At 43.2% G+C, this 144,179-nt stretch overlaps 1 protein-coding gene across 1 annotated transcript; it reads left to right on the forward strand.

Moving 5' to 3' along the window:
- The first annotated feature begins 3,351 nt into the window (after positions 1 to 3,351).
- LOC142657377 (septin-2A) lies at positions 3,352 to 111,323 on the forward strand. The gene is made up of 13 exons (XM_075832404.1): positions 3,352 to 3,449; positions 38,919 to 38,970; positions 39,182 to 39,281; positions 42,222 to 42,308; positions 49,308 to 49,431; positions 59,857 to 59,991; positions 62,766 to 62,883; positions 71,457 to 71,558; positions 73,275 to 73,420; positions 85,204 to 85,287; positions 85,378 to 85,435; positions 96,912 to 96,997; positions 110,007 to 111,323. Exons 2-12 carry the CDS (start codon positions 38,944 to 38,946, stop codon positions 96,981 to 96,983), a joined length of 1,053 nt encoding a protein of 350 aa, XP_075688519.1. The 5' UTR covers positions 3,352 to 3,449; positions 38,919 to 38,943; the 3' UTR covers positions 96,984 to 96,997; positions 110,007 to 111,323.
- The last annotated feature ends 32,856 nt before the right edge of the window (positions 111,324 to 144,179 follow it).

Below are 144,179 nucleotides of genomic sequence, written 5' to 3' on the forward strand. Positions count from 1 at the left end.
TCCCTGCACTGTGTTCGGTCCGGTACTTGCGGCCGAAATACGTCCGTCAATTACGGACGTAATTAGTGTGTGTGCACATACCCATAAAGTGAAACATGTCAGATTTGCAAAAAATTGGCTGTGTCCTTAAAGAGGCTCTGTCACCATATTATAAGTTCCCCATCTTGTACATGATGTGATCGGCGCTGTAATGTAGATTACAGCAGTGTTTCTTATTTAGAAAAACGATCATTTTTGACGGAGTTATGACTTATTTTAGCTTTATGCTAATGACTTTCTTAATGCCCAACTGGGCGCGTTTTACTATATGACCAAGTGGGCGTTGTGGAGAGAAGCGTATGACGCTGACCAATCAGCGTCATACACTTCTCTCCATTCATTTACACAGCACCTAGCGATATAGCTATATCGTTATGTGCAGCCACATACACTAACGTTAGTGCAGTGTCCTGAGAGTTAATAGACATTACCTCCAGCCAGGACGTGATGTGTATTCAGAATCCTGACAGTTCGCTAACATTTGTGTGAGATTTACAGCACGGCAAGAGAGATTACGCTGTAAACTGTCATTTAAAACGAGATTACGTTTGCCTTGCTGTAAATCTAGACATCACGTCCTGGCTGGAGGTAATGTATATTCATTGTCATGACACATGAGTAGCGTTATAGTGTGTGTATGAGGCTGCACATAGTGATATAGCTATATCACTATCTGCAGTGTAAATGAATGGGGAGAAGTGTATGACGCTGATTGGTCAGCGTCATACACTCCTCTGTACAACGCAGACTTGGCCATATAGTAAAACACACCCAGTTGTCCATTAAGAGACTCATTAGCATAAAGCTAATATAGGTCATAACTCCGTCAAAAATGATCGTTTTTCTAAATAAACACTGCTGTAATCTACATTACAGCGCCGATCACATCATGTACAATATAGGCCACTAATAATGTGGTGACAGGGCCTCTTTAAAGGGAAGGTGTCCTGAATATTTTTTTATTATTATATTGCTTTTAATAAAATATAAACAAAAAATGTATTTATTAGTGTTGTGACTTTAAACTCTTTACTGTGTTCTTACTTCTCTATGGGGCTGACATTTTTTTTTTCATCTCTGTATGTGTCGATTAACGACACATACAGAGATGGAATACGGCACATACAATCCCATAGAGAATGCGAACGGGAGCCTTTCCATTCTCTGAAGCGTACGCCGTCTGTGTGGGAACGGCGCATGCACCGCTCCCACACAGACCAAAACGAAGCTCGTTCGCAGAGCGAAATCCGGCGCCATTTTCATGTGGACCGCTGCTGGACAGTAAGATGACGACTTCCAGCCATATGTTCAAGGAAGCGAAGGTCCAAGGAGCGTAGACCAGTGGAGGCGGCAGGTAATTTATGTTCGTGTATGTGATGTGTGTATTATGTTCGTGTGATACTGTCTGCTGAGCCCTGTATCTAATCCTCCTACACTGTGCAGTTGCTCAGAAAATGGCGGCACACAGCATAGGAGGTTTGAAGACCTTCAACCAACCTCCTTTTCCTGGCACTAGCCAGAAGAAGGGAGGGGGGATTGTGTGAGGACACTAGAGCGAGTGTGTCTACCCCAAATTTGCAGCATCAATGAGGTTGCTTTACCACAGTGACCATGCTGCAATTTTGGGAATTGCTCCCTCTAGTGACCAGCACATGGAAATGTTATAAATTAGAATCTAATTTATAATATTTCCTGACTTGTGAAAAAATTTAAAAAATTAAAACAATGTGTAATCACTCAAATACTAATTGTTTAACTGAAAAAGAAAAAAAATTCTAGCAACACATTCCCTTTAAGGCCAAAACAGGCTGTGACCAGAAGGGGTTAAAGAGGTTTTCCCACAACTACATGTATCCCCTATCCACAGAATGGGGCATACATGTGTGATCGCTGGGGGTCGGACTACTGGGACTCCATTAGAACGGAGCGCTGGTGCACTTGCTCGACCATTGCTTCATTAAATTTTATGGAGCTGCCGGAGACAACGGTCCCCTAAGTCCCTAGAAATGCATGGAGCGCAGGCCACTTTGGGGGACTTTCAGTCCCCAGATCTCATCGCTCCAGGTTCAGCGGAACCTGCAAAACAAACAAAATAAAGTTAGTGATATGAAGAATAAATAAACTTCTCATCTCCAGCGACTTCGGTTTTCTTCCCTGCGCTGCAATAGAAACTAGACGTCAATGAAAAATAATTCCCCTTCAAGTAACTCTGCTACCTGTCAGCTGAAATGTCATCCACCACAGGGAAAAATGTTTCCCCATCATGTCTGATTCCTAGGTGTTTTTTTTGTGGTACTCCACCATGGGGAAACACAACAGGAAAAAAAATTCCCCATCATGTAACTCTGCTACCTGTCAATTGAAAAGTCATCAACCACAGGGTCTCCCTCTTGACTTTCATTGTTCTCAGCCTTTTGGTTTGTCCTGCAGCTGCTGCTGCCGTGATGAGCGAATGTTATACCCAAGATAGGAAAAGTAACACAAAGATGATATAACCGGATACAAAAAAAACCTATGGATATCACAAATATTATGGAAGTCTAGAGATCCGCAGTGAGAATTTGCTCTAGTTATTTGAATTGTTTATTGGGGATATTGGGCGTGGTTAGGGGGCATGGCTTAAAATGTCCCTCTTTTCCGAATTTAAAAGTTGGGAGGTATGGTATTTCGGGATAGATGAAAATACTGTGGTGTGCATGGGGCCTAAGCTGGAGTATCCCCTGCGAAGGGCTCTCCCAATTGACATCTCTGTAGTAGACTTCACCACATGTATCTGTGACGTAATAGAATTTCCACTAAAAAAATTAAATACAAACTCCCACATCATAGTTCATTCTTGTGAAGTAATAACGTCCATTACCGTGATGAAGGCGGGAACCACAGGTATACAAACGAATACCGGGAAAAAATAGTGGAGCCGTAATCCTCAGCAACCAATCATAGGCCAGCTTTCTCTTCAACAGTACAGGATAGCATACGGAAGAAGTCGCCGGATTGGTTGCACCTACTATACTTTTTGCCTTCACTAGTTCGTAGGTGGTCAACTTAAATGGTAAAACACCTACTGACTAAAACCTAGAGGCAAAATTCTAGCTACTACCCTTGTCGCTGTACATTGCAATAAAACAAATCACAGACATGGTCGCCTAGTCAGACTAGTTCCCACGAAACGACAACTAACGTATCATACATTCCCACAACCTCCTATCCTCCCAGCTGATAAGACGCTCTGGTACACGCAGGCACATCTCTACAATGGCGATACATTGGGACACACCATCGAGTTGACTACCACCGCGGTGCATTGTGGGATTGTGGAGGTCTGCTGTTGGGAGGGATTCCAAAGTAGAGCGGCGCCGTGATACCAACGCCCGGTGTGTACAAGCGGAAGCTACAAGTATCTCAGTCAGGTGAGGCGGCTGGGGACCACTTTACAGGCAGGCGGTGGGGTGTTATGTGGCCCCTAAACCTTGCGCAAACGTTGTATAACGAATGCAGGGAAGTCGTTATTGTCTAACACATATGATGTTATTATCACGTTGCTACTTCTGTCCCCTGCACGTACCCGGTGCTTGTGCTGCGTGTGGAGTATGTAATATATACGTGGTGGATACGTCTTCTCTAGCTATGCGTATCACAATGAGTTTATCAAATATTGTCCTAGTTTATGTGCAGTGTTTTCTTATTAAGCCTCATACAGGGATGATTCTACCATTGAAGAACATTGCAAATAAAAGTGCTTGCTTTTTATTCTAAACAATACGATACGAACTTCTCAGCAATTTGATGCTGCCCTCTCTGAAGCAGCGACAGACACTCTGATTCAATGGTCTGTCACTTGTGTCTGTTATTTTTGTTAACTTCCATCGCGCTGTGTGAATGGTGTCCGGTGTATTCATGAGCTGCCGCTCCCTTCGGGCAGCCGCCGGTGATTGACAGCTTACCGCCTTTGCATAGTAATAGGGGTAAAGCTGTTAGTCAGCGGTGGGGGGAACGGCAGCTCATGAATACGCCAAATGGCGCAATGCGAGCGCTGCAACGTTCTACATGTAAGTTAAGAAAAATGACATAGCTATCAGACATTAGTGACAGATCACGGAAATCTGCGTGTCCCTTACTAGTTTATACTGCCCTCCGAGAGGTTCACTTTAATTCTCAAGCTTGACAACATCCGCACCAATGAGCGTTATATCCCAATAAACTCGCGCTCATTGATCTGTGTTCCAATCCTCAGTTCTATTGGCTGAATGATCTTTTTTTTATGGCCGTTACATTTTAAAAAGGGTTTTATATTGTTAGCTCGTGAAGTGCTCACCATTTGGAAAATTCTTTGTGGGTTTGTGTAAGTGCCCTTTTTACGTGGTCAGCAATGATCGTGGCTAGATGCGGACGAATGATCGTTAAATGGTAAATAAACGTTTATAAAAAACTTGACATGTCAGAAGTTTTGATTGACGGAGAAAAGCAATGAGACCCCAGCGATCGCTAAAATGAAGAGGCGAAATTGCTTAGGTTAGGGCTGAGCCGCTTCGTTTATGAACGGCTTTTCTCAGAAAGCCGAACTAGTGGTGTACGGGCTCATAGACTTTCTATTGAGCCCGTACTACACTTCATTTTAGCGATCGGTGGGGGTCTTAGTGCTTGGAACCCCCCACGATCTAAACTACTGACATGTCACTATGACATGTCAAAAGTTTTTAAAAAAGTTTAGTTACACTTTAAAGAGGCTCTGTCACCAGATTCTCAAATCCCTATCTCCTATTGCATGTGATCGGCGCTGCAATGTAGATAACAGTAAAGTTTTTTTTTGTTTTTTTTTAAAACGTTCATTTTTGGCCAAGTTATGAGCTATTTTATATATATATGCAAATGAGCTTTGAAATGGACAACTGGGCGTGTTTTTTTTCGTTATGTCCAACTGGGCGTGTATTGTGTTTTTAACTGGGCGTGTTTACGTGTATGATGCTGACCAATCAGTGACCAGTCAGCGTCATACACTCATCTCCATTCATTTACACAGCAGCGATGTGCAGCCACATACACAGAGATTAACGTTACTGCAGTGTCCTGATAATGAATACACATGATCATCCAGCCTGGACGTCATGTGTATTCAGAATCCTGACACGTCTGACTCTTTTCTGTGAGATTTCCAGCAAGTGAAACGAAATCTCGTTTACCTCGTAATCTCGCGAGATTTGGTTTCACTTGCTGGACTCTCACAGAAAAGAGTCAGAAGTGTCAGGATTCTGAATACACATGACGTCCAGGCTGGATTTCATGTGTATTCATTATCAGGACACTTGATTAACGTTAATCTCTGTGTATGCGGCTGCACATCGCTGCTGTGTAAATAAATGTAGATGAGTGTATGACGCTGACTGGTCACTGATTGGTCAGCGTCATACACGTAAACACGCCCAGTTGGACATAACGAAAAACAACCGCCCAGTTGTCCATTTCAAACCTCATTTGCATATATATAAAATAGCTCATAACTTGGCCAAAAATGAATGTTTTTAAAAAAACAAAAAAAAAAACGTTACTGTTATCAAAATTGCAGCGCCGATCACATGCAATAGGAGATAGGGATTTGAGAATCTGGTGACAGAGCCTCTTTAACGATCTTTCGCATGGTCACCGGCCTGTGTAAAAGGACTTTATAGAGCATTTGTAAAGGCTAAAGTCCCAGGGATGAATCTATTTACATTTCATTGCACCTTCGAAAAGCATCTAAAGGTGGTGAGCTCATCGAATAGCCAAAAGGAGGGTCTTGGGTGTGATTCTATGCAGAATGTACCCTATAGTATTTGTATTATAATGTATGTTATATCCATCTTAAAGCCTCTTGTGACATGTCAGAAGATATCATGGGTAGGAGTCTATACTGAAGATCACCCAATCAGAAGATGGAAGAGTGTCGTGGGCTCTTTGGTGTAGCAATAGTTTGGGTCACAGGGCACAGACCGCCACAGATGACATCTTGTGTGTAACATATCTCCGTTGCATGTCAGAAGATGGTTTAGGGTATGTTCACACTGGGTGGATTAGCTGCGGATTTTCCGCAACAAATTTCATTGCGTAAAATCCTCAGCGTTTTACAGTAGCAGCAAAGTGGATGAGATTTCAATGAATCTCATCCATATGCTGCGGAAAAAAGTCTGTTGAAAAAACATTCATAAATTCACCTGTGGTGTTTTTTTTTTTAACCTGCTTCAGGTCAATTTATTCTGCAGAATCCCTGCTCTTTTCTTCTGGTTTTCCCTTGTTGAATTCGATGAGGAGGTAAAACCTGCAACAAATAGCGGATGTTGCAATTTCTGCGGTGGAAAACCCCCTTTCTCCAGCACTGTTTTCTGCAGCGGCGATTCAGCCAAAATTCCCTGCAGCTTCTAGATTGGATACACCGCGTACTTTTACGCATCGTATACGCCCTATGTGAAAATACCCTTAACTCCTTAACGCCGAAGGACGGATATATCCGTCCTCAGCAGCTGCTAGTTCGCGCAGGAGGACGGATATATCCGTCCTGTGATGGCGCGGGTACTGACAGTGTACCCACGCGATCAGCGGCAGGAGCACGGCTGTTATACTCAGCCTGGCTCCTGCTGCAACTGCCGGAATCGAAGCGCGCGCCGATTCTGGCAGTTTAACCCATTAAATGCCGCTGTCAATAGTGACAGCGGCATTTAATGTGTTTGACAGAGGGGGGAGCTCCCTCTGTCACCCGATCGGCGCCCCCGCAAACAAATCGCGGGTCGCCGTCGGGTTTCCATGACAGCCGGGGGTCTAACAAAGACCCCCAGGTCTGCCTTCAGCATCTGCCTGTTAGGCGATGCCGGAGGCATGACCTAACAGGTTGCCTGTCAGTTTTACACTGACAGGCAATAATGCTTTGGTATACTAAGTATACCAAAGCATTATATATGCGATCGGCACATCGCATAGTGAAGTCCCCTGGCGGGACTAAAAAAAAAAATGTAAAACAGTTAAATAAAGTTTGTGAAAAAAATAAATAAATAATTACAGTCAAAGTCAAATAAAACTACTTTTTTGGCCCAAAAAGTGGTTTTATTTAGTAAAACGGTCAAAACAAATCACACATACACATATATGGTATCCCCGCGTTCGTAACAACTTGACCAATAAAATGAACATATTAATTAAACCGCCGGATGAACGGCGTCCAAAGAAAACGCAAAAAACTACGTCAAAATTCTCTCTTTTCTCCCATTCCCCCCATAAAAAATAAAATAAAAGTTAATCTATAAGTCCTATGTACCCCAAAATAGTACTAATAAAAACTACACATTGGCCCGCAAAAATCAAGCCCACGTACGGCCACATCGACGTGAAAATAAAAACGTTACGGCTCTTGGAACGCGGCGATGCAAAAACAAGTAATTTTTTTCTAAAAGGCTTTTTATTGTGCAAACGTAGAAAAAACATATAAAACCTTTACATATTTGGTATCCCCTTAATCGTGCCGACCCATAGAATAAAGTGAACATGTTATTTACGCTGCATAGTAAACGGCGTAAATTTATAACGTGAAAATTAATGCTGGAATAGCTGCTTATTTTCAATTCTCTCCTAAAATAAAGTTAATAAAAGTTAATCGATATATTATAAGCATCTAAAAATGGTACAATTACAAAATACAACTCGTCCCGCAAAAAACAAGCCCTTATACGGCTATGTCGACGGAATACAAAAAGAGTTACGACTCTTGGAATGCGACCGTGAAAAAACAAAAAATAATCCTTGGTCATTAACGTGCAAAATGGCCCGGTCATTAAGGGGTTAAAGTGAACTTTCTCTTGAAATATTTAATGCTTTCAGCCTATCAGATGTGTATGTTTTGGACTAAAAGGATTGTCCTACGCACACTACTGTGTTCATATATACGGGTCCTTCTCAGTGAATTAGAATATCATCAAAAAGTTAATTTATTTCAGTAATTCAATTCAAAAAGTGAATATCATATATTCTATAGATTCATTACACACAGAGTGATCTATTTCCAGCGTTTTTTTCTTTTAATGTTGAAGATTATGGCGAACAGTTAATGAAAACCCCAAATTTAGTGCCTCAGAAAATGAGAATATTGGGTAATAGTTGAAGATTGTAGACTCATGGTGTCACACTCTAATCAGCTAATCAACACAAAACACCTGCAAAGATTTCCTAAACCTTTAAATGGTCCAACAGTCTGGTTCAGTAGGCTGCACAATCATGGGGAAGACGGCTGATTTGACGGTCATTGACGCCCTCCACAAGGAGGGTAAGCACAAAAGGACATTGCTAAAGAAGCTGGCTGTTCACAGAATACTGTATCTAAGCATAATAATGGAAGGTTGAGAGGAAGGAAAAAGTCTGGTAGAAAAATGTGCACAAGCAACAAGGAATAACCGCAGCCTTGGAAGGATTGACAAGAAAAGGCCATTCAAGAATCTGGGGGAAATGCACAAGGACTGGACTGCAGCTGGAGTCAGTGCTTCAAGAGCCACCACACACAGACTTATCCAGGACATGGGCCACAACTGTCGCATTCCTTGACACAACGTCAGAAGCGTCTTACCTGGGCTAAGGAGAAAAAGGACTGGTCTGTTGCTCGGTGGTCCAAAGTCCTGTTTTCAGATGGAAGTAAATTTTGCATTTCATTTGGAAATCTCGGTCCCAGAATCTGGATGAAGAGTGGAGAGGCATCAATCCAAGTGTCTTGCGGTCCAGTGTGAAGTTTCCACAGTCAGTGATGGTTTGGGCGGCCATGTCAACTGCTGGTGTTGGACCACTGTCTTATATCAAGTCCAGAGTCAACGCAGCGTCTAGCAGGAAATTTTCGAGCACTTCATGCTTCCCTCTGCTGACAAGCTTTATGGAGATGCTGATTTCATTTTCCAGCAGGACTTGGCACCTGCCCACACTGCCAAAAGTACCAATACCTGGTTTAATAACCACAGTATCACTGTGCTTGATTGACCAGCAAACTTGCCTGACCGAAACCCCATAGAGAATCTATGGGGTATTGTCAAGAGGAAGAGGAGACCCCAGACCCAGCAATGCAGACGAGCTGAAGCTATCAAAGCAACCTGGGCTTCCATAACACCTCAGCAGTGCCACAGGCTGATCGCATCCATGCCACGCCGCATTGATGCAGTAATTCATGAAAAGGCCCCTCGACCAAGTATTGAGGGCATATACTGGACATACTTTTCAGTAGGCCTACATTTTGGTATTAAAAATCATGTTTGAAATTGGGGTTATATAATATTCTAATTTTCTGAGAGACTAAATTTGAGGTTTTCATTAACTGTTAGCCATAATCATCAGCATTAAAAGAAAAAAATGCTGGAAATAGATCACTCAGTGTAATGAATCTATATAATATAGGAGTTTCACTTTTTTAATTGAATTACTGAAATAAATTGAACTTTTTGATGATATTCTGATTCTTTAAGAAGGACCTGTAGTTTCGTTGCAACATGCAACTGCCAGGATACCATGGGGAGTATCTATGCAGCAGGCTGTATATATCAGGGTTGCCAACTTTTGGTTTTTTTTCTGGACAACTTACCCAATAATTATGGCCAGCCAAAATTGTTATAAACTAACTTGGATATCTGAAAATGAATGATAAAGATAAGTAATATCCGTCTATAGCGCAGAATACTAATATGAACACAGCAGCGATTAGTATGTACTATACAATTATGACCATTATAATAGCAATAACTTGCACAAGTGCTACAGCCTTCAAAACGAATCACAGATGCATCTATTGTGTCTGCTATATACTGCTGGGAGTTGTAGTTCTGTAACAGTTGGAGTCCACTGGAGTGCTGACAGGTTGCTCCTCCCACTCTCCAGATGCATGTTATGCTGAATTGATATTCTGTATTGTATACATACTGGTGCCCTTGTACTATGCAATGTATGTGGTCAGGACTGTATACAATAGGGTAGTGGGAGGAGCTACCTGTTCCTGTGATCCTTCTTCTGATCGGACGTCACATATCCGGATAGGAGGAAGATTGGCGCTATGCTGCGTCTTTTCTGTGTGTGCCCTCTTTCTGACCAGACATTATTTTGGTGATGCTAGAAGTAAGGTTTCTAGATATAAAGGGGCAAGGCTGAAATGCCACAATATAGAAAATCTCCAGTATCCTGGTATATTGGCCACACTTTTCTCATGCCCAACACTACACAACTGTTTGACAGGCTAGTCTTGTCATACAGACATCCCCCCAGTTTAAATTGCAGAATGTTTTTAAAAATGTTTGTGTTGTGGCAGATGCTTGTGTTTTTGGCAATATTTCAACAAAACCTAAAGTACTGTACGAATTATACTGTTATGTCACTTATCCCATAAGGAAAACACCTCTATGGACATCATAGAGTGAGGTACCCTACTCAGGACTCCCCCTATGAGAGAGCGCGGAGAGCTGCCATGTATTAAATGGGTTTACCGACTTTTTCAGAAAAGTGGTATGAGGGATGCATTAAAAAAAAGAGCCATTACTCACCCGTATAACCATGTGATTACTGCAACCAATCACTGGCCTCAGCGATCCTGTGCTGCAAACCCACTGAGACCAGTGATTGGCTTCAGCAATCATGTGGGTATACAAGCACGTCATCGCTGCAGCAATGTCAATAAACACCGATGGGGAGAACCAGAACAGCGGCGCTGGAAGGCCGGGGATCTGTGAGGTGAGTAATAGCTCCTTTTTTTTTTTTTCTTTTTTTTTAAATAATGCATTCCTCCAACCCCTGACACTTTTTTTGAATAAGTCAGAAAATCCCTTTTTAGGCTACATGCACTTATTGCATAATTTGATGCGGAAAATTCGCAACAAAACCGCAGATAAACACAGGTAATTCTGCTGGTAAAATCTGCACTTAATGGTGGAATTTTTAACCCCTTAAAGAGGCTCTGTCACCAGAATCTCAAATCCCTATCTCCTATTGCATGTGATCGGCGCTGCAATGTAGAGAACAGTAACATTTTTATTTTTTAAAAACGTTCATTTTTGACCAAGTTATGAGCAATTTTATATATATATGCAAATGAGCTTTGAAATGGACAACTGGGCGTGTTTTTTTTCGTATGTCCAACTGGGCGTGTATTGTGTTTTTAACTGGGCGTGTTTACTTGTTTTACTAACTGGGCGTTGTGAATAGAAGTGTATGATGCTGACCAATCAGCATCATGCACTCCTCTCCATTCATATACACAGCAGCATCACATTCTTACTAGAACGATGTGCAGCCACATACACAAGTGTCCTGATAATGAATAGACATTACCTCCAGCCTGGACGTCATGTGTACTCAGAATCCTGACACTTCTGAATCTTTTCTGTGAGATTCCAGCAAGCCACGCGTAATCTCGTTTCCCTTGCTGGAAATCTCACAGAAAAGATTCAGAAGTGTCAGGATTCTGAATACACATGACGTCCAGGCTGGATTTCATGTGTATTCATTATCAGGACACTTGTGTATGTGGCTGCACATCGTTCTAGTAAGAACGATGCTGCTGTGTAAATGAATGGAGAGGAGTGCATGATGCTGATTGGTCACTGATTCGTCAGCATCGTACACTTCTATTCACAACGCCCAGTTAAAAACACAATACACGCCCAGTTGGACATACGAAAAAAAACACGCCCAGTTTTCCATTTAAAACCTCATTTGCATAAATATAAAATAGCTCATAACTTGGCCAAAAATGAAAGATTTTTTAAAAAAAACACGTTATTGTTCTCTACATTGCAGCGCCGATCACATGCAATAGGAGATAGGGATTTGAGAATCTGGTGACAGAGCCTCTTTAATGACCACTGTATAGTCTTTTTATGTCGGCCGTTCAGGGTAGTTCTTCTGAAGTGCTGCCTTTTCACGTCCGCACTTCAGAAAAACTTTTCCCGCATCGGGCGGGGTGCTGCTGAAGCCTGGGCTGTTGCTAACCGCCTCGGGCTCCAGGGCAACCATCGGACACCACTAGCAGTGGTCTCCGATCATATTTAACCCCTCAGATGTGGCGCTCCATAGTGTGCGCCGCATCTGTGTGGTTTTAGAGGGAGGGGGCTCCCTCTGCCACCCCATTGGCACCCCGTGTGCAACCGGGGGACTAACAAAGGCCCCCAGGTTTGCCTCTAGTGATTGCCTGTCAAGCCATGTTACACATATCTTGTATTGCCACATCCGTAATGACCCCAACTATAAAATTATTGCGTTATTTAACCCGCATGGTGAACGCCGTAAAAAATGAAATAAAAAACATTGCCAGAATAGTTAATCAATAAATTTTAACCCCTTAATGACCAGCCTATTTTAGACCTTAATGACCAAGCTATTTTTTACGTTTTTCCATCGTCGCATTCCAAGAGCTATACACTTTTTTTTATTTTTGCGTCTACATAGCTGTATAAGGTCTTGTTTTTTGCGGGACAAGTTTTTTTTTTTTTAATTGCACCATTTTGAGGTACATATTATTTATTGATTAACTTTTATTACCCTTTATTAGGCCCCCGGCTGCCGTTGGAGACACAGACACTCGGCGATCTTATCGCTGGGTGTCAGTGGGATGAGAGGGAGCTCCCTCCCTCTCTCCAAAACCCACTCAGCTGCGGTGCACGCTATTGCGCACCGCATCGGAAGGGTTAAACGGGTGAGATCGATACTAATATCGATCTCACCCGGCAGAGCAGCCGGCCTCTGGCAGCTGAGAGCAGGGAGATTTGACGGCTCCCTGCTCTGTTTACTTTATTCTGATGCAGCGACGTAAAAAGTAATATGCATCAGAATAAAGCCCGTTAGTGACCGCCAATACGCCTTTTCACGGCGGCCACTAACGGGTTAAGTACCCCAAAATGGTGCTATTAAAAAATCCAACTTGGCCCGCCAAAAAAAAAGTCCTTATACACCTATGTAGACGGAAAAATAAAAAAGTTATAGCTCTTTGAATGACATGATGGAAAAACTTAAAAAATTGCTTGGTAATTAAGGTTTAAAATACCTTCGGTATTAAGGGGTTAATGTAGTTTAGGTGCGTTGTTTACGTTTTGATACGGAAATAGGAGCAGTTTTATGTTGCAGATTTTGTTGCGTTTTTTAAATAAACGATACAATTCTGAGGCGGAATCGAACCGCAGGTCAATTCTTCAACGTGTAGATCAGATTACTTGACATCTCGTTTACTTTGCTGGTACTGTATTATGCTGTGGATTTGCCTCAGGAAAAATACGCGCGACAAATCCACACGTAACGCATCGTGTGAATTTGGCCTTGAGGTGAAGTCAGATTTTTTTGCTGAAATTTCAGAGGGCTCAGCCGTCATCTGTTGTATTCCTGGCATGTACCCTCAGCAATGGGCGCCATGATGCCAGAAATACGACACATCACCTCTGAGACCTCTGATTGGTTGCACCAATCACATGCTGCCCGCATGTAAACAAACACCAGGAGGACTGCTGGAGCGTCAACACTAGATCTCTGGGGGAAAGAAATAGATGAGCACTGATTGTTTTCTGAATTTTTTTGATGGCCAGAATAGAGCAGCACTGTTCTAGCCAGCAGAAATACTAGTATCCTGTTGGACCCAAGTCGGTGTTCATTCAGAACTGTCAATAAAACCGATCTGTCACAATGGTCATGACTAGACTCTAAATGGAAGTCAGGATGCTAGTGTTGAGGTCATCTGTGCAGCTGATGGGAACAATTCTAATAATATTAAATATAAAATGTATTTACAAAATTGCCAAACATATTTGTGTTACCGTTGCATTCATTGTGATGAGAAGAGCCTTCATCGTCATACTGGGCATTCAGGAAATCTAATTCGAGCTTCTGCTGTTGAGTTTCTTGTGAGACCAGAGTATTTCATCGGCAGGGCCCCAAACGGCTTAATAGTTTGCTTCCTTTTGCACCCTGGTCTAATCAGCGCCACATCTGAGAAAGTCCTCCGATGCCCAGTTCCCATTATTGTACACACACTGCTCATATAGTGTGTCCCTGTGTATTGTGGAAGCCGGTTTACAATTTTACATGTTCCATATTATATCAGAATTCCTAAAGATACATTTAATGATCGTATAGAAATGGTACTTTTACCCATTGTCTACATTTAGTTTATGGAGGGAAGTAAAATGTGTTCCCATGAAGTGTAAGAAGGCAGGAAAAGGGTCTCTCTTTTCTCTGTTACATTCCACAAATGCTTGTTAAGCAGTAAAGTCAGCTCAGCTTATGAAAGCCATTCAATAGGGAGGGACAGCGGCAATTTTAGGGCCTGTTAAAAAAAATAATAAAAAAAAATTAGATTTTATATATATATATATATATATATATATATATATATAACGAAAGAAATCCCACAGTACTCCGATGGTTCCAAAAAGTGTGATTTATTCAGTCAACAGCTGCAACGTTTCCGTCCTGCTATAGGGCCTTTTTCAAGCATGCTTATCTCTACATATATAGATAGAAAAAAAATAGAAATGACAGGAGAGGTGACAGGTCCTCTTTAAGGAAATGAGTGAAAAAGGTTATGGTAATGCATTTCCAATAAAAGGGAGCCAGAGGGAACAGTTTGGCCCCACGCACACGACCGTAGTATTTGTCCGTAACTGCAGACCGTAATTATGGTCCGCAATTACGGACCAATTCACTTCTACTGACCACGGACACCTTCCGGTATATTTGTGGGAAGGTCTCCGGGCCGCAGAAAGCCTCCGCAGAAGATAGGACATGTCCTATCTTTTGCTTTTTATGGACCGTGCTCCCAAACTTTGTTTGGGAGCACGGGCCAAAAATACGGATGGCTGTCCGCTGCCGACCACGCCCGTAATCGCGGACAGTGATTACTGCTACAGCCCTGTGCAGGGTGCCTTAGGCTGGGGTCATACATTGCATGTTTGTTGCAAAATTTTGATTGCAAAATCCGCACAGAAATTTGACATCAATTTACAGTACAAACCACATTCACTTAGGGCAGGAACACACTAGGCGGATACGCTGCGTAAAACTACACAGCGTATCCACCCAGGTAACCGCAGGGAATTCCGTCCGAAAAACCACGCCAAATTGTGGTGCGGTATTTCAGGCGGCATGTCCACTGTGAAATTCCTGCAGCAATAAAAAAATAAAATATACGTTTCTACTTTCTCTTCTGAGAGTAGCCCGGCCTCCTGGGACGTTGCTGTAGTCCATGTGATCGATGCAGCCTTTGATTGGCTTCAGCGGTCACATGAGATAGTCATCCCAGGAGGCCGAGCTGTGCTCAGAAGAGAAGATCACATCGCTAGGACTACGGCAGGGGGTAAGTATGAGCTTTTTTTAAAAAAAATGTAAAATATTTTTTTTTTGCAGCAGCAGAATTGCAGTGTTTCCGCTGCAAAAGTCGCAACACATACCTCTTTGTTGCAGGTTTTACATCCCCATTGAATTCAATGGGAAAAACCCACAACAGAAGAGCAGCGATTCCGCAGCATATTTTCGACCAAAACCGCACTGCAGGTTATTTTCGGCTGTGTGTAGCTGAGATGTGTTCAAATCTCACCCACATTGCTGTTACTGTATTGCGCTGCGCATCTTCCACAATTCCATTGCGAAAAATCCGCAGTGTTTATCGTCTAGTGTGTTCCTACCCTCACAGTGTAAAAAAAAATGGCAGTGGATTCTAGGCTTGCAGATTTTCGAATTTACAGTATGCTCTGTTGCGGAAATTGACTATATAGCTAAATCCTGGCTCAAATGACCACAATGAATATTATTAACAATGAGTATTTTTCAGGCTGGAGCAGGCAAAAAGTCAGCTGAAATCCAAACACCTAGAAATAAAACAAAAGTAAATCAAGTTTTTTCACCACTCGAACAGCACTGAGAAACTCAGTCCAACCTGTAGTCTTATAGATGGTTCCGCTCAGTCCACAAGCAATAGACAATCCACATTCCAGGGCGAGTTTGTTTGACGTGCTGCTATTGATTTTATTTGAATGCTTTTATTCTTCTATTTTCTGTAAGTATGGAATAAATTTTGCGTATTGCAAAAAAAAAACAGAGGGTGTTGCACTATTTCTCCTTTTCTTTATTGTAGTCATAGGATTTATCCTGCCTGGAGCCTGAGCATCGGGACATGGTGTAGAGCTCCGTGGGACTACAAGGATCATAACAACTGCACACAACTCTGGATTGTGGACTGTCTATTGCTTGTGGACTGTGTAGAACTGTCTATAAGTCTACAGGTTGGACTGTGTTTCTTAGTGCTGTTCGAGCATGAAAAACTTGATTTACTGTTGCGGAAATTACTTAATTTCCTTATCGGATTTCATTCGTTACAATGCAATGAGTGAAATCTGTGGCTATACCCGCATCAAAATTATGTAACACATGCTGATTTGTAGGCCGGTTCAAAAGTGTAATAATTATTTGTGTGAACCCAGCCTTAAAACCTTGATGGGCTCATTCAGACGAGCATGTTCCCCGTCCGTGTGCTCTTCATTGAAATAACTCCCAGCACACGGGCCCATTCATTTCAATGTGGCTATTCAGACATGCGTGAGTTTTCACGCAGTGAGTGTCCGTTGCGTGAAACTCGCTGCATGCCCTACATTGGTGCGTTTTTGCACACCTAGTCGCCCATTGAAGTCTATGGGTGCGTGAAAACCTCGTTGCACAGACGTGAAAAACACATGCCACACAAAGTGCACGGATGCCAATATGCAACGCACACGGACATGAAATGTAGGAAAAACGCTGCGTCTTTCACACGCAAATCGGGCACCCTCGTCTAAATGTAGCCTTAGTTACATTTACTAAAAGCTATGACCGGATCTAAAGTGGAAAAGTTAGGTTTGGAGGAAGATGGATGTGGCACAAATCTAATTCAACTGTCGACCAGTATGATTTTATGACCCTTAGGCATCATTCACACGAGCGTAATATACACGCGTGCGATGCGCGTGCTTTTCACGTGTGTCGTACGCACCTATATTAGTCTATGGGGCAGTGCAGACAGTCCGTGAGTTTTGAGCAGCGTGAGTCCACTGCGTAAAACTCACGACATGTTCTATATTTCGCCGTTTTTCGCACATCACGCACCCATTGAAGTCAATGGGTGCGTGAAAACCACGCAGGTCGCACGGAAGCACTTCCGTGCGAACTGCGTGATTCGCGCAACAGCTGTCAAACTGAATGTATACAGAAAAGCACCACGTGCTTTTCTGTTTACAAACATCCAAATGGAGTGTCATAATGATGGCGGCTGCGTGATTTTCGCGCATCATACACTGATGACACACGCAGCTGTTAAGTGCATTTAGCGCACGCAAAACGCCGCGTTTTTTGCGTGCGTAAAATGCACACGCTCGTGTAAATCAGGCTTTAGGGCGGATTTACAAGAGCGTGTGCGTTTTGCGCACGCAAAAAACACAGCGTTTTGCGTGCGCAAAAGGCACTTAACAGCTCCGTGTGTCCTGTTCATATGGATGCGCGGCTGCGTGCTTTTCCAGCAGCCGCCATCATTATGACACTCCGTTTGGATGTTCATTTTTTTACTGCTGTTGCGCGAATAATGCGCGTCCCATGGAAGTGCTTCCGTGTGGTGCGCGTGATTTTCATGCACCCATTGACTTCAATGGGTGCGTGATGCGCGAAAAACGCCGAAATATAGGACATGTCGTGAGTTTTACGCAGCGGACTCACGCTGCGCAAAAATCAAGGACAGTCTGCATGGTCCCATAGACTTGCATAGGTCCGTGCGACCTGCGTGAAAATCACGCGGGTTGCACGGATGTAAATCACGTTCGTGTAAATCCGCCCCTAGGCTAGATTCACACGGGCGTTGCGCATCTCGGACGTGAAGAATGGCAGTTTTTCACGTCCGAGTTGCATCCGTGCTCTGCACTGCGGGATGCGATATCACGCATCCCCCATAAACTAGAGTCTATGGAGTGAAGCGTGAAAAAATAGGACATGTCCTATTTTCTCACGAACCCCTCACACGGTCCGTTGAAACAATGGCCACATTGAATTACATAGGCCGTAACACGGACGTTTAACACGTTAGTCTGAAAAAGGCCTTAATTGTAATAGTGGACTTACAGATATGATTGTTAATCTGTCTCTTCCATAAGGCTACAGACACACAAGCGTATCAGATTCGAATTGATGCGCAAATCGCGCACCGCACACGGATGTGCACTCTAATTGACTTTAATGGGCACGTAGGTGACTGAAAACACACCAATATAGGACATGCAGTGAGTTTCACGCAGCATACTCTCGCTGCATGAAAACTCACTGATGTGTGAACGGCCCCATTTAAATCATTCGTGTGAATGGGCCCTAAGGGCGTATTCAGACGAACGTGTTTTGCGTCCGTGCTGGCCGCGTGGTTTTCACGCGGCTCGCGCGGACCTATACAAGTCTATGGGGCAGTGCAGACAGTCCGTGAGTTTTGTGCAGCGTCAGGCCGCTGCGTAAAACTCGCAACATGTTCTATGTTTCGGCGTTTTTCGGGCATCACGCACCCATTGAAGTCAATGGGTGCATGAAAATCACGCGCACCACACGGAAGCACTTCCGTGGGACAAGCGTTATTCGTGCAATAACAGTAAAATAATGAATGTAAACAGAAAAGCACCACATGCTTTTCTGTTTATAAACATCCAAACGGAGTGTCATAAAGATGGCGGCTGCGCGAAAAGCACGCAGCCACGCATCCATATGAACAGGGCACACGGAGCTGTCAAGTGCCTTTTGTGCAGCAAAACGTCGCGGTTTTTGCGTGCACAAAACGCACACGCTCGTCTGAATCTGGCCTAAGGCTGAGAATCCATGGTGGAAAACTTGTATGCGATTATCTAGCTGCAATATTTGTAGTGGGGGGTATTCAATTGTTCTTATGTGATTATCGCAAGGAATCCCAAACTGTTGGATTTCTCTGCGATTGTGAACGCCTGACTACACATGCGATGTCATGCGACCTCATAGGACACTTTTGGCATCTGTCGTGTCTCTTCGAGTCTATGGACATGTGTGAATAGACCCTAATTTGTATTTTGGCCCATTGATGGACAATTTAGACCGCTACATGAGCCATTTAACGTTTCTTGTGGCTTATCAATAGGAACTCTCAAAAAAGCTCAAACAGCTCATTTATTGTATGTTCACATAGGGCACTTTTGCTGTGTAAAATTACAGTCTATCAGATCTGGACGCAATGGGAATTCCGGCCGAAAAACCGCTCCGAAATTGTGGTTCTGCTTTATGCCAGGATGGCCGTTATGGAAAACTGCACGTAAAAAAAAAAAAAAAAAGCCTATACTTGCCCAAAGCGATGGCGACACTTCACTCTGACGTCCGGCAGCCCGGCCTCCTGGGATGACGTTTCATCCTATGTGACCACTGCAGTCTGTGATTGGCTGCAGCAGTCACATGGGATAAAATGTCATCCCAGGAGGACGGGCTTGACGCAGGAGCATAGAGATCTGGCTAAGTATAGGCTTTTTTCTTTCCCTGAGTTGCGGAATCGCAACAAAAATTGCAACATCTGCCATTTGTCGCGTTTTTTACCTCCCCATTGAATTCAATGAGGAAAACCAGCAGCAGAAAACCAGCGATTCCGCAACACAAATTGACATGCTGCGGGTTCTAAAAAAACGCACGAGAGGTCGATTTATGAACTTTTTTTCGGCTGGTTATTTATGCAGTGTGCGGATGAGATTTGTTCATATCTCATCCATTTTGCAGCTACTGTATTACGCTGCAGAATTTCTGCAATGAAAACCGTTAGGGAAAATGCAAAAAACCAAGACGTGCAGTTGTGTTATTTCTATATGTGGAAATTGCGCCTAGAGCATGCGACAGCCAATATTTGGCTGGTGTGTTTCTGCCCGGTGAACAAAGCATGAACAAAACACTACAAAAACCTGACAACACTGTGAATGGCCATTAGTATGTTAATCCCTGTTTTGTGTGGAAGTAGAATCCCTGTTCCTGTCACTGGTCTAAACAGGTTGAGGGTTTTTGCATTTAAAGGAAGGGTGTCACGGGAAAAAAAAATTTACTATCAATTTGCTTTTAGTGTTTTATTAAAAATTGTTTTATTTATTTGTGTGTTTTGTGTTTTACTTTTTTTTTATTTTTTCACTTTTTCTTGTCTATGGGGGCTGCCATTTTTTTTTCATCTCTGTATGTGTCGATTAACGACACATACAGACATGGAATACGGCACATACAGCCCCATAGTGAATGCGAACGGGACCCGTTCCATCCACTATGCTGTACGCCGTCTGTGTGGGAACGGCGCATGCGCCGCTCCCACACTGTCCAAATGGAATGTCTTCGGCCGAGCGACGTCCGGCGCCATTTTCTTGTTGACCGGAAGCCGCGGCCGGACAGTAATATTACTACTTCCGGTCGCGGCATCCGGACTTGTGCACTTGGAGCGGAGGGTTCAGACTGAGCGGACGGACCGGAGGGAGCGGCGGCGGCAGGAGCAGGTAAGTTCGGTCTGTGTATGTACGTGTTTTACTGTGTGTTTACTACTGTATGTAAACCTACTACACTGTGTGTTAGCTCAAAAAATGGTGACACACAGTGTAGGAGGTTTTACCGTTCAATCCCCTCCTTTCTCCTGGCACTAGTCAGGATAAAGGAGGGGGGATTCTGTGAGCTCACTAGAGCGAGTGTGTATTCTCAAATTTTGCAGCATAAAGCAATGTGGTTGCTTTACCACATGCCAATGCTGCAATTTTGGGAATTGCTCCATCTAGTGACCAGCACTGGGAAATGTTATAAATTAGAGTCTAATTTATAATATTTCCTGACTCGTGAAAATATTAAAAAAATTAGAACAATGTTTAATCATTTATACACTAATTGTTTAAGGAAATTAATGAAAATGTAGAAGGATGTTAGATAATGGCCATTATCTTAATGGAATGAATGTGCTTTTTACATGATTTACGTATTGTTTATTGACAAGTGAGGGGTTTTATCGTATCTAGGCAAGCGAGGGGTTAAACAGCTTTGGCATCTAAAGAGATTACGTTGCCCCTCACCTTCTCATTTCTTGGCAGAACTTTCTGTACACTTTGCTTTGTTATGATAGGGTGGGGCTTGGGGTGCCAGCTGGTTAGCACTTCCCTTTATATTCTGTTTTGGTGCGGGGTTGGGGCTTATTACACTTGTTTTGCTATTCTTAGGGATAAATAATGTTTACATTTGGATGGGATATTTCGCAGTCTCTTACATCATATGAACACTTGGTTGATGCTGCAATACATACCGTGTTTCCCCGAAAGTAAGACAGTGTCTTACTTTCTTTTTATCCCCAAAAGCCCCACTATGTCTTACTTTCGGGGTATGTCTTATATTGGAAAAAAATTGTCGAATTTTTTGCACTTTACTTTATTATTTATTATTTTTTTATTACTATGGTCTGTCCCTCAAAGGTCAAAAAAGACCTTTGGGGAACTTTATATATATTTTTTTCTTTCTTTTACACCATCTTTTCCCCTGTAACTGGAGCTGCACAGCAGCCCCAGTTACAGGGGAAATCAGCCCTCTCATAGTGACGATTGTCACTAATAGGGCTGTGCTGGGTCTTGTTAGACCCAGCAGCAGTCTGTCACTAACGGGACCCGGCGATCATGTGACCTGTCACATGATCACCGGGAGGAATAGAGACAGCGCCGCTGCTGTCTCTATTCCTATACACAGCGTTCATTGAACGCTGTGTAAAAACACATCGGAGAAGACAGAAGCAGCTAAAGCTGCTCCTATCCTCTCCTCAGGGTCCCCGGCAGTCACTGACAGCCGGAGACCCGACATTCAGCTGCCCGATCGCGCGGGCAGCAAGTTAAAACCCGAGCCGTAAAAAGTCTATGGCTCGGGTTTTAAGGAGGAGGCGGCATTGACAAGTGCTGGGGACGGCGCGGTGACGTATGGAGAGGGGGGCGGCGCAGAAGTGGGCAGGAGGCGGCAATACCCCCGTGTTTCCCCGAAAGTAAGACATATGTCTTACTTTCGGGGTACGGCTTATATTAGCCGACCCCCCTGAAAGCCCCGATACGTCTTACAATCGGGGGTGTCTTACTATCGGGGAAACACGGTAATTTAAAGCGTACCTAACTTTTCAGGTGACTTTTGAGATTATGAATATACAAAACAACTGTAATGGCAGGGGGTAGGGAGACGGACAAGTGAGCCCTAATCTACCCGCCACTCTGTCCCTGCCTACTTGCAACGACCCGCCCTAGGCGACGGGGTACAACTGGGCGGCGGTCCCTGCGCTCAGTAAGTGCACGACAAACACGACAAACATACAAGGAACACAAGCAAGGAAAAGGGGCCGTTGCCCACGGCAACACCGTGAGCAACCAGAGTGGTGAACGAGCCGAGTCAAGCCAGGAGTGTGCGAGGTACAAAACGAAAAGCAGAAGAGTAGTCGGTAAGCCAGGGTCGGTATGGAGCAGGATCAAAAATAGCAGGAGCTGTAGCTGGGCCAGGAACCACAAGGAAAGAAACAAAAGCAATAACAAGCACCGAGGGACAGGAAGTGCAGGCTTAAATAGACCGAGGGCGGGAGCTAGCTGAGTCTGGCCAGGTTACGATAGGCTCTCCCACTCCTAAGCCTGCCAGCCTGAATGGTGGAAGCAGGAGTCAGTCTCAGGGATGTATTCTCAGGTGCTGACTGATTAGTTCTGGGAGTTAACCCCGCTGTGCCTGGCAGATCCTTTACAACAACTCATGCAGCACATGTGGGGCTAGATGCTTACGGTATAGCATACTACCCTAGTACTGAAAGGAGGCAACTCCTATATATACTGATATACACTAGAGACAAAAAATGGAGCATGAAAGCCAAAAGTAAAAAGGAAAAACTTTATTGAACATATAAGGACATACATAAGGAATAAAAAGGTACAGAGCTGGAAATGAGGACTCTAAATAATTTCACTGTAACACAGCTAAAACGACTCTCTCTATGATACGATAAAGCAGGGCAGTATAAGCTACGTAGAATCAGGTGGATGGACTAAGGATATCATGGGAAGAGTAAGTCTACAACAACAATATGAAGCAGCAAAATAGTGGCTATGCTCATAAAGGTAAATGTCATGAAAACAGGTAGTGCAGGACCTACTAACAACACAGGCACCTGGAAAAAATATACACAGACCATAAGTCATGTATAGAGATTAAGCCTAAGTAAGCCAAAAGTCCACCCACTCATAAGATAACTTACCCATAGTAAACGGTAACTGAGAGAGTCAGGCTGGTGTAAAACGAAACCCCAACGCGCGTTTCGCGATGTGCTTCCTCAAGGGGTGTAAAGTGTCTAAAGAAGTAAGGAGTATATATAGGACGAGCCCCAGGTGAATTAAGTGTTACGTCAGTCCAAAGAGATTGCGGCGCACGTCATCTGCCGAAACCGGAAGTGAGGCATGCCCCACTTCCAGCCCCCAGCGCCAGAGCGCATATCGAGGATCCCCGACGCGTACAGGGACCCAAGGCATGCGCAGTGCGCTACAGGGGGCAAAGGAAGGGGCCGGCCACAGACCAGCGTCACGCAGACGATGTGCGCACCTGATTGGATAGAAAACACAGGAGGTGGAAAGAGGTATGTATCGATGTCCCACTACTAAGAAGTGAGCCACATAGATATACCTCTAATGCGATCCGGAACTAGAATAAGCTAGAATAAGCAATGTCAAAGGGACAATATTACATGTACAATGCTAAAACCTCTATGGAAAAGAAAGGATTGATGTTTACAACAATAACGTGTTGTGTATGGTAAAAGTATACTACTGAAAAGTGAAAAAATAAAACAATGCATAAGATCCACGACATAATAAAATATGAGGAGGAAGGATATTCACCCGTAGAAGGTGATTACACTAACAAGTGGAATAAATACAAGAACCCTATGGTGACGGATTACAGACAGATAAAATCCATATAGTACAAAAATATAAATTTAAATATACTGCAAGAAGCAGGAATATCTATCCATAGAAAGTGGATACACAAACACGTTAAGTACATTCAAGAACCTTATAGTGACGGATTATACACAGATATAATCCATATAATACAAAAATACAAATATAAATATACTGCGAGAAGCAGGAAAATCAATAAATAAACAGATGCATGTAACATGCACTATACAGACAGAGACGATGTTACAGGGAAGAGACATGTAATAAAGAAAATGGATCCACAGCATAGGTGGGTCTACGGATAGCCAGAGGTTCTTCTCCCTCCGTGCTTCAGAGTGGATGCAAATCAAGGACGGGTTCTCATCACAAGGAGCTATCAGAACTGGGGTATAGCGAGTACCTATATGGTTAAAAAACAGACACAAACAGTTAAAATCCAAATTAAAAACTAGTGGTAGTAGGGGATTTTATAGGTAAGAGGCGAAATTAAGTTGTTCATTAAGGCCGACGGGTGTCATGGATCCCAATTTGACGATCCACATACACTCCTTTTGGGCTAGAACCTTCCTCAGATTCCCCCCTCTGATGCCACAATGTACACGTTCAATGCCACGGATCATCAAAGAGACAGGATTGCAGTTGTGGTATTGTTTAAAGTGTCTAGGCAGCGTTTTGAGCTGTCCAAGATCACTTATTGTTTTCGCACCAGAGATATCACGAACGTGTTCCCTGGTACGAATCCTCAGCTGCCTAGAGGTCAAACCAACATAAATCTTGGGACATGCACATAGTGCATAGTACACTACGTATGTAGAGCTACAGGAGATGTAATCCCTGATTTTAAAAATTCGTGATCCATCGGCTGTTGAAAAGTCTTTGGCTCTACTGATATTAGGGCAGGCCACGCATCCACCACATGGGTAGCATCCAATAATGGGTTCACGTGGACCAAAGGGATTAGCATATTTTGGCGCATAGTGACTCTTTGTAAGGAGATCCTTAAGATTTCTACTTCTTTTGGCCGTAATCTTTTGAGATTAGCACTATTTCTGTCCTTTATATGACTTGTATTCTGCATTATTTTAGCAGCTCCTCTGCGGGCTCTATTTCGAATTGTCGGTTGTCTCTGAGCTAGTGCACAGAGGCTAACTGCTATTGTGTCTTCTATACACTGCACACATAGAAAAGGAGAATCCTGTTCTCCTACCTATATCTATCACATATATAGAAGCTGTAGCAGCATGGAAGAGATTATACAGCAGTAATGAGCAGTGTAGTTGAGAATCCAGCACTGGGGTGAGAAAATACACCTACCAGGAAGCTGCAGTGTCTGTGTCTTTTTTTACTTTTGCTCCTCCTCCTCCTCCTCTTCCCCTTTCCATAGACTTGTATGGGAAACGTGTCTGTGTCTCTTTCTCTCTCTGCTCCCTACTCCATAGACTTCTATAGGCAGGCAGTGAAGAGACCCCCCCCCCCATTTTCTGCGGTTCGCCGGTAGCCGGTTCCCTTATGATTGTCCTGGGGTGTAACTCATGGGCTCTGGAGCAAAAGTCTAGCTTGGTCCCACCATCCACTCCCACCCCTCCAAAAAAAAACTTCTCTTCATGGCCGCGTCCTGCCCATAACTTTCATTTGCATCGCTGGTTTGCTTAGGGCCCTTTGCACATCATGTTTGGCCTTCCGACAGAGGTAAGTAGACTCCCGACGTATACCTCTAAAGGAAGGTTTCAAAGTATAACAACGTATCCCATTTTTTTTCTTATGTTGTGGCCAGATATCTTCTCTAGCATAGATTACCTTAATTCCTCCTTCTGTTGAGGCCAGATAAGTTCCTTGGATCCCTAAGGCCCTATCTACACGAAGCAGATTTTTCGTCCAGATTTGCACCCGGAAAATCAACAGCAAAAGACTGTTGCAAGCAAGTGGATGAGATTAGAAAACATCTCATTCACATGCTGCTGACCATTTTCGGCTTGGAAATTGGAGCATGATGCAGATTTTCAGAGCTAGCAAAATGTTCATTCTGTTCTGGATGTTCGCTGCAGATTCCACACTTTTCAATGTAGAAGGGGTGAAATCAGTAAAATTTGAATGTGACACGTGCAGATATTGTAGTGTAAAATCCACAACAAATTCGCTGTGTGTGGGTGCCCCATATGTTCCTTCTGTCATCCCTCTGATACATCTCAGGTCTTTTACTTCTTGATCTCAATTGAAACCTGTTGTGTCGTCTGCTTTTGGGTTCTCGTGGAGCCTGAAAAATAAAGTTGTTTTATTTATTTATTTTATTTTTGTCACTTTTACAAAATAACAACCATTTGTTTAAAAAAAGATACTTGTTATGAGTCTCCATTTTCTTCTGTCGATGGAGCTGGACAATGGCTTGTCTTTTTGCGGGGCAAGCTGTATTTTTCAATGCTTCCATTTTAGTGTGAATACAACTTTTTGATCCCCTTTTGTTCAAATTTCTTTCCATTCCACAACACAAATGATTTTCAATACATTATATGGTTCAAAAAATGCCATTAAAAACGTACACTCGTCCCGGAAAAAACAAGCCCTCTTATGGCTATATAGACGGGAAAATAAAAAAGGTATGGCTCTTGGCTGCGGTGGGAGTGAGTGGTCTCATCAGAGACAACTCATTTCAAAATGTGGCCCTTGGGGCGTTCAGCTGATAGCCCTTGTACTGCTCCTGGCACCCTTCGTGAACAGCTAACTTTGCTAGGGGAAGCCGCGGCCAGTCAGGCATTTCCTCTACAATGGCTGCTGCAGGGGAAATGTAGTGTTACACGGCAAACATTCAGATGATTGATTTCCATACATGATAATTCTACAAAAAAACATATGTATATAAAATTTATTAATAATAATAATTGAAAAAAATAAATTTTAACCATATACACATATACAATATACACACAAAATGGCAAGACTGGAGGCTCCTGTAGGTTTTTTTCCCTTACTTAAAATTTTAGGTTTCTATTGGTAGGCAGTCCAGGTATCCGATCACTTATTTTTTAATTATTTGTCACCTATCTGTGCAGTGAAATTTTATCAACTGTTGTCATTTTAGGCTTTGTACCTTATGATTTGTGTAAGCTGTTAGAGCAACCCTACCTTAATGTATTTGATGTTAAGAACTCTTAAAATTTTCCATGTAGTTATCTGCTGCCCATACCAGGAAAATCGTACTCAGGCTTTGATGAGAAAGTTTACTTCTAGTTTCCTGGAACGAGTGCAGGAAATGAGACTAAAATCCTTTTAATTTTTTTCCCTCTGCCCTCGTTCTTTCCTGCATGTGCGTAGATGTGACTTGTGTGGTTTGTACTGTACGTAAAATGAGATCATTGTTTGCGGCTGATCCTATCACTGCTGTGGAGGCGCTAGTTAGTACCAGTAGTTTTTAAGTACAGTATGTATTGGACAATACTTGTCCACGCAAGAATCAAAGAAAGCGTGCCGATTATCTCGTTGTTGTAAAAATTTTGAGGTGGCAACACCCATCAGAATGACTTTCTCCTCATCCATCAGAATGACCCCTTCTCACTTTGGCCACTTTTGACCTTCCTGACAGAGCCTAATTTCTAAAAGTTTCACTTTATGTGGTAATAACTTCGGAATGTTTTTACCTATCCAAGCGATTCAGAGATTGTTTTCTCGTGACACATTGGACTTTATGTTACTGTTAAAATGTGCCCGGTACATTTAGTATTTAATTGTGAAAAATTTGCATTTTTCTAAATTGAAATGTGTCTGCTTGTAAGACAGGCAGTTATACCACACAAAATTGTTGCTTATTAACATCCTTTTATTTTTCTAGGACATCACAAGGCTTAGAACTTTAGCAGCAATTTCTCATATTTTCTAGAAAATTTCAAAAGGCTATTTTTACAGTGGCCAGTTCAGCCGTGAAGTGGCTTTGATGGCCTTCTATTTTAGAAACCCCCAATAAGTCACCCGATTTTAAAAACGTCACCCCTCAAAGTATACAAAACAGCATTTATAAAGTTTATTAACCCTTTAGACGTTTCACAGGAATTAAAGCAAAGTACAGGTGAAATTTACAAATATAATTTTTTTTTTTTTTGCAGAAATTCATTTTTAATCCATTTTTTTTGTAATACAGAAAGTTTTACCAGAGAAATGCAACTCAATATTTATTACCCAGGTTCTGCAGTTTTTAGAAATATCCCACATGTGGCCCTAGTGTGCTTATGGACTGACGCACAGGTCTCAGAAGCAAAGGAGCACCCAGTGCATTTTAGGCCTCCTTTTTATTTGAAAATATTTTAGGCACCAAGTCAGGTTTGGGGGCTCTTGCGGTGCCAAAACAATGGAAATCCCCCAAAAGTGACCCCCATTTGGGAAACCACACCCTTCAAGGAAATTATCTAGGTGTATAGTGAGCATTTTGACCCTGCAGGTTTATTGCAGAAATTATTGGAAGTAGGTTGTGAAAATGAAATTGTACATTCTTTCAAAGAAAATGTAGGTTTAGCTAATTTTTTTTTCATTTCCTCAAGGACTAAAGGAGAAAAAGCACTGCAACATTTGTAACGCAATTTCTCCAGAGTAAAACAATACCCCACATGTGGTAATAAACGGCTGTTTGGACACACGGCAGGGCTTAGAAGGGAAAAAGCACCATTTGGCTTTTGGAGCTCAAATTTAGCAGGAATGGTTTGCAGAGGCCATGTTACATTTGCAAAGCCCCGGAGGGGACAAAACAGTGGAAACCCCCCCACAAGTGGCCCGATTTTGGAAACTGCACCCCTTGAGGAAATTAGTGTGCACTCGATGTTGCAGAGGGAAAATTGTTTTTTTTTCATAGATATGCCAATATGTGATGCCCAGCTTGTGCCACCATAACAAGACAGCACTCTAAATTATTATTCTGTGTTTCCCGGTTTTATAAACACCCTACATGTGGCACTAATCTTTTGCCTGGACATTCGACAGGGCTCAGGAGTGAAAGAGTACCATGCAAAATTGAGGCCTAATTTGACGACTTACAAAGTATTGGTTCACAATTGCAGAGGCTCTGGTGTGAAATAATAAAAGAAACCAATGAGAAGTGACCCCATTTTGGAAACTACACCCCTCAAGGCAAATTTTTCCCCAAATATGCCATTTCAGTGGCAAATATGTCATGCCCAGCTAATGCCACTGGAGACACACACCCCAAAAATTGTTAAAAGGGTTCTCCCGGGTATGGCGATGCCATATATGTAGAAGTAAACTGCTATTTGGGCACACTGTAGGGCTCAGAAGGGAGGTAGCACCATTTGGCTTTTGTAGCGTAGATTTTCCGTGGTAGTAGTCTTGTTTGGAGTTTTACTGGTATTTCAGTTTATAATGCGGGTGCATATGTAAGCTGGGCAGAGTACATCAGGGCCATAGTCAGGTGGTATAATAATGGTTTAAAAAAAAACAAACAAAATAATCCATGGGTGTGTGTTACGCTGTGAAGCAATCCTTTCTGCAGAGGCCAGTGTCGCACTGATAAATGGTGTTGTTTCTTATTCCCCTTTTGGTCCACACTCCGCACCTTTGCAGTTTGGGGAATTTTGCTAGGAAGTGTTGTCCTGGTATAATGCGGGCACCCTCGCTTCCAGCAGATATGTTTGGGCCCTCCCCTTCCTGGTTCCCTAATTTTAAGACCTTGATAAATCGCCTGTTGAAACAGAAGAAATGTTCCACTCGGGCCTGCACAGCTGCATATTTTTATTTCCTGACTTATTGGAGCCTTAACTAATTTTATTTTTTCATAGACGTAGTGGTATGAGGGCTGTTTTTTTCCGAGACAAGCTGTAGTTATTATTGGCACCATTTTGGGGTACATGTGACTTTTTGATCACTTTTCATCCTATTTTTTTGCGAGGCAAGGTGAGCAAAAAAACATAATTCTGGCATAGTTTTTTTTTAGTTTTTCTTTTTTTCATACAGCGTTCACCATGCGTTATAATTTACATGTTAAAGAGGCTCTGTCACCACATTATAAGTGCCCTATATTGTACATGATGTGATCGGCGCTCTAATGTAAATTAAAGCAGTGTTTTTTATTTAGAAAAACGATCATTTTTGATGGCGTTATGACCTATATTAGCTTTATGCTAATGACTTTCTCAATTGCCAAGTGGGCGTTGTGGAGAGATGTCTATGACGCTGACCAATCAGTGACCAATCCGCGTCATACACTTCTCTCCATTCATTTACACTGCACATAGCGATATAGCTATATCGCTATGTGCAGCCTCATACACACACATTAACATTACTGCAGTATCCTGACAATGAATATACATTACCTCCAGCCAGGACGTGATGTGTATTCAGAATCCTGACCACTTCTCTGCACGTCTCTGTTAAGTATGTGGCATCATGCACAGGGAGGCTGGTGTGGCATCTACAGGGAGGCTGGTGTGGCATCTACAGGGAGGCTGGTGTGGCATCTACAGGGAGGCTGGTGTGGCATCTACAGGGAGGCTGGTGTGGCATCTACAGGGAGGCTGGTGTGGCACGATCTTCAGGGACGCTGGAGTGGCACGATCTTTAGGGAGGCTGGTGTGGCACGATCTACAGGGAGGCTGGTGTGGCACGATCTACAGGGAGGCTGGTGTGGCACGATCTACAGGGAGGCTGGTGTGGCACGATCTACAGGGAGGCTGGTGTGGCACGATCTACAGGGAGGCTGGTGTGGCACGATCTACAGGGAGGCTGGTGTGGCACGATCTACAGGGAGGCTGGTGTGGCACGATCTACAGGGAGGCGTGTGGCGTCATATACAGGGAGGCGTGCGGCATCATATACAGGGAGGCGTGCGGCATCATATACAGGGAGGCGTGCGGCATCATATACAGGGAGGCGTGCGGCATCATATACAGGGAGGCGTGCGGCATCATATACAGGAGGTGTGTGGCATCATATACAGGGAGGCTGTAAATAGTGTCTAGGTGAACATGTGACCTTCCTTTGGGTGTTTTCAGGGGGCTGGGACAAAAAAAAGCCTGACCAATGAAATTCATCAGTTTTTTTAATGGCCATGAAAAACTGATTCAAAATGGATGTCAAACGGCCATTAAAAACTGACAGATGGACTGGAAATGGATGAAAATTTAGAGACACACTGAAGCAAAATGGCCATGAAAAACTGACAGTTGATCAGTTTTTAATGGACATTTTCTTTCACTGTCGTGTGAATAAGGCCTAGCGCCTCATTCACACGACAGGGTCCAAGTGTCGGCCGTTTTTCCCGGCCGGTTTGCATCCGGTTTGCATCCGTTCCGGGCTGTGTTGCCGTTTTTAACGGCCGATTTTGACCCGTTTTGCATCCGTTTTTTTCCCCTGTTCGTTTTAAAATTGGATGAATTTCATTTAAATTTGTTGCCACACACAGCCCTTTGGAGATAATGCCACCCAGCCCCCTGTAGGTAATGCCACCCAGCCCCCTGTAGGTAATGCCACGCAGCCCCCTGCAGGTAATGCCACGCAGCCCCCTGCAGGTAATGCCACGCAGCCCCCTGCAGGTAATGCCACCCAGCCCCCTGCAGGTAATGCCACCCAGCCCCCTGCAGGTAATGCCACCCAGCCCCCTGCAGGTAATGCCACCCAGCCCCCTGCAGGTAATGCCACCCAGCCCCCTGCAGGTAATGCCACCCAGCCCCCTGCAGGTAATGCCACCCAGCCCCCTGCAGGTAATGCCACCCTGCCCCTTGTTGGTAATGCCACCCTGCCCCTTGTTGGTAATGCCACCCTGCCCCTTGTTGGTAATGCCACCCTGCCCCTTGTTGGTAATGCCACCCTGCCCCTTGTTGGTAATGCCACCCTGCCCCTTGTAGGTAATGCCACCCTGCCCCTTGTAGGTAATGCCACCCTGCCCCTTATAGGTAATGCCACCCTGCCCCTTGTAGGTAATGCCACCCAGCTCCCTGTTGGTAATGCCACCCAGCCCCATATAGGTAATGCCACCCTGCCCCCTGTAGGTAATGCCACCCTGCCCCCTGTAGGTAATGCCACCCAGCTCCCTGTTGGTAATGCCACCCTGCCCCTTGTAGGTAATGCCACCCTGCCCCTTGTAGGTAATGCCACCCTGCCCCTTGTAGGTAATGCCACCCAGCTCCCTGTTGGTAATGCCACCCAGCTCCCTGCAGGTGATGCCACCCAGCCCCCTCCCCTGTAGGTGATGCCACCCAGCCCCCTCCCCTGTAGGCGATGCCACCCAGCCCCCTGTAGGCGATGCCACCCAGCCCCCTGTAGGTGATGCCACTTAGCCCCCTGTAGGTGATGCCACCCAGCCCCCTGTAGGTGATGCCACCCAGCCCCCTGTAGGTGATGCCACCCAGTCCCCTGTGGGTGATGCCACACAGCCCCCTGTAGGTGATGCCACCCAGCCCCCTGTAGGTGATGCCACCCAGCCCCCTGTAGGTGATGCCACACAGCCCCCTGTAGGTTGCACCCACCCCCCCCCCACACATTTCAGGAGAAGTCACTGACTTCAATGTCCATATATGGACAGTGTAGTCACTGACTTCTCCTGGAGAAGAATTCCCTTCCACAGGTCGGGAATTCCGCTTCAGAAGTGAGTGACGTCACTGTGTCCATATATGGACAGTGTAGTCACTCACTTCTCCTGTAGCGGAATCCCCGGCCATAGAGTCGGGGATTCCGCTTCAGAAGTGAGTGACATTGCTGTGTCCATATATGAACAGTGTAGTCACTCACTTCTCCTGTAGCGGAATCCCCGGCCATAGAGTCGGGGATTCCGCTGCAGAAGTAAGTGACATCTCTGTGTCACTCACTTCTCCTGTAGCGGAATCCCCGGCCATAGAGTCGGGGATTTCGCTGCAGAAGTGAGTGACATTGCTGTGTCCATATATGGACAGTGTAGTCACTCACTTCTCCTGTAGCGGAATCCCCGGCCATAGAGTCGGGGATTCCGCTTCAGAAGTGAGTGACATTGCTGTGTCCATATATGAACAGTGTAGTCACTCACTTCTCCTGTAGCGGAATCCCCAGCCATAGAGTCGGGGATTCCGCTGCAGAAGTGAGTGACATCTCTGTGTCCATATATGGACAGTGTAGTCACTCACTTCTCCTGTAGCGAAATCCCCGGCCATAGAGTCGGGGATTTCGCTGCAGAAGTGAGTGACTTCGCTGTGTCCATATATGGACAGTGTAGTCACGCACTTCTCCTGTAGCGGAATCCCCAATCCCTGGCCAGGGATTGGGGAATCTGACTCCTACAGGGAGCAAAAAAAGACCCTCCTCCTCCTCACATGCACTCTGCAGTGTGAGGAGGCGGAGGAGAGAGAGCGCGAGCGACGGAAGACACGACTGTCACTCGGGACACATTCCGGTGATGGCCGTGTATTACCCGACCCCATAGACTTCTATGAGAGCCGGGTAAACGGCTGAAAATAGGGCATGTCCCATTTTTTGACGGCCAGGTTTCCCGGGCTGTCAAAAAAATCGGTCGTGTGAATAGCCCCATTAGGGGTCTATTGTTCCTACTGCAGCCATGTGACGACCGATTTTTGAACGGCCGTCACGCGGCCGGGAAACCCTGTCGCGTGAATGAGGGCTTAAAAACGAAAACACGGCCCGGAATGGATTCAAAACAGATTCAAAACGGCCGAGAAAACTTGATCGAAACGGCTGTTTTTATCAGCCGACACTCGGACCCTGTCATGTGAATAGAGCCTTACATAGGACTGCAGGTAACAATTACATTATCTGCACTCAGAGGGTTATCACTGTGTGTTATCTGTGGTGTTACATAGGACTGCAGGTAACATCTACTACATTATAACTTTACCCTGGGTGAATAATCTATTATTCAGCAAACGCTTCTGCATTTTTCGTAGGTTTCAAATTTTGGTAATTAAGTATTTGTAAAAAATATAACTATTTTAAAACCTATCATCATTCCTTTTGCTAGCAAACCCGTGTAACGGGTTTTCTATACTAGTATTATATATGGAAGGGAGGAAGGGGGGAAGGGATATAGAGTAGATAATCTCTATACCATTTGGATGTCACAGTCCAGAGAGCATCTGATACAAAAATATACAGGAGAGACCAGTCTCAACATAACCATGCAGCGAAATGTGGACCAGATTTAAAAGAGGACTATGAAAGCCAGAAGCGGGACACTATCTGAGTGGTCATGATCATCAGTCATCAGAGATTCCATTCTATGAAGAAGGTCCATCTCAACCACCCATTCTCTAATCCTGGGAGGCTCAGTGGACTTCCAGTTTCTAGGAATGACAGTATGGGCAGCTGTCAGGAAATGTCTAAGAAGTCTCTTTTTTTTAATGCCTGGTAGAGAACCAGGGATCAAGGACAAAAGTGCAATCTGAAGAATGGGTACCATAATAGATTCCACAACCTGGCTAAGATGTCAAAAATAGCCTGCCAGAGAGTTTGCAAAACCGGACAGGACCACCAGATGTGAAGCATCGTACCAACCTCCATATCATAACACCAACACATTTCAGACACCTCAGGGTAGAATTTGTGTAAAATCTGAGGCAGCGATACCATCTAGTTAAAATCTTAGTTATTTTCCTGAGCGTGACTTGCTGTATGCATTTTATGGGTTAAGAGAAAAATTCTATTCCACTCAGTTTCCAATAGACGGACATTAAGCTCATGCTCCCATGCGTTTACGGTTTACGTATGCAAGAGGTTGATCAGTCAAAGCATCCAAGAGGAGGATATAGAGCGTAGAGATTACTCGACTAGGTATGGACGATTTAAAAGTAGTAGTTGTGGTCATTTGTAGCCCACTAGCGAAGCAGAACGGAGGAAGGTCGATAATTGAGCATATTCTAACCAGGAAAGAGTTCCCAGGACAGGTCCCCTGAAGCACTGAAAATTGAGGAAGTCTGCAACCATCTGTCATCACCTGACATAGCCGAGTGTCAGTAGAGGAAGACCAGGCCAAAAAAACAATCTTGTTGGGAACTCCGGGTTGTCAAAGAGGGGGCTGAGAAGCCCAAGTCTGCGCGACAAACCGCTTCTAATTGTCCCAAAGAATGAGGAAGTGTTGAGTCAGTACAGAGCGAGTAGAAAGAGTAGGTTTATGGTCTGGTAGGATCTAAATACCCCTTTAATGATGATTTTCAAGAGATTTCCAAAAGATTTTCAAGTTGCTATTCAGAAGAAGAAAGTAGCGACTACTTTTTAAAATCACTCAGAAATCCATAGCAACTTACTTGACTCAAGCAATTTTTAAAAGATTTTCATAGCTACTCAATTCATTTTTATGGACCGTGATTTCAGAGCGAGTTTTTATTTTTGTAGCCCTAGCCTTCGGATAAGGAAGCTTTGGGATGGAGGTGCCCAGATTGATTGAAACTGTTACCGATCTTGATATTTTCAGATCTGACATTGTCAGATCAGGCAACAGTCTTAGGCTTCATGTACATAATGCATGGAGGCATACTGAATTACTGTTCCATTTTTTTTAGATCTGTATTGCAGTCCATGTGCCGCAGTTTGGTCTTTCAGTGCAAGTCCATAAGGCACAGTATCTCCCCTAGTATCAATGTGCGTACGGAAGAATTACTCAGGAAAACATCATGAGCATTCCACAATCTAATTTTCTCTGAGTTCTCATAAAAATCCATGAGAAAAGACCTTCACACAGTCACACACACGAGCAGTAGAGGCAATAGAAGTCTATGGGCAACGTATTCTGGATCGGAGTTATGATTTTGCACTCACTTTTTAAGAACTTTTTATAGATTGTATATTATGGACATTCAGTAGACTAATGTGAAAATTCCATAGCACAAAAATTATGAGTATTTAAAAAAAATGATGTGTTTTATATACCCCACAGGAACATGATATTATTATAATCCATCGCTGAACTAGATGTGTATATCTTTTAGATCTTTTGTGGGGATTTGGAACGTATTGAGGCTCTGAAACTCATTAGAGGGTTATACATGAAATTCATCATAAATGTTTTACGTACATTAATGTTGGACCTGTGTGGCCATGTTTTTTTATTAAAGAAACAGTTCCCCGAAATGTGCCTATAATACATTTATTGAAAATCGGGTTTGTGTATTTACCTATTTTTTTGTTACGTTTGTCCCATTGAAATGTTAGCATTGTGAGTGATAGGGTGGTTGTGCACAATTTAACAATTTGCAACTAGTTTGATAGTCAACTACGATCATCTCAACGTATAAAGACTCTTGACGACCACTAAAAACATTTAAAATCGCAAGTGCTAAAAAATGTTAATAGCAATGTTGCAAATCGCTGTGTATAAAATCCAATTGCTCCATGGCAATTAAAAAGGGTTTGGCATTCAAAACCGTCCAGAAACATTCACCATTTTAACTTTTCTCCACCCTTCTCCATGTGACAAATTCAACATCTACGCAATATCGAATGATCACACGTAAGGACTCGTCATATGCTTTCTTTACCATCAGGAACTATAGTCGAACAAGCAGTCGAATCGCTGAATTGTACAGAATATTGAAGTATCTAAATCCACCCATAAATTTTGCTGTAGTTAAAGAGGCTCTGTCACCAGATTTTGCAACCCCTATCTCCTATTGCAGCAGATCGGCGCTGCAATGTAGATAAGAGTAACTTTTTTATTTTTTTTAAAACGAGCATTTTTGGCCAAGTTATGACCATTTTTATATATATATATGCAAATGAGGCTTTCTAAAGTCCAACTGGGCGTGTTTAAAGTTAAAGTACAAGTGGGCGTGTATTGTGTATGTACATCTGGGCGTTTTTACTTCTTTTACTAGCTGGGCGTTGTGAATAGAAGTGTATGATGCTGACGAATCGGCATCATCCACTTCTCTTCACAACGCCCAGCTTCTGGCAGTGCACAGACACACATCGTGTTCTCGAGAGATCACGCTGTGACGTCACTTCCTGCCCCAGGTCCTGCATCGTGTCGGACGAGCGAGGACACATCGGCACCAGAGGCTACATTTGATTCTGCAGCAGCATCAGCGTTTGCAGGTAAGTAGCTACATCGACTTACCTGCAAACGCCGATGCTGCTGCAGAATCAACTGTAGCCTCTGGTGCCGATGTGTCCTCGCTCGTCCGACACGATGCAGGACCTGGGGAAGTGACGTCACAGCGTGATCTCTCGAGAACACGATGTGTGTCTGTGCACTGCCAGAAGCTGGGCGTTGTGAAGAGAAGTGGATGATGCCGATTCGTCAGCATCATACACGTCTATTCACAACGCCCAGCTAGTAAAAGAAGTAAAAACGCCCAGATGTACATACACAATACACGCCCAGTTGTACTTTAGAAAGCCTAATTTGCATAAATATAAAAATGGTCATAACTTGGCCAAAAATGCTCGTTTTTTAAAAAAAACAAACGTTACTGTAATCTACATTGCAGCGCCGATCTGCTGCAATAGCAGATAGGGGTTGCAAAATCTGGTGACAGAGCCTCTTTAAAAGAACAAAAAAACAAAAGAAAAACGAAGATCAACATGGCCTATTCATTTGCAGCTTTATGTAAATTAAGTTTTAAGATCCAATTCACTACAATGCAAGATGTTCACTCTTTTTGCTCTGCTTTGGCCATATAGTAGGGGGAAAAGATAATATCGGGTACATGCCAAAATTCAGGAGTACAAGGTCAGACAGAGGGCAATTGGCAGACAGTAGATTAGACTGCAGAAGTTGGGGCAAAGGTCAAAGCACGCTTACAGTAAATATAAAACTAGTCAGTCTATTGTAGTAGTGTAGGGGGAAGACAAGACATAGAAATCTGAAATAAACAGCTTCTCCGTACGTAATCTAAGACTATAAAAGACATACAGCAGGAGGTCACATTGACGACATCCAGGCAATGGACTGGATTAACAGGCATTCTTAAGAAGCCCAAGAGTTTATATGTTAAATGAGGTTCTTTAATGTTAAAGAGGCTCTGTCACCACATTATAAGTGCCCTATCTCCTACATAATGTGATCGGCGCTGTAATGTAGATTACAGTGGTTTTTATTTTGAAAAACAATCATTTTTGAGCAAGTTATGAGCAATTTTAGATTTATGCTAATTAGTTTCTTAATAGAGAACTGGCCGTGTTTTTTTTACTTTTTACCAACTGGGCGTTGTACAGAGAAGTGTATGACGCTGACCAATCAGTGACCAATCAGTGTCATACACTTCTCATTGCTCCAGCCCAGCTTCTTTCACTGCACAATGATGCTGATTGGTCACTGATTGGTCAGCGTCATACATTCCTCTGTACAACGCCAAGTTGGTCATTAAGAAACAAATTAGCATAAATCTAAAATTGCTCATAACTTGCTCAAAAACGATAGTTTTTCAAAATAAAAACCACTGTTATCTACAGTACAGCGCCGATCACATTATGTAGGAGATAGGGCACTTATAATCTGGTGACAGAGACTCTTTAAACTGGGTTCACACCTGCGTTGGTGTGTTCCGTTTTTCATCTCCGTCAGAGGAGCAGAACAAGGGAATGACTGAACCAACGGATCTGTTGCACAACGGATACTGCTGGTTGCCGACGGAACCTATTGACTTTAATGGGTTCCGGCGGCTTCCGGTTGGGGTGTCCGTGATTTCACCGGACACAATAGCGCAGCATGCAGCGCTATCGTCTCCGGTAAACTGCCGGATCTGCGACGGAGGCCCCTAACGGAGACTCTGACGCAGATGTGAACATAGCCTTACTTGCATATTTCTCAGTCTGCATATGAACACCACTTTCCCACTCTGTAATGCAGACTACATATCCTTGTCATGATGATATTGTGGCATGAATACTTTATTCTTTTGCAGCTATGCTGTTATTTATTCCTCTTTAGTGTTTTTAAACTTCCATAAACCTCTTATATATTGAGGTGATGATCATACTCTCAATTTATATTCTGTTGTTTGTTTCTAGGTCCCCTACGTCAAAGCAATACAGCATGTCTCAAACTGGAGAAAAAGTCAAGGTATGTGCTATAATATTAATAGACCAAGAAGTGTAATCATTCCAATAACCACAGCTTCTTCCATAGACTCATATGGCCTTTACGTTAACTTGTGTCTTGTCCTTTTCGTCTTTTGTTTACAGTCGAGCAACTGTACGAGAGAGGCGCTCAATGGGTTGCGCGGGGAGATATGTAAATAATGCTGTTATTATTATTTTCCGTTTTTTTCTAGTTTTCTGACTCTGCTGGCTATGTGGGATTTGCTAACTTGCCCAACCAGGTTCACAGGAAGTCTGTAAAGAAAGGTTTTGAATTCACTCTTATGGTGGTTGGTAAGTATTTGGGACATTTCTTTTATTATAATTTTTTTTCCTTGTGACCTTCCCCCTTGCTGAAATTCTGACAATCATTGACCTTTCAGGCTGTTATGTACACACCCTGGCCCTATTTAGCAGCATTCACATATAAATATAGCTACAATAGTAGTTGAAACTTGTAAACTTTTCCTTTGAGTTAGATTTTGCCTTCTCCCTTTATTGAAGCTGAACTCCAGGATTCCCTTATGGACTCAGTATGTGAGTTAGGCTACATTCACACGAGCGTGACCGATTTATGCGCATAAAATCTATCCATGTATCTGTGCTTTGCGTGTGGCATGTGTTTTTCACGCACTCGCAAGCACTTTTTTTTTTTTGTGCATGTGCAGCCGTGTGCTGTCCATTGTTTTCACGCACCCATTGACTTCAATGACCGCGTAGGTGTATGAAAACGCACCAATGTAGGACATGCAGTGAGTTTCACACAACGGACACTCGCTGTGTGAAAACTCCCGCATGTGTGAATAGCCCCATTGAATCAATGGGGCCGTATGCTGTGCGTTGTTTCATCACACACCACACGGACGAGATTCACGCTTTTGTGAATGAGCCCTTAAAGAGGATCTGTCACTAGTTTAGTAATGCCCCATCTCCTAGCTTATCTAATCGGCACTGTCACACTGATAATAGTGAAAAATTGTGTCCCAAAACATTTATTATTTTAAAAGTTATGAGCTTTTTTTCTAAATATACAAATGAGCCTATACTTGACAAATGAGTGTTAAAGGAATAGTGTCGCCAGAAAAACATGTTTTTTTTTTTTTAATTAAACATTTAGTGTGTAGGTGATTAAACATTGTTCAAATTTTTTTTTATTTTTTTCACGAGTCAGGAAATATTATAAATTGGATTCAAATTTATAGTATTTACCATTTCTGGTCACTAGATGGAGCCATTCCCAAAATTGCAGCATTGCATGTGGTAAAGCAACCACATAGCTTTTCTGCTGCAAAATTGGGTAAAAAGCCCTCGCTCTAGTGAGCTCTCAGCATCCCCCCCTCCTTTATCCTGGCTAGTGCCGGGATAAACGAGCGGTTTGAACGGTCTAACCTCCTACACTGTGTGTCGCCATTTTTTGAGCTAACACACAGTGTAGTAGGTTTACATACAGTAGTAAACGTACACAAACATGAACATACATTGAAATCTCTTACCTGCTCCTGCCGCCGCGGCTCCCTCCGGCCCGTCCGCTCCGTCTGCTGCCGTTGGTCCAAGTGCACAAGTCCGGAAGCCGCGACCGGAAGTAGTAATCTTACTGTCCGGCCGCGACTTCCGGTCCACAGGAAAATGGCGCCGGACGGCGCCAATTTCAAATTGGACTGTGTGGGAACGGCGCATGCGCAGTTCCCACACAGACGGCGTACACAGAAGTGGATGGGACGGGAGCCGTTCTTAGTCCCTATGGGACTGTGGCTGCCGTATTCCATGTCTGTATGTGTCGTTAATCGACACACACAGAAATGGAACAAAAAATGGCAGCCCCCATAGGGAAGAAAAAGTGTAAAAATAAGAAAAAGTAAAACACAAACACACAAATAAATATAAACGTTTTTAATAAAGCACTAACATCTTGAACATATGAAAAAAAAATTTGTGATGACACTGTTCCTTTAACAGCTGCAATTTTCCTGAGGTGGAGCTAAGTCATAGCCTCTGACGCTGTCCTATCAGCATGAAGCTGCTTCACACAGTATGAGCGACTCAGGCTGGAACGAAGGATCACTTAAAACAGCCATATCCTGGGCTGTGGACCTCCTAGAACAGTGGTGGCATATGAAAGAGGAGATTCTAATCTTTCATATGACACCAGGATCACAGTTCTGGCTGTGACACAACCGGAGATATCGCCAGTTGAATACACAGTCGGGAATGGTAGCTGTATGCTATAAGATCACGCTGTGTTGCTGGGCAGGGAAGGGGGAGAAGCTGTATGCTGATTGGACAGCGTCATAGAGAAAACATTACACCGCCCAGAGTGAAAAGAAAGAGTCACCTCCTATTTGGCTATTAGGGCCACATTAGCATATTTAGAAAAATGCTCATAACTGCACATAATAAAAGTTTTTGAAAAAAAATAACATTGTAGTTATCAGCAGCAAAGCACCTATTAGATTAGTTAGGAGATAGGGAATTAATAAACTAGTGGCAAATCCTCTTTAAACCCATTGACTTTAACCCCTTCACTGCAGTTATTTTTCATTTTCACTTTTTGCTCCACACTTACCAAAAACCATAACTTTTTTTTTTTTTTCCCTTCGATACAGCCATGTGAAGAAGATTTGTAGTTTTTCACAGCACCATTTATTGTACCATATAGTGTACTGGGAAACTGGGAAAAAATTCTTTGTGGGGTGGAATAGAAAAAAGAACATTAATTCCTCCAATGTTTTTGGGGATTTGTTTTCATAGAATTCACCGTGCTGTAAAAACGACACGTTAACTTTATTCTGTGGGTCAATAGGATGTTGCGGTATATAGTGATTTTTACAGGCTCCTATTAAGCCCTTAGATGATAAACCTGGGGGCTTTTATTAGGCCCCCAGGCTGCAATGACAACCATCAGCACACCGCGATCGCATTGCTGAAGGCCAACAGGCCGTCGGTGGGGACTCCCCCTCTTTCTAAGGGCTTAGATGATGCGGTCACTATTGACCGAGACATCGAAGGGGCTAAAAGAGCAGGATCCCGAGCGTTGCAATGAAGTGTCGGCTGTCACATATAGTCAACATGCTCAACTTGTGGTGCAGGCTCAGACCGTGAGTCCGCTTCATACTTTACTAACGGACCATCCGATTCAGATGTGAACTGGACCATAGATTATTGACTTACTTCAGTGTTTCATGTTGTAGTATGTGATGCATGTTGTTTCTTAAAAAAACAATTCTTTACTTGCAGGAGAGTCAGGTTTGGGGAAATCTACCCTGATCAACAGTTTGTTCCTGACTGACCTGTATCCTGAACGGTATATACCTGGAGCTGCAGGTACTCACTGAATCTTGTTTTATCCCTTACTCTATATGTACTTGTCCTTCCCTGACTTGGCATCCTTTAGAACTTTACAGTTGTACTTTTTGCCAGTTTCACATCTTTTCTTTTTTTTTTTTTGATACATTGTTGTCCACACATATAAAGAATGAACAATGGTGACATTCTCTGGACAGCGCTGTGAAATATGTTGGTGGCATACACCCATCAGCCATCAGCCATACTATTAAAACCACTGACAGGTGAAGTGAATAACATTGATTATCTCATTACAATGGCACATTTTAAGAGGTTGGATATATTGGGCAGCAAGTTAATAGTCCGTTCTTCAAGTTGATATGTTGGAAGCAGGAAAAATTGGCAAACGTCAGGATCCAAACAAATTTGATTAGGGACAAATTGTCAGAGCATCTCCAAAATAGCATGTCTTTCTAGAGTGTTCCCAGTATGCAGTGGTTGGTAACTAAGGAAGGACAATGGTGAACCAGTAGCAGGGTCACGTGTCCCTAAGGTTTATTGATATGTGTAGGGAGTAAGGGCTAGTTCGTCTGGTCTGATTCCGCAAAATAGCTACTAAAGCACATATTGTTGAAAAAGTTACTGCTGGCTATGATAGAAAGGTGGCAGAATACCAAGTGCATCATACTTTGCTGCGTTTGGGGCTGCATACTAGTCAGAGTACCCATGCTGACTTATGTCCACCGCTGAAAGCGCATACAATAACCACTTGAGCATCAGAATTTGACCATAGAGCAATGGAAGAAGGTGGCATGGTGCATGTGTGTTGCTTACCTTAGGAAAAGATGGCATGAGGATACACTATCGGATGGAGGCAAGCCGGTGAAGGCATAGTGATGCTTTGGGCAATTTTCTGCTGGTAAACCTTGGTTGCTGGCATTGATGTGGATGTCACTTTAACACGTACCACCTACCTAAACATTGTTGCAGACCAAAGAGTTCAAGGTGTTGACTTGGCCTCCAAATTCACCATATCTAAATCCGAACGAGCATCTGATGGATGTGCTGGAAAAACAAGTCCAATCCGTAGATGCCCCACCTTGCAACTTACAGGACTTATATCATCTTCTGCTAACGTCTTGGTGTGTCCCAAAAAGTTTATTATTTTAAAAGTTATGAGCTTTTTTCTAATTATGAGGCCATGCTAGACAAGTGGGTGTCAACACCAGCGACTCCTGAGGTGGAGCCACTTCACAGCCTCTGACACTGCCTATCAGCATGAAGCTGCTTCACACAGTGTGAGAGACTGAGGCTGGAGGGAAAGGATATCATTTCAAATAGCCAAATCTCCAGCTGTGGACTACCTAGAACAGTGTTTCTGGTGGTATATGAAAGATGAGATTCTAATCTTTTTTTATGGCACGCAGTTCTAGTTGTGAAACAAGCTGGGAAGAGGAGAACTGTATGACACTGATTCTACAGCATCATTCAAAAAACATTACAACGCCCAGAGTGAAAAGAACGAGTAACCTCCCATTTGGCAAGTATAGCCAAATTAGCATATTAAGAAAAATGCTCATAACTTTGCAAATAATAAATGTTTTTGAAAAAAAATTACACTTTAGTTATCAGCATCATAGCACCTATTAGAAAAGTTAGGAGATATGTCATTAATAAACTAGTGACAGATCCTCTTTAAATTAAAGTTGTTCTTTGTTTTGCTCTTTCTTTCATACTCTTTGGCTATTCCATTTTGAAGCAGCTTTGAAAACTGTTTGGCCCTGTTCACACACAGTTTTTTTGCAGGCAGAAAATTCTGTCTCAAAATTCCGTCTGTTTTCACCCGCGGCCATTGAAGGCCGCGAAATACGCTTTCTCTGCCTCACATTGATGTCAATGGGAGGTCAGAGACGTAAACGCCCGAAGATAGGGCATGTCGCTTCTTTTTCCCGCGAGACGGTTTTTACGCTCGCGGGAAAAAATGCCTCCGCCTCCCATTGAAATCAATGGGAGGCATTTTCGGACATTTTTTGGGGCGTTTTCCGACACGGTTTCCACGTAAAAAAAAGTGTCAAAAAACATGCCCTTTCACTGCACGTTTCAAGAACTATTTATTTCCCATAAGTAATATTTGTGTTAAGCTGTTTATTTTCTTTTTTTTAATTCGGTTTATTTATAATATTTAGTTACAAATACCGAGGCAAAACCGCCTAACAATCAACAGAAACAGTCAACTCAGTATACATCTTACAATTCAGATACATTAGCATAGCAATTATACATGTGAAATTCACAATACAAGTATAACAGTCACGTTACAACCACTCAGTCACCTAGTTAGTAGTGTCAGAGACAGCGCACCAGGGAGCCCATATCTTATCGAGTTTGGTAGGACATTTACGATGGTGATATAGAACTTTTTCATACGGAAGTAAGCCTTTACTAGAGATTTCCACTGGGCCAAGTCAGCTACCGCAGGTGCCATCCACCGGATCGCAATGGCCTTACGGGCCATAAATAGGGTTTCATGAAGAAAACATTTTTGGTGGCGTGAGTAGGAGTCATCCCCAGTCAGGACAAAAAGGCAAAGCAGTGAGTCTTGTGAAAGTGGGGCCCCCATAATCCCAAAAACATAAGACAGAACCTCACCCAATAGGATGAAATATAAGGGCACGTCCAAATCATATGCCAAAAATCAGCAGCTTCCTGGTGGCATCTCCGACACTCGGTGGACGGAATCAACCCCATTCTATGTAAACGTGTCAGTGTTAAGTAGGCACGATGGTTGATATAGAGTTGTGTGAGCCTATTGTTAGCAGCCGGTGAGACCAGCAGATGGGAAGACAGCATATTTCCCCAATCATCATCGAACAAGAGAGGTAAAACTTCTAGCCAACCCGCTTTAGCAGGTGGGACCCGTCTGGTGCAGGAAACCTGCTCTAGAGAGGAGTAAATACAGGACATGCGTCCAGGCCTACTGTTGGTAGAAAATAAACTGATAATCTGTAGCTCTTTCAAAGCATGATGAGGATACCCTGGAAATTGTACAGTAAGGGCGTGTCGGAGCTGCAAATACCTGTAGAAGGACCGAGGGGAAATCTCATAATTATGTTGCAACTGCTCAAAGGTCAACCATAAGTCCCCTTCTATTAAATGTTTCAGGTGGGTAACACCGAGATCCCCCCAAAATTCAGCACCGTCAAGCTGATACAGCTCGCGAAGCATAGGGTTACGCCATAAGGGCCAGGATACAAGGGGCCCAGTAATATTAAATAGTTTCTTAAGCGCTGTCCACACCTGTTTGGCCACGCGATGCCGTGGTGTGGCTAGAAATCTTGGCAAGGTGCCTCCCTCAAGGTATACGAGCAAGTCCGACACTCCCCCCAGAAAACATTCGTCCCCAGCAGAGAACCCCACCGACATCCAGGGGCCCAGATATCTCCGCTGAGAGGCCACATAGTACAGAAAAAAAATTTGGAAGAGTCAAACCCCCCAGGTCTTTAGGGCGCTTCAACACCTCTAAACTAAGTTTCACTCTGGATCTCGTCCAAAGAAAGGCTGTCAATATGCTATCAAGCGTGGCAAAGAAGGACCTTGGAATGGGAGTCCAGGCGTGCTGAAAAGTATATAAAAGTTTAGGCAAAATCAGCATCTTAACTAGATGAGCACGCCCAGCAAGTGACAAAGGGAGCCTGCGCCACGCCGCAGTTTTATCGCGAACCCAGCCATTAAGAGGGGTGATGTTCAATCGTATAAAATAAACTGGGGTAGGAGCAATGACAATACCCAAATATTTGAAAGTAGGTACCACCTGCAAAGGGAGGCCTCGAGCCGCTACATCCGGGTGCGTCCCATCCAATGGGTATAGCACCGATTTGCCCCAGTTAATACGAAGGCCTGAGTGGCGACTGAACTCATCAATAATAGACATAGCAGTCGTCAAAGAGTGTTGAGTATCTTGCAAAAAGAGGATTAGGTCATCGGCATACAGTGCAAGCTTCGAAGCAGTCCCCCCGCAGGCGAGCCCAAGGACCTCCCCAGAGGATCTAAGACTAATAGCCAGCATCTCAATAGCTAGCGCAAATAGTGCCGGAGACAGGGAGCAGCCCTGTCGAGTACCCCTAAACAGAGAAAAAGTGCCCGACAAACCCCCATTAGTAGTACGTTGGCGGAAGGTGAAGCATAGAGAAGTCGTACCCACTTACAAAACACATTTCCAAAACCAAATTTCCCCATGCATGCCCCCAGGAACTCCCATTCCAAGGAGTCAAAGGCCTTCGCCGAATCAAGAGAAACCATGACTCTATCCCCAACCAAATCATGCACCACTGAGTTATGTATATGTACCCTCCTAAGATTTATAGAAGTAGACTTGGTAGGCATAAATTTGGTCATCATGTATTATGTCAAGGATAACTTTGTTTAATCTGAGGGCCAGGACCTTAGCCAGTATCTTGCAACTTGTATTAATAAGAGATATCGGCCTATATTATCCACACTCTCCACTATCGACGACTATGGTAGCATCATACATCGAGGGAGGGAGACATCCCCGCAATAAACCTGCATTGTATGTGGCCAGTAGCTGAGGGGCCAATATCTCCCGGTAGCGGATATAAATCTGCGGGGGAAGGCCATCAGGGCCTGGCACCTTCCCTGAAGGAAGGAGAGAGAGCGCCTCCGTAATCTCGTCCACAGTTAGGGAAGCATCATGGGCTTCAATCTGCGTAGACGTAAAAGATGGACATGGAAGGGGTTGTAAATAGGCCTTAATGGCAGCAGGAGATACCGTAAGGGTCGAGGAATATAGGTGCGAATAAAACTGCCGAAACACATCAGAAACGCCAGAAACTGAGGTGACCGCATTCCCTCTAGCATCCTTAATGGACAGTATGGGGGGGCGGAACCGTGAAGGTACTAGCCATATATGCAAGCAGCTTGCTAGACTGATTGCCTAACTCAAAAAATCGTTGCTTACAGAAAAACTGACGGCGCTCAGCCTTCACATGCAAGAGGAGATTATAAGCTTTCTGCAGATTCCTCCACGTACCAAAATGAGCCAGGGTAGGGTCTGCAATATAACTTATAACTTCGCTCCGCCTCAGACAGTTTATCCGCCGCACTCTCCTCCGATTCTCTCATCTGCCTCTTAACAAATTAAATAGAAGACCTAAGGCATCCCCTCAAATAGGCCTTAGCGGCATCCCAAGTTAAGGGGTTATCAGCAGGAGGCGGATTAGTAACAAATAGTGTTGTGAGCTGGTCAGGAATTCTATCAGGCTCCGGAAACTGGGATAGCCAGAGAAATGAAATTGCCAATTACGAGCCATAGGAGGCAATCCAACATCTAGAGAGAGCAGCATGGGTGAATGGTCAGATATACCCCTCTGTAGGTACTGAGCATCAGCAACGCTAAGCATGGTACGAGGAGTACAGAAAATATTATCAATACGGGAGAGAGATCTATGGGTGGGCGAGTAGCAGGAGTACAGCAATTCCTGAGGATGGAGATGTCGCCACAAATCACCCCAACCGACTGTATCCAGCCACCCTCCCAGTACCGATCTCCCCCCAGGCCGTCCCGCCTCCCGCGCCCGAACAAACCGATCCTTCAATGTGTCATGAACCATATTAAAATCGCCCGCACATATCACCTGGTGATCTGGATAGGTCAATGAAAAGGCCAGAGCCCGATTCAGAACAGACAGATCAGCAGGGGGTGGAATGTATACAAATAACAGGACTAAACGAAAGTTGCCTACAGTGCAGGCTATGAACACGTAGCGTCCCTCAGGGTCAGACTGGACAGACGTTATGTCAAATTGAAGGGTATTACGCACAAGCACCACCACCCCACCATGAATAGGAAGAATGACAAGAGCTATGCAGCCAGCCCACCCATCTTTTCCTCAAGGAGGGGATGTTCTGCGGCATGAGATGGGTTTCTAATAGGCACACGATGTCAGGAGAGTGAGGTTGCATAAAGGAGAACACAAGATTTATTTTAAGCGGGTTATTCATGCCCCTGACATTCCAGACCATCAATTTAAGCAGCGGACTAGCCATAGCAGAGCAGCATACAGTAAATCATGACATAGTTACACATCACACCCCGAAAGCCTGTAGCAGGTTGGTCAAGATATACAATCATATACATGCAATGCAGTATCGGAGCAGATAAAACAGTCCCATAGCTCACAGTGTAGTATAGCACATGTCCGAGTAAGATGCACATTGTAAGATACAAAAACAGTCCAAGATCAGTTACAATATTGTCATCAGATTAGAGATTTACCAATAGAATATTTGCAAAGTAAACAAATCGCTGCTCCTATTATACACATTTCACTGAGAGTTACCCACATGGGTTATAGGCAATATTTCTCAAATACTTGATCATAATCTTTCTCTATGCATACAGAAATAAAAGCAAGAACGAATATCAAACCAAACAAAAATGTCAAACAATCTCCCTCTCATTTTATCAGGAGATCCCACCTGAAACATTCAGGGCCTACAGGTCCCTCTATTTGTCGTGACTCCCAGGACCCCTCGGCATCAGCTTGACATGTAAAGCCTCCACCACCACTCCACAGACATTGTTAAGCTCCCCAGCATAACTTTTCCCCTTCAACTAAACTAGCCGTTCTAAATGTCTTGTGGTCAAATTATACGTGTTTGTACTCGTCATGCATTGCGGTATTAAGCAATTGGTGGATCTCCTGCCACAAGTCGCTCCTGATACCATATAGTTTGTTCAGTACAGACCTTAATCATCTGTTGAGTGTTAGCTGGCAGTATGGCAATAAAACTTTCCCAACTCTCAAAAATACTTTTGTACATGAGTTTCTTTCCTATTTGATGCCTCCACCCAATCCATCTTCATCAAGAAAGAAAGCTTGTCTAGATACATTTGAAACGGAGGAGAGGTGGGACGATTCCATGCATGTAAAATTGTGTTAAGCTGTTTAATGTAAAGCAATATAGTTAGTTGCTCCTATATCACAATAACACTTAACTCCCTATTTTATTTGCTAGAGAAAATTGAACGGACTGTTCAGATTGAAGCATCTACTGTGGAGATTGAGGAGCGCGGTGTGAAACTGCGATTAACTGTTGTAGATACTCCAGGCTATGGGGATGCCATTAACAGCCAAGACTGGTAAGTTGAGTCAAACATTGATGCAAAGGGTTAACAGTTGCTTTTTTATATGTTGTTCTTAAATAATCACTAACATTTCAACAAACTTGGCATAAATCAATAGTACAAGTGATTAGAAGAAACTTTGTGATATATCTTATGCCTCTTTCTCCACTTATTAGGCTTCTTTCCTCCCCCCCTCCCTCCTAACTGTTCACTCGCTCTGAATTTACTGCTAAATCCGTCTCCTCAAGACTAGATGGACTATCAGCTCACTGAAGGATTAGGTTACAGCTGCCCATAGAACTCTATGGAGAGAGGAAGGGGGAGGAGGGAGCAGGAGCAGAGTGAGAGAGAGGCACATGCTGCTGCAGTATCCTGGTAAGTGTTTTATCTCACCCCAGTGCTAGATTCACAGCTACACTGCTCATTACTGCTGTATGATGTCCTCCATGTTGCTGCTGCTTCTATATATGTGATAGATTGAGATAGGAGAACAGGATTCTCCTCTTCTATGTGTACAGTATATAGGAGACATGATGGCAGTTAGGCTCCACCCACTAGCTCAGAGAAACCTGAGAATTAGAGAGAGAGCTCGCAGAGGAATAGAAGTCATATAGAGACCAGAAATTATGTTATTCCTCATGTACCCACATATGACAGCTTATTCTGAAAATTACCTGAAGGGTTAAGTACGCTTTTAAGGGATTGTCCTGTCAGGACAACTGCTGTTCAAATGCCCTGTTAGAGCATATAATAGTCATAGTGGGTGGTCCTCCTTTAGGCTATGGGCATTGTATTTGGGTTCTATCCAATGAATGGGGCTGAGCTGCAGTACTACACTGTTTCTAGAAAAAAACAACCCCGTTAAAGTTTGTTAGTGTATGGGAAGCAGCTGCTGGACTAGGTTGTTAAAAATAAACACCCCATTTTAATGATGGCCCAACCTAGGTATAGCAACTGGCTGTGGCTGTATTTAACGTGTATCTCTACTTTTTTATTTACTATTTCACTACGTAGTCAGGACACTCTGGGGGGGGGGGGGAATTTATTACACAGGTTTTCTGACCGTCCTCACTTAATAAAAAAAAAAAGTTGACGGGCGTAGGCATATTTTATTACAGCGCTCTTTATATCAGGATTGGCGTATGAATTGCCAGTATTAATAAACCCCCTCTGTCTTTATAATGTATATTTATTATCCGTTGTGCTATTTTATCTTATTTTTTAGTACATTTTTAATTAGACCAAATTAATATCTATTGCAACCTGGAAATCATTAACAAACTGCCGTTGACAGATATATTATCTTTGTGTACATAAAAAGAGCAGATTTTTTTTCTACAATGCATATAGTGGAAAACTGAAAAATAAGTAAAAAATAAAAGGCAAAACAGTTAATGAAGATATGACACAAATTATAGATTTGACATTTACATGATCAAATTAATGATCAACAAAAGGTGGAACCTCTTACTAATGATGATCAGATCTGTGTATTCGCAACTGATTCTGCGGCCTGCATGTACCATACTATTTGAAAAATTATATGAATAGAATGAGAACATCATTATTTAGGACATGTACAATTTCCCTCTTCTTCTTTTCTCTTTTCTTATAGCATTTTTAAGCAAAGAGAAATTGGAGGGAAATCGTACATGTCCTAAATAAATATGTTGTCATATATATTGATACAAGTGACGTTTTAAATGCTCTGTCATCTCTGGGACTTTGCAGGTGTGACGGGATATGAATTGCCCATTGATTTTTCTGTCCCACATCAGCACCGGCAAATAAAAACCATGGAGCTTTATGTGTCTCCATTGGAGTAAGGGTTAAATGTGATAACTCTGGCTTACATTAGGTTGCTACAGAGCGATGTGCAGGAGTCCCCCCTTTCCTTCCGTTGCCGTCTTGCCCCTGCAAGAGTTCCCAGCCAGATTATTGTGTTTCAAGCAGTTCTTCCTGTTGATTGTGTGCTAATTCAACTTGTTTATTACATTGAAATGTTTCTGGCTGCCCTACTTGGATCCTTGTGACAATGCGCAGGTCACAGGCATCAACTATAATATAAGATCTGGAGCCACTACATGGATCTCTTATCACTGATTTTGTTCTGGAACACTTTACTTTAAAACAAAGTTACAGTCATTAAATGTAATCTGATTTAAGAGCGTGGGATTTAGGTTGAAGTCCGATGGTATTAATTGTGAAGTAGGAATCCTAATCAATCTGTAGCCAAGATGGCGGATTATATAGCTTTATTTATGCCATAAATTACTATAGAGGGAATAATAGTGAGAGCACTTTGAATGTTAGTCTGAGAAATGAGTTGAACGGAGTCTGCATTTTTTGTTTAAAGTGTACCTAATAACACTATTTTCGCTCAATATATGACTTTTAAATGGCATTATTTAGTTTTCCGCTCTGCAGACTCTATCTCTAATTCTCAGGTTTCTCTGAGGTAGTGGGTGGAGCCTAACATTTATTATGTCTCCCATACACTGCACACCTAGAGAAGTGGAGACTTTATTACATATATAGAAGCTGAAGCAACATGGAGGAAATTTATACATTAATAATACATCCGCATAGCTAAGAATCCAGCACTGGAGTAAGAGAGAACGCTTGCCAGCAGCCTGTTTCTTCTCTCTGCTCCAGCTCCTCCTCCCCTCTCCATAGACTTCCATAGGCAGCGTGTTTGCGTCTTTCTCTGCCTGTTCCCTCCTCCTGCTCCCCCTCTCCTCTCCATAGACTTCTATGGGCCGGAGCATCTGCATCTTTCTCTCTGCTCCCTCCTTCTACTCCTCTCTCCTCTCCATACACCTTTATGGACTGCAGCATCTGTGTCTCTTTTTCTTCTCCCTCCTCCTGTTCCACTCCCCTCTCCATAGACTTTTATTGGCATTGTCTCTGTTGCTCTCACTGCTTCCCCTCTCCATAGACTTTTATTGGCAAAATGTCTGTCTTTGTGCTCCCCTCCCCTCTCCATAGACTTTTATGAGCAGTGTCTGTGTCTCTCTCTCTCTCTCTCTGCTCCATCCTCCTGCCCCCTCTCCCCTCTTGCTTCCCTTCCCCTCTCCATAGACTTATATTGGCAGTGTGTCTGTCTTCCTGCTCCCCCTCCCCTCTCCATAGACTTTTATAAGTAGTGTATGTGTCTCTCTCACTCTGCCACCTCCTCCCCCTCCCCTCTTTATAGACTTTTATGGGCAGTGTCTGTGTCTTTCACGCCTCTCCCTTCTGTGTGTATTTAAGCTTTTTAATGGTAAAAAAAATCAAAAGGGAGCTGACCACTGATGACCATTACCCTATACCTGTGGCCCCAGTGCTAAGAATTATTACATGCTGCAAATGTCATGTTTGGCTTTTTACAAGACCTCAAAATCACTGCACCTCTGCTTAAATGCCCCTGGGTAAACAAGGTAATGAGTTAGGGGTGACGCTATAAAACACAATGGGGCAGATTTACTAATGTGATTTCATCTAGACCTTGTAAAGGATCTGCCTGACACAGATTCTGTGTCGACGCCCGTGGTTACTCACTCTGCACCTGCTCCTAAGTCTGGTCGAGTGACCCCTTCTTCCACCAATCAGCCTGGGAGGCTGATGAGTGGGAGAGCCTATCACAGCCTGGACAGACAGAGCTAGCTCCCGCCGTCTATCCATTTATGCCTTCAGTTCCTGCTCCTCCTTTGCCTGTGATTCTTTCAGTCTGTTTCCTGGCCCTGCTGCTGCTGCTTACTACTTGTCTTCTGCTTCATATTGACCCTGGCTTGACTGACTATTCTCCTGCTCTGCGTTTTGTACCTCGTCCACTCCTGGTTTGACTCGGCTCGTTCACTATTATCCTGCTCTGCGTTTTGTACCTCGTCCACTCCTGGTTTGACTCTGCTCGTTCACTACTCTTGAATCTCACGGGGTTGCCGTGGGCAACAGCCCCATTTCCCTTAGCTTCTGTTACCCTTGTCTGTTTGTCTGTCGTGCACTTAGTGAGCGTTGGGACCGTCGCCCAGTTGTACGCCGTCGCTTAGGACCGGCCGTTGCAAGTAGGCAGGGACTGAGTGGCGGGTAGATTAGGGTTCACCTGTCTGTCTCCCTACCCTGCCATTACACCTTGTTGTAAAATGCACCAAAATGTGGCGCATTTGTGATGCATAATTTGGAACGTGTTTTAGACCTATCTATGAAGCAAATGTGGCAAAAAGGCAGATGTTTGTACTAGACATATTTCAAGAGTGCCTAGAAAAAGGGGTGTGGCTCGGCAACAGGGAGAATGGCTTAATTGTGCCAGTTTGCGCCAAACTTAATCTAACTAAAGTAAGAGATAGTATAAGGAAGACAAGTGTATGTCAAGATGTGCCAAATTTAGTCTAAAGCTTAGTAAATCTGTCCTAATCTGTCAGAAATCATAAAGTTTTGCATAATATCTCGTGGACATTCAGGATTTTTCTCCCAGACTTAAATCCCGGAAATCCATTACTGGGATGATTGCCTGAGTTGGCCATTGAAATGCATAGATAATTTTCTAGAATTGGAAGTTCAAAAATTGCTTCAGTCCTAGTGATAAAGATGATGTTTAAATTTGAAAAAATGTTAACCGGTCAGATCAGCAGTTTCATTCCTTAGGAATATGGTCCGTTTGCCCATTTACACATGGCAATTATTAATATGAACAGACCATTTGGAAAGATCATAGCAAAAATCACTATCTGTAAATTCAGCTAGGAGATTTTATGATGGACTTCCTGTACTATCAAGTGGGAGCAGGGCGAACTGACCATTCAGGCAGTGCCCATGGCTCCCCGACCAGTAGGAAATAAACGGCATGTATGATGGCAGCCTTAGGCTCTATTCACACGACAGGCAAACTCGGCCGTGTGACGGCCATTTTTTTAACGGCCGTCACACGGCTGCATCAAAAACTGTTCACCCCACTGGGGCTATTCATATTGCCGTTTTTTTACGCCCCATTTCAGCGGGCCGTCAAAAATGGGAAAATGCCCTATTTTGGGGCATTCTCACGGCTACACGCCTCCCATAGAACTCTATGGGGCCATGTAATCACGGCCGTCACTTGGGATGTGATCCGAATGACTGCTGTGTTTTCTGCCGCTCCCTCTCCTCTCCTGGAGGAGATTTTTTGCCAGTAGCTCTTGCCGGGGATTCCGCCCCTAGAGGGATCCCCTGTCTAGGAGCGGAATCCCCCCAGAGCGTCGCCAATGCTCTGGCCGGGGATTCGGCTCCAGGAGAAGCCCCTGACGTCACTATCCATATATGGACAGTGACATCAGGGGCTCCTCCTAAAGCTGAATCCCCGGGCAGAGCGTTGCCGGGGATTCTGCTCCAGGAGAAGCCCGTGACGTCACTGTCCATATATAGACTGTGACATCAGGGACGACTCCTAAATCGGAATCCCCGGCCAGAGCGTTGCCGGCGCTCTGACTGGGTATTCCGCTACTCGAGGAGCCCTTGGCGTCACTACCCATATATGTACAGTGACGTCAGGGCGTTCTCCTGGAGCGGAATCCCCAGCCAGAACGTCGGCTATGCTCTGGCTGGGGATTCCACTCCTAGAGGGAGCCCCAATGGCGCTATGTACAGGGAGCCGGGTGTAGCGCTACTTACAGGGAGGGGAGTGTAGTGCTAGCTACAAGGAGGTGCTGTGTGGAACTACCTACAAGAGTTGGTGTGTGGCACTACCTAAAAGGGGACTGTGTGGCACTACCTACAAGTGGACTGTGGCACTACCTACAAGGGGGCTGTGTGGCACTACCTACAGGGGGCTTTGCTGTGTAGCACTCCCTACAGGGGCACTGTGGCACGATCTACAGGGGGCACTGGCATTATCTACAGAGGGCACTGTGGCATTATCTAGAGGGCACTGCATATATGGGGGCACAAACCGGGAGCCTTAAACTATTGACAAATGAAATTCATCTGTCTTTAAAACGGACCGTGAAAACTGATGCAATTCGGGTCATAATCGGCTGTTAAAAACAGAAACATGGCTCGGAACGAATGCAGAACGGATGCAAAACGATCGCAGAAAAAACAGACCAAAATGGGCGTTTGTATAAGCTGACAACCGGACCCTGTTGTGTGACGAGAGCTGGGTTCACACGTCTTGCCATAATGCATTTCTTTTTATTTGCTATTTTGCAAAAAACTTGACCGGAAAAAAACAACTCATTTTGACAGCAATGTGTGAACCCTGCCATAGACTGTATTTATGCTGCTGTTTGGTAAAGCTTTTCTAGTAGTTTTTGTTTTTTTCTTAGGCCAAAACCAGCAAGAGAAGAAGTATAAGGGTATGTTCACACGCAGTGTTTTCAGTCGTTTTTCCGTTGGTAAACGCCTAGGAAAACGCCTGAAAAAACGGAAGCTGAATGCCTACAAACATCTGCCCATTGATTTCAATGGGAAAAACGGCATTTCGTTCAGATGGGGTGTCTTTTTTAACGCGGCCGTTTGAAAAGATGGAGCGTAACAGAACGCATTGTGTCAATAGAAAAACTGCTCCAAAGACGGCTCCAAAAAACGCATAAAAAAACGTTTGATGCTTTAAAAACGGCTGAAAATCAGAGGCTGTTTTCCCTTGAAAACAACTCCGTATTTTACAGCCGTTTTTACTTTTGCGTGTAAACATACCCTCAGGCTGGAATCACATATTGAGTTTTGATACAGTTTCTGATGCAGTGTTTTGAGCCAGGATTGGATAAAAAAAAAAAAGAGGAAAAGTATATAGGAAAGACTTATGTCTCCTCTGTTTTGTATCCACTCCTGTTTTAGTGCAACAAAGACTGCATGTGTGACTCCAGCCCAAGGGAAACCTCTATTGTTCTAATTTTTTTTTCTTTAATCTAATCTCAATATTAGCTTTATAAATTATAAATAAAACAATTGTGAAAAAAACTGCACTGTTCACATTAAATTTTTCAGAAATGTTAATGTAGAAGTGCCATAAAATGAAATAACAAGAACATGAGTGATGTCATTTCCTGCCACATGAGGTCACTTCCTGTTGCGTGTTTTCATGATTCACTCTGTCCATTGTATCATAGAATGGGAAGCACCTGGTCTCTGAGGGCATATCCTGTGATAACAGCTGAATACCTCAAACCAAAAGGATGAAGAAAGCTGAATCACTAAAAGTATTCAAGAAAGTCTAGAAGTAATTAGATTAAAAATTTAGATACAACAATTAAGAAAATAATATAAACTTTGGATTCGAAAATAGAAGCGTTTTTTTATGCTGTGGATTTTGGTGCCTCTTTTTTTTTATAAACTTGTCGGATATAATTCTGAGATGGAAACGCTAGATAAATTGACATGCTGTGAATTTTAAAATACGCACCACAGGTCAGTTTATGTGCAGAAAAATTCTGCAACATGTAGTTGAGATTTGTTGAAATCTCATTTACTTTGCTGGTACTGTATTATGCTGTGGATTTGCCAGCGTGACAAGTGCGCATGTAGCGCATATAATACGCATCGCGCTCGTGTGGCCTAAGGCTGGATTCACGTAGAGCATTTACTTGCGTTTTTCCCTCCCACTACTCTTCAGTGTAGTGGTTGTCACTTTAAAGTCTGTAGTAAAATATTAGGAAGCCTAAATACACTGCATTTCGGTTTGTGGCGCTTTCGTAGCGTGTGTGCGTGCGTGTGTGCCTACAAAATACAGGCTGCTACATACAGAGAAGGTTGTCAATTTATCCCAACAGACTTACAAGCTAAAGAGGGAGCAGGGATTTAAATTGATAAATTACAAGTAATACTGAATCTTTTGCCACCAAAATATATATATCATTCTGTTCATCTCCTAAACAAGGAGCCATATAGGCTGATAAAGTCCACATTCTTTGCATATAATCGTTTGGAGTGCTGGGTGATCTTTGAGTATGGATTGAGGGAACACGGAGTCGAGGTCCAGAGGTTTGCACCCACATGCTTGCATATGCAGTGCTGCTCAATTATTTATATGTGTAATATATATATATATATATATATATATATATATGTGTGTGTTTTGTTATATCCAATCGCATTATCTCGATACTTTAGCATTGTATGTTGATATTATTTAAGATCATTATATTTTAGTGTTAAATACTAATGGGAACTCAGCACTCCAAGGTATTATGCAATAAGTGATATTTTATTTCACATATAGAGAAAAGTAGTAATCCAAAATTGGTTTAATGTTTCTGTCTATACATTCAACCTTCTTCTGGTTTCCGTCTATTTCAGTCAGGGTTCCGTTCTGACGGAAAACTCCAACGGAACGCCTGGACGGAGCCCTGACGCAGATGTGAACGAAGCCTAATAGTGTTGTTTTTTAATTTGGCGATCACAAGAAATAATTTTTATTTTTTTAAAATATTTTTTATATTTCGTACTTCAGATCCAAAGGCACACAATTGACTTTATTTAGCCTGGAGCCCTGTAACATTCTTTCGACTGATCTTTGTATTACCTCTGTTTACAGTGAAGGAAATAAGTATTTGATCCCTTGCTGATTTTGTAAGTTTGCCCACTGTCAAAGACATGAACAGTCTAGAATTTTTAGGCTAGGTTAATTTTACCAGTGAGAGATAGATTATATAAAAAAAAAAACAGAAAATCACATTGTCAAAATTATATATATTTATTTGCATTGTGCATAGAGAAATAAGTATTTGATCCCCTACCAACCATTAAGAGTTCAGCCTCCTCCAGACCAGTTACACACTCCAAATCAACTTGGTGCCTGCATTAAAGACAGCTGTCTTACATGGTCACCTGTATAAAAGACTCCTGTCCACAGACTCAATTAATCAGTCTGACTCTAACCTCTACAACATGGGCAAGACCAAAGAGCTTTCTAAGAATGTCAGGGACAAGATCATAGACCTGCACAAGGCTGGAATGGGCTACAAAACCATAAGTAAGACGCTGGGTGAGAAGGAGACAACTGTTGGTGCAATAGTAAGAAAATGAAAGACATACAAAATGACTGTCAATCGACATCGGTCTGGGGCTCCATGCAAAATCTCACCTCGTGGGGTATCCTTGATCCTGAGGAAGGTGAGAGCTCAGCCGAAAACTACACGGGGGGAACTTGTTAATGATCTCAAGGCAGCTGGGACCACAGTCACCAAGAAAACCATTGGTAACACATTACGACGTAATGGACTAAAATCCTGCACTGCCCGCAAGGTCCCCCTGCTCAAGAAGGCACATGTACAGGCCCGTCTGAAGTTTGCAAATGAACATCTGGATGATTCTGAGAGTGATTGGGAGAAGGTGCTGTGGTCAGATGAGACTAAAATTGAGCTCTTTGGCATTAACTCAACTCGCCGTGTTTGGAGGAAGAGAAATGCTGCCTATGACCCAAAGAACACCGTCTCCACTGTCAAGCATGGAGGTGGAAAAATTATGTTTTGGGGGTGTTTCTCTGCTAAGGGCACAGAACTACTTCACCGCATCAATGGGAGAATGGATGGAGCCATGTACCGTCAAATCCTGAGTGACAACCTCCTTCCCTCCACCAGGACATTAAAAATGGCTCGTGGCTGGGTCTTCCAGCACGACAATGACCCGAAACATACAGCCAAGGCAACAAAGGAGTGGCTCAAAAAGAAGCACATTAAGGTCATGGAGTGGCCTAGCCAGTCTCCAGACCTTAATCCCATCGAAAACTTATGGAGGGAGCTGAAGATCCGAGTTGCCAAGCGACAGCCTCGAAATCTTAATGATTTACAGATGATCTGCAAAGAGGAGTGGGCCAAAATTCCATCTAACATGTGTGCAAACCTCATCATCAACTACAAAAAATGTCTGACTGCTGTGCTTGCCAAGAAGGGTTTTGCCACCAAGTATTAAGTCTTGTTTGCCAAAGGGATCAAATACTTATTTCTCTGTGCACAATGCAAATAAATATATATAATTTTGACAATGTGATTTTCTGTTTTTTTAAATTTTTATATAATCTATCTCTCACTGGTAAAATTAACCTATCCTAAAAATTCTAGACTGTTCATGTCTTTGACAGTGGGCAAACTTACAAAATCAGCAAGGGATCAAATACTTATTTCCTTCACTGTAGCTAATGTTTATACTTTCCTCCCTAGGGCCACATAGTGATATCACCTGTTGTAAATGCGCCATAACCTGGTCCCTGTGTTCACAATACAATGTATGGGTTTTCTTCAGGAAGCTCTAGTCATTTCAAGCTGCCTCATTTCCTAGGGTTTAATGTTTGTAATATTGCTGCAGGAGGTGAACAAACATCTGTTAAAACATCTGGCTCTACTGGCTTCATTCAGCTTGCAATTTCATTGTATACTGCTACTCATACACAGAAGGCAATGTAATAGGTTATGATCTAGCAGAATCTTTTATAACTTTTAAATGATTATCTTGCATCTTTTTAACATAACTATTATTTTGTTCTCCTCCTTTCAGTTTTAAGACCATTATTCACTACATAGATAACCAATTTGAGCGCTACCTTCACGACGAGAGTGGTCTGAACAGACGTCATATCATTGATAACCGCGTGCACTGCTGCTTCTACTTTATTTCACCATTTGGACATGGGTAATGTACAGATCACCACCTTGTGATGGAGAAGTCTGTCCATCAATAATTACTAGTGTTATTGATATTAAATGAGATTCCCTCTGAAATTTTTCTGTAGGAATTTCTATGATATCTATTTTTTTGTATGTATTCATGCACTTTAAATGTTCTGTTCACGCTTCCAGATTTCCGTAGCTCTTTAATGGCAAGAATTGGGTAGCATGCTGCAACATTCTATCCGGTGAAAAAAAAATTATATATGAAAATCCGATATTGCATTAGAAAACAAATAATAATGGATTAATTATATTTGTCATGAATGACTCACTAAAATATAACTTCTTCCATATGATTCCAATAATGTTGCAGCAATAGATAATAATTCCCATATTCTTGGCTGCCTGCGGATATCTGTGGTCGTGAAATTTAATATCACTTTCATTACAAATGAAGCTTGTCTTCCCGTTTTGTTAAATTCTAAAGCAATGTAAACTATTCAAACTAAGGCTCGAATAACACTTGCGTTGGGGTCTTTTGCATCCGGTTTCCATTGCTTTTTGACAGCCAGAATAGCCTATTCTTTCCATTAAGAAAAAAAAACATGCAAAACATAGACCTATGGACTTATTATATGTCAATGGGATCTGGTACACATTGGATCCATCATATCTGTCATTGTTCTTGTAATAAGGGAGGCCATGATGCCAGTGTGAACAGGACCTAAGTTGTACATAGTTTCTTGTTTTTATGATTGCGGAAAAACATTTTGAAACTATTTTGAGGCCCGTCTACAGGGAAAGCGTTTTAAACCACTGATAAACGAACGGTGGATTAAAAAGTCCTATTTGAGGATCTGATGGACATTTCCATCAGTACAAACTTCCCAGTAAGGAGCGTCATTGTGGTCTACGAGTGACAGTTGCAGTTGATAATCTTTTACGGTGGCACGATTGATCTTTTTCTTAATTTACACTGGCCAATAATTGTTTCTGATCGATCATAACGATTATTGGCATGTAAATGAATCTTTAAATACAATCAATGTCGAAGATCTGGAGCTTGTTTCACTAGAGGAATAATCTCCTTGTACCAAAAAAAATGACACTTTGCATCTTATCTAGAGGTTAGCTTGGTGCTGCTAGTTCTTGGAGGAGAAAGCCAGCTTAAGCAATCCTTCTGTCTAGTCTGCCCATCTAATGCTTCATCCTGGCAACATAATCTTCTTTTAATGGGGTAGCGTGAATATCTATCTCTGCCGTTTTTTTCTATTCGCGTGAATCCTAGGTTGTGTTAATGTTAAAGTGGATTGGCCATTGTGATACGGCTGTGTGCTACATCTCCGTTCTAACAAGCAGCTTAGAAGCAGGGTAATCTTTCTATATCATGTATTACGGACCATATGTAGATAATGATTGGAGTCTCCACTGATCTGTTTTGCAGGTTAAACCCTCATTACAAAGTGGATTTAAGGGCCTCTTCACATCTGAGTTCGGTCTTTCCGTTTCTCTGCTCTGTCAGAGAAGCAGAACGAAAATACTGGATACGCCCGATCTGTTGCATGACAGACACCGTCGGCACCTGGCCGATTGGACCCATTGACTTTAATGTCTTCTGCCGAGTTTCCGTCACGATATCCGTCGTCTTACCTGAAAAATAGCACCACGTGCTGCTCTATCGTTTCTGCCATTTTGGACTGGATCTGTCATTGAGACCCCTATCGGAACCTCCAACAAAGATGTGAACAGGCCCTCATCTGCAGTTTGTACCCAATAGCAAAGTAGTTAAAAGAAATTATTTAAACTAAATAGCATCTTGGCCACATCATCTTGTGAAAACAGGTGTTTGTGTTTTCTTATAAAATATCTAGCTCTTGAGTTTCTCACCATAATAATAGCATGGCGTGAACCTTGCAGCTTCTGGACGGATCAAGAGTTCAGCTCGATCACAGCTCTAAATGTGTCAAGGAGCTGTGGATGACACTGAGTGGCTTCTGTGTTAGGACACTTCAACTCTTAGCTCCTGTCCTTTGCACATGTTTCACTGTACCTGTATGTCTCCTCTAAATGACTGATAAAAACGTTATTTCCTATTGCTTATATAGCGTTAACCTAATCCTCAGTGCTATACATAGATTACCACCACTCATCATTCCCTGTGGCTTATAATCTAATTTCCCTAAAACACAGACTCACTAACTAGGCCAGATTCCATTTTCATAGAAAGCCAATCGGCCTAATAGTAATGTTTTTTGAACTACCTGGAGGAAACCCACACAAACATGAGTAGAACATACCAACTCCATGCCAATGTTACACTATGAAATTCAAGCCTAGAGCCTCAGTGCTGAACCACCAATGTGAACTGAACAAATGAAATTGTTCACCTGCAGAGCTGTCTTTTTGCTCTGCACCCTCTGAACCTTAGTTTATCAATTTGTTTTTATTTTATATTCCTCATTGTCTTGGATAAATGAATGCAGATCCATGGGGCTCCCCTTATAGGACTTCCCTTCTACCGTGTTTGTGTAAATGTGAGGTGTCCACAGAATCCAGCACCCACATGCATGTAGGACAGGATTGCTGCTAAACGCCCCCCCCCCCAAAAAAAAATGTTCTCAGGGAATCGGAGAGAAATCCACAGTCCGTGCGATCAATAGTGTTCTGCTCCCCAGTTGTGTTAATATTAAGCATCTCTGAGATCATGTCAAGTTTTTAGGTAACTTTCACAAAAAACGCTTTCTGATCATTGAACAGACGAATTTCCGCTCACATTGTCCTTGTACTCTTTCTCAGATTGAAACCATTGGATGTGGAATTCATGAAAGCGCTTCACGGGAAGGTCAACATAGTCCCAGTCATTGCTAAGGCAGATACCTTGACTCTGAAGGAAAGGGAGAGACTGAAGAGGAGAGTGAGTACTAGTCCGATCTAAAATTGGAAGAGTTAAGAAAAGCATGGGGGGGAAGATTTATCACGGGTGTTGCAAGATCCTTAAAACAGGAACAGGTGACTTGTGCCATATTTACCAATTCACTGCAATGATTTAAAGCCATTTACGACACCAAAGATACTTTCATATCCTTCGGCTGTGTTCACATGTTGCGGTTGTGTTTCGATTTTCAAAAAAATTATCCAAAACCCGCAAGAAAACTACGACCTGGGAACACGGCTTTCTTTCAGAATGATGGAGGAGTGTGTCAGCCATGAGTGTGTTTAAAACCATTTTAAGTATTTGACTTGTTGTACAACATTTTTAAGAATATGTATTATTTTTACCAATAGCTAAAAACCAGTTTCATCAAAGATTTTGATAAATCTCCATCGTGGTCTTTTTCCATTACAGAAATTTGCACTCATTTCACATGACGTGACACTTTTGTTGTTCAATTATTAGGATTTTCTGTTATTTCTTGCCCCAAAAACCACTTTATTATAATCTCTACCTGGATGTACCTGGTGTTTTTGGTTTTCACGATTTCTCGTTACGGGAACTCCCATAAACCTTGCTTCCTTTATCCTTTTCTTTCCAGATCTGAAAGGAAACCATAAAATCTTTATCACAATACTGTGTGCCAGACATTGGGCTGCATGTGATTTGTGCTTGGCAGGGGCACTCTGCACACAAAACAAAGGCCGTTCTTACTCCGAGCTCCTTGGGAATTCAGAGAAGTGGACCTGCTTGGTCATTACATAACATATACTGTAAACTTCCTTCAATCCGGAATTCATGTGACCTGGAAAGCATGCCGGCTTATGAAACGGTCCAGGTTATTCACTCGACATAAGATTAAACATTACATTACGTCTGGTGTTAGAGGTCCATGAAAGTAAAAAAAACGTTCTAAAACGTATAAAAAGTCCTTACATACAAAGTAGCGAACATCGAGGCACACCTTTTCCTGAACTTTTTGTCCGCAAACTCATTAAATAAATCGTCACCCCCTAATTTTATGTTACTATGTGAAATCCTCCATTTAGTTTTAAGTTCTTTCTGTTTACCCTGCGGTGTAAAACAGCATTTTATGCCAGCCCCTATATTCTTCGAGGGCATTGACATACTACAGGTTGTCATAGGATGGCAGCTTGTATTCTGCTATTGGGTCCTGCAAGGCAAATCTAGGGATATTTACATTCCTTCTACCCTGTATGTTTTCATTGACCCTGCTTATAAAACGAGTGATTCTGAGAAGCATAAATACCAAATATAATGTTATTTCCTAGTATAAAGTGGCTTTAAACTGGATTCTTACTTTGTTGGACAGAGTCCTCCATAAAACCATCGCGCCTACTGAAAGTGTGTGGGAATAGTGTACATTTTTATTGACAAAGTTTAATGGTACAGGCAAAGTTTTGAGTTCCAGTTCGCACCCGGCTCGATTCACCACTGCGTTTTTGAGGCTTTACTTTAAAATTTTCGCTTGCTAATTTTTTTTTGCGTTTTGTGTACAGATCATCTTAACCTCTGTAATGCCATTTACTCTTGACTTTTTCCCATATGAGTATCATTTGCACCCCCGTTCTCTTCCGATGTACCTTAGAATGTTGTTTTTGGCAGATACAGTAAAGCAGACTTTATTGTCTCTGGCAGCGGTTTTTAGTGTGCAGCTGTACTGTAAACTGATGAGGCCCTTTCTAGAAATTCATTTTTCCCGCCATTGTTCAAGCGCAAGGATGTTTTCTAGGAAATCTCACAGCTGACAGATTTCTCTTGTTCCCTGTTTTTTGTTTTGGCTACTAAGCTGGTCTTTTGACATCGTAGTTAGTATATGACGGTCTATGAAGCAGAGGATAGTAGCACTTTGCAGTTCAATATATAGTCTTTTTGCTGCTCTGACCTGATTTAAAACGTTAAGCTCCGCATTGATAATCCAGCACTTCGGATTAACCCCTTCACCTACCAGCCCATTTGCCACACAAAGTTACAAGCACAAGAGAAAAGTCACTTTTATTAGTAAGATGTTCCCTACGCGTCAAGGCTGGAGTTTTAATGGTTTTACAGCAAGTGGGGGAGTTTAGAAAAGAGGACATCGGGCATTTACTCAAAGGCCATTCCCCAAGGATGATTTTAGTACATGGTGTTCAACTGTGAAAAGTTCCAAAAGTTCTCATGCCAGTCCTCTTTCAAGTATGATATTTTATATCCGTTGACTCTGAACGCTCTGGGCCACTTGGAACAAAATGTACTCTTTGAGCGGTGCATGACATACTTCTGACACTTCCAGACATGTTTTCTTCTTTATAAAAAAATAAAATATATATATATTTATTACTTAGGAGGCAAGGGGGTATGGTTTAAGTGTGCCAAGCGAAAATTAAGCAAAAAGTAGGTATAAGGAAGAGAAAGGTGGCAAGACGCACCAAATTTATCATACATCGTACATCAATGTCATACATTTGGGGCGGCAATAGACTTCATTGTCTAAATCTTAGAAAGCATTAGTAAATCTGGTTCTAAGGCCCCATGCACACAACCGTGCCCGTAATTACGACCCGCATCCACATTTACGGGCTGTGCTCCCGTTATAAAGTATGGGAGCACGATCCGTAAAAGAAAAAATCGGACATGTGCTATTTTTACTGGAAAGTTTCTACGGCACGGAAACATCGGTCCTAGAAATGAATAGGTCTGTAATTACGGTTCGTATTTACGGGCGGTTTTACGGTCATGTGCATGGGGCCTTAGTCTGTATGTTAGAAGTGATGTGAAAGAAACAATATTGAATGAAGATTAGGAGAATGTTAAAACCTTGCAATTGCAAAGGGAGGTAAACACTGAAAACATTTTTGGTGTAATCCATAGCCCCCCCCCCCCCCAACCGCACTGGGGAGATGGAAGGTCAGCTCCACCAAAAAATGGAGCGGACTGCAGAGGCTTGAACAGTAGTGATAATGGGAGATTTTAATTACCCAGATATTAATTGGGTTCATGGTTGTTCTACAACTGCAAAGGGGAGAAAATGAGCCGACTTGCTGCAGGGTAATTCTATGGCCCAGATCCGAAGAGGTGATTCTCTGTTGGATCTGATCATTTCTATAAATGTCACTGTTTATGAAAACCTTGCAAACAGGGATCGCAATATAATCTCATTTTATCAAAACGATATAAAGCAAATACAGACTTATATTGGAATTATCTTTGTCCTAACTGTAGGTCACTGCATTGTGGATGTACTTCTTTTATATCTTGACTAAAACCAGAATTTACAAAAAGCAAACACAGGCTGAGGTGGGGGGGGGGTCAAAAACACTTTATTTTAAGAAAGCCAGTTTCCCCAGATTGATGGCTGTCCAATAACAATATCCGACTCGGGATTGCTTAAAATCTACTTTGGGTAATTATGCTGCAAGATTTATTCCTATAGGTAAGAAGTATAAAAGACTAAAATTAAACCCCACATGGCTTACATTTAATGTTAAAAAGTCAATAAATGGCAGAAAAGTGCATTTGAAAAATACTAATCTGTGGGGACAACTTTAGCTTGTGAGAATTACAAGGAACTGAATAAAATCTGTAAAATGGTGATAAAACAGGCGAAAATACAAAATCAATGGCAGGTTGCCAAAAAACGCAAAACAAATCACCAAAAATGTGATTTTAGTTTATAAAGGCTTAGAATATTTTCTTAGCACAAAATAAGGTAGAAGCTTGATTGTTTGATGTTGATCCAGTCTGATCGTCACTTGGGGCAGATTGGCTCATGCCTTATGGGTTCTTCTTTGTCTTATTTTTTTTTGTGCCCTTCTCTGGATCAATAGGGGAAAACAACGTTTTATTTCTGTTCCCTATATAATGCCAACATATTCCACAGCGCTGTTCAGAAGTTGGTGTCACCAGTCAGGCTTAAAATCAAAATACATACCCCATCTGTATATTTTTGGAGTGTGGTAGGGAATCTGAGTACCCGGTGGAAACACTTGCAAACATGGGGTGAATGCACAAACTCCATGCAGATGTTGTGCTTGGTTGGATTTGAATCCAGGACCCCAGTGCTTCAGGACAACAGTGCAAACCACGGAGCCACCTTGCCTTAAATTTAACCCTTTCCCTCATCCACATCCTCTTTCCTCTCCTGGTTTAAGCTGATGGACATGTGTCTTTTATCAACCGTTTTGACTCCAAAATCCATGATCTCTACATGGTCTGTATAGTTAGTTCATTATAGTAGAACATATGTAAAACAGTATGTACTCTGTACTTCCTGGTGTTGCTAATGACCCCATTCCACTATTCCTTACATCAAATTCCACAATTGCTTACAATTTGTTTACTTGAAATCGCATAACATTAAGTAGGGGGTAAAACTTAAATATCCTGGGCGTTTGGGCAAAAGCTAGTGTATATGTGGACCCTCCACATGATGCAGTATGAAGTATATAAACATTTATTTTTTAGTTAGATGATTCCATGTAACATAACATTGTACAACTAGAAGAAACTGTTGCACCACCTTCTAAAATTCCTGCTTTGTAATGCGACTGGACGGGGACTATAAGTTTAGTTGCAATTGAAACTCCTATAGCTATGCCGCTATGTAATGCATCGTGTCCTCAGAATTTTCAACAGGGTTGGGCAGCATAGGTCTTAAAGGCTATGTACACCTTTGAAATAATATTTTTTCTTTTTTTATTATTATTGTTTTGTGCAACTTTCTAAATACTTTTAATAAAAATTTATTTTTACTTTTTGTGATACAACTGCTTTGTATTCTGTATTCAGAGCAGCTGTATCTAGCTCTGGAACCTGTATCTGTCAGGTACGCGGCACTGATGGGTTCAGTGACAGCAGGTCCTGCGTGTCAATCAAGCTGTTACCAATCACATCTAAGTTCATAACTTCGATGTGATCCATAACCGGTGGATCCGCTGACACTAAATACAAAGCAGCTGTATCTCAAAAAGTAAAAATCATTTTTAAGTAAAAGTATATAGAAAGTTGCAGAAAACACACTGATAGACATTTCTATTAAAAATTTGTTTAAAAAAAAATTAATGATTTCAAATGTGTACATGGCCTTTAATCTTAAATGTCGGGTCGGGAGGTGCAGGTCTTACTGATCATGTCCCAATCTTGCATTTGCTTGTATGTCTATGCCAAGTTTCAAGTGAGAGCCTGTCGGCAGCAACCTACTCCGTTCAGCTCAATGGCATCACGCACACGGCCGCATTGGTTTTGCAGTCTGCAACCATAAAATCACATCCTGGGTTTTTGCAGTCCAGATTTGAGACGCACGCACACACACACACACACACACACACACACACACACACACACACACACACACACACACACACACACACACACACACACACGAATGTGTGCGCAATTTATCTGCAAAAATGTGGATAAATAGCAGCCGCAAAAGCACGGTGTGCTTGAGGCCATAAGCTTGCTCATATTGGTGCCATCCCCATATTGGTACAGGGTTTGTACTCCCCCTGGTGGTGCTGTGTTACTTTGCAATGTGAAGGACACTGAACAAGAAAATACACTTTAATTTACCTTTGTTGCTGTTATTAACCAGTAGATTTGGCAATCTATATTGTTATCATATACTAGATCACAAATTCAGCTGATCACCTTGTCCGCTAAATTAAAAAGGGACTGTCTTCACGAGACCACTTTAATAAAACTGAGTTTGTAATGTGCGACTTGCAGTCTCTACAGCTTTTGTGACCTCATCTGATCTGTACTGGAACTTAACCAGTCTAATCCTCCTATTTAGGCCGACTTAGGCAGGTTTTTTTTTTTATGACTTAATTCAAAATAATAATAATAACAGTAACTACAACAATATGTGTGTAACTGTGCTTAATACAGTCCAAACAGCAGGTGATAAAAAATAGTTAGTAGGCCAGCGGGACATCCAGCGGGTCCGGAGTGCTGGCCTCGGGGTCAACCCCTGATCATGCCAAGAATGTCAGGCGCATACAACATGCTGCTCCGCTGTGATCCCTGCAGAAGCCCGGGAGCTGAAAATGCAGAAAGACATTGTCAGTCAACTTACAATTATATTAACGGAATTCTATATACATTTTTAGCGCACATATGTCAATTTTCATCTGTCGAATAAAGATTTGGGTACGGACCTTGCACCATTCAAATTGCTAGCTTCATTTTTACTTCTAAATGGGAACATGGTTTTGAGAATTCTTTGTATATGCTCAAGGTATTATTGAATAGCGCCTTTTCAGATCTTTCCATTACACGCCAGTGTCCTAAAACTTGAAACATGACATCCCTGTTTGATATACAGCAGACATTTTTCATGATCATATAGAAACTAATGCAATGCTGAAAAGCTCACCACTTCCAAAAAATGTTTTTGTCTTTACGTCCTTGGTTGAGTTTTAGCCCTCTGTATGGAAATACAGAGCATGCATTTAACCCCTTCCCGTCGTAAACAACTTTCAGATTTTCATTTTCGTTTTTTTTTTTCCTCCCCCACCTTCCAAAAGTCATAACGTTTTCATTTTTTCGTCTATATAGTCCTATGCGGGCTTGATTTTTGTGGGACGAGTTGTAGTTCTTCGTAGCGCCATTTATTGTGCCGTATAATGTACTAGGAAACGGGAGAAAAATTATTATTTGTGGGGTAGAAAATGAAAAAAACAGCTATTCCTCCATGTTTTTTGGCGCTTAGTTTTTACGGAATTCGCTGTGCAATTAAAACAACATGTTAACTTTATTCTGTGGGTGAATACGATTACGGCGATACCAAATATATATAGTTTTTTCTATATTTTACTACTTTTTACAAGGAAAAAGTGTAAAAAAATTAATTTATTTTGTCCGAGAGCCACAACTTTTTTATTTTTCCGTCGATTAAGTGGTATGAGGGCTTATTTTTTGAGGGATAAGCTGTAGTTTTTAATGATACCATTTTGGGGTGCATGCGAGGCTTTGATCACTTTTTTTATTCCATTTTTTTGTGGGAGATTAGGTGACCAAAAAATAGCAATTCTGGCAGTTTTTTACATTTATTTTTTTTTACTGTGCGGGTTAAATAATGATATATTGTAAGGCCCTGTTCACACAGCAAAAAACGGCCGAAATTGACTCACATTGATTTCAAAGGGAGGTGGAGGCGTTTTTTTACCGCTACCAAAAAAAAACCCGCTTGCGGGAAAAAGAAGCGACATGCCCTATCTTGGTGTGTTCCGTTTCAAAAACCCCATTGAAATCAATGGGAGACGGAAATAAACGCGATTTTTGACGCGTTTTTCTGCAAAAAACGCACGCGGAATTTCACTTTTTCTTTTGAAGAAATAGGGGAAAAAAACTTAAAAAACCGTGGCAAAAAATGTGTCAAACACGTGTGGTGCAAAACCACTTAAAAAAACCGGAGCTGATTTTTCCAGGCAGAATTTTCTGCCTGCAAAAAACTCTGTGTGAACAGGCCTTAATAGTTCAGACTTTTACAGATGCGGCGATACCAATTATGTTTATTTATTTTTTGACTATTCTCTAGGGGGGAAATGGGAAAAGTTGTTTTTTTTTAAAACTTTTAATAATTTTATTTTATTTTTTTTAACTTTTTTATATTAGTCCCCCAAGGGGACTTCAACCAGCGATCGTTGGATCGCTTGCACGATATAGTGCAATACTAATGTATTGCAGTATATCGTCTTTCCGACAGGCACCTATTAAGCCCTGCCAATAGATTTAAATGCTGCGGTCGCTATTGACCGCGGCATTTAACGGGTTAAATAAGTGGGATCCTGCTCGTTACAGTGAATTGTCGGCTGTAACATACAGTCGACACCCGCATCGTATGGAGCGGGTTCACTCCGTACTTTCCCTATCCGGCTATGACGTATGGATACGTCAAATTTCGGGAAGGGGTTAATACAACACTTTGAGATACACAGGCAGGACGGTCACTCATTGAGTTGGCATAATATAGGATATTCAATATACTTGCCAAATAGTTTCATACTTTTCACCTCTACTGCTATTATTACTACTTCTTCTTTAAATGAAATTTTACATTTGGTACTAGTGTAATGCTTTTAAATTCCAGAAAAAGAGAAAAGCTCTTTTTGGATCCCTTTCCCAATCTTTTAGATTTGTTATTGTAACAATATTCAATGCACAAATCTTCTCTTCCCGTGAGAGGAAAAGACATAATTTCTGGAGACTCTGTGTCCATTAATTTTAAGAAATGCTTACGCCCAAGTGCTTTTGATGTTTTGGCAAAATATTAAACTGTTGGTTTACACTCTGGCTTTATAATGTTTCAAAAACTCTGTGAAAAGTTAGTGTTGGAACGTCCGGTCACACTCTGAGAGCCCCATTAAACCGCTGTTCCCAGTCTGAAGTCTCCCTCCTATGAGAACGTTTGTGAAGTTTGAAAGAACTGGTGCCAGCACTGCTAGGCTATGCAGGGACAGGAAGCCAATCTGTAATGAGTTGTCTTTTGAGCTGGTATTTTCTGCCTCTTGCTTGGTTACACAAGTGCCTGTAATGTTTCCTGTTACTCACAGGTCCTAGATGAGATCGCTGAACATGGTATCCGAATCTACCAGCTCCCCGATGCCGACTCGGATGAAGACGAGGAGTTCAAAGAGCAGACTCGAGTGTTAAAGGTGAGAAGTTTGTAAATCCATGCACTCTATTGTGATGGAAATGACGGCTTAATGGTCATTAGCGTTTTCGATAAAGTTGACGTAAGCTCCGAAAGTTTATTCACGTTTTCCATTTTCTAAAAATGAAACGTATGTGGTAGAAGAATTTATATCCATAGGGTAGTATGTAATACTGGAGCTGCAGGTCTTTACACAAAGCAGAATGACATTTCTAATAACTCCACTTAAAGAGGCTCTGTCACCAGATTTTGCAGCCCCTATCTGCTATTGCAGCAGATCGGCGCTGCAATGTAGATTACAGTAACGTTTTTATTTTTAAAAAACGAGCATTTTTGGCCAAGTTATGACCATTTTTGGAGTTATGCAAATGAGGCTTGCAAAAGTCCAAGTGGGTGTGTTTAAAGTAAAAGTCCAACTGGGCGTGTATTATGTGCGTACATCGGGGCGTTTTTACTACTTTTACTAGCTGGGCGCTCTGATGAGAAGTATCATCCACTTCTCTTCACAACGCCCAGCTTCTGGCAGATCACGCTGTGACGTCACTCACTTCCTGCCCCAGGTCCTGCATCGTGTCGGCCACATTGGCACCAGAGGCTACAGTTGATTCTGCAGCAGCATCAGCGTTTGCAGGTAAGTAGCTACAAGTCGATGTAGCTACTTACCTGCAAACGCTGATGCTGCTGCAGAATCAACTGTAGCCTCTGGTGCCGATGTGTCCTCGCTCGTCCGACACGATGCAGGACCTGTGAGTGACGTCACAGCGTGATCTCTCGAGAACACGCTGTGTGTCTGCACTGCCAGAAGCTGGGCGTTCTGAAGAGAAGTGGATGATACTTCTCGTCAGAACGCCCAGCTAGTAAAAGAAGTAAAAACGCCCCGATGTACGCACATAATACACGCCCACTTGGACTTTTACTTTAAACACGCCCAGTTGTACTTTTGCAAGCCTCATTTGCATAAATACAAAAATGGTCATAACTTGGCCAAAAATGCTCGTTTTTTAAAAATAAAAACGTTACTCTTATCTACATTGCAGCGCCTATCTGCTGCAATAGGAGATAGGGGTTGCAAAATCTGGTGACAGAGCCTCTTTAATAGCAGGATCACCTCTTGAGGGGTGGGGGTGGGGGAGGATTATCCTGCTTTTTGCTTTCACTGGTCTGTGGCATTTTATAGTCTCAAGGCTAAGCTATATATCTAACGTAAATACAAAATAAATCTCTCAACAGAAATTTTGAAGCAGTCGCACGTATAAATCATTATTGTGCCTTGACGCCATGTGCAACGTTCCTCGTACTTGCTTCTCACCCATGTAGTTTACAACAAACTATGCAGGAGTAAAGAATACTATATTCTGAGATGTTTTAGTATGTCACACAAGGTTGTTATTGCTTTGTAGATTTTCCTATTGTACAGCGCTTTGTAATCTGGTTGCAGTTCACACTACCTCTTCATTAATCGTCAGGCTTTTTTTTTTTTTTTTAAATGTTGGCAAAGTTAAATGAAGTTGACTGTAATAACATTAATGATGTCATACAATTAGGTGTAAGTTTCACTGTCGAACAGGGATTTACTGTATATTATTTATATATAATGAATGTTGTAGACTTTTTCCAAGGAAATATTAGTATGTGGACGGACTGATCTTTTATATTAACATAGTGAAAATACTCAAGAATCGGACTGGAAATTTGTCATGTTCTTGCTTTTCCTTAGGCCAGCATCCCGTTTGCTGTCATTGGCTCTAATCAACTAATTGAGGTAAAAGGAAAGAAAATCCGTGGACGGTTGTACCCATGGGGTGTTGTGGAGGTGGAGAACCCTGAGCACAATGACTTCTTGAAGCTCCGTACAATGTTGGTGTAAGTATCAGATGCCCATTGGATGCTCCACCAGCAATTTGCAGATTGTCATTTTGGACTTTTGCCAAACAGAAGGATAAGGGCATGTTCCCACACACAAGATACGCTGCAGATTTTCTGCAACAGAAAATCTGCTGCAAAATCTCAAAAAAAACAAAAACGCTGGTAAATCTGTCACAAAAATCTGCACCAAATAGTGCTTTTTTCCTGCTCATATTTTTTCCACATATTTAGTGTTCAACATTGATTATAGCAAAGTATATGTGCACCTGCGGATTTCCAGCGGTTTTTACTTCGTTTCTGCTGCATAAACGCTGTAAAAACCGCAACTAAACCCATTTCTGCTCCCCTTTGAAGTCTATGGGCAAAACACGCAGCATCTCCGTAGCATAAATTGACATGCTGCGGAATTAAAACACGCACCGCAGAACACTTTCTGCATGACTTTTCTGCATTTTTTCCCTCTGCGGTGTGGGCATGAGATTTTCTAAATCTCATTCATTTTGCTGCAACTGTAAATGCTGCAGAATTTCCGTGCGGAAATTCTGCAACATTTAAGCGTTTTTCGCGTTTTTTTTGCCTGCGGCAAACAGTGGTAAGAAAGTGCAGGCAGCTCAAAATATGCCTCAAAATTCTGCCTGAAATATACTCTGTGTGAACAGGGCCTCATATACTGTGTTTATTGTGTTTTTGTTGCTCATCTTTTTCAATATCTCTGTAGTGCGTCAAATGATGGTTCTGACCCTGGTGCCAAGGTTAAGTAATGCTGTGCCATCATTGATAGCTACGATTCTATACAGTTTAGGCAATACTTTATGAGCTTAATACATCAGCAGCACAAAGTTCTCTTCTTTCCAGATAGTTTGCTACAATGTGTCAGTATAATGTATCGGCCTTGAGTCCTGGCTGTTTACCTTACAGAGCATTGTCAAACTGGATACAATTATAGCAAATTCAGCTTTGAGAAGTAGGTTTTCACAGTTGTCTACCGCTGCATATAAACAAGAACGTTTCCATTTATCCACGGCAAGCAAAAGTCTTAAAAATGGTGAGGCGTTAGAAAGTTCCACAACGTTTTCATTGTATTATCTCCAAACATAGATATATCATTTTTTATACACTTTGTTATTAATGCTCAGAATCTGTCATATAGTATCACTAAATCATAGAGTTCTGACCTGTACCATGTTTGATAAAGGATAACTCCACACAATTTCCTGTCTATTTTCAAGGTTAAAGAGGCTCTGTCACCACATTATAAGTGCCCTATCTCCTACATAAGGAGATGGGCGCTGTAATGTAGGTGACAGCAGTGCTTTTTATTTAGAAAAACAATCTATTTTTACCACGTTATGAGCGATTTTTAGCTTTATGCTAATTAGTTTCTTAATGCCCAAGTGGGCGTGTTTTACTTTAGACCAAGTGGGGGTTGTACAGAGGAGTGCATGACGCTGACCAATCAGCGTCATACACTTCTCTCCATTCATTTACACTGCACTAGCGATATAGCTATATCGTTATGTGCAGCTACATAAACACACTATAACATTACTGCAGTGTCCTGACAATGAATGTACATGACCTCGAGCCAGGACGTCATGTGTATTCAGAATCCTGACACGTCTGAATCTTTTCTGTGAGATTTCCAGCAAGACAAACGTAATCACGTTTTAAATGACAGGTTACATCGTAATCTCGCGAGACACTGCAGTAATGTTATAGTGTCTGTATGTAGTTGCACATAGCGATATAGCTATATCGCTAGTGCAGTGTAAATGAATGGAGAGGAGTGCATGATGCTGATTGGTCAGCGTCATACACTCCTCTGTACAACGCCCACTTGCTCTAAAGTAAAAACACGCCCAGTTGGGCATTAAGAAACTAATTAGCATAAAGCTGAAAATCGCTCCTAAAGTGGTAAAAATAGATAGTTTTTCTAAATAAAAAGCATTGCTGTCACCTACATTATAGCACCCATCTCCTTATGTAGGAGATAGGGCACTTATAATGTGGTGACAGAGCCTGATATGTATACAGAATCTCATAGCGCAGTAGTTTCATAGTGGTGTTTTCAGAGTCTAGTTCTGTTACTATACACTATACTGACAAAAGGATGTGGCCACCCATTCTAATATGTGAGTTCAGTGCTTTGCATACAGGTATGCAATGTCCATAGGTCAAAAAGAGACGTTCAAAAAGTCTCTGTGTTTAAGTGAAGATTCACTTTTCTGGATCTTCACAAAACTATTCTGTGCAGTATAATCTGCCGACAGTATTATAGTATCGGCCTACCAGAGTTCTGTGATCAAGCGCATGTGTAACCGTTCTCTGTTTTGTTCTATTAAATAGGGAATGCTTAAAAAATAGGTGGATCATAGAATGTACTATTTTTTTTGCAGTCCTAGTGATTATGTGACCAAGTTCTTGTGTCTAACAGGATAGCCGTTATTGTGACATTGTGAAGGCTGTTTTGCCCCCCGTAACTGGAGCGGTCTTAGCATGAAAAATCTAGTGTAAAACCCCAATTGGGTCTCACAAAGGTGTTTCCTGATCTTTAGGAGGAACATGATATAGGGCTTGTCCGCTTTAGACAATCCCTACTAACCCCCTGCTGGAACTCCCAGTAATCCGCTGTAATCTGTGGTGAAACCTGGTAGTAAGGGCTCATTCAGACGAGCATGATTCTCGTCCTTGTTCTGTGCGTTGAAACAACGTACAGCACACGGACCCATTGATATCAAAGGGACTATTCACACATGCGTGAGTTTTCACGCAGCGAGAGTCCGTTGTGTGAAACTCACTGCATGTCCTATATTGGTGCGTTTTCACTCACCTAGTCATCCATTGAAGTCAATGGGTGCGTGAAAACCACGGACAGCACACGGATGCCGATCCATGTGCTGTCCGTGTTTCATGCATCAATTACATTGGGGGAAAAAAAAAGTGCTTGCAAGTGCGTGAAAAACACATGCCACACGCAAAGTACACTGATGCAAAGACGCAACGCACATGGACAGATTCATGCTTGTAAATCTGTCACGCTCGTGTGAATGTAGCCAGGTGTTCAATTTCCCTGCAGCACCACCACAGGGGAAATTAAGCATTACATAGTGCCCATTCTCATCAATGGGTTGGACTGCGTTTGGTGTATGTATCCTAGCGCATATTCTGAACACATACATAAGGCCCTATCCACCCAAGAGTGTTCTTTTGGCATCCATTGGGTATTTGCAGCATTGGTGAAAATTAATCATGCACATTTGTTGACCAACTTTTCTTTTACCATCCTAGAGAAATAATACCAAAGGTGGCTGGCAACAGCTCCCTCTCCATATGAAATAAAATGTCCAGTAGATGTAAACCTGTTTGTTTGCAGTGGAGCGTGGAGATTATAGCTAGCGGTAGGGCTGGGCGATTATGACCTAAATCAAAATCACGATTAATTGAACATGTAACATCGAATACGATTAATGAATGATTATTTAGGCCATGCCCCTATTTGCACGCTACGCCATTGAATTAATATTTATCCCCTGAGCCTGCTGTATACTACTGTATATAATATACCCTGACACTGCCCCCATGCAGTAAAATGCCCCCATAGTGGCCCATAGCTGGCCCTACACAGTATAAAGCCCTTATAACTGCCCTCCACAGAGTATAAAGCCCCCCATAGCTTCCCCCACACAGTATAAAGCCCCCCATAGAATAATGCACCCCAAACTGCGCTCCACACAGGATAATGCCTTACTCATAGCTGCCCCCACACAGTATAATGCCCCCCAAAGCTGCCCCCACACAGTATAATGCCCCCTATAGCTGCCATCACACAGTATATTGCCCCCATACCTACCCTGCATACGGTATAAGGCCCCCCATAACTGCCCTCCACACAGTATAATGCTCCCCATAGCTGCCCTCCACACTGTATAATGCCCCCCATAACTGCCCTCCACACAGGATAATGCCCTCCACACTGCATAATGCCCCCCATAACTGCCCTCCACACAGTATTATGGCAAGCCCATAACTGCCTTACGGTCCCCTGCCCTTCCATTGGGTTTAAATGTATATGTGTCCTGAAGATGCAGATACAGTTTAAACCAGGGTAAAAAAAAATTAAGAAAACCGAAATTCGCAAGATATCTTTGATTAATTGCGCTGAATTTCGCTTTCGGGTATCTTTCGATTAATTGCCCAGCTCTAACTGGCAGCCATATAACCTTTGACCAGCAGTTATTTTATAGCCATGGGGAGCTTAAAGTGAATGCCACCTTTTTACAAACATTTTTATATTTGAAATGTGACTATTAGGTGACACTACAGTTTTCTTCACTTTGGAGAAGAGCTATTTTACGAACTTTATTTCCCAGGAAATATTACTCTTAAGACCAGAAGAATCCGTACCTTCCTAGAATAAAAAGATGAGTAGCTCTGTAACTCCTTTTGCTTTACTGTTTTTGCATTAATTTCAAGATGTTTCTTGTGTTCTCCAAATAATCATTTAAAATCGACTGATTGCATTCGGATCAGACCGCGGTTTAGCTCCATTCTGCTTTCTTACATGTGATGTAACAGCTTAGTTCTAGGTTTGTAACTGTCATATGAGCTCCCACAATGCACTGCTCTCTTGTAAGATCAGAATTCTGAATTAACTTTTCTGTCTGACAAGCCAATAAAACTTAATGTAAGTAAAATGTGATAAAGATAAATAAAACAAAGTATTGACAAAGGGACTTTTTATGTAAACATAAAGACTATGGACACCTATGAAATAGAAAATATTTTTTACATTTTAGTCTTGACCTTGAGTTTAAAGAAGTTGCACTAAGTTTCAGGCTGCAATCTTCATTTTCAGTTTGCAAACTTCTCCTAGTTTCATCCTTTTCTCATGTGGACGTGTCCCTCCCAGTAAAACATGCTGGATGTAAGAGCTGTGTGTTCACTTCCACTCATGTATTAGCACAGCTTCGTTCCTGTACTGCTTTCTTCTTCTATAGGCCCTAACATTTCCCTTCTCCTTTGTGCTTACAGACACTGATGCTAAGTAGTGTTTGATTCTCCCCCCCCCCCCTCCCACTGCACAGTCAGCTGTGGGTTCTCTTCTTTTTATACTGATACTGTAATTTACCCCCTCCCCCATGCAGACAGCTGTGTGTACCCTCTTTCTATCTTCACTCCGATACTGACAGACTGTGTGATATGTGCTGCCCCTGAACACTTGGATTCTTTCCTCTCTCTTCACACTCTGATCTGCTGTGTACAACATCAGATAGAGCAGATGATGTCAGCCCTGAGCTTACACAGTCAAGAGCAGTGTGCTGTCAGATCTATGTCAGAATCAGCAGCACAGCCAGATATGTACAGGAGTTACATGGAAGCAAAATGCTAGGTCATTTCTATTGAAGACTGTATTTAAAAAGTTGCTTAAGTTTGAATTTAGAAAAAAAATTCAGTGTAAAAGGTGTCAATAGCCTTTAAAGGTGTTGTCCAGTATAAGAAAAAAGGATCTGGTTTCTTTCTTGAAACCGTACCACCCCGTCCATGGGCTATGTAAGCTATTACAGCTAAGCCCCATTCACATGAATGGTAAAGAGCTACAATTACACAGATTTATTTTTCTTACATATTTTTTTTTTTAAAAATCAAACAAGTTTTTATTGAATAAACATCATACATTATACATCTTATGTAAACCAGAGAAGAATACATTTTCAGTTTTGTTACAGAATATCCAATACATTTAAAGTGAACCCCCGTCCCTTCCCCTCCAACTTAACTCTTCCTCCTCCCCCCCCCCCCCCCCCCCGCAGTACCTCCTTCTTTCCGGGCTCTTCCAACCAGTCTACCCAATGCATCATGCTGGCAAAGCAAAAAGAAACCAACAAACAGAAAGGAAATAGAGAAAATCCCCTGGCCAAATCGCCTTAAGAAGTCTCCTACTGCCCTGCCGTTCCATAACTGTGTACCCATTTACCCCATTGTTTATCATATTTGTGCATTGCCCCACGTTTCAAATATGTCCGATGCTCCAACGATACCGTGTGATTAACATATCCAACCAGTTCAGACACCTCCGGGGGATCCGCTTGCAGCCAATATTTTGCTATCATTTTCCTTGCATGGTACAAAACATTTTTAATAGACAGTAATTCAGCCCCATCTCCTACCTCCTCCCCCATACAACCCAAGAGAAAGATCCTAGGGTCCAACTGGAAATCCCTCCCATATACCCTCGTTACCATGCCTCTAACCTCCCTCCAGTATTCATTTAGCATTGGACAGCTCCAAAACATATGCTTTAAGTCTGCCCCATCGAACGAACATCTGGGACACTCCTTCGTTGGTCTGAGCCTCATTTGCCATAACACCTTAAGCGTCCTATACACCCTATGTAAGAGAAAAGGTTGCGACCTTCTGTGTGTTACACTAATGGAGAGTACTTTGGACGATTCAAGTATCTCCTCCCACTCGTCATCTGTTAAAATCCCCACGTCTTCTTCCCATTTACGTCTGATCTCCGCCAGCGGATCTCCAAGGAATTTGGAAAGCAACGTACCATATAGCACAGAGATAATCCCTTTTGTGTCCTTTGCCCCTAATACCTGTTCCACCAGCCCCATAGTGGAGCAGCCCAAGTCCACCGATCTACTTTGGGCTTGTGCTGCATGACGTAATTGGATGTACTGGTAGAACATCCGATGTGGGAATCCAAACTCCTCCTGCAATTGTGAGAACAGTTTGGGAGTTCCTCCCTCATATAGCTGGTATACGTATCTGAGCCCTGATTGTTCCCACTCCTGAAAACCGTCCAAGATATTGAATTCCTATAGGTATGGGTTGTCCCATATAGGCATGTAGTTGCAACACCCTGTAATGCCCAATAGTTTCTTACACTCCCACCATACCCTATGTATCAATAGCAAAGTCAGTTTCCCTCTCGCCTCCCTCCGCAATTTATGAGACTCCATGGCCTCCAGCATATCCGAGCGCTGACTCAAATAAAACCGCAGTTTCCCACTAGAGTCCCACTCTTCCCTATTCTTCCAGCCTTTAAAGTGTTGCAGTTGAGCCGCCAGATAATATATCCACGCATTTGGGATAGCTAAACCTCCCTGGTCCGTTGGTAATTGCAATTTTTCCAATTTGATCCTGGGGATCCCCCTTTTCCACACTAGGTCCCTAAACAGATTATGTATTCTCCTGAACCAGTACTTAGGCAACCACACTTGGGCTTTATGCACAACATAAAGAACCTGAGGCATCAGAATAATTTTAATCAGGTTTGCTCGACCTAACGCTGAAAGTGGCAGCCCAAGCCATATTTTGGTCTTCTCTTTTAGTTTGTCCAATAATGGCTTCACATTTAGAGCGATAAAATCCTGCACCCTCGCCGAGACCTTAATCCCCAAATATTTAAACTCCGTGACACAAGGTACATTGATTCCCCCCACCTCCAATGGCGTATCTAGTGGCATAAGTGGCAACAGTGCCGACTTATTCCAATTAATTTGCAGCCCCGAAAATCTACCAAACCTTTCCAATACAGTCATTATCACCCGCAGTGACTGGTCTACCTCTCCCAAGAACAACAAGATATCATCCGCATATAGTGCTATGCGCTACTCCAAGTCCCCACAGCGAAACCCTTCTATACCCGGATGTTGCCTCACTACATTTGCCAGGGGTTCGATCGCCAGAGCGAACAGTAACGGGGAAAGTGGGCAGCCCTGACGCGTCCCCATCCCAAAAGAATCCAACATCATTCCATTGGCTCTGATTCTAGCTACCGGTTCCCTATACAGCAATTTTACCCATGTAATAAAATTCCTCCCAAAACCAAACCGCTCCAGAACAGCCCATAAGTACCCCCACTCCACACTATCAAACGCCTTAGCGGCGTCTAAAGACAGCACTGCCCTACACCGTGCGTCTCCAGCATCTGTCTGCAATCTTCGTAGATTAACCGCTGTAGATCATGATGGCATGAATCCCGACTGATCTGGGCCCACTACTGTAGTCACTACTCTTGTCCGCCTGTTAGCTAGGACCTTTGCCAAAATTTTAATGTCAGAGGGCAACAGGGATATTGGTCGATACGAGTCAGGTTGTGTCCGGTCTTTCCCGTCTTTGTGAATAACTACTATTGCGGCTTCGTACATAGTCTGCGGCAGATGCCCCCTTGTAAAACTATCCTTGAACACCTCCAGTAACTCTGGCAGAAGCTCCCCCCCCATATGTTTTGTACAATTCGGTAGGTATGCCATCCATCCCTGGAGCCTTTTCATTCGCCATAGAACTCACCGCTTCCTGCAGTTCCTCCAAAGTAATTGACTCCTCCAGTAACTCCCTCTCCTCCTCCCCCAGAGTAACCCACGTCATACCTGCTAGATAGTCTGTCAGAAGATCCTCCGAGTAATCTACCCTGGAGCGATACAGCTCATTATAATATGATTTCAACACACCCACTATATCTCCTGTTTCCCCTACCAGTGTCCCTTCTTTATCCTGCAATTGGTGGATGAACGCCCCTTCCCGCGGATGCCTATCGATATTAGCCAACAATCTGCCCGTCATTTCTGCCTCCTCATAGTATTTTTGCTGCATCAACAATCTTTTATTAGCCGCTTGTTCCAGCTGATGTTCCCTAAGTAGTTTTTGGGCCACCTTCCACTGAGCCAGCGTTTCTGCTGTGTTATTGGCGATATGTCTTTCCTCGGTTAATGTCACCCTACCTGTCAGATGTTCACCCACTTGTCGTGATTTATTCTTTATGATCGTGATCTCCCGGATATACACCCCCCTTATATTCGCCTTCATAGCATCCCATAGGATATCCGTAGAAACCGTACCTTTATTAAACTCAAAATATTCCTGCAGGCTCGTAGTTATTTTCTCCTCCCCCACCAATTGTATCCAGAACGGATTCAGCCTCCAGTGCATTCTTAACCCCCCCACCTGCGGACTGGTTCGTACCTTCAGTAACATCGGGGAGTGATCAGACAGCGACCGTGGCAAATACTCCACCCCCTCCACACACCTAATCCCCAACCCGTTACTAAACATCAAATCTATTCGGGATAATGATCCATATGTAGATGGCACACAAGAATATTGCGTAGTAGAAGGCCACTTCGCCTGCCATATATCCGTAAACCCAACCTCTGCCATATACTTCCCAAAACGCGTCAGATCAACATCTCCTACCCCCCCCCCCTTTTGGAAACTTATCGCGCACTTTGTCCATTATGTTGTTGAAGTCCCCCATTAGTATGATCGGAACCACAGGCCAACCAGCCAGCCGCTCCAACACCTCTCGTATTGGAACCACAGAGTACGGTGGAGGCACATACAGCACCACAATTATACATTCCCAGTTAAATAATTTACAATGTACCCCAACATACCTGCCCTCCCCATCCCTAAAGGAAGCCAAACAGCAAAAAGGTACATCTGTATGAACCAGGAGACTAACCCCCCTGGAGTATGTGGAATGAAAGGAGTGGAAACTGTGTCTAATCCAAACCCTATGTGCCTGTTGCACAGTATCAGTGGTAAGATGCGTTTCCTGTAATCCCATCACACCAGCAGACTGCCCTTTCAGGAAGTCAAATATAGCCCGCCGTTTTGTTGCCTCCCCCATACCTCGCACGTTCCAGGACAAGAAATTTACCCTACCCCCCATCTAGCCATTTCTTTTATCTGACAGTGGTAATGACCGCTGAATCCAGTGATATTCAGAGCGTACTGCGTTTCAAACTCCCCCTCCCCACAAAACATTTCCCTTCCTCCACCCACCTCCCTAACCCACCCAACTTTCCATAAACTTACCCTCCAAAGAGGGCCCGGGCTGGCGAAGAAACCTCCACCAATATGACATTCCAGCTTCCCAATCACATTGTAGAAACACATCTTTTCCCACAATATATACCTAGGAACCATGAACCTCCCGCCACCTCACCACAATATATTGATAGCATTTCTGTGACTCAAATAGCTGATGCATCAATTTAACTGACATCTCTGTCCCCCCTCCCACCAGTAGAGGAAGAGAGACTGCAGCCCCACATCATAACCACATATAAATGCAGAAAACAGTGCCTTATTCCCCTGTGCAGCGCATCTTCATCTTTCCATAGCAGAGTCCCCGCCGGAGCCATCCATCTTATGATCACACCGCAGCTTCCTCCCGATCCTGACGGAGGCGATCCTCATGACTATCCAGCCATCTTAGCGCATCTTTTGAGTTCTCAAAGAATTGTACGGATCCCAGAGCCACCACCCGAAGCTTTGCGGGGTACAGCATCAAATACTGAACACGAAGATTCCTCAGTCGTTTTTTAATGTCCAGAAATTGCATCCTCCTTTTCTGAATCTCGGCAGAGAAATCCGGATAAAATGACACTTTCACACCGTTCACGCGTATGTCTTGCCGTTCCCGGGCCTGCCGAAGAATTTAATCTCTATCTTTATAATGAAGCAGCTTTACCAACACAGGTCTTGGCGGAAGTCCAGGTGGGCCAGGTCGAGTAGGCACTCTATGGGCTCTTTCCACCGCGAACGTGGAGTCAGCGACTCTTTGCCAAACACCTCCAATAGCCATTTTTCAAAAACGGAATCCGGGTTGGACCCCTCCACCTTCTCAGGTATTCCCACCATCCTCACATTGTTGCGACGTAGACGGTTCTCCGAGTCATCAGTTTTAGACAGTAGGTAAGTAACATCCACAGCCACCGCATTTACATCCCTCCTCATGGGCAGCATTCTATCTTCTATCTCGCTGACACGGCCTTCCACCGCCATTGTACGCTCCGACACTTTCTGTAGATCGTGGCGTATAATAGAAATATCCTCCTTTATCCCCCCCACCTGGCAGGTAAGTTTAGCAAGCGTAGCATTACACAGGCTTACCGCCGAGAAGACATCTGCCAGTGTGGGGCCAGGCTTGTCCAGGCTATGCGGGCCTCGATCTGGGCCTCCTCCCGAGCTGCCAGAAGCGTCTTCTCCAGTTTCCTCCTCATCTGACTCCATCTGTGCCCGCAGCGGTTCATATCTGGACCCTGAGCTTCCAGCCTGTTCCTTTCCGCCATCCGACATCCCTCCACAAGCATCAGACTTCATGGGTGTCTGCCTTGCAAAGCGCTCCAGCCGGGATGCCACCGCCCCTCTCACATCCCTGCTCTCTGCAAACGTGCACGTGTCGGCGCCATCTTGCGCCCTCAGCTCACCATCCTCTGCCTCCTTAGATTTCCTTGTGCGGGTCATCACAGCCTCAAAATGTTCCGGAATTGTGTCTCCAGGGTCTCCTCCTTCTCCCCTCTTGCTACAGGTATGTCACCTTTAGCAAAATTCAGCCACAGCATGGGTTTTTAGGATATCGGCAGCGGGAGCTCCGGTTCCTGCTACTGCTCACATACGCCGCTAAGCCACGCCCCCTTACATATTTTAATAGTTGAAATATGTCATAAAATAATTAATATTTTCTTTAAAAACATATTATAGGTCATATATACACACTCATGGCACCAGTCTACATGCAGTGCCCCCTACATCCTCTGCACTTTTATAACATGTTTCTAATCTAAAGCGTATTGTTCTGACAAAGGAACGCTTAAAGTCTGGGATCTTGGCCCTGGTTCCTACTGTCTAATTGTTTCCCCCCCAGTAAGAAGCTTTTCTTTTCTTTTAAATTGAGTATGGTCAGGCACGTTATTCATAGATCATCTTTCTGTTTTCCTACCCTGGCTTCATGGTTTGAAAGCTGTGTATTTTTATCTCCACAGGACACACATGCAGGACCTACAAGAGGTCACTCAGGATCTGCACTATGAAAACTTCCGCTCAGAGAGATTAAAACGTACTGGAAAGTGAGTGAGCATTTTATCTTTTTCAACAAATCAAGCTATAAAGCTATAGACCACATCAGAATTAAAAGCAACAATATTTTCTTGTTGTAGGCCAGTGGAAGAGGAAGTGCTGGATAAGGACATGATTCTGCAGCAGAAGGAGGCTGAGGTGAGTGAACCCAGGAGAAAGTGTCATTGTTTTCTTCATATTCTCCAGTGTACACCAAATGCACCTTCATTTCTACAAAACATTCAAAGCCTACCTAACCTTTTCAGGTGACATTCCAGAATAAGTTTCTCTCTAGTATTTACAAGCAAGTGGAGCTCTCCCTAGCGGCAAGCCCCTCTTAGTTCTCCCAGGATAGCTAATCCTATATGTTACATGTGTAGATGAGGAATACCTGCCCATTATATGACTTGCATTCTGCATTTTTTTTTAAGTTTTCTTTTCTGCAGTCTCTCTCTAATTCTAGGTTTTCTTTGAGCTGGTGGACGGTGCCCAACTGCTATCATGTCTTCTATACATTCGACGAAGAGGACAATCCTGCTCTTCTATCTCTATTTATCACATATATATATATATTTATATATATATGTGTGTGTGTGATAAATAGAGATAGAAGAGCAGGATTGTCCTCTTCGTCAAATGTATAGAAGACCTGTACATGTGTGTGTGTGTGTGTATATATATATATATATATATATATATATATATATATTCTGCAGCAGCATGGAGGAAATCCTACAGCAGTAATAAGCAGCGTAGCTGAGAATCCAGCACTGGGGTGAGGAAAAAATCTTACCAGCAGCCTGCGTCTCCTCCCTGCTCCTGCTTCCTCCTCCCCTCCCCCTTTTCATAGACTTCTATGGGCAGCTGTCGTCTGATCCCTCAGTGAGCTGATAGTCCGTTTTGCCTTCAGGAGACTGAAAAAACAGTAAATTCAGAGTGAACGAACAGTTAGGAGGGGGACAAAGTTTCTTCTATTCGCTTGTACTATTGATTCATGCAAAATTTGTTAAGAAGTTAGTGACCATCTAAATCTGTTTTCATTGTTTCATTGTTTTTGAGACATATTTGTGTTGGGGCCATTAAGTCTGCATGTGCTCTTAATGTATAATTGGTGCCTTAAAGGGCTTGTCCCACCACAACCACATCTCACACCTTTCCACAGAATAGGTGATACGTTTTTGATTGCTGGGGGTCACACATGTGCGCTGCCTCTCCATTCATTCTATTGATCGGTGGAGGTCGCAGCGGTGCGATCCCAAGAGATCAAAGACGTATCACCTATCCTGTGGATTGGTGATAAGTTGTTGTGGTGGGATAACCCCATCTGTTACCTGCCCAAACTGTTTTTTATTTTGGGCATGTGTAAAATTCCTGGCGCGATCCACAGCTGGGGGCAAGCCTCTCCAAGCATCTTAGTGGCAAAGGGAGCTTTTGTAAAGGCCTCTTAGACATTTAGCGGATGTAGACAGTGTGTGTGCTTCCTGTTTTGCAGATTCCCTAAACTAAAGAGCTCTGTCAAGTGACACATTCTCTTTAAAAACTTCCAGGTACCCCCTTACTGATGTTCGTTCTCCTCCATATATGTGTGTCAATTATCTGACAACCTTCCTTTTCTCCCTGTTGGTTTAGTTGCTTGTAGTTCATAGTCATCCCTGCTGCAAAGATAGACTGTTAACCACACACTGACTTCTTGCTGAGCTTGTGATGGGCTTGTACTTACGCAAAGCTTTCCAATCTGTGTGTTGGCCAGCCTAATACTCTATTGAGTCGCTACCTCAGACTCCCATTAGACTATGCAGCTTATCGGCAGTAACAGGTCATAGCTCTGCCCTAAACTTGCCTTTAAAATCCCCATTGATTTTAACCCTATGCACTTGCATTGTACTCTACGTCATTGCGGAAGATCTGCAACAAATATGCCACGAGTGAATGAGCTAACAAAAAGACCAGCACAAGCACTGAGGAAAGTAAATGTTAATGGCGCTTCTCATCGCACATCGATGCTGACCTAAATATAATTTTGCTACAAATGTGGAAGAATAAAGCCTTTCATGTTCTCAACATCTGAAAGGATATATAAAAAGAATGCAAGAAAAAGTGACCTTTATAATCCGTAAACTACATTCCATGAAAAAGTGTCAGTTTCCTATAGCAACCAATAAGACAGCTCTGGGAAGATTAAAGCTTGAATCTGATTGGTTGCTATGGACAGCAATGACACTTTTTCTTAGAACCGTTTTTATGCATGTGGCCCATTGTCTTTTATGTGGCTGGACATTCCTGTGGCTTTTGGGTGAAAGAGATACATTTTATGTGCCATCTCCCGTGGGAATCTGTCCTATATTTCTGATTTCTGGATCATTCCAGCTTCAGTCAGTGTTACACGTTGATCTAGACTGTTTACTGCGCAGCAGAACTAACCGTAAATGCTCTCCTGTCTTATATACAGTGAGGAGAGAGACTGTCTCATATGCAGTATTTCTCCCTCCTCTATTTATAGTAGACGGTCTTTCTACTGTTTAATATGCCGAGGAGAGAGACTTTCTCCTTTCCAAAGAGTAGATACTTTTTTTTTTTTTTTTTTTAGCTTGCTTAATAGTCGGAGTAATTAAGAAATCACTCTGCCTGCATTTCCCTTATTTAAAAAAAAAATACCAAGACAATTATTTTATATAAGGGAATTGCAGGCAGAGCGATTCCATAATATATACAGATTTTCAGAATTGTTCCTCTTATAAGTGAGCGTGATCACACATAGCACCTAATGGACAATCCTGATAATCGTTCTATATTATATAATAGCTGTGCCTGCAATTCCCTCATGTAAAAGAATTGTGTCTTGGTATTATTTTAGATAAGGGAAATATGCAGGCACAGTAATTCCGTAATTACTCCTAAAAATAAGAACATCGAGATTCAAATTGAAAATCGGCCATAGGGTTGAAAATATCTATATTTTATCTTCTTGCAAAATTGCCCAGCCCTAGGGCTACGGTTAAATATGGCAGTCAGAGGCCTAAGAAAGGCCCCTAAGGCTGCCGTATGTAGTTGCCTACTGTAGTTGCCTACTGGAACCTGTCAGTTTTTCATTGGCAGGCGCTAATGCATTGAAATGTGGAGGTATTCAAATGCATTATTTTTTAAAGGGGTTAGAGCATTGAGGAGGAACGGGGGCACAGGAAACCCTTTCTAGTGATCATTGGGGCCCCCAACAATCAGACATTTATCACGTATCCTGTGGATAGGTTATAAATGTGCTTTGTGCGATAATCTCTTTAATAGTAAAAATTAATAGATAAAAGTCCTCGAGTGGTAAAAAAAAAAAAAATATACAAATAAAGTTGTGAAAAAACAAAACAAAAAACACAGCCAATTTCATTAAGAATGTAAACAAATTATTTTCCATAAAAGTAGCATTTATTGAATAAAATTCATCAAACATTAAACTACACATATTTGGTATCCTCATGAAAAAATATAGTAAACAGATTATTTCTGCCGCACGGTAAAGACGGGAGTAAAAAAAAAAAAAAATTGCATGATTTTTGTTTTTTCTTTATCCTTGCCTTACCCCTTAGAAATATTTGGCAAAGTTAACCGCGAAGATACATGTACACCAAAATGGTGCTGTTAAATAATACAACTTGTCCCGCAAAAACAAGCGCACATATATGTATGGAAATCGAAAAATAATTGGCTGTCGTAACGCAGTGAGGCAAATTAAACAATTCCCTGTGTCCTCAAGGCCAAAGTTGTCTGCGTCCTTAAAGGGAATGTGTTGCCAGCAAAACATGTTTTTTTTTTTTTTAATTAAACATTTAGTGTGTAGGTGATTAAACATTGTTCAAATTTTTTTAATTTTTTTCACGAGTCAGGAAATATTATAAATTAGATTCTAATTTATAATATTTCCCAGTGCTGGTCACTAGATGGAGCTATTCCCAAAATTGCAGCATTGCATGTGGTAAAGCAACCACATTGCTTTTTGCTGCAAAATTGGGAAAAAAGCACTCGCTCTAGTGAGCTCTGAGAATCCCCCCCTCCTTTATCCTGGCTAGTGCCGGGATAAACGAGGGGATTGAACGGTCTAACCTCCTACACTGTGTGTCGCCATTTTTTGAGCTAACACACAGTGTAGTAGGTTTACATACAGTAGTAAACACACACAAACACGAACATACATAGAAATCTCTTGCCTGCTCCTGCCGCCGCGGCTCCCTCCGGCCCCTCCGCTCCGTCTGCTGCCGCTGGTCCAAGTGCAAGTCCGGAAGCCGCGACCGGAAGTAGTAATCTTACTGTCCGGCCGCGACTTCCGGTCCACAGGAAAATGGACGGCGCGCATTTCAAATTGGACTGTGTGGGAGCGGCGCATGCGCCGTTCCCACACAGACGGCGTACACAGAAGTGGATGGGACGGGCCCCGTTCGCAGTCCCTATGGGACTGTGGCTGCCGTATTCCATGTCGACACATACAGAAATGGGAAAAAAAATGGCAGCCCCCATAGGGAAGAAAAAGTGTAAAAATAGAAAAAAGTAACACACAAACACACAAATAAATAAAAACGTTTTTAATAAAACACTAACATAAAACTGACATGAACATTTTTTTTGTGGTGACACTGTTCCTTTAACCCCTTAACAACCGCCCACCGTCTTTTCACATCAGATAGTGCAGGTCCTTAGTACCTTAGTATAGGGCGACGTCTTTTGGCGTCTGTAGAAAAGGCTTATGAGCGCTCCAGTGAGCACTTATTCTCTAAGCAGGAGCTATTACTAAGAGAATTTATTCTCTATTTCGAGAATCCTGCTGAATATACACCGTGATCCTGGCATGATCAAAGGGGACTCCCCTCTTCAATCGCAACACTGGTGACACGATCGGAAACTGGGGAACACTTTGTAGTCAGCCCTGGGGACCTGGAAGGGACCCCAGGGCTGTCTGTTCTATAAGCCTGCCTGCTCACAGTGACACAGTGTAATTTATTAGCATAAGGGAGAATTCTAATGCATTAGAAGTATAAAAAGTTATCCCTTCATGGAATGAAATAGTTTTTATAATATAAATAAATAATAAGTCATTATTTTCCATAAAATATATTTTATTGCCGATACACTACATTTAAAAAAAACTACACGTATTAAGTATCTACACGACCGTAATAACCTGAAATTTTTATTTAACAGGTTATTAAGCGTGAAACGTAAATAAATTAAAAAATTAACAAAATACAATGGCAAAAATAGCTTTTTTCCTATATTCACCTTGCAAAAATAAATTACATAAATTTCACAGTCAATTTTCTGCAAACCCCCCCCCCCAAACTGCACGCGAAAAATATTTCTCCTGCTTAAAACAAGGCCTTCTATAAGCCACATCAATCAAAAAAATAAAAAGGCAGGGAGGCAAAAATGGAAAAATGTACCTGTTCATGTACCTGGTTTTTAAGAGGTTAAGGGGGTAATGCTGATTGTTTTGACATACTGAGTTGAAATTATACTCTTATTATAGTTCTTGCCCACCAGGGGGAGCTGTGATACCGATTTTTAAATCAAATGGAGAATGAAGAATATAATTGCGCATTCAATAAGCGGTATTGTCATATTGGACCTTTTTCTTTTCTGGAAATAAAATACACAGAAGCAGGGCCGGCCTTAGGATAGATGGTGCCCCGTGCAAAAATTATCTTTCGGTGCCCCACCCCATCATAAAAAAATGCGCCATAAAACAGTATAATGCCTTATATAGTGCCCCCACACAGTATAATGCCCCTTTAGTGCCCCCCATACAGTATAATAATAATATTTAATAATATATTCTATTATAACCCCTTCAAGGACACAGTATTTTGTCCCCTAAATTGTGCCCACACAGTATTATGCCCACTAAGTGCCACACACAGTATATTGCTCCCTGTAGTGCCCCTACACAGTATACTGTCCGCTTAGTGGCCTCCACACAGTATAATGCCCCCTCTACTGGCTGTCACACACAGCCCCCCTTGTAGATAGTGTACCCCTGTAGATTGTGCTATACAGCCTCCCTGTAGACAGTGCCATTATCCCCCCTTGTAGACTGTGCCATACAGCCCCCCATCTACACCTTGTAGACAGTGCCATACAGTCCCCCCACCTCCCTCTTGTACACAGTTCTCTCACCTCCCCCTTGTAGACCGTGTCATACAGCCTCCACCTCCCCCTTGTAGACCATGTCATACAGCCTCCACCTCCCCCTTGTAGACCATGTCATACAGCCCCCACCTCCCCCTTGTAGACAGTGACATACAGCCCCCACCTCCCCCTTGTAGACCATGCCATACAGCCCCCACCTCCCCCTTGTAGACAGTGACATACAGCCCCAACCTCCCCCTTGTAGACCATGCCATACAGACCCCACCTCCCCCTTGTAGACAGTGCCATACAGCCTCCCACCTCCCCCTTGTGGACAGCGCCATACAGCCCCCCACCTCCCCCTTGTAGACAGTGCCATACAGCCCCCACCTCCCCCTTATAGACAGTGCCATACAGCCCCCACCTCCCCCTTGTAGACCGTGCCATACAGCCCCCCACCTCCCCCTTGTAGACCGTGCCATACAGCCCCCCACCTCCCCCTTGTAGACAGTGCCATACAGCCCCCCACCTCCCCCTTGTGGACAGTGCCATACAGCCTCCCACCTCCCCCTTGAGGACAGCGCCATACAGCCCCCACCTCCCCCTTATAGACAGTGCCATACAGCCCCCACCTCCTCCTTGTAGACCGTGCCATACAGCCCCCCACCTCCCCCTTGTAGACAGTGCCATACAGCCTCCCACCTCCCCCTTGTGGACAGCGCCATACAGCCACCCACCTCCCCCTTGTAGACAGTGCCATACAGCCCCCCACCTCTCCCTTGTAGACATTGCCATACAGCCTCCCACCTCCCCCTTGTGGACAGCGCCATACAGCCCCCACCTCCCCCTTGTAGACCGTGCCATACAGCCCCCCACCTCCCCCTTGTAGACCGTGCCATACAGCCCCCACCGCCTCCTTGTAGACCGTGCCATACAGCCTCCCATCTCCCCCTTGTGGACAGCGCCATACAGCCCCCCACCTCCCCCTTGTAGACAGTGCCATACAGCCCCCCACCTCCCCCTTGTAGACATTGCCATACAGCCTCCCCCTTGTGGACAGCGCCATACAGCCCCCCACCTCCCCCTTATAGACAGTGCCATACAGCCCCCACCTCCCCCTTGTAGACCGTGCAATACAGCCCCCACCTCCCCCTTGTAGACAGTGCCATACAGCCACCCACCTCCCCCTTGTAGACCGTGCCATACAGCCTACCACCTCCCCCTAGTGGACAGCGCCATACAGCCCCCACCTCCCCTTATAGACAGTGCCATACAGCCCCCACCTCCCCCTTGTAGACCGTGCCATACAGCCCCCACCTCCCCCTTGTAGACAGTGCCATACAGCCCCCCACCTCCCCCTTGTAGACCGTGCCATACAGCCCCCCACCTCCCCTTGTAGACCGTGCCATACAGCCCCCCACCTCCCCTTGTAGGCCGTGCCATACATCCCCCCCACCTCCCCCTTGTAGACCGTGCCATACAGTCCCCCACCTCCCCCTTGTAGACAGTGCCATACAGCCCCCACTTTCCGCTTGTAGACAGTGCCATACAGCCCCCACCTCCCCCTTGTAGACCGTGCCATACAGCCCCCCAACTCCCCCTTGTAGACAGTGCCATACAGCCCCCACCTCCCGCGTGTAGACGGTGCCATACAGCCCTTACCTCCCCCTTGTACACAGTGCCCCTCCAAACAAAAAAAATTGTACTCACCTTGGCCCTGTTCCTGCGACAAACGGAGCTGCTCCATAACACCGATGACATGATCTTTGCGTAGGCCGACGTGATCCAGTGATGTCATGACGCCGGCCTGTAGCCTAGTACAGAGTTTCCCAACCTTTAAGGACTCTGCACTGCTGGAAACAAAATTTTCCTCAGGGCACCCCTACCAAAAATTGTTTCGAGAAAGACAGAAAACGGCTAAAAACAAGCATTACACACTTAGGGTATGTTCACGCAGCGTTTTTTGCAAGGCAGAAAAAAGCTGCGGATTTTGAATTGACAGCATTATTTGAAGTTTTTTTTGTTTGCATTTTCTTTAAGCCGTTGAAGCTAATGCAAAAGACGCAGGCAGAAAAGCTCCAAACGAGCGCCGCAGGTATTTTCTGTCTCCTGTTAATTTCAATTGGAGGTCAGAGGTGGAAACACTTGAAGACCTTCAGCCCCCCACTCACAGTAAAATGGCCATCAGCCCGCCACTCACAGTAAAATGACCATCAGCCCCCACTCACAGTAAAATGACCATAAGCCCGCCACTCACAAATGCCCCCTGTAGATAGTGCCACACACAACCCTATAGGTAGTGCCACACACACACACCGCTGTAGGTAGTGCCACACAGGCCCCTTGTAGGTAGTGCCACACAGGCCCCTTGTAGGTAGTGCCACACAGCCCCCTTGTAAGTAGTGCCACACAGCCCCCTTTTAGGTAGTGCCACATAGGCCCCTTGTAGGTAGTGCCACACAGCCCCCTTGTTGCCGTGAGGTCCCTCCAGTGGTGCCGTGACACTCCTCTGAATAACCGCCATGGCCGTGCTTTAACTACTCCTCCTCACAGCGCAAAGTGCAAGTGAGGAGGATATTTTTTGACACCCCCTTGTAGATAGCACCTCACAACTCCATACACAACTCCTGTACATAGCGCCAATGTAGCTACCTGAAGGAGTGGAATCCCCCTATGGCCGGGGATTCCGCTTCTGGACCGAGTGCTTGATGTCTCTGTTCATAAATGGACAGTGACATCAGGGGCAACTCCTAAAGCAGAATCCCCGTCCACAGTGTTGCCAACGCTGTGACCATGGATTCCACTCCAAGAGAAGCCCCTGATGTCTCTGTCCATTTATGGTGTCAGTGTCCATGAGCAAATGTATCTGTGAGCTTCTGATGCATAGTCCTGGGAAGGTTTCCATTCTTGCTATCTCTTTCATCCCTTATCTACAATGATTGAATCCCGGCAATGTTTTAATATAGTTTGTTCATTGTCCATGGTGTGTCACCATTACACACATAACACAAACTGGAAATAATCCTATGCTTTGATTGGTGCAGAAATGAGAGCTGCAGAAGGTTTTAGCCTTTAGCAGAAAGAATATATGGTGTCTTTACTGGAATACATTATGTAAGACACTTTGTGCTTGTGCATATTTATACAGTGCTATAAGATACATAAAATCCACAAAAGTGACAAATATATATGTTGATAAATTATACTTTTAAATATAGATCATCAGATGTGCTGTATGCAGCATCAAGGGGTGCTAAGCTTAGGAGAGACAGTGGTGCGATCATGTGGACGCTTGGTCTACTGCCACCTACTGGATAGGGATCCTGCTGTGTATGACTGCAGTTGGTAAAAGTCTTATGCCAGTTGCACTCGACCGATATGCCACTCGATAGTCTTCACGGGCTCATTCACTCTAGCGGGTGAATCGGATCCGTGAAAACTGACCCGATTCTCCGGTCCGTGGAAAGATAGGACATGTCATATCTTTCCACAGATCACTGACAGGACTCCGCCGGCGCACACTGTCATGTGCATGAGGCATTAGTGCTCTCACTTCTGCTCTTGTTGCATTTTCTTTTACGGAAAACACCTTTAGGTCCCCTAAAAATTTAGCGTATTTTCCGTCTGGATTTGTGGGCGTAAAATCCACAGCAGTAGACTGTTGCAGGCTAGTGTATGAAATTTTAAGAAATCTACATTCTGCTGAACATTTTTGACACCAATTTTTTAATTTTCAGCATGTTTATTCTTTTCTGAATGTTCACAACAGATTTCACCCTTTTCAATGTAGAAGGGTAGAAATCCGCAATCTGCACTTAACACGTGTGGATTTTCCTGCAGAGACGTTGTGGAAATTCTGCAATAAATCCGCTGTATGACCTTCTTGAATGATTTTTGCTCACTCTAATGATCTATAGGCCGCGCCTTCACACGTGCGTAATACGGGTTCTTCTTTGCGCCTATATCTTCTACGGTTCATCAGAACGGGAGTGAGAGTGCCATAGAAGCCTGCGGTGCTCTAACACCAATTCTGATGAAACGGGAGAGGTCCAGGTTTTGTGTTTGTTATATGGGAGCAAGAAAGTCCCTGTGTTACAGCGGTGTGAAAGCGGTCTTAGGCTTTGTTTACATAGTGACCAATCAGATGGATGATGGTAGCCCTCGGCCCCAGCTGGCAGGTTCTGCTTTTGTTGGGTCAAATGAAAAACCAGCCTTATGTATTGCAAGCAATGACTGTAGTTGCTTTGTGGCAGGCTCGGTTGTTGTGGTTGAGCTCACAAATAGTCACGTGGCTTTTCACTGGTTCGCACTCTGCTCTCTCAGACTGGAATCCACTACATGGTGTTATTCTTGGCCAAGGGTTTTGCCCCATCCTTCTCCCCATGTCATTGTCCAGTCGTAAGGTATTTATAAACCAGCACAGCAGCAAACATCGTGGGAACATCCTGCCAGGCTAGCACTCCTCCTTATTTCTCCGATTCATCCTTTTCGCTCCTTTCCCTCCTCTTTGTGCAGACAGACACATGGTTTATTTGGCTGGGAGGGACTGATATGGGTTGCATTGCTGTTAGTGTCTTTGTTTCTATGTACAAGTGCAGATTTTGTTATATTGACAAAGTTAAATATTTCTGCTAATAGATACAAATAAAGTATAATCGATCTGCTGGTGAATATTAATATAGATTCTTGAAATAATGTATGATAGTGAATGGCCCTACATTAATAGTCCGTGTATGTCTTAATTGTAAGTAAACACAAAAGTTTAGTAGCGTACCCTCCTGCTTTCTACATAGAGTTGGAGGGTATAGTATGGCTGTTGTGGGTTAATTTTTTTTTTTTACTTGGGACTATTTTATAAGTTCTGGATGGTAAAGTGATTCTTAAGTAAAATGTAGCCTTTTTTTTTTTAGCAGAATAGCAGGTTTTACAGACTACTGAGTGCTGGAGTTTTATTTTAGTGTTTTTCTTTAAATTTATCTAACTTGGTTGTTGGGTCTTTTATTTTTTTTACTCTCTGGGTAAATGTTTGACTTCTCTACTAAGCAGTAATTTGTACATGGCAGTTCTCCTTCCTTTAAGAACTTCTAAATCTCAGCACACTAGTCCCAGCTTTGTTGGCGTTTATCCATTGCAAGCAATGGGAGGGGGTGGGCACATTTCCTGACTGTACCCAGCTAATGGAAATTCACTTATTAACTAGGAAAAGGGAATTGGCGGCCAGACTGTGAAAAAATATATATATATACTTTAAAAAAAAATCAAGAGATGTAAAATTAAAAGAGAGACTTTTCATGTTTTGCAGTTCTCATGGGAAATGTGAACGCTTAGTAGTTAAAACCACTATGCGTAAAAAAAAGTTTTATATTTAAAAACGTATTTTATGTTATGTCTAATAGGTGTGTTAAAGATCTATTAACCATAGCAGTGCACATGACTGTACACACATTTCATTGGTTTATGAGTTATTGAAGTCCTCAGCGGGGTTCTTTGCTCACTAGATCACCCTTTTGTGTTGGTTGTTTTCCAGCTCCGGAGAATGCAAGAGATGATTGCACATATGCAGGCTCAGATGAGGCTGAAGCCCCCCGGAGATGAGTGAACTGCTCTTTTAAGGTATGGCAGAACCTGCGTGAAAAAACAGACAACAATTTATGCATGCAGCACACTTTTGAAGACTACGAATACTGGATCTGGGGATGTTTTCCTTTAAAGTGGTTGTCCCACGAATGAAAGAGCCAGTAAAATTATAAACAGCGCCCCCTGCTGTTCTATTAGAAAGGGTCTGTGCACTTCCATCCAGTGAGGCTTTCACTGAAGGACACACATGCGCAGAAACAGACAATGTCCTGCTGGATCTAGCTCTGTAATATCGGCGCATTGATCCAACTGGTGTTCTTTGCCTGTCTCCTCTACTCCGCTTTCTCACTGCTTCTTTGCGATAAAGCTGAGCATGAGCAGTAGCATGAAGTTTCCATGAGAGCTGGGGATTCACTACGTACAGACATCATGCACGTTCTTTTCATCCCAGCAGGGGAAATGGGGACTATATACACAGCAATGAGACAGCTGGGGGAGGGCCAATGGGAAAGGCATTATGGGACTTGTAGTAAACCGCCTTTCTAGTGCTGTTACATGTGCCCCCTCTAGATCCCTGCACAATCTCCTCCTGATCGACATGGCGCAGAGTGAAAAGAAGTAAGTAGGAAAGAAGGTACACCTGCTAAACTTTATACACTGTAAAACCTTCCTGTCACTATTGCTACCTATTGGGAAGATTTTAGGAGAAAAGTCTGTTGTGGGACTATCTCTTTAACAAACGTCGCCCCTCCCCTTCAGACAAACCTCCTAGACCAGTTTTGGTGTCTGGTTATCCTTCCCCAGCCATATTAAAGAGGCTCTGTCACCAGATTTTGCAACCCCTATCTGCTATTGCAGCAGATCGGCGCTGCAATGTAGATAAGAGTAACGTTTTTATTTTTAAAAAACGAGCATTTTTGGCCAAGTTATGACCATTTTCGTATTTATGCAAATGAGGCTTTCTAAAGTCCAACTGGGCGTGTTTAAAGTAAAAGTCCAAGTGGGCGTGTATTATGTGCGTACATCGGGGCGTTTTTACTTCTTTTACTAGCTTTGCGTTCTGACGAGAAGTATCATCCACTTCTCTTCACAACGCCCAGCTTCTGGCAGATCACGCTGTGACGTCACTTCCTGCCCCAGGTCCTGCATCGTGTCGGACGAGCGAGGACACATCGGCACCAGAGGCTACATTTGATTCTGCAGCAGCATCGGCGTTTGCAGGTAAGTCGATGTAGCTACTTACCTGCAAACGCTGATGCTGCTGCAGAATCAACTGTAGCCTCTGGTGCCGATGTGGCCGACACGATGCAGGACCTAGGGCAGGAAGTGAGTGACGTTACAGCGTGATCTCTCGAGAACACGCTGTGTGTCTGCACTGCCAGAAGCTGGGTGTTAACGAACAGAAGTGGATGATGCTGATTCGTCAGCATCATACACTCCCATTCCTAACGCCTAGCTAGTAAAAGAAGTAAAAACGCCCCGATGTACACACATAATACACGCCCAGTTGTACTTTTACTGTAAACAAGCCCACTTGGACTTTTGCAAGCCTCATTTGCATAAATACAAAAATGGACATAACTTGGCCAAAAATGCTTGTTTTTAAAAAAGAAAAACGTTACTGTAATCTACATTGCAGCGCCGATCTGCTGCAATAGCAGATAGGGGTTGCAAAATCTGGTGACAGAGCCTCTTTAACACTACAGTGACCTTGCTGCTATGTACATAGATCTGATCAGTGGTAAAACCTTTCTGGTAGTGAAAGGGTAAAAAGCTCCTTTTTTACTAGCTGGATTTTACATTTTAATTGTTTTGATTATATTCTCCTCAGTGACCTTGTTTCTGGAGCCCACATTCCATGACCGAAATAACCAGCTACACTCCCACCTCCCCATATGTAGCGCAGTAGAACAACATCTGTCTCTTTACCCCTTATCATTATAGGCCAGTAAGCTGGGGCAAAACAGTCTTCATGTTAATGCCTGTTTATTTTCAGCTAGAACAATGTGTCAAGGAAGTAATTATTGAACAGTATTTTATCTATTTCAATAATAACATGTTACATGGTGGGTACTTAATAAATCTACCCCTGGTACCCCTGTTGTACCATATAAATGGCATCGATTTTACATTCCCCTGCTAGGGTTCGGTACCGCTGTGTTTATTTTGAGCATTTTTAATGCTTGGCTGAGACATCACTATAAACAATAAAATAAAATTCAAATAAGATATAAAAATAAATAAAAAGTCTGAATTTTTTTTAACCACTGCCCTAACCCACCTGCATCGTCAGTGGCCATTCACTGTGACATAGATGCATTTTACATGGACATTGTGCACCCACTTAGTAATGCATCCATATGGGCAGCACGGTGGCTCAGTGGTTAGTACTCTTGCCTTGCAGCGCTGGGTTCGAATCCAACCACAGGACAACACCTGCATGGTGTTTGTAAGTTCTCCCCGTGTTTTCCTGTCACACCCCAAAAACATGCCATAGGGATTTTAGATTGTGAGCCCCAATAGGGACAGTAAGTACTGAAAACCTCTATACATCGCTGCGGAATATGTTTGCGCTATCTAAGTAACAGAAATAATCACAAAATATGCTTTATTAAATCCACACAAATTATCTGTCAATTGTTTTGATCTCCTTGGCCTCGTCCCCATCTGCTTTTATGACTACAATAAAAACTTCTACACAAGGGTGCTTTGCGTCCAGTTACAGATCCTCCATACCACCTAAAGGCAGGTGGTGTGTTAAAAAATAAATAAAAAATGGAGACCTTTGTTCCCAGGCATTGTAGCCAAGATGTAAGTTGGTATAGTTATACACAAGAGGGTGCAGGGATTATTTTGCGACAAAAATTTGTCTGTTTAAACTAATTACATAAAATTATTAAAATGGCAAAAAAAGAAGGAAATTTGCATTTTTTTCTTATTCCCATTTTCCCCTGTATGAAGTTTGAAGATACTGGTTCTGTTTTTGTACAGCCCCATCTATGCCACAATGTGTCATACAAAAGGGAAAATTTTGCTGTGAACATTCAGGCATCAGCCTTGGTCTTGAAAGGGTTAAGCAGCCATATTTCCTATATATATAGTCTTTCGTTATGAGGATAACTTGGATGTACTGAAGAAAGGCTCAGGTCTTTGTACAATTGCCATTGCATTAAGACATAAAAAAAAAAAATGTAACATCTGGTCACCTTTACAGGGTGAACGGCCAATAAAACAAACTTATCGAATTTGCACTAAAGGTTCCTCCTCTTGAGGATTGCAGCATGTTTGTTTTTAGGATCCAGATTTCTGTTTGTGAACATAGGTGTTTGGAATGGTAATTTTCCAACAATCACAAACAAAAAAAGCTTAGGGTGTATTCACACGTGGCAGATTTGTTGCAGAAATTTACACAACCGAAAATCCGTTACATTCGTGTAAATGAGATTGTCTGCAAGATTAATAGGACAGTCACAATTTTTTTTGCAAAAAATCTGCCAAGTGTTAATCTACCCTTACCATCCCATTCTCCGTTTCAAAATACCACCCTAAATTTTGCATCTATCCCTGAGATCTTTGACAGGAAGACTCCGCTCATTGAGCAGGCAAGACTCTGACCTGGGGTCATGTGAGGTTTAGATCATCTGAAGATTGCACATATGGCAGACAGCTGTCTAACCAAATGACTTCAGTAGCTACCAAAAAACAACCCTGTCAGCTTCTAAGTGTGCATGATGGGTAACATTGCTTTCTTCTTTGCCGATATCTTTCCTAGTTGGGAAGCGCGGTTGTCTGTGGTAGGAATAAAGTAGGCCTTTGTCTTCTAGTTTGTAATGGTGAAGCACAAAGCCAAAACCATGCAATACATGCTGGTTTTAACCATGACTTTTCCCCTTTTCCAGACTTTTTTTAATGTATTTTTAACCTGTGAAATAGAACTGGTTTCCCTGATGTTTTTTTTGTTCCCCAATGTCCAGTGTGAAAATAACATCATTCAGATATCAGGGATAGAGCATAGTGCACTTAGAAACAAAATGCAGCCTCTTCTGGAAAACACCCAGCTAATAATAATAATAATAATCATTATTTATATAGCGCAAAGATACAATTTAGAGGGAACATAAACAGGCAATATCAGACATTACATAGTCACCAAGCTGATTTACAATTCAGACAGGAGTATTGAGGGCCCTGCTCCCAAGAGCTTACAATCTATGAGGAAATAACGGAGACACAAAGTGTAAAAGTGCTTGTTCAGTACAATGGTCCAGACATATTTTATACACATGGGGTGGTACATATAAAGCTGCATGAGCCGGTCACCAGCCAATATCCGTGTATGGCGGACATGAAATGCAGTACAGTGCAAGGAGTGTGAGGGAATCTTATTCTGATGACAAATGGGGCCAAGGGAAGGAGTCAGATTAGGGAATGTTATAGGCCTGTCTAAAAATATGTGTTTTCAGGGCACGTTGATTGTCCGGGGTAGCACATTCAGAGGACTGGTGCAGCACGAGAAAAATCTTGGAGACGGGAGTGGGAGGTTCGTATTATGGAGGATTTTAATCTAAGGTCGTTGGCAGAACGTAGAGCCAGAGTAGGCTGGTAGACAGAGATGAGGGAGGAGATGTAAGGAGGTGCAGCACTGTGGAGAGCTTTGTGGGTGAGAGTAATAAGTTTGAATTTTATTCGGAAGGGAATGGGCAACCAGTGCTGTGACTGGCACAGATTAGACTGGTTGGTGTAGCGGTTGGTCATAAATATGAGCCTGACTGTTGCATTGAGGATAGATTGGAGAGGGAAGAGTTTGGTGAGGGGAAGACCGATTAGTAATGAGTTACAGTAGTCAAGACTAGAGCGAATCAGAGCAACAATAAGAGTTTGACTGTTTCCTCAGTAAGAAAAGAGCGGATTCTGGAGATTTTATTGAGGTGAAAATGACAGGAGCATGTAAGTGATTGAATGTGAGGAGTAAAGGAAAGATCGGAGTTAAAAATAACCCCGAGACAGCGGGCGTGCTGCTTAGGAGTTATGATAGTGCCACACACTGAGATGAGACATCAGGTTTAGGGAGGTTAGTAGACGGTGGGAACACAAGGAGCTAAGTTTTAGAAAGATTCCGTTTCAGATAGAGAGAGGACATGATGTTAGAGACAGCGGATAGACAATCACTGGTGTTTTGTATTAGAGCAGGGGTGATGTCACGGGAAGAGGTATATAATTGGGTGTCATCAGCGTAGAGATGGTGCGGGAAGCCAAATCTGCTGATGGTTTGTCCAATAGGAGCTGTGTAGAGAGAAAAGAGGAGCGGACCTAGCGGATAAGGCGAGAGTAGACCAAGCGTTTCAAGAGTTGTTTTTTTCAGTAATGGGTTTATAATGGCATGTTTAAAAGAGGAGGGAAAGATACCAGAAGAAAGAGAGAGGTTAAAAATTTTAGTGACTAGTGACAACTGGGGAGAGGGACTGGAGGAGGTGTGAGGGGACAGGGTCACTAGGACAGTTAGTGGGACGAGAAGAAGAGAGGAGCCTAGAGACATCTGTTATTTTTAAAAATCCTGTGGATTAACCAATAAAATCCGTATACTTCAGTTAAATTAACCTAATGGAAAAAGTTGAATTACAAAATTTCACAAATGTTTCCTAGTTTTCGCCAAACATGAACTGATTTACAGAACATTAAAAATGTTCATTTTTTCCTAGGTATTTTTTTATCCTTCTAAATTTCTCTCTCCATCTTTTTATTGCATTGAAAATGTTTCCTTCTGTACGTGGAAAATCCTGTAATTTTCTAGTTTTGTAAATCCTGTCTGCAAACAGTCACTTGGCAGTTCCCGTGGCCTTAAATTTAGTAAATGAAAACAAAGTTATAAATAGTATTTATATGAAAGTAGAACTTTGGCTTAGATAAATGGCCGTACAAGTCCCCGATTGTCCTCCAACAGCTTTCACTTTTCCTCCTTGTGATTTTTTTTTCCACCATTAAGAGATCTCTTCCTGCAGACATCTGCAGCCGAATACAAACTCTTCTATGTCCATATCCACTAAGCAGTACTGAGGACAAGGTCTGCCTGTTACTAACCTTCAACACAAATACTAGGCACGTATATGTGTTGTGTGGCCAGTCAAAGGGTTATTCGAATATTAGAAATGTATGACATATCCACAGGATATGCCATAAATGTCTGATAAATGCAGGTCCTAGAGCACGGGGGTCCCCCCACCCCATCTTACCTGGGTTGTGTGTTGGTTTCAGTGGAATAGCACACACTAACATTTTTGGATATGATGAATGAGATGAGACACAGGACAGTTTGGATACATGTTGACCGTTGTGTATGAAGCCTAATCTTGTGTGAACATTCCCATATATCTCTAGACTCTTCGTTTAAACCAGGGGAATGAAGTTGCTCATGACAACCAGATTCCCTCAACAGTATAATAATAGTAAACAAGCATCTCAATAGCCATCATAGGCAAATGCATGGTTTTCTTTATTTTCTGTATGCTTTTATTTTGTTTTCTTATTTAAAGCAGCGTTACCCATTTAGGATTAATTGAAACCCAGTAAGGGGTTCCCCAGAAGAAAACTTTACTTTAAATGCAGGGAATGGTTGGTTGATCCTTTTTCTCTTTTATAAATGCTTGGTGTGGGATTAACACAACATTCAACAAGTGTGAAGCGTTTAATGTTTTCTATGCTTTTCCATTCACTGTCACTGGCAAAAACTATTCTGACATCACTATATAACACTCAAATGAATATAGAGACTTTTGTGTGACTGTTGATGACACAATTTTGTGACATAATCACAATAGAGCTCTGGCTAGGAAAAAAAGACTATTTCTATTCTGAAATCATCACAGTAGGACACAACTAAAGAGAAAAACTCTACTGTGACATCATAACAACATAATACAGCTAAGGAATAAAGATAAACACTATTGTGATATCATCACAGTAAAACACTACCTTGGAATAAAGACAAACCATTCTACACCACATCACATGACATCATCACAATAGATGTCTGCCTACAGACACAGTTGTAACAACATTACAATAGAACACAGACAATGTATAAAGACTATTGTGACATCACATTATTACACTCCATATATAAAAACGGTAAAACAGAGTAAAGGAAAACAGCAAAACACTATTGTGACATACTCCCAATAGTACACCGTTAAAGGGGGTTTTCCCATGAGGGATATTTATAACATATCCACAGGACATGTGATAAATGTCAGATAGATGCGGGTCCCACCTATCTCTAGAACGGAGTCCCCTAAACCCTGTTCTAGCTTTTTGTGCTCACGCTGACTCCCGACCACTTCCTGATTACATGGTCAGGAGTTACGGAAACAGCGTAACTGGCTGAGCTACGCTGTGTCTGTAACTTCCATAGTAGTGAACGGCAGTTACGGAAGAAACGTAACGTGATCTACATTGCTTCTGTAACTACTATTCAGTTCTATGGGAGTTATGGAAACAGCGTAGTTCAGCGAGTTACGCGGTTTCCGTAAATTCCGACCATGTAATCGGTAAGTGGCTGGGAGGTAGCGTGAGCACAAAAAGATAGAACGGGGGTTTAGGGGGCCCTGTTCTAGAGATAGGTGCGGGTCCCAGAGGTGGGACCCGCATGTATCTGGATACGTCATAAATGTCTCTGATGGGAAAACCCCTTTAAGAAAAAAGTACTATTGTAAATATTACCATATAACACACTATACATGAATACAGAGACTATTGTGACATCACAATAGAACACAGCCTACAAATAAAGAAAAACTGTGTAGTGACAAGGAACTCTTCCTAGGATAAAAAACTAAAATCACTGTGACATCACAACAGAACATAACTAAAGAGTAATAGCACAGCACAGTTGTGACATCAGCACAATAGAAATCTACCTAGGAAAATGCATATGATGTCACAATAAAGACCAAAAATTATTGTGACATCATCATAATAATGAACAATCTATTAACCTTAATGACTGCCCATATGCGTTTTTATGGTGGTCATTAAGGGTACTTATGCCACAGCGCCGTGAAAAGGCGGCCCTGTGACATAAGCCTGGCACGGTTGTCCCGTGCTGGCTAGGAGGGTGTCAAGCTGCCTAAAGACAGCCAGGATCCTGTTCTAATGGCTGGGATTGAAGTTTGCTTCATTCCTGCCCATTTAACCCCTTAGATGCCGCGGTCAACAGCAACTAAGTAGTTTCAGAGTAAGGGGGCTCCCTCTGTCACCCCATCGGCACCCCGTGCCACAATCGCAGGGTTCCAATGGTTTTTATGGCAGTCGGGCACCTAACAAAAGCCCCTTGGTCTGCCTTTTGAGTATACCTATGCCTTGTGTATGCCAAAGGCAGGTCCTAATAGAATGCCTGTTGTCCGTTTTACACTGACGGGCACAATACAGAAGTATAAAAGCAATTCAAATGATCGCATAGTAAAGTTCCATAGTGGGAGTAAAAAAAAAAAGGTAAAATGTATTTTAATGAAGTTAATAATAAATAAATTAAAAATCACAAGTAAAATAAAAATGAAAAACCCACTTTTTCCCCTTACAAAATGCTTTATTATTAAAAAAATAAAATTTAAAGAGCTACATATAATTGGTATGGCCGTGTCCTTACGACTCGAACTATATAACGATTACGTTATTTCACCCGCATGGTAAACACTGTAAAAAATAAAATAATAAGCAATTCCAGTATTGCCGTTTTCTGTTCATCCTGCCTTCCAAAAAATGCAAGAAAAAAAGATCAAAAAGTCGTATCTACAATGCATTCGGAAAGTCTTCAGACCCTTTTATTTTTTCACATTTTATTATGTTGAGGCCTTGTGCTAAAATAAAATTCAAGTTTTTCCCCATCATTCTGCACTCAATACCCCATAATGAATACGTGAAAGCAGAATGTTAGTAATCTTTGCTCATTTATTGAAAAGGAAAAACTAAAATATTATATTGACATAAGTATTCAGACCCTTTAGGAAAAAATAGGAGGACTCCTCCATCTCACCGTTATGTGGGTCCAGGTATGGACTGCGCTCGGATCCTACGTGGAGGCCCAGAAGAAATTTGATCCAGCGCTGGTTGATTTAAAAGGAAACAATGTTCCAACCAACTTTATTCGTACAAATGGTAAAATCCGATGGAAGTAAGGGTAGTTACATCAGCAATAAGCCTACGCGTTTCAGACAGATCACCTGTCCTTAGTCATGGCACAAACACCCTTACTTCCATCGGATTTTACCATTTGTACGAATAAAGTTGGAACATAGTTTCCTTTTAAATAATAATCATTATTTATATAGCGCCAACATATTACGCAGCACTTTACAATTTAGAGGGAACATGAAACAAACAATAGCAGACATTACATAGTGACAAAGTTAATTTACAATTCAAACCACAGGACCCTGCTCGCAAGAGCTTACAATCTATGAGGAAATAAGGGGGACACAAAGTGTAACAGTCTGTTCTGTACAATAGTCCAGCCATTTTTTATACACAAGCGGTGGTACAATAAAGCTGCATGAATCAACCAGCGCTAGATCAAATTTCTTCTGTTCTATTCTATTCAGACCCTTTACTCAGCACTCAGTTGAAGCACTTTTGGCAGCGATAACAGCCTCCAGTCTTCTTGGGTATGATGCTACAAAGTTTTCACACCTGGATTTGGGGATTTTCTGCAGATCCTCTCAAGCTCTGTCAGGTTGGATGGGGACCGTCGGTGGACAGTTATTTTCAGGTCTCTCCAGAGATGTACGATTGGGTTCAAGCCAGGATTCTGGCTGGGCCACTCAAGGACATTCACAGAGTTGTCCCTAAGCCACTCCTGTGTTGTCTTGGTTGTGTGCTTAGGGTCATTGTCTTGTTGGAAGGTGAACCTTCATCCAGTCTGAGGTCCAGAGCACTCTGGATCAGGTTTTCATTAAGAAAATCTCTGTACTTTGCTCCATTCATCTTTCCCTCAACCCTGACCAGTCTCCGTGTGCCAGCCTCTGAAAATTACCCCCACAGCATGATACTGCCACCACCATGCCTCCAGATGCCTCCGTGCGCCAGAACAGCTACTCTGTTCCTATTCGCTTGAACAGGAGTCACTGACTGGAGTCCTCTGCTTCCAGCAGGGACATCCGGTGCCCGAAAGCAACCAGAGCAGTTGCTCGGTGAGGGGTCTGTGCGTGGACAACAGGATTATGGAGGCCACTATGCTCTTGGGAGCTTTCAGTGCAGCAGTGCTCCCAAGATCTGAGGCACAGATCTTCTCCAGATCTGTACCTCCACACAATCCTGTCCCTGAGTACTATAGGCAGTTCTTTCCTCCTCATGGCTTGGTTTTTGCTCTGATATGCATTGTCAGCTGTGAGACCTTATATAGACAGGGGTGTGACTTTCCAAATCATTTCCAATAAAATGAATTTACCACAGGTGGACTCCAATCAAGGTATAGAAACATTTCAAAGATAATCTAGAGAAATGGGAGGCCCCAGAGCTAAATTTCAAGTGTCATAGCAAAGGGAATACTTATGTCCATGCAAAATTTGAGTTTTTAATAAATTTCTAGAACTCTGGTTTTACTTTGTCACTATGGCGTAATGAGCATACACAAAGGGTGAAAAACTAGAATTTTTATTTATTTTAGCACAAGGCCTCAACATAACAAAATGTGAAAAAGTGAAAGACTCTAGACTCTAGCCTAAGTTGCATGCCGATTTATTATATATTATTGCTATACTGGTGATTGGGATGAATGCATCGAGCTGGATGCGGTCATGCTCCTGTCGGGCAGAGTTAGCACATGCCATCTGTCATACAATGACAGCGTTGGTGCTTCTCTTGCTTCGGTTTTATAGGCTGTTTGTATGTAGTTTCCTTCCAGCAGAGGGCGCTTCGTGGGCGTGCACAGGACTTGAGTAGAGGGGAAGCTTGGCTGTGACTACTGAGAGGAGAGTGTTCTGTATGGGGATTGTGGCTACTGAGTGCAGTGGGGGGATTGTGTCTATGATGGCTGTGAGGGCTTTTGGCTGGGGGATGTAGCTGTTACTACTGACGGGTGGATCTACTGTTGGGAATGTTGCTGTGACTACAGGAGATTTTGGTGCCTGCTGTGACTAATAAGGAAGTTGACAATCGGCTTCTGTGACTACTATGTGAAGTAGGAGGAGAGCGCTGCACATAATTTTTAGGGTAGAGTCTTAATAGTGTGATAGAACCCCACCGTGACTGTACTACAGTAAAACTATATGGCGTTTTTGCCGCAATCATGGTAAAACTTTAGCAAAATACGCATGTATTTACATGTGGTTTTTCCATAGTGCAGTAATTGTGCGACTTTCTGCTGCACCACTATTACCCCATGTGAATGTGCTCTTACAACTAGGGTTGGGGGCACTGACTTACTGGAGGGGCAAAACCTCAGCCAGGGTGTCCTCATCTGAGAGCCAAATGAATGTGTTATTTTCCAAGTTCCTTGCTAGAAGTGAAAGCTGTGCATCTAGTAGAGGTTTGTCAATAACGGTTCATAGCAGCCTACAGCCGTCTTTATAGTTGATGCTTCTTTAGGACATTTAGGATTCTAGGCATATCAGATAAGCAGGATCACCCCCCCCCCCCCGCCACCACCACCTATGTTGCCAAAGAGTGAATGAGTGGAGTGCTCTCAGCTGATATTTGTCAACGGAGATGGCTTTGTCTTTTATTCTTTTACACGCTGCCCAATGGACTGATTCCCCCGAACATGTGAACGCTTTGTTTCATTGCTGCCTGATTTGTGTTACAAATTGAACACAAATATTGACTTAACCATTATAAAGACATGGATCAGCCTTCTCATTCAGTTACAAAGCCCGGCAAGGATTAAGCAGAGTATCTGAAGTATGTGCATTCCTTGAGCTGTGGTGTAATGACTGGTAGTTGTGTGAATCCACACAGACCTAAAGCCACAGCGCTGACGGTGTGCCCAGCTGTACACCCGTCTGCTCTCTGAAGTCTAATAAGTGGATTGCTCCAAAATACTGAATATAGACATAAGAGGTTTGTTTATCTGCCCCCTTACCACGGCTGCCAATTTTAACCCTGAAGTGCCCGGCAGCCAGTTGTTTATGCTGCAGGAGGTAGATTAGTCTGGTACGGGCACACAGCTGTCCTGGATGAGTCAGGAATCGGATTCCAGACTGTGACTCTCTCCTAAACATTATACCATGTATTTACAGGAGCCCTTTAAGTTCTGTTTGTTGCCAGGATTTTAGTAGTCGCAGCAAAACGGAGCCATTTTTTAGTAAAAACCGCCACAGTTTTGCCGCCATTACAAAAATTGGGGAACAAAATCGCTAAAAAAAAAAAGCCTCCCGTAAATACAGCTACACACATTTTGTGAAGTAACAGCTTGAACTTTTTCTTGTTATATCCCATGTCTTTCGTTTTGATGCGACTGTCGATTAACAATTCTATCACAGGTGTTGTGTTACAAAAAGATTCTGTTCAGCCCCAGGTCTCATGCACGCGACTGTATGGAAAATGTGGCATCATATGGCACTATGTGGTCATGCAAAAAGTGCACCACTGAAGTTTTGTGTAATAACATATTTTTTTCTGATTGTTTTCATGTGTACTCGGCACAGCTTGCATATGATTTCATGTGGATTCCGTATAAAATAAAAATAAAAAATACTGAATTTCTACCTGTTTTTCCTATTGATGTACCTGTTGTTTAGGGATGATAAATGGTACTCATACGACACATTTACAGAGGTTTCTCACTGAGGCAATTTTCAGTCTCCACCGACATCTATGAAGGAAAAGGAACTTGCCACCTATCAGAAGCCAATCCTGAATTGGTCTTGGTGGGAGATTTCAGAAATGCCCATGAAGGCAAACAGATGAGCAGTTAATAGCTATTTGCTTACTCTGAATCAGTATTTATACAACCTTCTACAGTGTCCCCTGCGGTAGCGTTCTCTTAAGTCTCAAACAGAGTTTCTACCTGTTCTCGCTGTAATTGCTGTTTGTTTGTTTTTTTGTATCTGAACAGGGTCCTGGAGCGACATCAAGCGGATCCCAACCCAGATACAATTTTGACAGCTGGGCCCCAATTGCAACGGAACAAGCCTGGCCCTGTTGGCGTCTGTCCTCTTTTCTATCTTTGCTTACTTGTAGCCATGTAACTTGTTTATGTGTTTTTTTCATACTCACGTATTTGATATTAGCGTTCAGCATATAACACAAGTGCAAGAGGCCCGTGCTCCTGGCTCAAGGTTTTAATTTTTAACCATCTGCTACAGGCAGGAAATTGCACATTTTTCTCTTCTTATGTTTGTACTTGCACTGTCCAGATCATTATTGTTCACTCCTTCAGTGTCACGTTCACAGAATTTTTCTTCTAATTATGTTTATTGTGATGTGCACATAAAACTGGGCTATTCATCCAAACCATGGATATGAAATTTATACCTGCACACTTGTTGTATTTGTAAGGTACGATACTGGTTTTATGTCCTGGCAGACAGGACCGGAGGCGTAAGAATTAATGGTACCAAGTGCCTTCCGAAAACCCAGTCCTGTTTGTAGCTACCCACAAGGATGTATGCCATTGACCAGTAACCGCTGTTAAACCAACCAGTGCCTTCATTTTATTTCACTGTCTTAGTTTAACGCCATTTAACAGTGTACGGTTTGCAACCTTACTCTTCTCCTTTTTTACAATGGTAGATTATAGGATTTTCTGAGGAAAGAGCGCTTTTTGCCATAGGCACTTAAACAATGCTTTGTGGAAAATCTGTACTCTTGTGAGAAATCTCCTGACATACCTATCTCATGCAGCATAAATAACCCGCTGGGTGAAAGTAAAGATAAAGATCAGGTATGCCGAGTACTCTTATATGCTGAAACACTTTCTGTATATTGTATTTTTTCAATCTGGACCTGGAAAGAACAGGGAATAGTGTTCAGGATCTGTGACTGTGTTTACCAGATATGAATGAGATAATGACGTCATCACTTCTGCAATGGATTGTATTAGGAACAGGTAATATCCTGATATTCTGGCCTTACAGATCACAAATCACGAGTCCTTAAATAATGAGGTCAGTTACTTTTCAGGCCTGGCGTTTACACATTATTCAATTCCTCTTACAAGGTTGCACTCTCTTCCTGCCGCTATGCCTCAGCAGAAGAGGGGTTAACCCTGGCAAGATTTGACTTGTTATATATTAATTTATGTAGTAACACAATCCTCCTACTTCGGGTATTTTTTAGCAGGTGCAAAACCATTACTTACGAATGACCAATTTTCTTTCTTGTATTAAACCCTGACTGAAGTAACATCTAATAAACTGTACAGATGATCACATCTCCGTATGGCACGTTTTTTTATTCCAACCCTTTTTAGTGTAAAGGAATATGGATATAAGACAGTTTCAGTATGTGACCAATTCTAACTAGCCTTGGCTATATTTCTGGAAATATATGTGCAGTGAATCCCAAGCGGTCCTTTTTTTCAGAGGCAGCGAGAATCATTTTCACTGTCCATGTGTACATCTACCCATTTTAGCAGAAGGACCCTCATAACTATCTGCAGTGAACCTATATATATACCCTAGGTGTCATGATTTTTTATTATATTGCTTTTAATAAAATATAAACAAAAATTGTATTTATTAGTGTTGTCACGTTCTAATTTTTACTGTGTTCAAACTTTTACTTCTCTATGGGGGCTGCCATTTTTTTTTCATCTCTGTATGTGTCGATTAACGACACATACAGAGATGGAATACGGCACATACAACCCCATACAGAATGTGAACGGGAGCTGTTCCATTCTCTGAAGCGTACGCCGTCTGTGTGGGAACGGAGCATGCGCCGCACCCACACAGACCAAAACGAAGCTCGTCCATAGAGCGAAATCCAGCGCCATTTTCATGTGGACCGGAAGCCGCTGCCGGACAGTAAGATGATGACTTCCGGCCGCGGCTTCCGGCCATATGTTCAGGTGCAAGGAATAGGAACGTAGACCAGTGGAGGCGGCAGGTAATTTATGTTCGTGTATGTGATGTGTGTATTATGTTCGTGTGATACTGTCTGCTGAGCCATGTATCTAATCCTCCTACACTGTGCAGTCGCTCAGAAAATGGCGGCACACAGTGTAGGAGGTTTGAAGATTCAAACCCTTCCTTCTCCTGGAACTAGCCAAAAGAATGGAGGGGGGATTGTGTGAGGACACTAGAGAAAAGTGTGTCCACCCCAAATTTGCAGCATAAATCAATGAGGTTGCTTTACCAAAGTGACCATGCTGCAATTTTGGGAATTGCTCCCTCTAGTGCCCAACACATGGAAATGTTATAAATTAGAATCTAATTTACATTTTTTTAAAAGTCAGGAAATATTATAAACAATGTGTAATCACTCAAATACTAATTGTTTAACTGAAAAAAAAAATAATTTCTAGCAACACATTCCCTTTAAGGGTCAAGAGTCTGTTCACACATAGCGGCCAAATTGATTGTAAATGGCAGTGCGGTTTTGCAGGCAAAAACCGTTTGCTTATTAAGTCAATTTAAAAAGTGCGACAATTTGTGTTAAAACTGCATGACGTTGTGGTTTTCGGCCGCTATGTGTGAGCTTATCTTACAGGGTGAAGCCATGTGTGTCCGTTGCAATGTTTTAACATGATTTTTGAAAAATCACAGAAAAACCGCACCAGAACCATTACATGTGGATTCACCCTTTGTAAATGCACCTCAAGGCCTTATGCTCGTGGCTGTATTAAAGGGAACCTGTCACCAGCATTTCACCTATTGAACTTTACTTACACCTCACTGGCCGCTGCTATCAAAAGTTCATCGCCGTTATCCCCTCTCCTAAACTCCTCCTCCGACTGTACATAACGGTCTGTAAACATTTTGCGCTTTTTATCGTAATAATCCGGTGTCCCTTTGTGCGCACACCAGAATAGGACATCAATGCACAAGCGCGGGATTTTGTGTGCTGGGGGAAGGCGAGGAGCTGTCAATCTTACTTTTGCTGAGGCGGGGTAAACTCGGAAAGACTTGAGGAATGAAGATATGACTCTTTTCAAACGAAGATATGACTCTTTTATGCTCATTAGCATACGGTGTGGGAACACTAAAAACTGACTACTAAAGCTACAGAGCCGACTAAGAAGACAATTCTAGGTTATGCAGTAGTGATTTTTCACCCACTACCTCGTGGTATTGCTGGTTTAACAGGTGAAATGCTGGTTACCGGTTCCCTTTAAGCTCCTCTATAACCTCCGATTTGTATGAAGCCAAAATAGGGCATCCATATGCTACTGTGGGGGACTACTGTACGGCTGTACTTCATATGGAGGCAAAAAAAGGTTTCACTGTCTGTTTCCGTACAAATACGACAGGAAAAAATTGTGCGATCAGGTGCCATATTACAGATGTATTCTCCCCACTCAGCCTCCGTTCTCCACCATATGTATGTGGGCATTCTGCCAGCAAACTCTGAAACGACTTCTCAAGGGTGGAATAAATAATCCGTTAACTTGGCAGAATCTTCCTGTGCCATGCCTTTTATATATTAACTTGTGCTGTAGCTTCTTCCAAACAGAAATAGGTATAGATTCATACCCCGAATATTTTCCCAGTGTAACCAATTCTTACTTGTAATATGGCAGTGTCACAAATTAACAAGTTGGTTGTATCTCCGCATGTTTGGTTATTTATGGGCATCCTCCTGCAGCTGGTTGGGGATGTAAACCTTCTTATCCTGCTAACTGCCTAACCAGAGCACGGTGAAATATTATATTTAGGTCTGTTATGACAAGTAACAACTCATGCACTAATTGTGCTAGACTAAAACATACTAGAATCAAAGTACATATATAATGTGCACTTTGTGGCGTCTTCTAAATTTGTGGTTTGTAACTGCTTAGAAAAAGGAGAGCTATTGGTACACTTGTATGGTTAGTAGGTGTTAATCATAAACCACGCGTGAATAAAGATTAGTTTGTGCATCACCCTTTGAATTTTATGGACTGGAACTGCATATTTGCCACTTTGCCCTTCAGCCTGTAACAAATGATAGAAATAGTCAATATAAAAATGTACTATTCTTGATCGCTTTGAGACTTAAAAATTATGATAATTTTAGACTCCTCTGTATATAAAGTTTTATCTTATACAGTATTCTACATATGTGCTGGTAAGGTAGGTGCACAGATCTTCAGTTTTGTCATTAGAAATATTATAAACTGATACAGAAAATGTAGAAACTACATAACCTAAAAATTCTTCACAAATGGTACAAAGTTTGTAATGCACCTTGTTAAGTTGGTCCCCAAGCTGAGATCTCCACTTAGACATCTGTGTGTTCTGTTTACACGCTCGTGTCCATACAGTAACTTTTAAATGAATTGCCTGCAATAAAGGGGTTTTCCCATCAGGGACATTTATGGCAAATCCGCAGAATATGCCATAAATGTCAGATAGATGCGGGTCCTACCTTTGGGACCCGCACCTATCTCTAGAATAGGGCCCCCTAAACCCCGATCTACCTCTCTGTGCTCCGGCTGACTCGTGTGATTCCCGACCTGAGCTACGCTGTTTCCGTAACTCCCATAGAAGTGAATGGCAGTTGCGGAAACAGTGTAGCATGCGAGCTACGCTGTTTCCATAACTACCATTCAGTTCTATGAGACTTGCGTAGTCCCTGGCAGATGTACAGATGGAAAAATTAAAACCCCAAAATACATGGAAAACCTGAATGAAATCCTACTGCAGCCGTCAAGAGAACTTCAACACCAAAAATAAAGCCAAAGCTTTCCCTGATTGTACAGTGTTCCGGTAAATGTTGGCGGCAGGGCCTGAGAGGGGTAGTGGTGCATGATACAGGGATTCCAAGAAGGGAATGTGTCGCTAGAAATATTTTTTTTTTTTTTTTTTTAGTTAAACAGTTAGTATATAAATGATTACACATTGTTAGAATTTTTTCACAAGTCAGGAAATATTATAAATTAGATTCTAATTTATAACATTTCCATGTGCTGGTCACTAGAGGGAGCAATTCCCAAAATTGCAGCATTGGCATGTGGTAAAGCAACCTCATTGCTTTATGCTGCAAAATTGGAGAAGACACACTCGCTCTAGTGTGCTCAAACAATGCCCTCTCCTTTATCCTGGCTAGTGCCAGGAGAAAGGAGGGGGTCGAATGTTCAAACCTCCTACACTGTGTGCCGCTATTTTTTGAGTGAATGCACACTGTAGGTTCACTGAAGTGACAATTGAGTAAAATATACCTTTTATTAGTAACTCATTTTAAAAACAGGGGTAACACACCACTGTGAAATAAGCCCCACCGTGATAGTTTAAAAACGTATTAAACAGAAAACACTGAGTCATTATGATAAATATATCTCAGTGTTTGTAACAATGTTTCACTGACAACAGCATTTGACCTGGGCACAACAGTAGTACAATCCCCAAAGTGCACCAGTGTCCGTGAACAAAACACCGGAACTCCTAGCGCTGGGTGTAAAACAATGCTACTGTCCCCTATGCAGACATTCAGTATACAATGAAAGACCCTACGCGTTTCAGATACTCATCCTCAGGGGTCCGTATCTTGGTCACTCTGGCCTCATCACCAGCGATAATGGTATTCAACAGCAGATATTCTGCTGTGCGTCACGGGAAGATGCTCGTATCGATGTCAACGGCATACTTCATTGCAGGCGCTGGGTTACTATAAGCCCCAAACTCCACCCCTCGTTTTGGCGGCGATACATGAACTGACCAATCACAACACCCTCTCGATTCGTGACACCTGCCCATGTGACCCCCCGCCGTCAGCTGACAGCCAGGGGTCATCATCGGCCGCATCAAACCGAACGCGCAGGCGCAGTAGAAGCCAGGGACGTATCGCCCGGACTGCCAAGTAAGAGGAAGGTAAGAGCAAGCCGATAATTTGTTTGTGAGTATGTCTTGCGGGACAGTTACCCACCGCAAGTGTAAAGCCTCAAATAAGCAACTCTCTAGTTTAAAAACACATATTGGGTGGACAAGATAGCGGAATCCCTCCCATTTAAAATTTTTAACACAAGATCTCTAAATATGTTAACTGGCCAATATGGCCATATCAAACATAGTGAACTATGCAAAAAACAACCACCCACCCAAAAGGCCACCCGAGGTGAATATTGGCCGTCTAAGGAGGAGGAATGGTATAACATATTAAATAAAACAAGTATAATTAGTCTGCTCGTTTAAACCCGCTGGTTGTATGCATGCCAGTCTATGGATCCATTGGGCTTCTTTGCGTAGAATTAGGTTGTCCCAGTCACCTCCTCTTTTGGGGGGTCTAATGAGTTCAATTGCTTGAAACTTTAAACATGCTGCTTGGCCTTGGTGTTTGGCATGCACATGCTTAGATATTGGGGTGTCCCTAGCATGGATAATATCTCCGACATGCTCCCTTATCCGGCGCCGAAATTGTCGCGCCGTTTTTCCCACATAATTAAGGGGGCATGGGCATGTAATGAGGTAAACCACCCCCGCTGTTTTGCAATTGACAAAATCCCGAATGTTGTATTTCTCCTGTGTTGCAACAGTGGTAAAGCTATTCCCTTTGAGAATGAAGTCACAAGCTTTACAGCTACCACATCTAAAAGTGCCTGGTATTTGTCTATCCAGCCACGTACCCCTAGGTAAAATGGGGTCAAAACAGCTATGCATGACTCTGTCCCTGATGTTTTTCCCTCTCCGATACGTGACAGAGGGCCACTGTGTGATCTGATCAACCAAATCTGTGTCAGAACTGAGAATACGCCAATACCTTTTCAGGATTTGCATGATGTCATTTTGTTTAGAATCATATGTGCCTATGAGTCTCGTAACTTGTTCTTTTTTACGTTTTTTAGGAACCAGAAGACATTGCCTATCTGCGTCCCTTGCTCCCTCATAGGCCTTTCTGATTACACCCTTGGGGAAGCCTCTATCCTTCAATCTTATCTTGAGTTCCTGAGCCTGGCACTCAAAGTCACCCATGGAGCTACAATTCCTGCGTACTCTCATAAATTGGCCTTTTGGAATGCCACGTTTGAGGGGATAAGGATGACAACTGTTCCATTGCAAGAAACTATTGGTTGCTGTTTCTTTCCGGTGTACCTTTGTACGAATTGTACCTTCTCCTGTTTTTATAATTTTCAAATCCAGAAAAGACAATTCTTTTTCACTGATCTCACACGTGAACCTAAGCCCTATATCATTTGTGTTGAGGGCTGCTACAAAACTATGGAACTCCTCTGCTGTAGAGTTCCAAAGAAGCAGCACGTCATCAATATATCTAATCCATAGTCCAATGGACGAAGTCCATTTTGTAAAATTGTCCCCAAAGACAATTGTCTCCTCCCACCAGCCAAGAAATAAATTTGCATAGGTGGGAGCGGCAGGACTCCCCATTGCAGTGCCACATTGCTGATGAAAGATCTTGTCTTCAAAGATAAATATATTTTTTTCAAGAACGAATTGTAATAACTGCAAAACAAATTGGTTATGGGCTGCAAACTGAGTGCCCCTTGATCCAAGGAAGTACTCGATCGCCTTGTAACCCAATTTGTGAGGTATGGATGAATACAACGCCTCAACATCCAGGCTAGCCAACAGTGTGCCTTTCTCCAAAGAAATACCATCAATCTGTTTCAGAACATCCATAGTGTCACGTACATATGATGTGAGACTCAAGACAAAAGGGCGCAACACCTGATCAACATATGTACTCACATTTTGAGTTAGATTATTAATGCCTGAAACAATAGGTCTGCCACGTAAGGGGGGATACCCTTTGTGGATTTTGGGCAGGCTATAAAAAAATGCCATGATGGGAAATTGTGGAAACAGGAACCCAAACTCGCTAGCACTGATCAGAGATCTGCTCTTTGCATCACTCAGAATGCCCAGCAACTCTTTCTTGAACAGTGCTGTGGGGTTATCCTTCAAAATGGTGTAACAGTCAGGGTTAAGTAAAATGTCCTCACACATTTTTTTGTAGTCATCTCTGCCCATGACCACGATGTTCCCACCTTTATCAGATGCTTTTAGAACGATACTTTGTTTTTTCTCTAAGGTGGTCAGAGCTACTCTTTCGGACCAGGACAGGTTGTTGTCTATGCCCCTAATGTCCTGACTGAGATTTTTGATCTCATCTCCCACCATTTCCACAAATAAATCCACATTGGTAAAATCTCCTATAGGTGGCAGCTTTCTACTCTTCAATTTAAGATTGGTGAAAGGACCTAGACCTGGGGTTCTACCAGATTCCTCTAGTAACCCCTCTAAGGCCACCAGGCCTTCCATATCAGATTCTTCTAACCCTAATTCAATGCATTTTTTTCTATTATGGTGTTTGAAGAATTTGATCCATTTAAGTTTGCGAGCAAACAAATTAAGATCCTTTATCCAAGAAAATGAGTCAAACTTAACAGTGGGGACAAAGGAAAGGCCCTTTTCTAGTAACGTGTTCTCTGATGCACTCAGATTATATTCAGATAGGTTTATGATTCGTAGTCTATCCATATTTCCCTTCACTAATCCTTTTGTCCCCTCAGCATGTAGCGGGAAATGGGGGGATTGTTGGCTAAAAAATTATTGCCACTATTAGAAGAGGTTCTAGCACGGCCTCTATTTCTACCTCTAGCTCCTCCCCTATATTTTTGTTTCCCACCACTACCACCAAAGAAAGGGCCCACTCTTTCAGAGTCTGTTGTTTCACTCTCTGATGTGGAAGGGTCAGTTTCCCTCGGCCCCCTATTAGTCTGTTGATATTGCTGTTGTTGGGTATTAACAAAGTCGTAAGCTTTTTTCTCCCTAAATTCCTGTAGGTCTCTCTGGAACTGGAAGTGTTTACGTTCCTTTAAATGATTAGTGAACCTTTCTAGAGTTTGTTGTAGGATTTTATCTTTTTTATCAAAACCAGGGGTATCTACCAAAGACTTAGCTGCCTCGATCTCTTTTTTGAGGTCCGCACTAATAGAGTCAAACTGGACTTTCTCTTCCTCCACTAGAATCTGCATAAGCCTAAGTGAACTCCCTGTGATCTCCTGTTCCCACCTTTCTTTTATATTAGTGGTTTTTACACTGTAGGAGGATTAGATACAGTGGTTATAACACGAACATACACAAACATGACTTACCTGCTCCTGCCGCCACTGCTGCCTCCGCTCCTAGTCCTTGCTTTGGAACATATGGACGGAAGCCGCGACCGGAAGTAGTCATCTTACTGTCCGGCCGCGGATTCTGTTCCACATGAAAATGGCGCCGGATGTCGCACTGCCGAAGACCTTCCATTTGTACTGTGTGGGAGCAGCGCATGCGCCGTTCCCACACAGACGGCGTACAATATAGTGAATGGAACGGCTCCCGTTCGCATTCACTATGGGGATGTATGTGCCGTATTCCATCTCTGTATGTGTCGTTAATCGACACATACAGAGATGAAAAAAAAAGCAGCCCCCATAGAGAAGTAAAATTCAGAAAAAAGAAAACCGTAAAACACAAATAAAATGTATTTTAATAACATACTAAAATCAAAAACATTAAAAAAAAAATTTCCGTGACACCTTCCCTACAGCATGACAACCAAGCTCCGTACATAACTACAGTACAAGAACCAAGCACATATATACAGTACCAGAACAAATGTCTGTACATATATACAGCACCAAAACCAAGCTCAGTACATAAATACAGCACCAGAACAAGCTCAGTACAAAAATACAGCATGACAACCAAGCTCCGTACATAAATACAGTACAAGAACCAAGCACATATATACAGTACCAGAACAAATCTCAGTACATATATACAGCACCAGAACAAAGCTCAATACATAATTACAGCACCAGAACAAAGCTCAGTACACAATTACAGCACCAGAACAAAGCTCAGTATATAAATACAGCACCAGAACAAAACTTCGTACATAAATACAGAACAAGAACCAAGCTCCGTAAATATATACAGCACCAGAACAAAGCTCAGTACATATATACAGCAACAGAACAAAGCTCAGTGCATAAATACAGCACCAGGACCATGCTCAGTACATAAATACAGCACCAGAACAAAGCTCAGTACATAGATACAGCACCAGAACAAAGCACATATATACAGTACCAGAACCACGCTCAGTACATATATAAAGCAACAGAACCAAGCTCCGTACATAAATACAGCACCAGAACAAAGCTCAGTACATAAATTCAGTACAAAAACTGCCTAACCAGAGCACAGTGAAATATATTTAGGTTGTATTTAGCCAAAGCTTCCCCTGATTGTACAGTGCTCAGGTAAATGTTGGCGGCAGGGTCGGAGAGGGGTAGTGGTGCATGATACAGGGATTCCAAGACTTCATGCGCTGTTTCATGCACTGCCCTCTGCACAAGGCATAACACAGTGTATCAGCTTTGTAAATCCTACATAAGAAGAAATAAGTGATAGGGAATATTTATATCTTTATTAATTTTATCGTGATAAAATTGTTTATTTAAAAAGGAGTGAGTTACACAACCTAAAACAGTACGATGGGAGATATGCATGGCACCATAGTGGATTCTCGTTTTGATTCATGATTTATTGAAAGATATGATTCATGAAGAACTCTATAGACGTAGGGATGTTTAAATAGAGGGATGTAGAACTAAGCACTACCCCCAGACGAAGGCTTTTTGGTGCATCGGTGGGGATGCCATTCCTGTGCTCCATACATATGTCTTTGGTACTATAATATTTGTTTACTGACACATTGGTTTTTCATTGCACTTTAGCATCTATGATACTTGTGATGTAAGACATATTGTTGGTCTATGTCAGCAGTAATAATTTCCTACTATGTTTAAGTGACCCAATAATCCCATCCTGTTCCTTGTTGAGTGACTCAATCCTCCTTTTAAAATATACTGTTTTATCAGGATACAATTATGGCTATTTTATTGATGAGATTTTGGTTCCCTAGCACTAGGTTTTGTTGTTTGTCTCGAGTGCAGCCTAGTTATAAATGTATTAAAATACACTTTTTACATGATATTGTGTAACATTTTGTGGTGTATTATCCTCACTTTCTTTGCTTTAATCAAGTGCATCAGTTTTGCCGATTGGCCAAGACTTCAATCCTGTTGACATTTTGTGATAGACCCTAAAAATAGCTGTTTGGCTCTGTTCTCTATGCAACATGACAGAACGTAAACAGTTTTGCCAAATGAACTAATTGATAACCAATTGTTTTTCAAATAGTATGCTTACAAACCTTGTTACAAAAAGAAAAGTAAAAAAAAAAATAAAGCATTCCTGACCTGAGGGTTGGTTACCATAAAATGTTCTTTTATAAGGCCAGTTTTACATAAGAGTATTGTGGTGCTGTATATTTAGCCGCAATCACTGGATTACCTTCTGTAAGAAGACCTTGCTTATCTCACAAAATGTAATCGAATTTCAGCCATCGCACCAGGGGTGGGATTAGAAGTTTGAAAACAACTAGTTCCCTTTTTAACTAAAAGATATATGCATGGGGTGCACGCAGAAAGTTATTCTTTCTTTAATAACCAAATAAAATAATTACAATAATCCAAATATACTATATATTAATATGTAGTCTAAATAAATATTGTATGTTCGAGAACATTAGTATCAGAACAAAGCTCAGTCCATAAATATGGTTCCAGAAGGTATTACAGTACATACATTACAAGAACCATGCTCAGGACATAAATACAGATCCAAACTCAGTACATAAATACAGCACCAGAACAAAGCCCAGTACATAAATACATCGCCAGAACAAACCTCAATACATATATACAACACCAGAACCAAGCTCAGTACAAACATACAACACCAGAACCAAGCTCAGTACATAAATACAGCACCAGAACCAAGCTCAGTACATAAATTCAGCACCAGAACCAAGCTCAGTACATAAATTCAGCACCAGAACCAAGCTCAGTACATAAATACAGCCCAGAACCAAGCTCAGTACAGCACCAGAGCCAAGCTCAGCACATAAATACAACACCAGAACCAAGTTCAGTACATAAATTCAGCACCAGAAGAAAGCTCAGTACATATATACAGTACAAGAACCAAGCACATATATACAGCACCAGAACAAAGCTCAGTACATATATACAGCACCAGAACTCAGCTCAGTACATATATACAACACCAGACCCAAACTCGGTACATATATACAGCACCAGAACAAAGCTCAGTACATATACACAGCACCAGAACCAAGCTCCGTACATAAATACAGCACCAGAACAAAGCTCCGTACATAAATACAGCACCAGAACCAAGATCTGTACATGTATACACGGTGTTCCAAACTATTATGCACATTTGATTGAAGTGTCATAAACATTTAATTATTAGTTTTTCAATTAAACTCATGGATGGTATTGTGTCTTCGGGCTCTTTGGATCATTGTAATCAATCTCAGACACCTGTGATAATTAGTTTGCCAGGTGTGCCCAATCAAAGGAAAACTACTTAAGAAGGACGTTCCACATTATTAAGCAGGCCACAGGTTTCAAGCAATATGGGAAAGAAAAAGGATCTCTCTACTGCCGAAAAGCGTGAAATAGTGCAATACCTTGGACAAGGTATGAAAACATTGGATATTTCAAGAAAACGTAAGCGTGATCATCGTACTGTGAAAAGATTTGTGGCTGATTCAGAGCACAGACGGGTCCGTTCAGATAAAGGCATAATGAGGAAGGTTTCTGCCAGACAAATTAATAGGATTAGGAGTGCAGCTGCTAAAATGCCATTGCAAAGCAGCAAACAGGTATTTGAAGCCGCTGGTGCCTCTGGAGTCCCGCGAACCTCAAGGTGTAGGATCCTCCAGAGGTTTGCAAGTGTGCTTAAAGCTATTATTCGGCCACCTCTAAACAATGCTCACAAGCAGAAACGGTTGCAGTGGGCTCAGAAATAGATGAAGACTAATTTTCAAACCGTGTTGTTTACTGATGAGTGCCGTGCAACCCTGGATGGTCCAGATGGATGGAGTAGTGGATCGTTGGTGAATGGCCACCATGTCCCAACAAGGCTGCGACATCAGCAAGTAGGTGGCGGAGTCATGTTTTGGGCTGGAATCATGGGGAGAGAGCTGGTAGGCCCCTTTAGGGTCCCTGACAGTGTGAAAATGACCGCTGCAAAGTACGTAGAGTTTACGACTGACCACTCTCTTCCGTGGTACAAAAAGAAGAACCGTGCCTTCCGTAGCAAAATTATCTTCATGCATGACAATGCACCATCTCATGCTGCAAAGAACACCTCTGTGTTATTGGCTGCTTTGGGCATAAAAGGAGAGAAACTCCTGGTTTGGCCCCCATGTTCCCCTGACCTCAACCCTATTGAGAACCTTCAGAGCATCCTCAAGCAAAATATCTATGAGGGTGGCAGGCAGTTCACATCAAAACAGAAGCTCTGGGAGGCTATTCTGACATCCTGCAAAGATATTCAAGCAGAAACTGTCCAAATACTCACAAATTCAATGGATGCAAGAATTGTGAAGGTGATATCAAAGAAGGGGTCCTATGTTAACATGTAACTTGTCCTGCTAAGTTTTTTTTGATTGAAAGAGCTTTTGATTTCTGTAAATATGACCTCCTGATGCTGCAAATTCAACAAATTACCATTTTAGTTCTCTTTACAACCTATAAAATGTTTTGATCTCTGTTGTGCATAATAATTTGAAACAGTGCATTTTGAGTTTTTTACTTCTAAAAAAACAACTGTAATCATTAGGAGATTTGTTCAATAAAATTAGCATTATACTCCAACGGTTGATGGCTTGAAGATTTTACTGACTGTCATTTGCATCGACTATTTAGGAAAATCAGCGAAAAATAACATTTGCATAATAATTTGGAACGCGGTGTACAGCACCGGAACCATGCTCAGTACATAAATACAGTACAAGAACCACGCACATATATACAGAACTAAGCTCAGTACATAAATACAGCACCAGAACTAAGCTCCGTACATATATACAGCAGCAGAACCATGCTCTGTACATATATAAAGCACCAGAACCAAGCTCCGTACATAAATACAGCATAAGAGCCAAGCACATATATACAGTACCAGAACCAAGTTCAGTACATATATAAAGCACCAGAACCAAGCTCAGTACATAAATACAGCATAAGAACCAAGCTAAGTATATAAATACAACACCAGACCAATGCCCAGTAAATAAATTCAGCACCAGAACCATGCTCAGTACTTATTGTAAATAGAGTACTTAAAGTATGCACATGGAGTACTGTGTGTATGCATCCATGCTTACATGTGATGGCCCATGGCCGCAGGATTTTGCGTCATTACCAAAGTGTTACCGGCAAAATTACAAGGCCATTGGCCACTACATGTAGGCGTGGTTTTGGCTACACGCGGCCGCGGCGGTGTGAGAATGCATCTTGAGAGGGACCTGAAAACTGTCATCAAGCAGCAGTAAGATATATAAAGCTGCGTTCAGCACAGCGCTGCCTACTTTGTCATGCAAGTCTGTAGGGCTACCTGCACAATAGGATTGCATTCATGTTATATCACACAATACTAAATACTGCAACCACCAATCTTACCTAAAGTATGTTCAGGCATATTAGATTATAAAGACATAAAAGTGGTAGGAAGCATAAGTTAATTATAAATGTGCAAATTATACACATATAATAATTGCAGCTACTATGACTTATTTTATGGAAGCTCCATACTTTCTGAAAGAGAATGTGATTATAATTATATGTTATTTTTCATGGGAATATACGTTCATGAAACAGTCATATGACAATCTATTCCATTTAACTCCCCAGTCCCCACCCACACAGAAACCTATCATTAAATGAGAACTACAGTAAAACAATAATGTATATGAATTATAGCCTAATACCTTTTATATGGTTGAATCATTCACACTTAGCTACAAGTATTTTTAGGGGTATGGATGTTAAAACACCCATGTGACTCTGCAGTCACTTTGTCCAGGCTGTATTTGCTCCAATAATGATAAAGCTGACCATAGACATAAGAAAGTTGTTGACCGCTATATTCTCTGACACCTCCATTACCATGCCTGTTTGGCTTGGAAGATGTCAGGCTTGTAAGGAGGTGCTCCAACAGAAATGGAGGTTCATGTTTTTGCATTATGCCAAAATGATACTAACATGCTGTTATTTACAGGTATTGTGCCTTTAAAAGTTGTTGTTGAAATGTTTGCACTGTTTACAGGCGGGCATGGTAGGGTGGCTAGGACTCTAGTCGTATGTACGGACACAGTAGTGTGGCGCCGCAAGGGTTCCATGCTAAAGTTGACTTAGGTTCTATAAGGAGTTGTTTTGGTAGAAGCTGCATCTGCTTGGAGTGTGTACAGAAGAGTCTGTCATGTGCGAGATTGTAGCGCACAGAACTGACACTGAGATCTAAAGGAGGTCTGTGGAGAGGATTGGGCACTACTATCATTAGTCACTGAAAAGGTAGCAACCCTACATACTCTGCTCAACGGTTGTGGACAGCTTCCTGCACCTTCAACCTAGCCAGATTGCTGAATTGCTTCGGTCTGCCGGGGAGAGTGCTCCGGGACCAGAGAAGGCCAAGTGTGTTTTTGTACCAAGGATGAGTGAAAGCCTTGTCACCCCTACCTGCAAGTGGGACCAAAGATCAGAGATTGTAACCACAAAACTAAGTGCCCACCAGAGATTGTAACCTTAAAGCTAAGTGTCTGTCAGAGACTGTAAACTGCCAATCTATATGCCAATATTTGTAAATCTAACGATGCCAGCTAGCCACAGTATAACATACAGTGGCGTAGCTATGGGGTCACAGCGGTCGCAACTATCAATAAAAAGTTACTATAGTAACTCGGGCCGTGGGCCCCTGTTACTATACACAGTGTTCCAAATTATTATGCACATTGGATTTAAGTGTCATAAACATTTAATTATTAGTTTTTCAATTAAACTCATGGATGGTATTGTGTCTTAGGGCTCTTTGGATCATTGTAATCAATCTCAGACACCTGTGATAATTAGTTTGCCAGGTGTGCCCAATCAAAGGAAAACCACTTAAGAAGGACGTTCCACATTATTAAGCAGGCCACAGGTTTCAAGCAATATGGGAAAGAAAAAGGATCTCTCTGCTGCCGAAAAGCGTGAAACAGTGCAATACCTTGGACAAGGTATGAAAACATTGAGATATTTCAAGAAAACTTAGGCGTGATCATCGTACTGTGAAAAGATTTGTGGCTGATTCAGAGCACAGACGGGTTCGTTCAGATAAAGGCATAATGAGGAAGGTTTCTGCCAGACAAATTAATAGGATTAGGAGATCAGCTGCTAAAATGCCATTGCAAAGCAGCAAACGGGTATTTGAAGCCGCTGGTGCCTCTGGAGTCCTGCGAACCTCAAGGTGTAGGATCCTCCAGAGGTTTGCAAGTGTGCATAAAGCTATTATTCAGCCACCCCTAAAAAATGCTCACAAGCAGAAACGGTTGCAGTGGGCTCAGAAATACATGAAGACTAATTTTCAAACCGTGTTGTTTACTGATGAGTGCCGTGCAACCCTGGATGGTCCAAATGGATGGAGAAGTGGATGGTTGGTGAATGGCCACCATGTCCCAACAAGGCTGCGATGTCCGCAAGGAGGTGGCAGAGTCATGTTTTGGGCTGGAATCATGGGGAGAGAGCTGGTAGACCCCTTTAGGGTCCCTGACGGTGTGAAAATGACCTCTGCAAAGTACGTAGAGTTTATGACTGACCACTTTCTTCCGTGGTACAAAAAGAAGAACCATGCCTTCCGTAGCAAAATTATCTTCATGCATGACAATGCACCATCTCATGCTGCAAAGAATACCTCTGTGTCATTGGCTGCTTTGGGCATAAAAGGAGAGAAACTCATGGTGTGGCCCCCATGTTCCCCTGACCTCAACCCTATTGAGAACCTTTGGAGCATCCTCAAGCAAAATATCTATGAGGGTGGGAGGCAGTTCACATCAAAACAGAAGCTCTGGGAGGCTATTCTGACATCCTGCAAAGATATTCAAGCAGAAACTGTCCAAATACTCACAAATTCAATGGATGCAAGAATTGTGAAGGTGATATCAAAGAAGGGGTCCTATGTTAAAGGGAATGTGTTGCCAGCAAAACATGTATTTTTTTTTTAGTTAAACATTTAGTGTGTAGGTGATTAAACATTGTTCAAATTTTTTTTATTTTTTTCACGAGTCAGGAAATATTATAAATTAGATTCTAATTTATAATATTTCCCAGTGCTGGTCACTAGATGGAGCTATTCCCAAAATTGCAGCATTGCATGTGGTAAAGAAACCACATTGCTTTTTGCTGCAAAATTGGGAAAAAAGCACTCGCTCTAGTGAGCTCTGAGAATCCCCCCTCCTTTATCCTAGCTAGTGCCGGGATAAACGAGGGGATTGAACGGTCTAACCTCCTACACTGTGTGTCGCCATTTTTTGAGCTAACACACAGTGTAGTAGGTTTACATACAGTAGTAAACACACACAAACACGAACATACATAGAAATCTCTTACCTGCTCCTGCCGCCGCGGCTCCCTCCGGCCCGTCCGCTCCGTCTGCTGCCGCTGGTCCAAGTGCACAAGTCCGGAAGCCGCGACTGGAAGTAGTAATCTTACTGTCCGGCCGCGACTTCCGGTCCACAGGAAAATGGCGCCGGATGGCGGGCATTTCAAATTGGACTGTGTGGGAGCGGCGCATGCGCCGTTCCCACACAGACGGCGTACACAGAAGTGGATGGGACGGGCCCCGTTCGCAGTCCCTATGGGACTGTGGCTGCCGTATTCCATGTCTGTATGTGTCGTTAATCGACACATACAGAAATGGAAAAAAAAATTGCAGCTCCCATAGGGAAGAAAAAGTGAAAAAATAGAAAAAAGTAACACACAAACACACAAATAAATAAAAACGTTTTTACTAAAACACTAACATAAAACTGACATGAAAAAAAAAATTTTGGTGACACTGTTCCTTTAACATGTAACTTGGCCTGCTACGTTTTTTTTGATTGAAAGAGCTTTGGATTTCTGTACATACCTCCTGATGCTGCAAATTCAACAAATTACCATTTTAGTTCTCTTTACAACCCTTAAAATGTTTTGATCTCTGTTGTGCATAATAATGTGAAACAGTGCATTTTGAGTTTTTTACTTCTAAAAAAAAATCTGTTATCATTAGGAGATTTGTTCAATAAAATTTGCATTATACTCCAACGGTTGATGGCTTGAAGATTATACTGACTGTAATTTGCATCGACTATTTAGGAAAATCAGCGAAAAATAACATTTGCATAATAATTTGAAATGCGGTTTAGTAACGGACAGTACTTACCTTCCTGGTTCCAGAGCGCAGCGGAGGTCCTGACGTCACAGCGCTGTGTGCAGCGCATGACATCACAACGCTCTGCGCCGCGCACAATATCGTGATCCCAGATAGTCAGAACAGAACTTCCGCCATGGCTGAAGAGGAGGGTAAGATTAATATCCCTGTCTGCTGAAGCTGATTGGCGGGGTCAGACTCCCGGGAGCCGGCCAATCAGCTGTTTTGAAGGGGCCGCAGCACTCGTACGAGAGCTGCTTCCCCTTCATTCCGGTCACTTCATTCCGGTCACTTGCTCACACTGTGAATCCGTGTCGGCGATTCACAGTGTGAGCGAGTAAGGGAAATGAAGTGGAAGCAGCTCTCGTATGAGTGCTGCGGCCCCTTCAAAACAGCTGATTGGTGGGTCCCGGGAGACGGACCCCGACACATCAGCTATTGATGGCCTATCCTGAGGATAGGCCATCAATGTTTAGGGACTGGACTACCCCTTTTAAGCCTACGATGTCGCAGGCTTAGAGAGCCCATGAGACATGACCACAGATTGTGTGATGCTGTCTGCTGGGCCCTGTATCTAAGCCAATCACATGGTAGGCTTAGATACATGGCCCATGTGTGATCCTGTCTGATGGGCCCTGTATTTAAGCCTACCACACGGTAGGTATAGATACAGGGCCCCAGCACACAGTAATCTTATACTGTATAAGATTACTGTCTGCTGGACCCTGTATCTAAGCCTACCTTGTGGTAGGCTTAGATAGAGGGTCCCACAGACAGTATCACACATGGGCCCTGTATCTAAGCCTAACACGTGTTACTAATAGTTTTTTGTGTGTTTTCTTACAGGTTCGGTCGTTGGACTACGTCGGATTCCAGGACTACTTCGATGACGGCTTTCTTTATTATCAATAAAATGGTTAATGAGGGTTGTGTGTGTTTTTTTTATTTCAATAAAATATTTTTTTCTATGTCTTTGTGGTTTTTTTTAACTATATTACTACCGCCTTATTAATGGCCGCCGGCTGATTGACAGCATCCATTGCTAAGGCGGGGCTTAGTGTTAGCCGGTGCAGAGGCTAACACTAACCCCCTTTATTACCCTGGTACCCACCGCCACCAGGGGTGCTGGGAAGAGCCGGGTATGATCCAGTACTTGACCATCTGTAGTGATGGTCAGGCAATGGGGCGGCCGCAGGCTGGTATTAACAATCTGGGAAAGGCCAGAAACAGTGGCCCTTCCCACCCTGGTAATGCTAGGCTGCTGCTGCTGCTTTATTGTATCTGGCTGGTTATGAAAAATGGGGGTGGGGGGGCCCACGTCATTTAAAAAAAAAAATTGGAAATAACGATGTGGGGTCCCCCCCAATTTTCTTAACCAGCCAGATACAACACAGCAGCAGGCAGCATTACCAGGGTGGGAAGAGCCACTGTTTCTGGCCTATACCGGCCTAATACTACCAGCCTGCGGCCACCCCGATGCCTGACCGTCACTACAGATGCTCGGGTACTAGTTTGTTCCCGGCTCTTCCCAGTACCCCTGGTGGCGGTGGGTACCGGGGTAATAATGGGGGTTAGTGTTAGCCTCTGCACCTGCTAACATTAAGCCCCGCCTTAGTAATGGAGGTTGTCAATCAGCCGGCGGCCATTACTAAGGCGGTAATAATAAAGTTTAAAAAAATACAAGCACATAGAAAAAATATTTTATTGAAATAAAAAAACAACCCCCATTAACCATTTTATTGAGAATAAAAAACCGCTGTCATTGAAGTAGTCCTCGAATCCAAAGTAGTCCAACAACCGAACTCGTAAAAAAACACAAACACACAAAAATAATTAGTAACACATAAAGAAGCAAAACAATTATTATTCTTACCTTTCCTGGGTCCAGCGCTGGAGCCGCAATGTCAGCGAGCTGGGCACTATATCTAATCCAATCATGTGTGATACTGTCATCTGAGCTGTGTATCTAATCCTATCATGTGTGATACTGTCTGGTGAGCCAATGTATCTAATCCTATCCATAGTTTATAGGGTCGTAGTGCTATAGATATGCTGTCTCCTATACACACACACACAAACACACACATTTTTTTGGGCGGACACATATGTATTGGGGCTACTTCCCCTGACATTTTAACTCCTTAGTGACGCCCCTGGCTGCTAGTGTTGCATTGTTGGGTCACTTAGGAGACCCAGTGATGCAACTGAAAGCTGCGGATCGACGGCCATGAGAAGTTTGCGGGGGGGGGGGCCCAATAAGAACTTTTGCATCGGGGCCCATGAGCTTTTAGCTACGCCCCTGATGACATAGCTAGGCTTCACCTACAGCAAACCCCTTTCCCGGGAACTAACAGTGTCTCACGTTTTTAAAGCAACGTTTTTTGGAGCTGTTTTTCTATTGACACAATGAAAAACAGCTCAAGAAATGACATGCACTTCATTTTACGGGCCGTTTTTTTACACGCCGTTTTTTCAAACGGCTGAATAAAAAACCGCCCCGTCTGTACGAAACGTAGTTTTTCTTATTTAAATAAATAGGCAGATGTTTGGAGGCGTTCACCTTCCGTTTTTTTCAGGCATTTTTTTTAGGTCTTTACGCCCCGAAAAATGCCTGAAAACACTGCGTGTGAACATACCCTAACCCTCAATGTCTCCAACACTGTCCTTAATGCAGTTCCTAATCTGTAGACACTGTCCCTAACAGAAAACCAGGAAAACAGTAGGAACCACATGCAATAAAAGTTAAATTAAAACCCATTAAAACAAGGTAAGCAGAAAAGAGAAAAATTGTCATAGGATAAAACTGTCACAGGTACGTGGACCCACTGGGCCGTACCGCCTTGACGGTATGGCAGCTGGCCAACAGGACACTGGTCACAGTCTATAGTTCGTAGAGGTGTACCTGTGGTAGCTCAGACAGTAGCAAGCAGGCTTGGCTGGGACTAGGCAGCAGGCAGGTATCAGGCGTAGTGTAGCAGGACTCCAACTTAATACGGCACTTGGACCAGGATAGCATGGGTTACAGGTAGCAGGAACGGAAAACGGAAACCACTCGGAGACCATTTGCAAAGACAGACTAGGGTAATGACAACAAAGCTCAGGCAATGCAGGGAGGGGCAGAGCCCTTCTTATAGTCCAGGGTGATGTGGAAGCAATCAGCTCAATCTCACATGTGTGTGCTCTGGCTCCTTAAGGCTGGACTGAGCTTGCGTGCGCACCCTATTGATGGCTGCGGAACACATGTGCATACATCTCTGGAGAGAAGGGCGTCGACAGGATGGGAGGAGTTCGTGGTCAGCGACCACGGACGTTACAAAAACGTAACAACACACGATTTTGCACAGAGTAAAGAGAAGCACAAGCATACGCTACCACCCACACCCTAATGCTGGATCCAGGGATTCTTAAAGGGGTTTTCCGGAAGCAATTAACTAATTTATATTTCACTGCACATATAAAAATAATGTAATTTGTAATATACTTACGTTTTGATTTAATCTTCTAACACCCCATTCTAGTGCTGGTCACGTGATGCGTCTTCAGTATCAAAATCCTTACTTCCGGCGCTAGCCCGTCCATGATCTAAGTTTCGTTTTTCGGCTGGCTCCATCTACAGGTACATCATTCCTGATGTCACAGTACACTGAGGGAAGTGGTGGACCGATAGTCCCTTTCTTCTGATAGTTTCCGGTCTGCTGATAGGGGAGAGAAACACTGGTAGTCTGTGAGCATGCGTGGTAAACACTGCTAGTCTCTGAGCATGCTTGGTTTCTACACTAGCAGTGTTTACTACGCATGCCCACTCCTACGCTATCACAGCGCCTGGGCGTAATTTTCTCCCCCTAGCAGCGGACCGGAAACAGAAGAAATCAGATATCAGGAGCCAGTTGCTAGTAGCGCTCTTACAAGGACTCCGGCGCTGGGGTTAGGGGATTCCAGAGTCCCGGAGCAGAGCCTATACTAGCGCTCTGCCCGGGACCCCGGCTCTGGGGAAGCCCCTGACAACACTGTCCATATATGGACAGTGATGTCAGGGGATTCCATAGAGTCCCGGAGCAGAGCCTATACTAGCGCTCTACTCTACTCTGGGACTCCGGCTCTGGTGTCAAATTAAGTTTTTTTACTATTATGTAAGAGAGTGTTGTTACAGCACTGATATGTTGCACATTTATCTTTAGCTCTCACTCATCTAAAATGGCAACGGAGATTGTTTATAGCTGGGTGTAGTAGGCGTAATGAGTCCCTGCTGCCGGCGCATTGCATGCTGGGATACAAGCAGTACAGGCCGGGAACTGTATGACTGGAAGAATAAGACAACGAACACACAGAGGTAAACAAAAGAATAATGGTAAATTAAAAAATAAAAATTTAGATAACGATATTCAGGGGGCATTAATACATAAATTGAGAAGCATTGCAGTGATTAAAAAAAAAAGTATTGGAAAACGCCTTTAAGGAGCGACAGATCCATCAGGTAACTCTCTAAACAAGCTTTATTGGCTCACATCAGTGTGGTCATCTGACCTGTACTGATGAATCAACCTTGCCTTAGCAACTGCCCCAGCTGCTGATTAATAGTTAGGACATGAGGAGTGTGCAGGAACAGACCTGCTGCTGGTAACAGTCCTTCAATCCGTGTATCCGCTAGAGACGACTTAGCAAAGTGACACTGGTTGTAACAATTATGCATTGGGCCTCAACTGGAGTAAAGTTCTGTTCCATTGTTCTGTTCAAAGTTTTTATTGGTTTTAAAAAAAAAACAAGTATAAAACACAGTTGGGGGAGATACCTCCACATGAAAGAAAGAAAATAACAAAGAAGGGCAAAGCCCCAACAAGGAGGCGAGCATCACATCCTATGACAAGCGTCAATATACATCAGCAATGTGGAGAAGCATAATGAGCAGGAGCATTGCATAGAAAATTATACAGAGACAGAACAACTCAATCTCTTACACAATATAAAGTATAACGGCATCCTACAAGCGCCATCACAGGAAGCGAAGCGCCTCACATTTAGACAAGGGAGGGGGAAGGAAAAAACAGAAGGAAGACAAACAAGGGCAGAAGAGGGATATGGTAGGGAACGGGTCAGGGTGAGCCTGGACTCCAGTTACGGATTATCATGAGTAGAAAGAAGCGAGATCAGAGGGCGTGACCGGATGTCTAACTGAGCAGACGTGCTTTGCAGAGCTCCCGAGTACCCTGACTTGATATCCTATGCATATCACAGCCATCCTGCGAAAGTGACCGGCTCCTACCTAGGAGAGGCGAATACTCACCCTCCGGTGTCCGCTGGGGGACCGAGACTGCGGCATTGCTGGGAGAAGTGGTGTGAGGCCCGGCACTTCCGGTTAGCGCGTGGTCGGCGGCGGCGGTGATTTGGAGGCACGGACATCTGAAGGAGTGCGACTATCTGCACTGACCGTTGAATTTGTGGAGGGTGCTGGCTGGAGGATCCGGTGGACTGTGGACATTACCCGATAACGGGTACCTGATTCTGCTTGGGAGGTAGGTCAGCGGAGAGGCTTCCCCTCCCCCATCCCACGCTACTGTCTGTGGCTGCACCGCATCGAGAATCCTTTCCAGAGCCTAAAATACCTGCACTAAGCAGCGTTTGTGTGAGGTCAGCAGTGGATATAAGGGTGCAGATATATACTGGACACTCGGTGTGGAAACATACAGGCTTCAGTGTTTCAGTGTTTGAACGGCTGGTTTACACTTCTTTCCCCTCGTCTCTGCGCCCTCTGCCTGTGTGCATTTTGGAATTAAGTGCTCACAATATGGGAGGTAATAGGGGTAAGAAATGGCAGGGTAAGTCCCTGGCTGGGAACTCTGTCCCCCCCTCAGATGAGGACTCTGTGATGGAAGATCCTCCATTTCACTCCCTAGATGAACTGGATGCTGGACCCTCAGATGATAACCTCTTGAAAATTAAAGCCCATGCGGCAAACAGGCTGGAACAGTTCTCTCGACCTGTGCGACTACCTCCATCCCCTGATCCCTCTCTGTCGCTGTTTGATGGATCCATGAGTCCACCAAGACCACTTTCCCCACAGGATCAGCCTGTCTCATCCTGGGATTGAGATCTCCCTTAATTTAACAAGATATAGGGAACTGAATCTTGACCCTTTGGTGGCGGCCACTGTGAGACCGTTGCATACCTAGAGGACCCTTCCTCTGTCACTGTATGGATGGATTAATTTATTTAAGATTATATACTTACCTACATTTTTATATCTATTTCGAGCCTGTCCTGTTGTGTTCCAAATTTTTTTTTTTTAAACAGCTAGATAGTATACTGAGATCATTCTATTGGCAGGGTGGAGTTCCTCGGTTTCGTCTGAGTCTGTTGCAGGCCCCTAAACGTCAGGGGTGGGGTATGGCGGAGCCACATCTGCATTCCTTTTATTTAGCTTCTCAACTGGTGATTGCCCGCTGGTGGATAAATATAGATCTGAGTAATTCAGCCATTGCACTAGCAGGTGCGCTTATGACATCTTATGAAAGTCTAACAAATTTGCTCTACAGATTTAAATCCCTGAGCTGTATACCACTCCCACTTCGGACGGTGGCTGTAGCCTGGAGGACAGAGCATGCTCTGCTAAAGATTACTACAGTCCCCTGATACTCCCCTAGGACTCCACTATGGAGTAATCCTTGGTTGCCTCATCTGGAATCACTGTCGGGAGCGGTGATGTGGTTGGGGGAAGGGGTCAAATTTCTGGGGCAGATATGTAATGCAGATTCTGGCTTGGTATCCTTTTCTGAACTTCAGGAGAGATATAACATTTCAGGGACATGTTTTTTTCATTATCTCCAGCTACGACATGCCTGTTGTGCCCAATTTGGCTCTTTGTCGCCTCAGCTGGGTTTCTCTGGATTAGAGGACCTGCTCGATGCTCCAGATCTCTCAGGAGTCCTCACTAAATTGTACACCCTCATTAAATCCATGGGAACTAGACCATTTGATAATGCGTTTCTGCGATGGAGGGATGATGTCCCTACCTTGACAGAGGAGGACTGGCGGGAGGTGGAATCTTCCTTTTTTGATTCAGTGGTGAGGGCAAGGGATTTTCTAATACAGTCTAGGTTTCTGCATAGAATCTATTACACACTAGTTAAGCTTCAGCGGATGGGAGCATTAGCTTCAGATGGGTGTTTTTGCTGCCAGTCAGATGCTGGAACCTTCCTACATTGTGTGTGGATGTGTCCCAGAGTTGCCCCCTTTTGATCAGAAGTGGTGGAATTTCTTCATACCCATTATGAGCTGCCGTGGCTTCTTACCCCTCAGATGTGCCTCTTGGGCATTATGAATGACGTTATACACAACCACTATGATAAGATATTCTTTAGTTTTGTCATGTTTTGTGCCCGGAAGATTGTAATTATGGATTGGAAAAGCACAGAATGCCTGAGTTTGACACACTGGCTGCAACTAGTAAATAAGTATGTACCTATGTATAAGAAGCTCTACATTAGTAGGAAGTGCCCAGATAAATTTGCGAAAATTTGGTCGAGGTGGTTGGAGTCTCTTGAAACTGCGGTTTAAGTATTACTTGGAAATGTCAGGGGGAGGGGGGTTTGAGCACAAGGATGAATGTGTGTGTATGGTAGTTGGACTCAGTTAGGCTCTCGGGAATGATAATCTCATTTATTTTGCATATGTTATGTAACGTATTTACTCTGGATTGTCATTTCTCTTTGATACTTGTCTTTCTGGATGTCCTTTGTTTTGTCTTGACTGTATATTGGTACGTGTTTTGTACAACAAAAGTTTTTGAAAATAAAGCCTTTTAAAAATAAAAAAAAGAAGCGAGATCAGCTACGCGCATGGCAAGGACATGGTTGAAGTGGGCAAAACCACACAAAGCAGCAAGTAATGACTCCTCAGTTTAAGGTATATAGGAAGGGGGGAATTCGGTCTCAAGTCATACTCCAATGGGACCATATAGATGTGTATAGCGTGGAGGCAGCTGGGGAGTGTGACATCAGGTGTTCCATTCTCTGTATCAAGGCCACCTGGAACCACTCGTCTAACGTTGGAGGGTGCGCCGTTTTCCATTTATGTGGGATGACTGACTTCACAGCCTGGAGGAGATGTCTAGTTAGAGACTGTTTATAAATGGGTAGTGGCATAGGGAACATGAATAGAAGAGCTGTCTTGGGGGAACTGGGGACCGAGACCTCAGTGACTTCCAATAGGATTTTTAGTACAGCAGTCCAAAAGCTCCGTAAGGAGGGGCAACTCCACAAAATGTGAGACATGGAGCCACCTGTAGCTCCACAGCGCCAACACTTGTCTGGTATGGACGGATACCATTTATGGAGGGCAGTAGGGACCCGATACCACCTAGAGATAATTTTATAACTAGTTTCTTGAGCCTATATAGTTAAGGAGGCTTTTTGGGAAAGGAAAAAACACAGTTTCCATTGCACGTTGGTAAATGTTTTGTTCAGTTAGTTTTCCCAAGCCTTAAAGAAAGATGGGAGATGATGAGATTGTTGGGAAAGGAGTAGGTTATATAGTGTGAAGATAATGTGCGTAGGGTGCAGGGTAGAAACACATAAGCTTTCAAATTCTGTTAGCGTACTGTGAAGGTGGGTTTGACGGTTTGTTACATTATAAAAGTGTTTTAATTGGGTATATTCAAACGTGACATGCTGAGGGCCCATCAGTTGGGAAGATTATGGCTAATAGGAGAAGGGAGGAGTTGAAAACTTGAGTAAAGACTTGAGTAAAGTACATGGGATTGGTGGATGACCTGCCTAGGAAGGAGAGTCGGGCCTCACCTGCAGAAAATGCTGGATTGTCAGTAACAGGGGTTAGTGGGCCCAGTGGGTCTATGAGGGAACCTTCCACCCCGGAGGAACGTAATGCCAAGAGGGTTTGGGAGACAACAAATGAGGCTTGAGTCGGTCCATTCCTAGACAAGGTCCACGTCCAAGGCAGGGTAGACAGGGTACGGGTGCAAAATTGCTGGGCTAAACGTACCCAGATTTTGAAATGTGAAAAAACTCGAGAACATGAGCGTGCGTCGACGCATGGTAATAGAGACGACAGTCCGGCAAGCCAACCCCACCTACACCCCTGGACCTAGTAAGAATTGTCCTGCTTAGTCGGGGACAGCCTGACGGCCAGATGAAGGATCCAAAGCAATGTTGGATACGTAACCAAAAGGAGAATGGGATGGAGATGGGGATAGTCTGCAGGAGGTACAACAGTCTGGGGAGGAGCAACATTTTTATAATATTAATACGGCCAAACCAGGGGAATTCCTTTTCATGCCAGGAAGCAAGATCTGTGCGGAATTTGGATTGTAGGTGTCATGTCCGTTCATGTACCTGTATCCCGTGCTACCTGGTCAAGTACCGTGCTGAGCTGTAGTCGTGCTGTGCTGTATTGCACGCCTGTCCAGCTACACCACGCCTGACGTCTGCCTGCTGCCTAAGTCCCAGCCGAGCCTGTCATTGCTACTGTCCGAGCTGCCACAGGTACACTATACAAACTATAGACTGTGACCTGCGTCCTGTTGGCCAGCTGCCATATCGTCAAGGCGGTACGTCCCAGTGGGTCCACACACACAACGTGACAGTACGCTCAGGCCATGGACCCCGCTGGTCGATCCAAGACCAAGATGACGTCACAAGAGATGCGGACGGATATGCTTGGACCAAATCCTCCAGGCCTTGAACATTCTCGCACGTCGGAAGGAGGCACAAGCGGCCATTCCTCCTACTACACTTCCTGGCAATGTTGATCCTCAGACTACACCTCCTGGTGGTGTGGATCATCGATTTTCTTTGCCACTTCCTGACCGCTATGATGGAGATGCAGGGACCTGTTGTGGATTTTTGAACCAGTGCCAGATCCACTTCAGCTTGTATGCAAGGGCATTTTCGTCTGATGGCGCAAGGGTTGCTTTCATCATCTCTCTCTTCACTGGCAAGGCCCTTGCATGGGTGAATCCTATCTGGGAGAGACAAGGACCAGAGACCCGTGAATTCCAGGGTTTCCTGTGGACATTTCGCACAGTGTTTGAGGAGCCTGGACGAGTCTCGTCTGCAGCAGCCTCCTTGCTGAACTTACGGCAAGGAGACACCTCCAGGGGCGAGTACGCCATCCACTTCCGCACCCTGGCGGCAGAACTGTTGTGGAACAATGAGGCCCTGGTGGCTACATTCTGGCAGGGACTGTCTCCTAAGATTAAGTACGAGCTTGCCGCTCGAGATCTACCGTCTACCCTGGATGACCTCATCCTTCTGGCTGCCCGGATTCATATAAGAATCCGAGAACGGCTCCAAGAAGCTCGTCGGGAGGGAAGCCTTCCTAGTCCGGCCCCTATTTTGCAGCAACCCCTGCTATCCTCAGGTGCTGATCCTCCTAAGGAGTCTGTGAGGATGGACCAGTTTTAGCTATCTACCCAGGAGAGACAACGCAGACGCACTTCGGGATTCTGTCTATATTGTGGCCTTGGAGGCCATCTTGTGCGTCTGTGTCCCCAAAAGCCCCAAAGCCTAGGGTTTGTAGGAGAGACAACCTTGGGTAAAGAAGGACTAAATTGCCAATACCCGTGACCTTCGTGTCCGGCGAGAGAACACATTGGGTCTCTGCGTATCTGGACTCTGGATCCGCTGCTAATTTCATTCGTAGAGACCTGGTGGATCTTCAATTACCCACTACCCCTCTGGAGAGGCCGTTGATGGTTGCATCGGTAAATGGACTACCTCTGCCAGACCCAGTTATAGCTGTGACCAAGCCGCTGAGGCTCCAAGTGGGAGCTCTCCACTCCGAGCTTCTATCGTTCTTTGTCTTGTCCAAGGCCGTTAACCCCGTGCTGCTGGGCCTGCCTTGGCTCCGACTACATGCCCCAGTCCTGGACTGGAACTCTGGAGAGGTTCTCCAGTGGGGACCTGAGTGTCACAACCGTTGCCTGGTACAGATTAGTTAGACTCAGCCTCCTCTGCCTCGGTCATTTGCAGTATTGCCTGATCATTATGCTGCATTTTCGGACGTCTTCAGCAAAAGGGAGGCGGAGACGTTGCCCCTACACTGGGCGTATGACTGTCCTATCGAGCTGATTCCTGGTGCATCCCTTCCCCGTGGTAGGGTATATCCTCTCTCCTTTCCAGAGACTCTGTCCATGTCCGCCTATGTTAAGTAGAACTTGGAGAGGGGCTTCATATGGAAGTCTTCCTCCCCGGCAGGAGCCTGGTTCTTCTTCGTCAAGAAAAAGGATGGTTCCCTGCGTCCTTGTATTGACTACTGGGGTCTCAACCAGATCACGGTGAAAGATAAGTATCCGTTGCCACTGATCTCAGAACTGTTTGATCGCATAAGTGGTGCCAAGATTTTTTCCAAACTAGACCTGCGTGGGGCTTACAACCTAATCCAGATTCGCCGGGGTGATGAATGGAAGACTGCATTTAACACCCGTGATGGACACTATGAATATCTAGTAATGCCCTTCGGCCTATGTAATGCTTCTGCGGTCTTCCAGGAGTTTGTTAATGACATCTTCCATGACCTCTATGTTTGTGTTGTGGTCTACCTTGATGACATCTTGATTTTTTTTTCCAGATCCTATGACTCATCAGAGACATGTCCGTCAAGTTTTGCTGCGGTTAAGGGAGAATCGTCTGTACGCCAAGTTGGAGAAGTGTGTGTTTGAGAAAGATGCTCTACCCTTCCTGGGCTACATCTTCTCAAATAGAGGTCTTAAGATGGATCCTGAAAAGGTAAAGTCCGTCCTGGAATGGCCACGCCCTCAAGGCTTGAGGGCCATACAGCGCTTTGTGGGATTCGCCAATTTTTACTGACAGTTCATTCCAAACTTCTCCTCACTGACATCTCCTATCTCTAACCTCACCAAGAAGTGCATGAACGCCAAGGTGTGGACTCCTAAGGCAGAGTCCGCATTCAATAGCCTGAAGAGCGCCTTAACGTCAGCCTCTATCCTCCATCATCCAGATGTTTCTCGACAGTTCTAGTTGGAGGTGGACGCCTCCTCTGTCGGTGCTGGTGCACTCCTATTCCAGAGAGGTTCCAAGGGCAAGTCAATGGTATGTGGATATTTCTCTAAGCTCTTCTCTACCGCAGAACGCAACTACTCGATTGGGGATCGGGAGTTACTGGCCATCAAATGGGCCCTGGAGGAGTGGAGACATCTACTAGAGGGTGCAGCTCATCCCATCCTGATTTTTACGGACCACAAGAATCTCACCTATCTTCAACGGCTGAACCCTCGTCAGGCCAGGTGGTCGCTGTTCTTTACCAGGTTCCAGTTTAGGCTCCATTATCGCCCGGACAATAAGAATGTGAGGGCCGATGCCTTGTCCCGGTCATTCGAGACAGAGGACACCATGGAGATTCCACAGAATATTATTGATCCGTCTTGCATTGTCTCTGTCAATCCCTTGCAAGTTAGGGATGTCCCTCCAGGGAGGACCTTTGTGCGCCTGGCTGACAGAGGGAGTATCCTCCGCTGGGGACACTGCTCTAGACTGGCAGGTCACGTGCGTACCCATAAGACCCGAGACCTGATTGCCTGTCATATCTGGTGGCCCACGCTGCCCAAAGACATTATGGACTTTGTTTCTTCCTGCTCAGTGTGTGCAGCTAACAAGGTCACTCACTCCAGACCAAACAAAATAAATGCACGGTGCCGTCCAAAATTGAAATATATGACAAAAACGAAACAAAAAAGAATTTGGACAAAACCAGCACACTCTGGGTTAAGTGATTAGTACCAATATTTGTAAATATTTAATTTTTAGAAAAAGGAGTTATAAAACATATAACATATGACATAATCATTTACATAAAACAGCTACAAGATACAGAGATCCATGAGATTTGAAGTTTAGGACAAAAAGAATGCACATTCCTATACATAGATGTATAAAGCTGTTAGATAGTTTGTCCAGATATAAGTGAAGGTTTGCAGGGCATACAGATATATGCCAAATTGAAAAGGCAAAAAGATCTTTTGAGCGAATATAGCTCAAGAGTTTCCTATACAGCTCTCTGGTGTATAATGAATAACATACATATATATTTGAAAGGAATATTGATGCAGTTATATTCGCTCAAAAGATCTTTTTGCCTTTTCAATTTGGCATATATCTGTATGCTCTTCAAACCTTCACTTATATCTGGACAAAAAATCTAACAGCTTTATACATCTATGTATAGGAATGTGCATTCTTTTTGTCCTAAACTTCAAATCTCCAGGAATATAAGACTGAGTGCGCCATCGTGCAAATTTGCTCCCAGGTTCCACGGACCCTTCAAGATCTTGCAGCAGATCAACCCTGTCGCATACAAGCTTCGGCTGCATCCTGCCCTCAAGATCTCCAACTCCTTCCATGTCTCCCTCCTGAAGCCGGTAGTTCTGAACCGCTATACCAAGACTCCTAGCCCTGCGGTTGCCTCCAGTGGCCATTCAGACACCTTTGAGGTTAAGGAGATCTTGGACACCAAGAAAGTAAGAGGAAAAACTTTTTATTTGGTGGATTGGAGGGGGTTTGGTCCTGAAGAGAGGTCTTCGGAGCCAGAGGAGAACCTCAATGCTCCTACCCTTCTGAAGTTTCTCTCTCGCTCTGGCCCCAACAGTAAGAGGGGGGATACTGTCATGTCAATGGCCGTGGGCCGTCAGGCTCACTCACCTCCTGCCGGCTGCAGCCATGGGTCTGCGAGCGCTGGTCCCAGTCTCCTCCTCAGGAGACGCCAGAGCTCACCTCCGCTTGCCTCGGCCGGGTTCCGTAGGGTGCGCGCGCACACTCGTGCCCTCTCTTAAAGGGCAGCGCACACACCTGAAGTTGCCGTTAAAATTAACCCATGAGTACTCTGGACTATAAGAAGGGCTCAGCCCCTTCCTCCCTTGCCTGAGCATTGTTGTCATACCCTAAGTTTGTCTAGCAAATGGTCTCCTAGTGTTTTCCAGTTCCCAGTGTTCCCCGTTCCTTTAGCTGTATCCTGTATCCCGTGCTACCTGGTCAAGTGCCGTGCTGAGCTGTAGTAGTGCTGTGCTGTATTCCACACCTGTCCTGCTGCACCACACCTGACGTCCGCCTGCTGCCTAAGTCCCAGGCGAGCCTGTCATTGCTACTGTCCGAGCTGCCACAGGTACACTATACGAACTATAGACTGTGACCTGGGTCCTGTTGGCCAGCTGCCATACCGTCAAGGCGGTACGGTCCAGTGGGTCCACACACCCAACGTGACAGTAGGGGAATGAAGTTATTTGTAAACAGTTGTGAAAGGTCAGTGCTTATACGTACACCCAGATACGTTATACCCCTAGTGGGCCAGGAAAAGGGAAAGTTACTTTTCAGGAGTGATACTGTTGAGGATGAAAAGGATACATTCAAAGCTTCTGATATAGAGAAGTTGATCTTAGAGTTGGACCATGTTCCAAAATGGGACAGCTCAGACATCAACGAGGGAAGAGATATGCAAATGCAGAACACTTATATTCTATTCCGCCTATGAGAATACCCTTAATGTCCGGGCTGTTCCGAATGGAGGCCAGGAGATGCTCCGTAACAAGAACATACAACAATGGGGACAAGGGGCAGCCCTGCCTGGTGCCATTATGGATAGTGAAGGGAGCAGAAAGCGAGCCGTTGATTTTTATTTGGGCAGAGGGAGAATGATATAGGGAAATTATTTTACTAATGAGCGAGGGTCCAAGGCCTATGTGTTGAAGAGTTTGATGAATGGCTGGCCATGATATTCTGTCAAACGCCTTCTCGGCATCTAGGGACAGAATCATGAGAGGGGTGCATTGGGTCTGGGCATGATGGATGATATTCAAAGTTTTAAGTGTATTACCGCGTGCTTCCCGAATGGAGCACAAATCCCACTTGATCTGGGTGAATCAGTGTAGGCAAGTGTTTATTCAATCTCTTAGCAAGTAATTTGGCGTAGATTTTAAGGTCCATGTTGAGTAATGAGATGGGGCGGTACTTGTGGCAAAGTTGAGGATCCTTGCCCGGTTTAGGGAGAACAGCGACATGGGTCAGAGTGGAGCTAGGTGGGAATAGGACTTTGTGTGAGATGGAATTAAAGGCTTGGAGCATAAGGAGTTCCAGACAGTCAACTAATGTTTTATAAAATTTTGCAGTGTATCTCTCCGGTCCAGGACTCTTTCCCCCCCGGGAGGTCTTTTATGACTGTAAGGATCTGCGGAGAGGTGAAATCCATATCCATCTCCTCGGATATCTCCCTATATAAGCGTGTGAAAGGAAAGGTAAAAGAGTCCTTGCCCGCGGAGGGTGAGTGGGTGGGGAGACGAAAATTGTAGAGGTCAGAATAAAATTTATGAAAGAAGTCCGCTACTTCGGGAGTCAGATGAACAACATGGCCAGAGGAAGATTTAATGTTTGGTATATGAGACTGGGCCATCTGAGCCTTTAGGGCTCTGGCTAGCATGCGTCCACTTCTGTTACCAAATTCGTAGAACTTGCCACGACAGTCTTGGAGAGCACACTGTTGAGCCAAATCCAATAGACGCCGAGCATCTTGTTGGGCACTTTGTAACTCCCGCAATAGCGTTTGAGAGCCAGTTCAAGAGAACTCATTTTTTGAACAGCAGTTTTAAGGGAATGGGCCCTTTCTTTTTTAAGGCGAGCTCCATGTTTTATGAGAACACCTCTGAGTACACATTTAAGGGCCTCCCACTGCATCATAGGAGACATAGTATCCTGCGTGTGATCGGATCGGAAATGCTCAACCGTTTGTAACAATTCAGCCCTGCAGACCCCATGTGGGAGTAGGGACTCATTAAGTTTCCAGGACCAGGAGCCTTTAGTGAG

This window comes from Rhinoderma darwinii, chromosome 1 (genome assembly GCF_050947455.1).
Source record: "Rhinoderma darwinii isolate aRhiDar2 chromosome 1, aRhiDar2.hap1, whole genome shotgun sequence".
NCBI classification, from domain to species: domain Eukaryota; kingdom Metazoa; phylum Chordata; class Amphibia; order Anura; family Rhinodermatidae; genus Rhinoderma; species Rhinoderma darwinii.

Coding starts and splice junctions, on each gene's coding strand:
- LOC142657377 (XM_075832404.1), top strand. CDS start 38,944: ATGTCTCAAACTGGAGAAAAAGTCAAG. Junction 62,884..71,456: donor GGGAGAGACTGAAGAGGAGA/GTGAGTACTAGT, acceptor TGTTACTCACAG/GTCCTAGATGAGATCGCTGA. Junction 85,436..96,911: donor TGCAGCAGAAGGAGGCTGAG/GTGAGTGAACCC, acceptor GTTGTTTTCCAG/CTCCGGAGAATGCAAGAGAT.